This window comes from Grus americana, chromosome 17 (assembly GCF_028858705.1).
Source record: "Grus americana isolate bGruAme1 chromosome 17, bGruAme1.mat, whole genome shotgun sequence".
NCBI classification, from domain to species: Eukaryota; Metazoa; Chordata; class Aves; order Gruiformes; family Gruidae; genus Grus; species Grus americana.
The window spans coordinates 12216326-12359565 of record NC_072868.1 but is presented as its reverse complement, the minus strand read 5'-3'; the positions used below and the strand labels follow the sequence as shown (position 1 = coordinate 12359565).

The window sequence follows — 143240 nt, the reverse complement described above, 5'->3', positions numbered from 1 at the left end:
TCACAAGGCAAGGATAAAGCTCAAACTTCCTGTAGGCAAAGAGTAAAAGGATAAAAACAGTCCCATTACACTGAGCCACTTAAAGCCATTTGAAAGATAACAGCAGTTCCTACTGTCAGATGGCTGCTGCACGGGTGGGAATTCCCCCTCGCGTTGACTGAACCTTGTTCCAGGACCACGTACTGCAGGATTTCAGCTCATGGGGCTTTTACCCCTGACCGTACATATGTTTTTCCCTCTGCCCAGGAGCGCTGCTCGCCTTCACGGGCAGTTCATATGGAAGGGGAAGAGCTGGACCTCTGCAAAACTCCTCCCATACCGCACGCAGCCTCGGAGAGCCCCTCATGTTGGCCCAATTATAAGGGCAAACCTTTGGTCTTGAGCATCAAGCCTTGCATCATCATGGGGGAGACATGGGCTGAATTTGTCTCTTCTCACCCCAAATCCTAGGGAAGACCCCAGCCCCCCTATAGCTGGGGAGCTGCTGAGCCCCCGGGCATCACTGGGACAGGGGGTGTTTGCACCCCTGGGGGCACTGGGAGAGTGGACTGGGCCACCCAACAGCCTCCAATAGCCCTTTTGCAGAGCGCTCTGCTCCCCGCCCCCCCCGCCAGCCCCCAGCTGAGCCCTTCCCCGCCATCGACACAGCAAAGTCCTGAGAGCCCAGAAGTCCACCCTTCCTTCTCACCTTTCCTCAAATCCAACCAGGACATGTCCCACCTGCACCCCCCACCCTGCTCCCCCCACAGAGCTCCTCTCAGAGGCTTTCCAAAAGGGTGGAAAATAAATCCATCAACCTATACATGAGCTTTAATTCCCCCCTTGCCAGGCTGCCAGGGAACATAAAACCACCGTGCTCACCACGTGGGCTGCTGTGCTGGCCAGGGAGTCTGCTGTGAGTTGCAGATACCTGGCAAATTCAGCTCATGCATCATCCTTTCTGCTCCCCCCATGGCCCAAACCCATCGGGAGGCATTGGGAAACCCCAAGCCTCCACTCTCCCAGCCGGAAGGAAGGGGAGCAGCAGCTGCGTAGTTTGGGGGCCGTGGGGACACCATGGGGACACATTTCTCATGCTGCTGCTGCCGAAGCTGCGCTCGGGAGGAGTGATGGCTCTGTCAGCTTCCCTCTGCCCACAACCAGCTGCGCTTTCTCTTATTTATTCCCCACTTTGAGCTGCGGTGTGTGGCTGCAGAAGCATTTGGAAGTTTGTGTAAAGGTTTTATTGCTTCATTTTTAACCTCTGCACAAATGTCTACATCATTAGCTTGAGGTTTTTTCCCCTCTGTATCACCCTCCCCTCCACACTTTTCTCCTCCTGGCCATCTTTGTGCTCCTGCCACCTGTCAGGCGGAGCGGGATGGGGAGCTGGGGAGGGAGATTTATTAGCGCTGAGGTTGTTTTGCTGAAGGAGAGAGTTGTTCCAAAGTTTTTCAGTGCCACATGCAAAGATGTAGATGCACAAGGTCTGGTTCTCCGCCACTCACTTCATTCCCGTGTCTTGACCCCTCAACTGCAAACAAAACCATCGTGGTCCGTCTCCCACAGCCCATGTGTCGGTGCAGGGGTGGCAATGCAAACTCATCGCTTGCACACCAGCCTCCAAAACCTGCCCACTGAGTGATACCTGGCACCACAGCCCCATTTCACTGTGAAAGCACCAAAGCCTGGCCTGGAAAGCCAAAGCTGTTACCAAGATCACAGCCACCACTTCCCTGCTCGGTGCCTGTCCTACGGGGCAAGGGGGGCTGGAGGCCAAGGGCATGCGGTTGTCCTCGTCCCACAAGGGCATTTGCTGGAGAGCAGACAGGTGGCAGGCCATAACTGAGTCCCAAAGCTGACAAACTGACTCGTACAGTGCATTACCACTTAATTACGATACCCTACTTTGAATTCCCACCAGCATGAGGTTGTCCACCCGATGCCACTTGGCTAATGACCATGATAACCCCTATGGAGCAATGAGCCTACCCTGGAGCTGGGCTGTCCCACCACCGAGGTGTCATCACCAGCCCTGGGGAGAGCCAGGGCCCCCACCCCGAGGAGGAGCTGTGGGAGAGGCAGCCCCATCTCAGCAGCGAGGACCCTGCATCGCCTTCACGTGTTTCTCATGTAATCCAGAGCAAAGTATACATTCGCGTCTAGTGCAACCCAGGGGTTAAGAAAACGCAGGTGCTGCAAAATTTATCATGCCCTGGCATTCCCGTCTGATCTCTGTGCTTGTCCACAGGCGAGAAAGAAGCAGCAGAGATTTTCTTTTTCTTTTTGAAGATGCGCTTCTGCAGCCCTGGGTACACACATTTGCCATTTCGCCCTCACCCTGGCTCGGCTTGGTCCCACCTTTCTCTAAGGAAAATGTCCTGTGTCCTTGTCAGCAGGTCCAGCCCCGCAGCCGGGCACACAGCACGTCAGGACACGACAACTCGAACCTCAGCGCAGAACGGGCTCTTCCCCTCGCACGCCGGCAGTGACTTGGCACGCCAATAAGCTCTTGACACCTTGGACTTCAGAGGCCAGTTTGCTGCCACCGACAGCAAAACTCACCCCCCAGGAACAGCGTGTTCAGTGTTTCAGATAATTTCAAACCGTATTTTCAAGGTGGGGGGTAAGATATGCAGAGCAAAATTCTTCCAAAATAGGAATCCTGCATCTGCAAATATTAGTGATTCAGGCATCGTATCAGAGATTATCCACCGTCATGGCGTGTAGAGGGAAGATGGATTTCAAGATGATAATAGGAATGACACACGTTGCTTTTTCTCCCTTTCTGCTGACATACAATTTAGCAGTCACTGCAGAATTTTCTTCCCGTTTAAAATTTCCATTTAATAACCAAGAAGCTCATGTTAATTCCGATGATCTTTTCCACAGCGTGGTAAGGAAGGGTGCCTCTTCTAGAAGCTTTTTTTGAGTCTCAGTGGTTGTGTCTAATAAAATAAAAAAAAAAAACCAACCTCCTGTGGCTTTGCAAAGACCAAGGAGTACATGTCCTTTACCACACTGTCAAACGCCACTTGACCCAAGGTTGGGCAGAGTCAACAGTGTTTAAAAATGAGACTCTCCTAGAAGCATCTCCTCCTAAGTGGTGTCCATGAAAGATTTCTCAATCCATTTGCAGGACTGATGGGGATTGAGGTGAGCATCTGCCACCCCGTACCTGAGGCAGGACTCCCATGGGACACAGGGCTGTGGGGCTGGAGCACCCATGGGTGCCCCCAGCTCAGGGCAGACATGCTGCCCCAGCCTCTGCTGCAAACCTCACCTAGGAGGATTGGGCGATGTGGTGTATATTTTAGCTGCGCTGCTTTTTTATTCCAACTTTCACATTTCCCCTTACCCCAAACCAAAGCTGTGCAGACCGTTGGAGCTGGGCTAACCCCAGCCAGACAGCGCTGGCCTTACCAAGAGGAGACAAGAGCAGTGCGACGGCCCCCCGATACCCCACCTCTCCCCCACGCACTGGTGAAGCTGCCGTCTTGGCAGCTTGTGCCAGCTGGGAAATTGCAGCTTGCTTTATTTATATATTTTCCCAATGAAGTGTAGCTTGCAGTAAGGCTAACCCACCGAGTTAACTTCCTCCTCAGTTAAACAAACAGCAAAATCATTACAAAATTATCTCCTGTGCATTAGAGTTGCATATATTCACTTATCCTATAGAGCAGAAACACAGGGCATTGCTTAATTAAAGATGTGGGTGTAGAGGCATAGATTTAGCATGCAAATCTCGGGGCTGTAAGCATACAGCCAGGATACATACAGAGCATATTAATGTTTTGTGCGTCGAGCCCCGCTGTTTAAAAAGCAGTGGCTAGACCTAGTCTGAAGGAAGGAGCGCCGGCGCTGATTTATCCTGGGCTCTCTGCTCTTGCTGAACTTTATTTATTTACCTAAAAGCATCCCATGGACAGAGCTGGAGAAGCGAGGGCATCTTCACACCAACCTTGGTGAATAACATCCCCCATCAGAAAGTCACTCCCTCATTCCTCTCCCTGCCCTGAAATAACTATATAAACCCAGTGTTTCCCATTTCTTTTTTGTACAACGTAATTCAGGTTATTGCCAAGAACTGCAAATTGTTTACCAGCCTCGTGCAAACAAAGACTCTTGATCAGCCACAGAAGCACAGCCCTGGGGCTTTCCAGCAAGTCTGAATTCTTTAATTACTTAACAAAAGCTCAGTCTTACCTTTTTTTTTCCTTTCCTTCGGTTGTTACCTTGGAAAACCACAATCCTGGATACCTTCCATACCGCATGCTGCTAAAAACCTCGTTTAGTGATGATTTTGCCAAAGTAGTTCCCAAGCTGAGGTTGAAACGGGACCAAAGCCGTGCTGCGGCGGGGAGGGCTGCGTGGCACGAGGACGCTGGCATCGGCTTAAACTTGCCTGCTGGTAAAAGCTTCTCCTGAACACGCGCGTGTGCTCGTGCACACATGTGCCTGAGAATGAGCATCTCCCACAGCTGCAGACCCAGCCTGCCAGCTGCCCCGCGAGCACCCCGGCGCATTTCGCTCTAATTTTATACCTTGATCTTTGCTCTTATCTGGTTTTGATCACCAGGACCCCAAAAAGCGTTTCGGAGCGAAGCAGACAAAGGACTTTTCACGGGTGTAAGTGGAAAGGAGAGCACGGGCAGTGGGAATGCACGGGGCGGCTCTCGCAGGCAGGGTGAGCAGTTCTGCAAAATCCAGCTCTCCTCCAACAGCGGAAGGGGTGAGAACGGCGCCTGCCGTCCTTCAGCTCTCTCCTAACATCTGCACTTCACTGCCACCGGAGTGAGGGAAAAGCAAGGCAGGTGGAAGGTAGAGTTTACTAAAATTTTTAAACATGGCTTGTTTTTTCCATCTCGGAAAAGCCTCTAGCCTCTTTCATTGAAAAAATAATTTGCACATATTTAAAAAAATCATTTTTTAATAAAGAGGCAAAATTTGCATTGCATTAACTGAGTAGCAGTTCAAGGTGCAGAATAATTCACTGTCAATCTCAGGAAGGCGTCTGTGGAGGGTAAATAAGCCTCGTGCACGGCCGGTTCTGTGTAAGCTGTCATTGCAGCCAGTGCATCAGTCAGGAGAAAAACATAACGTTGGCGGATCTCTGAATACATAAATAAAACATGCTTACCACTTGCCATCAGCAAAAAAATTTAAAAAAAAATAAAAAGACTGCCTTTTTAGCTCCCCCCTTACCCCTCCCTTATCTATACCACTTTGCTTTATAGCATAAATTCAGTTTTCAACATCTCTGATTTCAGACATCCAAATGGGCTCTCAGGAAAGGGGGAGGGATGGAAAACAAAGCCAAAAGTTTGGCAAAGCTGAGAAAATGCCAACTCAGCACAAAGGGACCGCTCCAGCCTCGTCCCACCCCAGCCCCTGCTAGCGATACCCCGGTTTAGGAAGAGCAGGAGAGGCACGGCGGGGGCCGGCTGGGCTGGGCTGAGCCCCCAGCACACCGTGAGAGTCGTGGTTTTCCAGCCTGGACCCCCGGATGGCCGTAATGCCAATGGCAGCGGCATCTCCCAGCCCTCCGGCAAATAACCCCGTCAATCCTCAATCAAATCCCTGGCAGCGCAGATGTCGCAGTCAAATGCAGTAAATTGATTTGCCATAAGTCATATTTTCTGTCTCAGCCATAAATGTGTCAAACCCAATCTTTTTAACTGTAAATAATGCCAGAAATTCCCCCTTTTTTTTTTTTTAGAAGCCTCCACTACAAAACCTCCAGCAGAGGATGGAAGTGCTGTACTAAAGTGTGGGGGTGTTGAGGTTGCATTTACAAAAGCGATCTGATCCAGACAAGTTTTGCTTCATCCTCTGGGATGCACCGCAGCCGGGGAAGCCGAGCAGGAGGCAGGACGATGGCGGCTGAGGGATAACCCCAGGCTTCGCGCTGGAGGAAGGTACAGGTGAGACCCCCATGCACAGCACTCCCCAGCTCTCCTCCGCAAAGAGAGGAAGGTCAGAAGGGAGAGCTGATATGAATTATTTTGCCTTGGGTTTATTTATTCTTCGGGTCTTGGGGGAATTGCACACTCAGCACTGCTATCAACAACCACGAGCTCGCAGATGCCTGATGTTTTTGGGAGGATTCAATAAAAAGCACGAGGCAACTGGCTCTGAGATGGGCTGCCAGCACCTGCCTGCCCTGTGCCCACGTCCTGAGTGTGGCCAGTCCTTATTTCCAGAGCTCCCTGCGGCTGCTGGATCATTGCCCCACGAACAGGGATTTGGGCAGCTCGTCCCTCACTGAGGCCATTGCTTCCAGTTCATTCAGTGTCTTAGTTCCCACTAAAGCACCCGGAGCACCACCAAACCCAACACACTGCCTAATATTCTGCTCTACATCACATCTGCGAATGAAACACATCTGTCTCCGAAACACACTCCATGGGCTGCTCTGAAACCAGAGAGAGACAGGACTACAGTAATTGATGTCAAACTGTCCTTTCTGCCAGCGTTTGGGGGGCTGATCTGACGATACCAACGGAAATCACAGCTTATGTTTAAGAGAAAGCTCTTCCCGAGGAGACTGACCTCCCATCCGCACCCAGCCTATTTGAGCAGCAGTGGGAAACATCTGCCCCCGCACCATCACCTCCTCCCAGTCTGCCAGGAGCATCTCGGCAGTGCTTCTCACCTCCCCACTCTCTTCCTCACATTCTTCTTTTTCCATCACTCTTTGCTGACAGGACCAAAGCTCTCCACCAAAACCCATCCAGTTAATCACAGACAATCATCCCCATTTCCATGGAATTACACAAGACAATCAGGGTGTGCGGCCGTGGGAGCAATGCTTCCCTCTGGCACGTGGGTAAGGCCGCTCGTCCCTTCCTCCAGCCCTTCCCAGCCTCTCACTGTCCCACCATGGGCATCACCTGCTGAAGCAGCACATCCAAATCCATCCCACCGAATGAGACACACGGCTGGAGGTAGCGGGTTGATAATGAACGTGGGTTACACCATCTTCTCTTCCAGCTTTCTGCAGTGGCAAGTTCAGCCCACAGCCAAGAAGACCTCTACCTTCATCACAGGGCTTTGCCTCCAAGGTCACTGGTTGATCCCACCCCATTGGCTCTGTCTTGCACGTGGAGCTCACCAAGGCATCCATCTGGAGTTCTGTCCCAACCACCGCCCATGGCCATCGCTGCTGGCTGTATCACTGGGCTGTCCCACCAAGGCTTTTGTTCTCACTGGCAAAGGCCACCTCAGGACAGAGTGACCTGAAATTTCCTTTCACCTGGCACAAACTCAATTTCCTTGGGCATAAGGCACATTCTCACAGGATCCGGGTTTCTCCTGCCGTTACACAACTGCTGAAGCAAAGCCAAGCTTCTGCTGTAAGTGCAGGAGATGCTGATGCCACCATGCTGTCCCACTGCACGGGCAGTGTTTGTGCTGGAGCGAATGGTTGCTGTAGACATCAGTATTCTGGTGCCTGCCTGACCCTCCCGCCTCCCCCGGAATTTGCTCATGTACCACTGGGGAAGAGCTGGTGGATCAGGTGATACGGTGGTGGGATTGTTGAGCACAGCAAGAAGGTGAACTCACCAGATGAACCATAGCTTTTTGCATGCAGATTTCTAAGCACCATCCCAACGCACTTTACCACCGGCAGCAACCCCAGTACAACACCTGCTTGCCCCCAAGAGTCTGCTTTAACACCCCCACCACAGCTCTGCAGCTGAACCATCATCCATCCTGCAACCTCCCTGCTTGGCTCTGGGTTCCCCCACATTATTAAATTGCAGGAGCCACAGATTGAAGAAATTCACACTGGAAATCAGAAATAAGGGCACTGTTTTGTGAACTCGCAGCTCGCTGGTGCTTTCTCTGATCATTAAAAGCCTGCATCCTTTCAAGCCAAGCACAAACCTCCCACTAGCCATGCTAGAAACCAGAAGGTGCACAATGGAGACAGCAATTAGGAGCAATTGCTGCATAGACAGAAAAATAATTGATCGGTACTTCTTCAGATGAGCCCCGCACTGGGAAAGCAACCAAGCTGGGGTGGAATGGGCTCCCTGGCCATCCCTGTGATTTGGACATTTTTCAGTTTCATACTGGGATAGAATTAAATAAAAAAGTGTCTCTGCTGGGTTTTGTTTGCTAAGTATTGGAAGGTGATAAGCAACAGAAGCCTTGGGAAAGGGCACTCACTCCAGGTGGGAAGGAGGGGGTTTCTCTGTGCTAAGCAGAGGGTAATGACTGTTTCAGTGGGTACCTCCCTCTGTAAATGCCACCTCCAAGTACCTGAGATGCTGCTCCAGTGGGGCAAGCCAGGGCCTGATGCATCCTTTATTTATTTTTGTAGCAGGTTTTCCAATTTGTGTTGCACTCAGCATCTGCTGGGGCTTTGGCTGGGAGCTGTTAGCGGCACAGCAGACCTGGGGGTCTGCCTCCTCGGGGGCACCCGTCAGCGTGGGATGTCCCTCACCCGGAGCAAGCTGGCTGCCCAAATTACATGTTGCATATGCAACAGCAACACTTTGTCTCCTGATCTTTAATTTACTCATGGTCTCTGCAGGATCCTAAATGGACTTGGAGATTTTTAATAAATGGGACATTGGTATTCCCTTGGTTTTCCACATTCAGCAGTGTCAACATGTTTCTAGTGCAAACCCTTTGACAGAGCTTCCCGATGTGCCTGGTCCAGGACACCTCTCCCTGAGTCAACGCAATGCCAGATCTTGAATTAAGCTTCCTGCTCTCCTCTGCTGCATCAGACTAAAGCCAGTCTGCCGTAGCCAGCCCGGCATGGGAGGGGTATGAAACCCCCAAAAAGCTTATGCATTAGATCCTCGCAAGAGCAAAGCGTTTCTTTAAATCAAATGAAGACAACAGCCCCTTCCTTCCATCCGCTAGCAAAGTTTAAACTACAAGGATAATGTCTGTCAGCAATTAAAAAGAAAAATGTCCTGGGCTAAACGATGCAGAGGGGAGGTGGATGTAACATAGCAGTGAGGGAAGAGCGTGCTTGGATGCTTGATTCAATTTAGACTGAGAATTACACCCATATCTACATTTTTTCCCAGCTAAATGAAAATTTCATAGCTTTTCACAAGTGGCTCACGGATGGTTACTGAGGTACCCGCTTCCAGCTGACCCTGACAGCACCGTGGGCAGAGCAGCAGCTGGGCAAAGCTTGGGCTTGCTCAATTCCCAGCTCAACGTGGGCTCATGGATGCGTCATGGTTCGAGCTGCCATGGAGCCAGAGGGCAAGGACAAGGTCGAGCGGTTGTCCTGTCTTGATGGCATCTCCAGGAGGAAGAAGAGGAGAGCTGCAGTCCCTCCTGCCTCCCCTGCCACTCCCACACCTGGAAATGGCCGTACGGCTGAGAAACAGCCTAATGCGAACACTAATTACTCTAATTCTGATACAGTCTAAACTTCCTGCGCTTGGCTTTGTAACGGTAGCGTTTCTTTTCCATCATCCAGTTGGGTGTGACTATATTTAGGAGAGAGCGAGCACAAGAAAGCGTAGCCAAGCCGTGTTAGAGGCACTGCGTGTGTGAAGGAGTTAACGCATTAGAGGCTCCTTTTGTATTATCTTGCACCTTAGTCACTATATAATCAGACATAAATCCAATATGTAAAAGAGGCACTACATAAAAAAAAAAAGCACCTGAATGTTGCTTATAGTTTTGTTCCATACAGACAGCATTGATCTCTGAAAACATGGGCATTTCAAGGTGCAAATGAGCCTTTCCTGCCTCTTACAGGCTTTTCTAGCACTTTGACTTCATGTAAGCGAGGTTAAAGAAGGTGTGATAGGCATTTAATTACAAACACACCGAATTCCTTTGACAAGTTCAAATGAGAGTTTGCCTAAGCAAGAATCATTTCAATCCCAGCGCAGAGCCACCGCATGCTCTGAACCATGCACGAGGAGGTGAAGGCAGAATAATTTAAATAAGAGTCAGGGAAAACAAATCCTTTGACTTGCAAAGTTCAGCATGGAGAGTTGCTGTTTTTATACAAAGCTACTGATATTGAGGGGGGAAGAGTTTGCAGATTCAGTGAGGGAGAAATGCAGAAAATTTGCTCAGAAGTCCGAAACACAGACTCAAATTAATAGAGTGCGGGAGCTAACGCTTGGGTGAGTGCTGCAAGAAATAGCCGCTGAATTTTGAGCCTGAATTTTTAAACGAACTCACCTCATTTAGGCTTGTGCCTCTCTTCGCATTCACTTCCCATGAATATTCAAACAGAGCAGAGAATTCGCTGGCAGGAGTATTAGCGAAAGCGGTGCCAATATCAGAGCATATATTAGCCGGTACTGGAACGTATTCACAGGAAAGTACATTTCAGAGCCGTAATTGCACTCGACGGCGCCCGTTCAGCAGGGCCTGGCAGCGCGCAGAGCCAGGCAGCCCCCGCGGCCGAGCGCCGGCACCTCCAGGCACACCGAGCATCCCCAAAGATGGGGGCTGCGTCACCCGCGGGGCTGGCAGCCCCTCTCGGGGGTAGCTACAGCCGAAGGGTGCAAAAACCAAGGAGGGGGAAAAGGAAGCTGCGAAACAGAACTGGGGAGGGACTCGTGCCGGGGTGGGGACGCTGGGAGAAGAGCAGGAGACACGGTCCCCACTGTGGGGACAGGAGCTTGATGGCCCCATCGAGACATTGCTAAAATTGATGAAGAAGAAACCTGGCAGGTCTTTAGCAGATCCCATTCTCCTCAGATGGGAAGGGAGCACGTTTGTCCCCCCATGGCAGCAGTAACTTACTAATGCCCTTAATGCCTTTCACTCAACACACTCCAATTTCTTTACCCAGCCGAGTGTTACCTCGAAATGCAAACTGAAAACCATGAAAAATATTGAGTGGGACAGGGCTACACCGAGGGCACTGGGTATTAGATTAGCTGGGATGGGCAGAGCAGGACTCAAAAACCCAGCAATCCTGGGGGTACCAGCGAACGCGGCAGGAGTGGGGGCCAGGCAGAGGCGCCCGCTCACCACGATGGGGTGGCAAAACCACCTCTGCCAGGCGGCCATAAATCTCAAAATGGTGAGAGATGTGGAAAGCCACGGAGGACCACCCATGCCAGCCACAGTCTTATCCTCATAGCGTTCACAGAAAGGGGTCCGCAGAGAAAAATTTAGGGGACTTGCTCATGAGTGGCATTTAGTGGTTGCCCATCAAGCCCACTCCCACCCCACCTCCTCCTCCTCAGCCATCTGAAAATGTGTTTCTCGCTGCAGCGGGAGGAGGGTTCGTCCACCGCTCCCTTTCTTGGCAATGTCCGTATATCTCAGGAAGCCTATAGCTGATGAAATACGTGACACACCGAGGGAAGTGGCACTGAACATATGGCTCTGCGGTGTAATATATTCAGAGAAGTTTGATTTAAACGTAGCAGAGAGGTAGGTGGAGGTCCTACAATCTGTTTAGGGGCAGTCGTGCCCTTCAAAGGATTTTGAGGTTATTTGTGATGAAATCGAATGCGACACCAAGTCAAACTCAATGACACTGGTGCTGAGAGCATGGGGATGACCTCAAAGAAACTGTGGGAGATGTGCTGCTGTTCGGGTGTTTCTGGACCACTGGGCTCAGACTGGACTTTTCCACCGCTCAGAGGTCACTTCACAGCGAGGTGCCCTGCTCCTGCTCATGCTAAAAGGTTGGGTTGATGCCAAGCAGCTTCCAGGGCCTTTCCTGAGCTCCCAAATCTTAACACAAGCATCACAAGAGACCATGTGGAATGGCCCCATGCATGCTGGCTCCTGCTCTGGAGCAGGAGGGAGCTGATGCTGAGACCCCAGCCTACAGCAGGGATGTGCTGGTCTGACACCGGCTACTCCATGCAAGGTTTAAAAAAACCAATTAGGTAAACTAGTTTAAAACAGACACAGCAGCATCCTGCTGGTCAGATGACCTTAATTAGCCTGTAAAGTGGGGAAAACATTAATGGGAAATGATGCCTGCTTGATGAATAAAATGCATTGATCTCTAAGTACCAAGCTGGCCACTCTTTGTTTGGAAGAAAATATAGGATTAAAAGTAGCCCAGAGGTAAACATAGCACAGCCCCTCATTCATCTGCTGTAATACAGATTGGTCCAGCTGCACAGAATGACGGGTTGGTTTTATACAGAAGCTTGGGATATAATTGCCCTTCCCAACCCCAAAGCTTGGGTCTGTGCAGCCATCGATGTCCTGCTGTTGAGGCAGAATGAGATTTCCTTGGGAAATCCCATTTGAACTCACAGACGTCAAAACAGGGACGTCTTTGCTCACCTGCCTGTATCACGTATATATCGCAGCTTGTGTTAGGAGCAATCTCAAAAACTTCACGCAGTTCCTCGCTGGTAGAAATGCAGCCACTGTTTTCTCAGTGCTTTTATTCAAGTGGCCTCAAAGCCTGGAGGGTCAATGCAACGTGCCAACGCGCTTCGAGGGCACCTGGGGCTCGACGGAGCCAGGTATCTAATACTTGCGCATTGCTAGCCTGGCTATAAACTGATTCTCTGCAGAGCCAGGAGTTCGGTGCTGGAGTTGTTCACCACAATCACGTTTTCTAGGGCACGTCCGTGAGAACGAAGGTGAATCTCTGCAAGAGCAGGAGAAAAGAGGGTTTCAGCGCTGGTGCATCCCTGGGGCTCCGCAGGTGGCTTCCCCAGCGCGGGATGCTGGCAGCGAGGCATGCGCATCATCTCCTTCATCCCACACAGCGTGGCAATGGATCTCCCCCTCAAAGCCCTTAATGGTGCTGCAATGGCTGGCAGCATCCGCACGCCGCTGCCCCTCGCTCGCTGGCGGAGGATGCGTGTCCCAGGGGAGCATGCACTGGAGGGGAGGGGGGGTAAGCAAGCAATTTATTTTGTTGTTTTTGCCATTTAAGTAAAGCCATTTTCTCCTCCACACAGCTGAGGAAGTCAGAAACTCTTGGCAAAATGAGCCAACAGCGAGCAGGGTCTCTTTCGCTGTTCAATAAGTATGCCGTTGCCTGTATTCACAGGGGGTTTTGCTGGCCCCTTCCCTTCTCATTTCTCAGTTTCCAGTATCCCTTTACCTGTCCCTTCCACTCCTGTGTCTCTTGCAAAGCCAGAGAAAACCTGAAATCACCCTGCACCCCGTACCCCAGCGTACAGGCTGAGTGCCGAGAGATTGGCAAATACGGCATCGACATCCGACTTGCGGGCTACAGGCAAGGAACCCGGACCAGTATTTCCGTGCACGTGTGCTTTCAATCGCTCACATCTCTCCTTTCCACCCAGAAGTGCTTTCTTTGAACTGCAGAATTGTTTTTACACAACACGTGCTTGGTTTAGGATGTCTTTTAAGGAAATTCTCTGCAGAACTATATATTACATTTCTTTCCAATTCATGCTCGTTTTGGTATCAGAAGCGTGTTATCATACACCAGATGGAGCTAAATAAAAATACCACGAGTGCTGCAGTATACTGATGTGATAGATATATAACAATTAGGATGTGCTGTAAAGCTATTAAGGCTGCAAATCTGAAGTATCTATTATATTTTCTCTATTTCTATTTCTACAACATTTCTCATAGCACGGTGACAACTAGAAATGTTAGCAACCAAATACATCTCTTTAAGACATACACAGACTGTAATATCTGCAGTATTTATCCTGGTGTGACTCAGTCTATCTGATAACAACAGAATTAAAGCGAAGCCCTCTCCCTGCACAGGAGACAGCAGTGGCGCTCGGGTCTGGTACAACGGACCTGGACTGATTCCTCCTGGTCGGTGGGTGTGGGAGCAGCAGAGTATCCGCGCTGTAAGGATGGGCAGCGACAGCGCTGGGGTGTCCGGGGACGACGATTCTGGCTGTGGAAGCGTCCCTGCACACCGGCCAAAGGTTTGCAGAGAAACCAGCGTGGGGACACTGCTCCCTGCTTGCAGGCAGCAGGAAGACAAGCTCCGTGCTGCCGCCTTGCACGGGATGCCAGCGGCTGCTCGTGGCTTCCTCGGGGTTGTAGGGCCCCGTTGCGCCAGCACGGGGAGGCTCGGCGGGAAGTGAGTGGAGATGAGGAGGAGCCAGCGTGGGACAATGAGCTCCCTGTCTCCAGCAGGTCCTCTGGAAAGACATCCCTGAAACGTCGCACCTCTTCTGCACTTTCCCCTCCAGTATCCCTTAAATGAAGGGAGCAGCACCCCCCAACTTGCTCCCGATGGCTGGAACAGCAACAGCAGCGGGGTGCTCAGGGGGACAAGCTGCCAAAATATTTACCCAACTTCTCCGGAGAGACGGCAGCTGGCAGGGAATGCCTTGGCCGAGGCGGCAACTCCAGAGCACCCACACAACGTGCTTCAGTGCAAACCCACCCACCGCTCGTGGTTCTCCTCTGCTCCCGTTCCGCTCAGGGCAGCTCACCCCGCGGGCGCTGGTGATGTTGAGCAGGGGAGAGGCATGGCCACAGCCGTGTCCTGCACACCCGTCCTGCACGCCAGAAGTGCCCAGACTTGCACTTTCCTGTGCCAGAAACGTCATCACCCACTTCACTTCTCTGTCCCTCTTTCCTGGCAGGAGGAAGCGCCTTCGCAGCCCAGGTTGGTGCTGGGCACCGGCCCCAGCGCAGCCGCCCACCCTTTACCCACCGGCTTTTCCAAGTGCCTGGGGGCTGTTGCGTTGGTGTTTCTCTCCTGAAACCTGGATTTTGTAACTACCCTGTCATCTACAATGAGTGGGGTCTATTTTTAATTTCTATGTTATTCAAATAAAAACATGCCACCCAAAAAAACCCAGTATGAAAAAACCCACAGAAAGCCGCCTCAGGAGCACCGTACCAGCACCACACAGCACAGGAGCCAGTCTGTTCACCCTGAGCAATACACACCGAACCCTGCTGCCTGGGTGCCTGCGCCCCCACCACCCACACAGCCTCCCTGGGCCTGTGGCAAATACCGTTTTGCAAATGTTTTGACCGGTTCACCCAGTCCTTCCCACCTTCCTGAATTGTTTTTCTCCATCTGCACAGGTGGAAAAGCCACAGCCAAGCCCCTGCAGCCACGGCGGCTGTGCAGGGAGGGTGTGCTGATGCTCAAGAGCCGCTGGGCTTTGGGCTGCGATTGCCAGCCCGGTTCAACCCCCTCCGCAATTGCTGCAGTCCCACCGAGGCCACCGCCGGCCCCCCTGGGCTCCTGCCCCTGCAGCAGCGCGGCCCCGTCCCACCTTTCCCAGGTGGACAGGATCCATATCCAAGCCCCGGGGTGGCCAGCGTGCAGGGAGGGCTGACGGAAGCGCCCGCGAGCTGCAGTCACACCTTTCCAGCTGCGATGGGAAACAACCGACCACCAACCACTGCTGACACAGCAGCTCCAGCCGCTTCGCTGACCCAGTGCTTGGCGGGGCCGGATTCAGCCCAAGGGACAGACACCGATCCCCCCCCGGGTCGATGGAAAGCCGGACAAGCAGGTGGCTGCCGCAGGGGATAGGCATGCAGAGAGACAGCGCAGATGGAGCTGGGGTTGCAGGGCTGCAGCCATCGTTTCTCTGCAGCTTTCGTGCCATGCAAACAGCTTATGTGCACGCAGGCTTTCCTGGACGCGGAGCAGAATATCTGTATTACACAACCCAGTGATTCCCCTTTCCTCCTGCACTGCCCTCCTGGACTTGAGATGAAACTAAAGCATAAGGAAGGGTTTCCTTTGATTTTTAATTTTCTAATAACTTGAAGCACGGCAATGAACAGTGGCTCCCCCAAGACAGGGCTTTGCCATGCGAGGAACGCACAGGGCGAGACAGCCCTTCCCAAACAAGACCACAGCACGATTCAGGTAGGAAGACAAAGATAAGAACAAACAAGCAAAAAATCGTAATTTTCTAGTATGTCTCATCAGCTGCTTTTCGCTAGTCCTGCCATCGGGGCTGCAGCAGGAACAGGGTTACCATCTCCAAAGCCCACCTAAACCCACCTGCCCACCTCCCTGCTCAGATAAATAACTGGCCATAATTAGCTTGCAAACGGCCTCAGCTCTAACTCACACTCTTGACCTCCCCACGCACAGCAATCTCCAACTATTTCATTATTCCCCAAGACAGTTCAGTTTGACCCCCCAGTTCACCCTGCCGTTACCACATTAACGTCAGCAAGACGAGACCTCCCCATTTCCGCTGGCCCCCTGCTCTGAGCAGCTAATTAACAATTTTTAGCAAAGTAAAGCAATATGACACAATTCAATTAAAATGACAAAAGGAGGGTAGAAATGACATGTGTTTCCCTTGGTGATTTTTTCCCTTGGTCTAGGCAAGGGATGAGCCCGTTCCTCCGCAGCGTCAGCGCCAGGGATGCAGGAAAGCCTTCGCGTGAGCGGGGCTGGCGGTCCCCCTCTGTCTCCCTGGGAAAAAAGCTCTTGGAGCTCTCTGCTCTGCACCCCCAAACCTCTCCTGGGTTGTAGCGGGGATCCCCCAGTCCCACTGGAAATCCCCCAGGTCTTTTCCCCCAGGTGGGGGATAGTGTGCCAGGGAAGAAGTGCTGACACCACCTGTTCTGGAAGCGGCGGATGGAAGGGTTTTTCCTACCTGTTTAATTAAACATGTTAAGAAACTGCAAGGGGGAGTTTATTGGATTATTTTTCCCCCCTTTCAATGCACTGAAGCTCATTAAAAAATAAAGGGGAGGAGGGTGTTTGCTGCAAACACAGCTTTCAAATAAGTCTTAATTTAAATAATTAAACAGCCAGCATTTATTTTTCGTGTTGTTTTTATTTTCCTACCAGCTTCCTTGTCAGTTTAGCTCAGATTTAAGGTCCTTTGCAGCGGCAGGGCGGGTGCATGCCTGTGCGATGCTGTGGGCTCTGAACGCTGAAAGATGCTCCAGGAGCTCGGCACAGCTGGCCAAGCCCCATCAGGATGGTCCCACCCCGCCTCTCTCAGATGATGTTTCTGCTCTGGTAGGACACATCCTACATCCCCCCTCGCTGCCAGTCTGCAGGGGCTGTGCTGAACTAAGCAGCCATCCCTTTCCCCTGCAACTGCAGCCAAACCTCCAGAGTTTGTATTTTCAGTTTTTAAAGAGCTTTGGGATACATTAGACAGGATAAAAATTTTATAAGGGAAACATTATACACTTTTATATGTATAACCCTCATGTTTCAGGATAAAAGGCACCTTCTAACTGCCTGGGGTGAGTGGGAAACTCCTCCGCTGGGTGCATTAGAGTCTAATTGTTTGTTATGGATGTTATGTGTTGCCTTGTAAGTTTTTACCAAAACCTCCAAACTTTCCTGAACACACACACACACACAAAAAAAAAGACATTTTTCATACTCCTGACTCCTGCCTCAGCTGGGGCTTCCCAGGGGACACGGCTCTGAAAACACACCTTCCAACATCTTCATCTCCGTCTCCTTGCTCGTCCCCACAGCCACGTGTGCTCAAGATGCCAGGGCTGGCGCAGTTCCCGCTCGCCTTTGCCATTTTTCCCTCCTCGGCTTCCATCACCGGTGCTGGCAGGTTGTACCCATGCAGCTCTGATGGCCCAAGCACGTCATAACCCAATCCAAGAGCGCTAGAATCAGCAAACAAGCAATTCTCATAAAAGCCTAGTTATTTTAGCAACAGCTCCTTACTAACAGCAGCCAGCGCATGAGAAATGTGTGGTACGGAGGTGGCTGGTGGCCATCCCAGGGTGCCAATGAGCCGCTGCCCCAGCAAATAGCACAGCCCTGGGACTTTGGGACCGTTCCCCCAGCGGGTCTCTGGAGGCGAGATCTCAGCTCCCATGGAGACCTCCAGGGAGGCACCTGGAGCTGGCAGGCTGCCCCTGGACCCTCACCTGCAGGCACAAGCCCTGCTGTCCTCTGCCTGCCCGCAGCCGGGGGGAGAGCCACCACCACTTCCCTCTCCAGTAACAGACAGAGCCAGGGGGTCTTTCCTTTGGACCATTTCCACTTTCAAGAGCATTTCCTCCTTGCTGACACACAAGCAACCTCTTCCTTCAAAGAGGCGATTCCTCCACACCTCGTCCTCTGACGCAGGTGACCCTGCTGCAGCAGCTGCCCTCGGTGCCACGGCAGGTCCTGCCCACGGCGCTGCCGGCTCCTGCCCGCACTCCTCCTCCCCCTGCCTTTGCTCTCCCCAGCTGCAGCCTGGTCTGGTTCTGCTCGGCATGGGCTGACCCTGATGGGATGACAATCCTGGTTCATGATCTTTGGCGTTGACCCAAGACAAGGGGTTCACCCAGTGTCGGTGTGAATCAAAGTGAGTAGGAAAAGCAGAAGGTAGGCTGAAGGCAAGACACCATCGCTTGTCTTTCCCTGATGGAAAGCACTGGTTGGTGTTTTATAACAATGTGTTGAGCTCCTATGGAAAAAACCCCTCTTTGGACATCACCTTCATGAAATTAATCTCTTCACTCTCATGGGACAGGAGACATGGGCTTGGCTCATGGTAGGCATCAGCGTCAGCCACAGTGGCCTGGAAGTGACTGCCCATGAGCCTAGGAAAGGGCTGTGGCACTCGCTTGGACATGGTGGAACCAGGAGCCAGAGGGGCTCAGATGGGCTAGCCCACCCCCGAAATCCCAAGCAGGATGCATCCCCACCGCGGTGAGACGCATCCCCTCCCACTCCCCAGGTAAACCCCCCTGCTTTGCCAAACAATAGTGTGTTCTTCCTATTAGCAAATGCAGACAACTAACACGTTTACGTTCGAGTTGTGAATGGTGTCACATCCCCTAAGTGTCTTAAAGTAATACTTGATGATATTCTCTCCTTCAGTAAACATATTGATTAGATTACAAATAAGATTACCACTAAACATGGCCCTTCGCAGAGAGCGAGGCAGCACCTCTGCTTCCTCCTGTCAAGTAGGTTTGAGTTCATTTGTTACAGCAGCTCCTGATTATTGCGATTTAATGCAACTCTGCTCTTCCTCCCTCCCAGGGGCAATGAACAATTAGTGGCTGCATTTTGGGGTGATTATAACACACCTTGGGGGTGTTCGGGAGGTAAAGAACTAAAGAGCAGAGAGCTTAATGACCTAGAAACCACAGCAATTCCCCGACACGCTGCTGCCCGTGGGGCGGTTTGACCTGGAATCCCTGTGGCAGTCAGGGCCCGGACACGACAGTTCTGGCAGCCAGGGCTGAGCCAGCCCTTGAGCCATGGGGTGACATTGGAGTGTGGTTTTGGGAGCGTCTCGGAGGTCTGCACTGACCCAGGCACCCAGGGAGGTGGGAGAAGGGGCAGGCTCGACCCTTCGCATGCCACTGGCAGCGTGGATGGATGGGACGGAAGCGGGGTCACCTTGCTGCTGGCCCTGCACCCACCTCTCCCTGTCACATCCCCAATGATGGATGAGAGGGAAATAATCCCACCACTGCTCAGCTCAGCACAGAGTAGCAGGGATTTCGGGCCAGGAGCCACAGGGAGCCCAGCTGAAACCCGGGCGGCAGGGAAACCCACACCAGCCCTCTCCTCCACGCACAGAAGTTGTCCTGCAAAGGCAAGAATCAGTGGTGAAGCTAATTGCAACAAGACCCAGGACAGACCCTGTTCCACAGCAGTGCCCTCACCACCCGCAGACCTCCCAAAGCACATTCCTGAGATATTTGGGATTTTCTAACTCCAGCAGCCACAGCTCCTGGTGTCAGCTTACCTCACCCCTCTTCAAACGCATCTCCTATCGAGCCATATAGATTTGTAACTTGTAGAAATCGCAGCACTTGAAAGAAGGGGGGAAATTAAGAGGCAGTGGTTAAAATGTTGATTCTGTGTGTACCATGCTTTTTGACACTGATTTTCTTACATCTTGCCATCACCACAAGTTCCCTTTGAACATCTGTGTTCTGTTTTGTAAACGTTTCTAATCAGCAGCTCCCTTTCTTCCGCACCTCGACTGATTCCCCTGGCTTGTACCTGCCTTTGCACTTGTAAGCTCACAGACATCTGCTACACTGGGTGACTGTGCCCTCCAAAAGGACTTAAATACATAAATAAATAGTCTGGGGCACCCATTCTGATCAAAGTCTGCTGAAGTACACAGGGCTGTCCTCTTTTTTTTCTTTATTTTTTCTTAATTGGAGATTCGGTTTTCCCTACCACATCAACTAAGCTACATCCCCCTTTCTCCCCTTCCCACTTTCTATTATTTAGCACTCAGTAAATGAATAATTTATCCTTTGCATTAAGCAGAGAAGCATTCCCCCACCATGGCCTGTGATTTCAGCAGGACTGTATTTCACCGAGGAGGGATGAAGGAGGGATGGAGGACTCGGTCGCGGCGTAGCCGGGCTCAGAGCACCATCTGCCGCCCACCGAGACGAGCTGGCTGCCGGTGCACGGCTCCCTGCACGGGGAGAGACAGATACGGCACCGTATGGATGAAATAACAGCAATTACAGAGTGTTTTCCAGCCGAGGGTTTCCAGGAACTCAGCTGAGGCAGGAAGGGGATGTGGTGTTAATCCCCTCTGACAGGTGAAGGCACAGGACAGTGAGGACCAGCTGCCTCCATGACCCTCCCAATCTTATTTTTTTTTTTCCTCTCCCCAGAAATAATTATTTTCTTCTCCCTCAACCACAGGGCAACAAAACCCTGGGACTGATCTCTTTGCTTCCTCCCACCCGACTCCACACTGACCACAATTTTCTGCCATTAAACTCATGCTGAGTGTTGAACTACTTTGCCCACACTTCCCCCCCCCCCTCAGCTTCTCAGACTTCCCCTTTCCTCCCCTTCCAAATTCAGCCACAAGATACTCTACAACAGAAATGTCCACTGGTTACAGAAAAAACTCAGTAGATTTTCTTGAAGTAGCTATTAGCACCCCTGTCCTCAGAGCAAGCATCCCATCGCACACCTTTCCTGCACAGGGTGGAACATCCGAGAGGCTCCTTGCTGCACAGTTACAAAATGATTCTCTCTCACAGCTCTAAGCAGCTTTGGGTGACAACTTACACTCCCCGATTCTGCACAATCGGCTCTAGGCAGGACCAGAGACCCAGGAGACCTGCTGGGTCACAGAGCCAGCCCCGCTCTGGGGAGAAGGGAGTTCCCTGCAGAAGAGACTTTTATGCTTATGAGCAGACCTTTTAATTTTTGTGTATGTATATATATGTATGTAGGTGTATGTATGCATGTATTTATAGACAAATATATATTCAAAATATATATACACACATATACTATCTGTATGTATCTATATGTAAATAACTAGAGCAGGCTGGGAGCAGGGGGAGCCACAAGCCGGGCTGCGGGCAGCAGCTCGCTGCAGCCCATGCCATGAGGAGCCCAGGGTCATGCAGCATCTCCCGACCTTCCTCCATGCTGGCAGAGCAACTTCATAAACTCACAGAAGAATCTGTCTGAGCCTCCCCAAACCAGCAGATTCACATCTCAGGGATGTGATGCTGTCACTGGGCAGGGGAGCAAGCAAGCCCTCTCCTCATCTTCCCCAGGGCTTCCCCACGCTCCCTGCCTGCTTCCGTTGCCAAGGAGACAGAGGATGCTCACACAGACCTGCTTTGTGTTGTGTAGGCACTAGGTAACTGGTTTAGTTATTTTTTAAATGTACAGGCAGCCTCAGGCATGGTCCCATGGGATGAAGCTGCTCCGAGCTTCCAGCTCACCCATCCCCACTGCCTCACATCTCGGCTGTCCAGTCTGCTGACGAGGGTACAGCGCTGGGGAGAGGGGAAGGTGTCTCGTTCCCTCCTCCCAGCCATCAGCTCCTGCTCTCACCCCTACCCACACGAGCTCTCGGGCATTTTGTATCAGGGAGCTGAGGAGTTTTGGGGAGTTGTGCTGGGTTCAAGCTGCAGCACAACTGGCCTTGCAGGGGCAGGGGGCACAGACCCCCGCTGGGATTTAGGTAGGAGAGCAGCTGGATGGGAATGGTGCTCACCTCCGCTGGCACGCTCAGCTCTGCCAACACAACTATTTCAGGGCTGTGCTCTAAACAGGGACCCCAAAATTCCTGCATCAAGAATAAGCATACACACACAAAACACATTCTTACCATTCAAGAATAAGGAGGATGAAGAAAAGCCACTATATGAAGGAAAGAAAACCCACAACATCAAATCACACACCACTGCTGTGCATCAGTATGAAGAGTGGGAACATCTAACTTTTTTTAGACACTTAACTCTGATTTCTCAAATGAGAATGACCAATCCCACCAACCCCACCGCTGGGTGAAGGGCCTTACCCACAATTTACCCAGATTTTTTCCGGTGTCCCTCTCAAAGTGGAGTAAAGGAGTCTGGGTGCTAAATGGTGGCATGCCTGGGGTGACATTAGGATTTTCGTTTTCTGTTAAAGAGGCTGTTTCTAAACATCACCACGTTGGTCTCCTGGGAAATTAGATATATTGTTCTTCAAAGCCCAATCTACAATAATCGGGCAATGCTCCAATGTGTTTGCTTGAAATTAGAGCACCAAATACATCACAGTAAACTAGAAAGCACTTGCAACTTTTTTTTTGGCAACTTAATTTTGTTATTGGATTGAAAAGTACATAAGCGCTCAAGTAAAGCCATATAGTACTTTTACAGTGCAGTAAAAGCGAGATTTGTTATGCATTTATTCAGTACTTTTACAGAAACACGGTACATATCACAGACCAAATGCTGCTCGTGTTGTTTGTACAAGTCATCTATTGACTTCAGAACAGGGAAACTCCCAGGAGGAAACCAAACAGGGTGCAACCCAGCTCCTTACAGAAAACAACAGTAAATAAGCCGAGCAGGAAAACAAAGGGAAAATATACTGTGTTTCACAAGGAAAGCTATTTCTGAAGTAGCAGAACAAAAGTAAAATCAGGTAGCGGCTGTGAAGTGCGAAGCCTCCCCCAGCGCATCCAGAGCTCCTCCTCCCACCCCCACGTCCGCGGTAGCACGGAGCAAGTTTCTCTCAGGAGCCACAGGAATACAAGGACCGTGACTGAATTCCTAAAAGCAAGTTTTAAAGAACTGACTTGCTTTCTCACAGGTTGGTATGTCATTGGGTAATAACACCACCACAGAAAGTAAAGGAGTCCTGGCTTGGCCCACTTGGTCTCTGGTACAAGGATGGTGATGGGAGAGTTGAGAAAGCAGGTTTTGGCCACAACAGCTTTGCAGGGGGAGGACAGATCTGTGCCATTAAAATGCATTAAAAATACAGTCCCAATCTGCAGCCTGTGGGATATTCGAACTGGGAGGACTTGGACACTCGCCTACAGAGGCGGCACGTGTAGGGGAAATCAAAGGCAGGTCAGCAAGGCAGAGCAGGTGTTGGCGTGCTGCCCTCCCTACTTCTCCCTTCGACAAACAAGTATCTCCCACATTGATCAGGCTGGCAACTTTCACAAACAGGGAAGCGTCACTTGCTAAATATGCCAAAATCTTGAGAAGCCAGTCTTATACACAGCACTGCTTGCGTGACATTTCCAAAAATCTAACAATTAGGATCAACCTGTAGTACCTTAAATCTTTTCCTCTCCGCGCTTTATACCCTATTTTAATACAGTAGGTTGACTTGCACTTGCCTAAAGCCCTGATGTGTAAAATTCCTTGCACACAAACACTGGAAGTATTTAAAGGGACTCCTCCCAACTTCAACTCACAAGCATAAGGCTTTGCACGCTTACCTGGACACACAGGTCTACGTACACACTCCAGGGAAACAACTACTGCTGAAATCATCACTACAGTTGGGTACCCAACCCAGCCGCCGTCCTACCTGACTTATCCCCAAAATTAAGACTCTTCTCTGCAGATAGACAAATAACTGTAAATATAAGAAAACGGTTATCACTGCATTAGACATCTCATACCATTATTTGTAATTTAGACAATCTCAGAAATACGGGGAAACTTCTTGGATCACATTAAATTCTCCAATAAAATCTTAATTACTGTGAGTTTGATGGCATTTATCAGAGCATTCATGCATGGATCTCTATGTATTTCAGTAGGTTCCCTGAAAATATATCTATTTAATTATACACCTGTGAAATATGAAAACCAGACTGAATTCAGACTGCCTTATTATACACTATTTGTTCTGCTGAATTTTTGTGCTAGAAAAAGAATGCTATCAATAGTTCAGGAACATTACAGCTACGCGCTGTCTAATCAAAAGTGTTAAAATATATGGAGACATCAAGACTCCTGTAAAACAGGGTAGGGAGCCCACCTCTAAGTCACACATACAAATGCTGGTAAGAGAGGCAAGAGAGAAGCAACTGTCCCTGACATGGGGCTGAAAGTGTGATAGAAAAGGTATGATAAAAGATCAGACTCCCACACGAAGGAGCCTCCCAGCCATGGCAGTCTCCAACGCCTGCACCTCTGGTTTTGAGGGTGCTGCAAAGAAGGTGCATCACTCTTTGGAAGAGGACGAAGGGAAGGGACAGTCGTTAACCCTTGCACATTGACCTTCGCTCTTTGGTGGAGCTGTGCAAGCTTGGGGCCAGGAAAGAATGAGTTTCTCTCCTTACAGGTCACTAACACACGAGAGAAGCACTGCTGTGCCCTGTAACTGCCACCCCTCCTCAGTTATGACTTTGCTCTGAAACGTACAGCTTCTGAGCAGCTTCAAAAATACCTACCATTTTTATCATTAAAAAACCCCAAACCCACAAAGTCCACAAGTGATCTGCCATGAGAACATCCCCTCAGGAGTATGCCCACTGCCACATGGGGCTGTGTTCACTCCAGCACCAAGAAAGTCAAGTGCCAATGTCCCACTCAAAAATTACACGAATTTGAACTACTGGTGGGAGATGGACACGACTTAAAAGCTGAGAAAAATTATATGGACCAAAGGGCTGACTGTGCACTTAAAAATCATGTTATTTAAAACAAAACCAAGAGCTACGGTCTTACAGATCTCTCCCTCCTCCCAGCTCCCTTGGCCTCTCCCGTGTATTTCTAAGCTACTACCTCCGCTGAAGAGGGAGTGCAAAGTACAGCACACCATGTCATACCTTTGATTTTTCAAACATGTCTTACCCCCAACTCGCTATTGAAAATGACACCTGAAGGTCAAGTTCTTCCCAACTTACCTGCCATGGCTCTGAAGATCCTGTGCTCCATCGCTGGTCAGCCAGTGGCGATTGACGTTTACAGCCAACACTTGTTAAAGGAAGGCTACGACAATGTTTTGGCTAAAAGTCAGAGTCATTTCTTTCCACTTAACATTACACAATTTGAAAGACAGTTTGGAGTTTACAAACAATTAAAATCTTCAAGTAAGTGTCACACATGGTGTCAGGTGAGTACATCACTTCAGGAGCTAATCCGTTTGTTCAGAGACAGCCAGTCTCCGCACATGGACCAAGTCAGCGCTGGGCTGGGTGCCAGTTCAATAGTAGTGTGCCTGGGGCAGTAGCCTGTAGATAGATTTGCCTGTATGCAAGAAATAATTATCAAATTGATGTGATTTTTCTATTAATCTAATAGCAGGATTAGGCCCTCACAATTGTGAATTATTATATTTTTAAGTTGCCCATGAGAGGGTAAATTAAAAAACAACAACAAAACAAAAGCTAAACATTCAGTACAGAGCATCAGAAATACACCTTCTCAGATTTTCATGTTAATAATCAAAAGCGCGCCCCTGATTATACTCTTCTATAGTTGTGCTCCAAATTCTGTGATTTATGTCACACCTTCTTCTGAAAACCATGGCAGTTAATTGCATTTGAGGGAGCAGGTTGCCCTCAGGGAGAGGGTGTTTTAGTAAACCTTCACTAGACAAAACCAAAACATTTCTAAGATCTCTTCAGAAACTTCCCCTGCTTAAACAAAACAAAACAAAACCCACTATCCATTGATCTTTGTCCAAGGCCCCTAAGACAACAAGGAAATTTCTAGATTCCTAAAGTTACATACCTCCAAAACACTGACAAACCAAAACAATATAAAAACCCCAAAGTGCATCTTTAGGAAACAGCATCCCCTCAGGTAGACTACACTTTTACCATACCAAGAAAAATAAGTTCAGGAGAAGAAAAGATTTAGAGAGAAAAATACATTAGCAAATACAGATAAATTTGTTTTTAATAAAGGAGTTAATTTTCTTTCAATCCTATATAAAACAATAGCAATTAAAAACTTCATTTTTGAAAGTAAAATATTTACATATGAACAAGTAACTGTGCAAAATTTACATGAAAAAAAATGGAAAGACAGGATTTCCTAAAAGACAAAATAAAAGGGGTGTAACAGTTGTCAGGTGTTGATAAAAATACTGATCAGCATTCAGTTTACACGCAAGAGTTAAATTCTACCATGAGAGTTCACACAAAGAAAGCCAAAGTATTTACAGTCATAAAAGTACTATCAATAGACAATTTAATACAATAACCTCTGAAAATATAAAGAACCAATTAGTATATTTGTAATAAAAAAATAGGTACAAAGAAGGGACTTTGCTCTGGACATCTTTAAAGTAGGCCCACAGCTTGCATACAGTCTTTTAGCAAAATAATTATAGTTTACATAGCCATTTTTATGTTATGTGCCAAAAATTATGTACAATTACTGACAAAATACACCAACCATTTTTCAACACTTGATTCACACTGAGAAACAGTCTTTTGATGATTCCTCTCAACTTTGATTTTATTTAATCTAAGCTTTCACTTTAGCTAAAAAACACAGTGCAAGTAAAATATATTTATGCTGAAAAGGTTTCTCTTTTTTTCCTTTTTTTCCTTTTTTAACTTTACAGCTTTACAAACTATAGCAAATAAAATGCATTTTTACAGATGCTGCTAAAACATTCAGAAGTAACCCTCCTTTATGGGATTTCAGGGCCTCTAATAAGCAATAATGTGATTAAAATTGAGGTTATGTTTAAAATTAACTGTATATCCCTCTAGATTTTGAACATTTTGGGGAAAGATAAATATTCTTAAAAAAAATCAGTTTGCTTTGCTAACTGACCATTTAAAAAAAAAAAAAGCTAAATGAAATGAGGTCATCTGCTGTAGACATATGCCTATATAATTGATTTAGTTGAATAAAACTGAACTAAAATGCACAATTAATGTCGAAACTGCTACAGGGCTGACAAAGGGTAGCTAGTTATTTGCTAAACGATTCCATCAGTCTTTATATATGGCTTGTTTGGCAAGAAGGCCACTCAATCAAGAGATGAGTTAAAATTTAATTGTCCTTTTATAGTATCCACAGGCCTTGTAAGTATCCTCACTGTTACAGAAATGTATTTCTCTTATACTGAAGAGTTTATTTATAAACAGGAATATAAAACTGTTCCATGTAAAGAGGTGGTTGTTTCTTAAACAATATCCCATTTGCTTGTTACAAAAAGGCGTAATTTGCAAATATATAAAAAATGTCCTCAGGCATCTCTCCGTCAAAAATACCTTGATCTTTTCCATTTTACTTAAGGAATGCTTTATATAGCAATAGTGAATGGCTTGTCTCTCGCTCATTTTCTAAACAAAATATGAGGTCCCTGAGGTTCACCCGCGTTATCCTTTGTCGCGTAAACTGTCTGGTTGTTCCAACTCCAGAGCTGCCTGGGACTGCTGCACTTGAACCAGATCCCTGAAAATGAGGAGAAAAGATAAATCAGAACATGTCAGCATCCCCAGGTATTCCACAACTTTTCAGAGAAAACATGCAAGGTAAGAACTAAGTTACTGTGTGCAGGAAGCTATCAAACTGTATGCTGTATGCTACCAGATCAGAGATTTCTTTTCAATTCTTATTTATAAACAATAGTTGAACAAACAGAAGTTTTCAGTGACATTTAATATGGACAAAAAACCCCTAAAGCACTGCTGTTATCTTTAGGAAGACACAAACGATAGGCAATCCCAACAACCAAAACAAACAGAAGGGACAGTATTCTTCACAACTTCAGCATACAGATCCCAAGGATAGCCCTGGAGCTCCTGAAGAACTGGGGAGCAGGCCTATCCCCCTGGACTGTGAGGTCTTGAATAATGTCCTAGACACCCACACCCTCCCCCAATCTTCATGGTAGGGTGTCACGAGCTCTCCTTGTGGTGACAACAGCTGTAACCAAGCGCAGGATTAGATTAAGAAGTAGCTATCCTAGACACAGTCAGATATTCTCTAATGATCTCTGAATTTCTCTGCATCATTCAGCAACACTTATTCCTCTGGTACACACTGGTAGTTTTCCCACAAGTAGTATATTATTACATTTGTAACTTCAGAAAAAGCAGACAAAAAAAATGTTCAATATCTTTAGATACACCTACATCCTTCAGCTGTTTAGATGTACACTGCCTGGTAAGTGAGTTATAAAGCAAGTCTGCTGGGGCTAACTCCAATGCATTTTCACTTGCAGAAAACACAGTTCTGATAAGATATATACCATTAACGCAACTCTTCCATGCCTGTTACACTTTCCTTTACACAAGCAAGGACATTCTGGAGCGCTTTAAAGTCATCAGCCATCAGAATTGGTTACTATCCAGTAACAAGGTGCCTGTTCCAGTGAAGACTGGGATTTCATCACGTCCTGTGAGCACGCACCAGAAACGGTTCGGTAGTAAGAGGGGTGCAGTCTGGCCTGAGGCTGGCGGAAGGGCATGGTCCAGCAAGGACAGCTGAAGAAGCCAAAGAGCAGCATGGCTCAGAACAGCAGCCAGCAGAACCACCCCGAAGCAGCCTCCCTGCTACTCCTCGCCTGTGGCAGCACTGAGGCGCAGTCACCAGCAGATGGCATGCAGAGACCAAAAAGCCAACTTTCACCTCAAATTTTAATGTGTGGAATCTTTTTGGCAGTTGCCTGTTGCTGATACCTTGCTCTCTATGTATTTATGTAAATAATGAAGGTGTTCTGAGTAATTAGGAACAGGTTATATTTCTGAGGCTCATCTATGGATTCTTTTTTCCCTCCAATTTCATTTACTAAAATAATGTTTTCTTTTAACAGAACTTCAATACTTAGTGACACCAGAAGGTACAAACACACTCCAGTAGTGAAAAAAGATTTATCTGCCTGAGAGTTTGGAGAATTTTAAGACTATTCTAAATAAGAACACCCCGGACTTGAGAAAAGCCAAAATTCAGAGTAGTACAAAAGCCATGTGAAGAAGCTGCCAAGGCTCACACTAATACAGTCCTCTCTATATATAAAAGTAGTATATTTACGATTGGTGTACATTATTAAGAAACCAATCCAAACTTGCGCTGGAAGTTACCATCTCTGGGTTAGTAGTATACCGTGTTCTTGCTTCACCACACTAACAGTGAAGTCAGACTTTTGTTTTGCAAGCAAATCACCTCACATCAAATCACTGAAATCTGTAGTTAGAATGGTTTAAAGGCTGGATTTTCAAAGGGTATTTTAACTTAGGTGCCTAATTTCCATCAACTTCAATGGAAATTAGAAGATGCAGGAGAGCATTAGATGGGACCTAAATTTTCTCAAATACATACATATGACAACTAACAAGACAATAGAAATAATGGTTGGAAGGGGTTTTAATTTTTGGTTTTTTAAATATTCTTTAGTAGAAGCTCAAGCCTGATTTTATTATGTAGACTATACTTTAAATGCAAAGATAGAATTCCAGGAGTCTTTAAAGACACAGAACTATGCCACTCCTGTGGGCATGGAATAAGTTAACAAGCTTTTGGTAACTCTCAATAAAATCACATGGATATAAAACCCTAAAACTGACAGCAACCTGTTTTGTTGAATTTTGAAACAAAACAGTACAATAACTACTTAGAAGTGACGTTACATATAATTAAGATTCAGCATTCCTAGACATCAAAAGCTTACATTTACAAATCTGTGTCTAAGTAATGACAAACCTTATTTTCCACACTTCTTGTAATACGCCTTAACTACAAACTGCATACAAATGGTGACAAGTGGAGCTCAATTTAAAAATGTCAAGTGACACAGCAGCAAAAGCACAGCTGTGAGTCTATCAGATCAAAAGCAGCTGGTTCTTAATTTAACAGACAAAAAGATTAGATTTCCAGGGAACCTGTAGTTAATTGGTTAACCAGTAAGTGATTAATCTAGGATAACTAAATTAGTCAGATTTAGATGAAATACAAACAAGTGTTCACAGTAGATGTAAAATACATTCTGTAACCTAAGTGACATTAACAGACTATTAACGTTGCACGGTTAAGCATGCATAAGTAAGTAATGCCAACATTAACACTGCATGAGATACTTCAGCGTATTCCTCAGAGACGACTTCATTTATATACACATCTATCTCTGTAAAAGTGCCACATTCTGCAATTTTTATAATTTTAAACCACATTTATAAACCCTTAATACAGTAATTTGTTAACTTATATAAGTCTTATCAGTAACAGGCATTTTAGTAAATTTCAAAACTCAAAATTACTTTAAAAGATGCTCAAGAGGCTTCATTTTTTTATAAATAAAAATAACATTTACTAGCATTCAGATCGCTCTCTAACATTTTATATCAAGAACATGTCAATTATTGCTTCCAACAATTCAGTATGAAACAAAGTGACTTCTTTTGAAACAAGAGGCTTTTCTACGGTATAAGTGCTTTAGCACTAAAAATTTTGAATGCTCAGGGAGTAATAAACAGAATTATTAAATTATACTATCGTGTAACTTGCTATCAGATACAAAACTCTGCAGGGAAAAATCCTCAAATTATGAAAAGAGCTTTTGCCCTGTAAATGACAAGTTTCAAGAAGATTTTGGGTTTTTTAAACACTAGAGATATCCCACATTAAATGCCTTCCATGAAGAAAGCAATTTTGTACCATTTCATGTTTATTAACTTGTTTAGAAATACAGCAGATAATCTACCAGTCTACCTGAATTTAAATTAATATTGAGCTAATCAGATACTGAGCATACAGATACTTAGTCTGCAGAGAAATTTTTAAAAGGCCAGATTGAACAGCAGAATATACAACACAACAACCCCCTGCAATGCTACAGTTTTGGGGAAGAGTGGCTGGAAAGCTGCCTGGCGGAAAAGGACCTGGGGGTGTTCGTCGACAGCCAGCTGAACATGAGCCAGCAGTGTGCCCAACGTGGCCAAGGCGGCCAGCAGCATCGTGGCTTGTATCAAACATAGTGTGGCCAGCAGGACTAGGGCAGTGATCATCCCACTGTCCTCAGCACAGGTGAGGCTGACAGAACTGGGTTGTTTAGCCTGGAGAAAAGGAGGCTGAGGGAAGACCTTATCTCTCTCTACAACTACCTGAAAGGAGGTTGTAGCCAGGTGGAGGTCAGTCAGTTTTCCCAAGTAACAAGCAATAGGACAAGAGGAAATGGCCTCAAGTTGCACCCAGGGCAGGTTTACATTGGATATTAGGAAAAATTTCTTCAAAAAAAGGATTGTCAAGCACTGGAACAGGCTGCCCAGGGAACTGGGGGAGTCACCATCCCTGGAGGTATTTAAAACATGCATAGATGTGGTGCTTAGGGACATGGTTTAGTGGTGGACTTGGCAGTGCTAGGTTAATGGTTGGACTCAGTGATCTTAAAGGTTTTTTCCCAACCTAAACCATTCTATGATCAGATGGAATTAGTCAAACTGGTCTGTTATAAAGATACTAAAAGTAAGGCAAATTAACAGCTGAAGAAATTAGGCAAATTCCTATAACCTGAAGCTCCTGCTGTCAAACTTAGCCATGATTCAATTCTACCACTGCACTCACCTCAGCAGCATTGCTTTGCACTCTTTAGTTAGATTGGCTACAACCGCAATCTTCTCCCAAACTCTGGAGGTCCAAAAAAGCAGAGACTTGAGAGAATGGCAATGGCTTTTTTAAGATTCCTCCAGTTCCATGAATTGGGGAACAACAACTCATTTTATTCCCTATGCCACTACACAGACACTAAAAATTGATTCTGGCCTTGGAGCAAGCAAATCTGAACACAAAATACACTTCTGCCACTCAGAAAGCTTCCACAAACTAGGGAAAAAGCTCTGAACAGAAAGGTTTTTACAAAAGCTGACACAGCAAAGCCAAAGATTACAATCACACCGTACCTCCGTCCCTGATCCAGATCCTGGTGAATCTATTTTCCTTTTCTTTCTGGGACCGATCGCAGCTAATGCAGTCAAGTTGGCATCCCTCTGTCTCATCTGTGCTAGCTCCTGTTGCTGCATCTGCATTTGCCAGAACAAGTACAGTTAAGTATTTTTCTTCCAATTTCCAAAATAAAAGTTCATGTTAAGGTGAACACTTACCTCCTTGGCCTTCTGTTTCAATCTAAGCTGTTCTGGATCTTCTTGTCGAGATCGAGACTATGTTGATAAAAGATGAATGTGGAATGGTTGAAGAAAAAGAAAAAAAAATCAGTTAAAAAACAGTTAAAGATTGTAAGTTTTACATAGCGTATGAAAGTTCTTAAACTTCAGCAGGAAGTGGAGTACCTACCACTCCTGGAGAGGGCAACAGGGGAAAATAATTTTTAGAAACCAAGAAATGGAAAACTGCTTTTAGTTTCAGGTATCTATTTTTGATAAAGCATCCCCTTTTTGAGCTTTGTTAAAAGTAGCAAAGGAATAGCTAAGCATTTATGCCTTAAATAAAACCATTACGAGACACAAATTACACAGATCTGAATTGAAATACCCACACTTTGCATATGAAAAAAGGAATTAGACCTGTACTTTTTGGAAAAACTCCTTCCCTGGCTGTATAACTATGCATTTACTAAGAACATATCTTTCTGCTACACCAAAACACACAAGTCAGACTCCCATTTGAACAAGCTGCAGCTAACTGACCAACAGACCATTTACATTAGCATTGCACATTTCACTTAGGCACCTACAATTACTTGTATCATACTTTTAGAAGTAACAACATATAATAGCAGCAAATTTTATTGTCTAATACTATTAACACACATCTGCCAATTAAATTTTTTTTGCTACATGTATCAATTCTCTTAGTTTCTTGTTTTTTCCAAGACAAACAGAAAACAGGAAGAACTTCAAGACAGTCTTTCATCCATACTCTCACATAAGGCAAGACCAACTATATTCAAACAAATCCTGACTGCTGTTAATCCCATACATTCTTTAGACAAAAAATAGTAAAAATAAATTATTTTAATTCAATGCTCAAGTACCCTTAAAATGTTAAGCTTTTCCTAATGACTAACCTATGTCTTCCCTGCCGCACTTTAGGTGCAGCAAATGCAGGGGATTATATCAATATGCAGAATAGTCATAAAGACTTATGTCTCACCCTAGTCTTTTCTCTTCTGAAGTAAATGGATTTACTGGCTAATCTTACTTCATAGGTCACATTTTCTAGACCTTTAAATTGCTTTCCTTCTGAAGTCTACTTGGTGTAGGGCCCAGAAACTGGATAGAGTATTCCAGCTCAGGTCTAACAGGAACCAACTGAAATGAAGGCGTTCACTCACAACTTACATGCGAACGTTACACTACAAAAATTGGATTTTGACATTATTGACTTATACCAGATCATGCACCCAACAGAAACCTCAAGTCGTTTTGTGAATTATTTCTAGAGTGCTCCTCCCTAGTTAGTCACGTTTGTCCTGTATGCTTACATTTGCACTTACATCAGCTGCTTCCTATTTATTTCTCCAACTTGCAAAAATCTTTCTGAATTCTATTTCTAGTCTCCAAAATACCTGTAACCTCTCTATTCCATTTAAGAGTACCACCAAGCTATAAAATTCATCTTTTTCACAATGCAAAATGCAAAACCTAACTTTTAAGACCCACTTTAATTTGGGAACATGCAATGAGACAGACAAAGAAGCTGTCTCACATGCTTTACCATGAAAAGCAGAACAGAGTTCTAGCTAAAGAACATATTCATCAAGCTCCACCTTTGAAGATTAGAGTCCTCCCCTTCATTGCAAGTGCTTTAGAATGAAATGAAACTCTGCAGTTTTGACGTCAAAAATGACACTTTGCAAACGTGTGTGAAATCCAAGCACTTGCCTTTGCTGCGCGCATTAGAATTTCCCTTTCTTGTTCATCTTTACGCTGCTTTTCTATTTGATCAAGTTGTTCAAAGAACTTGAGCTGTGCCCGAACGTCACTTGCTTGTTCGTATCTTTCATCATCCTGAAAACACGCAAATATGTTTCTCATTACATTTCTTAAAAACAAAGCTGTTAGCTTGTACTGCAACATAGAAGAACATATTATTTAAAGCTCAAATGTTCACTTTGTCCTTTTCAAACAAATAGCAAGTGTATATTTACACCAGTCAAACCAGCTAGAGTTCTTACAAGCATTTTGTTCTATTCCATGAATCATCAGATTTTGACTTCTAAACTAATATCATCACAGCTTTAACCTCACAAACATATTTCACAGAGCTGTGTGGTTTTTTTAAACGCTGTTTAGGCATTTGCATCTATGAAGAACACACATCTGTCAGATAGCAGTCTCTTCAGAATTCAAAGCAGTGCTTTTATCTGCCTATCTGATTGTACAATCACTCACTCTAAACATTTTTCATAATAAATAAAGGGGAGGGTACAGTTTCTCTTCATTTGTTTTAAAAACATTTTGTATGTGTTATAGCCAACACGATAGCCTGCTGAAATCGTGTAATTTTGCCATTTTATTTGTGCCATTAAATAGTTACCTTGTAAGAAATATTCTTTTGTTGAGCAGTCTCTGACAATTTTTCCACGAGGTTTTGTAGTCTTTGTTGTGTAGCATGTGATACGTAGCTAACTACATCAGGATGGATTTCTGTTATTCCATGTTTTTTACCTATGATCAGGACAGAAGTCAGTTGTAAAAAATGATTTTACAATACAGCTAAACATGTGGCTAATCTCAGTCATGGAAATTTAAATGCTCTTAGCAAAATAAGGCTTTCAGGTATTTCTCAGACAAGCATTAAACAGGAGATGGCAAACAAAAATTCACATCAGCTTAACAAAATTTACGATCTATTAATAAATGCTGTATACTACAGTATAACAAATAATTGAAGAATGCTTTTTGTTCTACCATCAATTCTAAACTAGTAAGTAAATATGCTAAAAGCATTTCTGAATTTATTTTTTCAAAAACAGATATCATTATTTTTGTTAAGCCATATCAGTTTATACAGTCAGAATTTTAACCAGGTCCAGTAATTTTGATGTTAAATTGCCATCATTTTAGAAGGCAACTCTATAGGTTTGCTATCCCTTAACATTTTTCTGCTTTCATAAGCTGAGTGATTGCCCACAAGCATCAGAATATACAACAGGTAACGACTCTAGCAATTTTAAACTATTCAGATCGATTTCTATGGAAAATGCCTTCAATTAAACCTAAGACTAGTGAAATTTGCTTATTAAAGTTCAAGAAAAATCAACGTACCTATTTCTAATATCCTTCTTTGTAAAGGTGCTGGGAAAAGGAAGGTTTCGTCTTTACAGGACCTTGTTAACGTGCCCACTAACTCAGAGTTTGTTGCCAATATCCGAGCACTTTCTTCTGACAGGTTGACTCCAGCCATTGATGCAACATCATTAATGTCATCATCATCCCTTAAGAAGGGAAAACTCAATACAGTCATAACATTTAGTGCTTATCTGCACACACTGCTACAATGCCACAGCTGCACACAATGAATTCCACAGTAAAGCTAAATACTTTATTTCATTTTTGCATTTCATTTGCTTTTATTATATGATAAAATAAAACAAACATAATTTGATTCCAAAGAGCAGTAGAAGTATTTTGGCATTTTTGTATTTCCTGTTTTCTCAAGATCCTTTCTTATGTAATGTTTCAACACCTTGAGAAACAAGAGAGCAGACACATCACTACCACAAAACCAGTAATAAACTGCCCTCATCTCTGTAAGACAGGCTGTACGTCTGAATAACCTGAGCAGTGTTGGGAGGAGTGAAGGAATTAATTCTATTTGCCTGTCCATGCAAGAATTGTTTGTGAGATTTGATATTTATCCTTAGTGCCAGCTAAATGCTAAAACCAGTCTGGCACAAGTATGTCCACCGACCTTTGTTAAAAGTCTTTATTAAAGTAGCAAACCTGTCCACAGAAAATCCACCTCCATTTCTTGTGAGTTTACCCTGCCTGGTTCAGCACCACTGGAGTACACTGAAAGGTTCCCACCGAGTTCAGCAGGCTGCCCAGGCAGCACAAGCACAAATAAACACATGGTTCCTCACCTAAAAGAGCCTCCCCCAGGTTCTTTCAGTTTATTCTTCTGAGCAGCAGCTACTTGTGTCGAAACAGTGGCAATAGCTTTATTTCCAGGTAATACTGCTGGTTTTACCACAGGTACTGCAAGAAGAAAGACAAGATTTGTACTCCATCAAATTCCTATCTGAGTTGAGATTTACAAGCCAGTCATGGGTAGCAATGGGTATAGGTCTGGTGCAAAGACTTTACCTCCATAGTTTGCATCAGCATTTCACCCTTCTCAAGCAGGACCCTCCCACACAATTCCAGCACCCAAACAATTCCTCCATTACACATGTGTATCCCCAGCCACTATGGCACTATGTGCTGACCATTTTAGCAGTAGTACAACAGCCATTGTTGTACTACTAGCATTGTCAGCACTTAAAAACTGACATCAATAAACCAGACTTCAGTTAATACTATCACATATAGCAGATACCAAGTATCTTGACCTCTTACCTGTCTGAAGTTGATTCAGCTGAATTTGAGGAGTAGTGAGCATAATACGACTATGTGGTTGCCGCAGTGCTACCATTGGTGTCTGTGTCAACGTTACCTGTGGAGGCCTTATCAATGCCCCTGCTTTTTGAGACTGTTGGATAACCTGGAAATAATATGAAAAAAAAGAACTGTAAACAATCTGAGAAATAACTAAGACTAAGAATCAGGTGGGAAGAACAAACCCTAACAATCAACTTGAAAGTCATTATTGTCTTAGCACATCTGTTCATTGATCTAGAATCAGCACATTTTAAGGTATTTAACAGTTTCTTCAGATAAATTATACCTTACAGGAAAATTAATATTCCACTTTCTGTGATACAAAAAAGAAATTAGTAACCTATTTCTATTTAAAAACCCAAAACAGCAATGACAAAAATCTATATCCACAAAGGTCCAGTTAAAACTTTCTGCATGTGGTTTCTACGTTAGAGATACAAACTAGATCTACCTGAACAAACTCTAGAACTAAAAATAATAAGGATAAAGATAATCCAGCTGGTTCTACGTACGCTGTTTTCATCCAGAACCAGCATAAGCTACAGTTGCGTAGCTTTGTACTACTGGATTGTTAGGTTAGACCGAGTCTCAGGCAACTGCACCTGTACTGCTTCTGAACGCCAACTCATAAATGTAGGGTTCCACTGCAACGCTACAATCAGAGCCATTGATGCAAACTCATCTTCTGGCCTCAACTACTCAGAAACTTGCTTTCAAACTACTGTACTCTACCAACTCTGCCTATTTTGCAAGCTCCATTTCTATAACTGCAAGTCTTTCTTTTGCTACTATTGCATATATTTAAGTTAAAGGCCAAACTTTACTTTCTTGTAAATCCAACACTAATTAGTCAATGTTCAGGTTTTACTCCTTCTCTAGTTTTCTAACCTCTTTCTATAATACCTAGGTTATAAAGGCAGTAAGATCAATATAATCACTAGTTTTCCTCTCCAGGTAAGTGAAAAATGTTTGTGGATTGACTAAAGAGATCTCGCCTTTTCATTTTAGATGAAAATTTCTGGACAGAGCAGCTCAGATGAATGCCAAACATTCTACAGGGAATGTTGAAGTACTAAGTAGCAAAAAACCCCTAGTAATTTAATAATGTATTTTAATTAATACACATCCTAGAAAAAGCTTACACTCAAACACTGCTTTGCTATGAGAAGAGGGGAAAAAAAAGGTGCTGCTGTTCTTATTTGGTTTATGTGCAGGCCTGAAAATGTTATTCTTTCTCTTTTTTTTGGAGAAACCTGTTAGACTTATGAAATAGGAAAGGAAAATTCCACCAGAACACTGCTCTCTCATGGATATGGAATATAGTACTTTAATCAAGAATGGATTTTAAATTATACTACTTTTTTTTTTTCTTAGTAGCTAGTTTTTCTAAAGAGGTCAAAGATCTCTGAGCTAAAATACCCATTTCGGAAGAAAAGTCACTGTATTATCAAAAATCCCTGTGCAATAACAGATGATGCACTTCAGCTTACGTACCAGTGGTGTAGACTGCCCTTGTTTACTAACACCAACTTGTGTAGGCTGAGTTAGGCTGATTACAGGTTGTTGGAGAGTACTCGTTACAGTTGCAGTCGCCTTCCCTGCTGTGCGCTGAACTGAGGAGCTTAGAAGCACCGTCGCGGATGGAATCGTTGCTATCGTTGCTTGCGTTGTTGGCTGCTGCTGTTGACTTTGTTGAATGAAAGCTGCGGAGTCCGGTGTTAACTGTCTCAAGGCAGGTAAACTCCTCTGAAAAGATGAAAGGAAAGCGTTTGCTTAAGTACTTTAATCCTAGATCACACGAGAAAACATTAATTGTAAAAAGCAATGCATTTAATTTCATTCCATTGTATCAGTCTGCGTGCGCCTGAGAAAACATGACAGCAGCACACACAGAAATACCATGTTACTTCACTTTTTTAAAGCTAGGCAGAGTGACAGGAAGTCTGGATATCAGAAGCATCTATCTAGGTTATGCAAGCCTATCTGGAACCTCCAGTAAGTATTTAACAATCCAAGCCCATGCTGCCTTCCTCAATTGTGTTCCTACATAAATACCAAGCTATAACATGCGATGGCTTAAAAGACATACTGGAGGACTGGTGAAGATTTCAAAATAGCTCAGAGACCACAGTGTTTTACCGGATTCTTACATTAGTTGTTTTCTTATGGCAACAATTTTTGTACTCACGAACAGCTCGAGGTTGAACAAGCATTTAAGAACCCAGAAATGTCACCACACACCTACAACTATATTCCTTAACCATACATTAGTCAAGTAGAGTTATACTCTTACCATACAGTGCTGTTGTACTTTCTCTGATTTTCAGATGGTAAATGTTTTGGAATAAACATTATTTTGAGATTTGTCATAGATTTTATAGTAATTGGACACATGAGATTTATTATTGCAAGGTAACAAATTTCCTGTTTATCCATACGAACAGGTATACGCCACAGGCAAAAGAATATGAGTTTTTCCAAAAGGTACAGTTCTCTGTATCATTCAATCCCTTGTTTACTTTCCAAGACTAAAAAGAGGACAACAAATCAATTCATAGGTTTGGTGCCACGGGAAGAAACTGCTTATAAGTCATAGAAAGAAAACTTTTCAGATTTCTCAAAAGAGCTACAATGTGACACTATGCTAGAAATTACGTTATTGGATGTGCCAATGAATCATACTAATAAACTCTTGGAACTAAGAGGTAGAAATATTTTTTAAGGGAGCAAAATTCTGACCAGGCACCATTTAAAACTTCCATTTACCCCGTTTTGGAATTCCATCTATACTGGTAAAAGATGTGCCTCTGTTCGTTGCTGCTGATACATAAACACAGAAATATATAAGGACTAGTTAACACAAGTTACCTTCAGGAAAGGCACAAGGTAAGGTTGAGGTGAAGAATTAAGTTCTCTGTACAGCCTACTGGTAAAGTCTTCTGCTTCAATTTTTCCATCCTTCAAAACAGAAAGTCAAATGAACGAACTTGTAGAAATTAACTTTTACAGATATTTGACACGAAAAAAAAATTAAGACTTAACAATTCATTGAAAATGAGTTGGTTTATCATCCCTCACTATTTTTAGTTACCAATAGCTCTATGGTAGTAACTAATTTTACTTCAAATTTCAAGTAGTAAAACCTACAGTCCCATCTTTCCTTTTCTTCTTCCTGTTTTTCAGTTATTTATAAGAAACATCTTCAGTTGTTATCCCTGTTACAGGAATGTCCCATCTATACGTCAAAGAGCCAGGTGGAACCTACAGGAATACTTCATGTGATCTGCAATCAGCCAACTATCAGATGCTCAGAACAGCCAGGCAGCCCCATCTCTGGTGTTCTCTTTTCCAAAGGTACTATAGTTCCTCCATTTCAAATAACTAAAGTTGTGCCCACAATATGCTCAAAAGGCAGATGTGTCTCACAAAACTAAATGTATAGCTCTCATGGGAAGATACACTTTGAATTTTAGTCTTGTGATAACCTCTGGTTATCACGTGGTAACATCTGGAATACACAGCTCTACCTTAACCGAAAGGTTGCTAACTAGGCTAAGTAATACTAGTACTCATTCTATAAATATTAAGTATGTTAAGCTTTTACATTAGCTTCAGACAGTATTACTTACTTTTTTGTAAAAATTTGTGGTTTCCTAGACTCAGCTATTGCACTAGCTGTAATGTCCTCCCTCAAGTACATAATTCGACTTTTTATTCACTGTTTTATTTTTTAATAAAATTGTAGAATTTAAAGAGTCACCATTTACATTACTCACACTTCAATTTAACTCACGTTCTCATGCATGAATATGAGCAGAAAAGTCTCATTTACAATCTTAAAGGAAAATTTATGCACATATTTTAATTCAGAAGAAGCAAAGTTTCAATTTGATTTATCTCAGATGCCATCATCTCCTTCCTCTCCAGAAAAAACCCCTCAGTCTAAATTTGCTCAGATACTGTTTCTTACAACTTGTAATGAACTTTTCTTACCAGCAGGTTCTGTACCAATTCTTTCACGTTAGCCGCAGTCTCTGAAGACTGTTTTCCAGATGATGCCAGTTTTATTAACGTGGACAGAAAGTTTTTGCATTTCTTCACATTTTCCATAGTTTCCTGTTACAAGAGGAGGAGGGGTAGAAGGGAAACAGTCAGAGAAGGGAAGATAAGCTCTTTTTAATACATGATGTGACCAGAAATAAAGTCCTTCTCCAGTACTAGTTCATCACTGCAGAATAGTATTTTTAGATTCATGTCCCTCACCACTTAAGGCATAATCAGACTGAAATTATTATTTTGTTTCATATATACATCTGTATTGTACATTTTTGTTATCAAAATTTAATAAATTACGATTCTTAATGAAGTTAGGAAACATCAAGCATTTTAAGAATGGCATGTTGGGTATGGGAAAATGTGTGTTTTAGCAGGACAACAAATAGCAAAGCTCAGTGCACAGATTCTCCCTGTTGTGCAGTCCTGGAAAGATGCATCTTGAATGAGTCATTGCCAACTTCTTATCCCTTCACATACTGATTCTACTCTGCAGTGCTGAACAATTCACTATTCTATAAGATACAGCTAATACATTTTAAAATAAAGGAGTTCTTTACAAACCGTTACAGAAATCAAAGTAAATACCTTGACAGCTGTCAAAATTCAAGTGACCTGCGTTCACTTTGTAAATTATATGGTTCTACTAAAAGCTTACCTTTTCAAGACCAATAGTTCACAGAACTCCTGCATCTTTATTATTCACCAATCTGATCTGTGTTTATGTGTATGTATATGTACATGCATACATGCACACATGTATACGTGAATGAACAAAAAAAAAGATTCTAAATGCACTCAGTATCTTACTGTGGCAGCAGTGGAGGTTGCTGTTGATCCTTGCACTGTTCTCTGAGGAGTTCCAGTTTGTACAGCTGTTGCTGTCCCCAACGTAGTTGTTTGTGCAGTACCACCCAGGACAATCTGAGGCTGCAGAGAATACAAACATAAGATTATTTTAACTGGAACATACCAAAACCTGTTTTTCTGAACCATCAGGCAGAAACTGAGCAACAGGACAGTAGAACACCTTTCACAGCTACTATAAAAAGAAGTTACTTATCTGCTGTCTGTTGCAGTGGAAAGAGCAAGCCACCAGATGGCACAAAACACTACACGTTCAAGACTGAAATCGTAAAAGTTGATTAAGAATTGCATGATTTTTGGTTACTGAATAAAATGGCAAAATAATACCATAAACATACCCTCATACACTGTGGTTTCAAAGCACAATTAAAATGAGTACTAAATTTCTGTGAATGCAATAGCTTTTTCTGCCTGTTCCCTTAAATGCTACTTTCAAATGGAGGAATTTCTAAAAAGGCACAACAGACCCAAAAGCTCAGATCCTATCTAGGTCTTTTGGATGAACAATGGGACAGAACATTTTTCTAGTTTTGTAGACAAGTTGGCAATTCAAGGTAAGAATACCACCTTTAAAGAATCAACATTGTAAACAAGAACTTTTCACATACACAGTTCATTCATGGACTTCCAACACAGTCTAATTACTAATGACAATCAGAGAGACAGTAATTCTTACCAAGCTAAAGCTAGCTTTCAGAATTTAAAAGAAATCATTTGTAAACTTGCTCTTTATATAAAAAGATGCACAAAAAAGAGGCTCCAGTGCTGCCAAAGCTAACTTTATTGGTTTTTTGGGAGACAGAAAAGAAGGATTTAATTTGTCTCACTTTTTGAAATTGGGATAAATTAAGTCCATGGTACAGCAAAAAATATGCAGATGGAATGATTTTTTTTTTTGTCCAGTATAACAGCAGTATAAATTAACGAGACTCAGTTAGGTAAATTAACTCTTAGATCTGAAAAGATCACTGACATAGGCAAAGGCTCTCTGAGGGGAAAAAGGTTAACTGGATGCATAGCAAAACCTGCATGTTTTAAATTAAAACTCTCTAATCCTGTCTACTCAAAGGATGAAGATAGCACAATGAAACAGATTAGACGACAGCAATCATATTGTATCACTGTTGCCTGGAAGTCATGTGGAGAATTTCACACTTTTGCACTGTGTTTTAAACTCACACCAACACGCCCTCAGAAAAGAATCTACAAGAAAGTCTATCATGAATACAGGCCAGGCTATTAGAAGAGAGCCCACATACTAAGACACCACTATTTATCCTCATCAGAATTCTCCTTAAGTACTTACGCCAGAGCAGAGACTCCTGTAAGAGAGAGAAGGCTTGTGGAAGGAAAGGCTACCAGCCTGGTTTGGGGTTTTTTTTTGTGTAGGGGGTTTTTTTTTGTGTTTTGTTTTGGGGTTTTCTTGTAATTGTAAATTTTGCTGCAAAATTCAGAGGACTACAGATTCATCACAGGAATAACATCACAGCTCCAAAGGGAACTGGTGTCACTTTGAGGCAGAAAGCATAAAGGTATTTTATTTTAGTCAGGTCTGTGATTATACAGACTAATAACAGGATACCTTTAAATATATATGCATACAGGTGTATGAAATAATAGCATACAGGTATATGAAATAATAATATACAGATAAAAAGTTATACATATACATCCAAAATAGAAAGTAATTTGAGATCTGCAAATGTTTTAGACAGGATAATCCAAAATCTATTTCTTCCATGCACTTAGCAATTATATTTTCTATACTTCTGCGAGTCTCAAGCAGGTTTTCAGCTAACCTTAACAACTGATTATCTCACATTACTTTTCTACAAACTCACTTGCACAACAGGAGGACGCTGTAGCGTTGTTGTGGGTTGCACTGTTGTTTGAGCCTGAGACACTTGCTTGATAATAGTAGTTGGTGTCACTTGTCGTGCAATAATAGGTGTTCCTGGAGCCTGGGGAAGAGGAAAAAAACAAATACTTTAGATGCTATATTTAAATATAATCTAACTTACCTAGTGTTTCTGTCTCTGGATAGTTGCCATTATTACAGATACAAAAACGCATCTCAACCTCTATAAAACTGTGAGAAGGATTTTTAGTCTTAACTTATTGCAACTATGATGATGTCAGTACACATATACTCATAACCACTTTTTTCTTTTAGTCTTACAGAGAATAATGATTCTTTGGGGAAAAGAGTTCTACAAGTTAACCATATATGGTCTTGAACGGTCGTCTTTATGTCAGAGTTTTAAACTTAATGCCATTCAGATAGATAAAAGATTTTTGATGAGTAACAGCCAAACTAACAGAATTGGGAACAAAACACAATGCCTATACCATGTGGAAAGGCCTGTACAGCACCAGGTTGGATCAATGGCTTCTTCAAATCACTAACTTTATACCTTACTTTCTGGTATATGCTTCACAGGAGTTAAAAAAAAAAACCACCTTACAGTTTTTAACACTACAAATTACTGAACTAACCTGCACTGTCGATATCTGCACTGGAGGAGCACTGGTAGGTGTAGCAGGACGAGGAGTCATAGTATTTTGAGGCTGAGACTGGGCATGTGCCTGTGCTTGCATCTGCGCCAAGGCTTGTTGAGGGATCATCAGTAACTGCCCATTCTCACTACGCACAAGGACCATGCCTGTTAAAAAAGAAATTGGTCAAGAAAACATACATCCTTTTCAAATATGAAATAACATATTTTTTCAGGTTTTTTTATCCAAGTTGAGTACATACAGAATTAATGCACTGTTGAAGGACTACACAGCTAACAAAAGTGGTTTAGAATAAAAGCAAAATACCCAGGTACATTATCACATTTTGTATAGAACAGTTTAATTACAGGAATGCTCTGTCTCTATCAAAATGCTCAGTATGGTGCTCATCAGAACACACGAGTAATATTTGCCCCAACCAAAAAATTCTATGTGACTAGAGGTTAAAATTAGCAATCATGTAAAAATCTTACCTGCTCTTTACTAAGCAATTTGTTTTACGAAACACTGCAAATAAAAAAAACTTGCCACTAGGCAAGATTCCTGTTAGTTTTTCTTTAAGAGGGAAAAAAATAAATATATAATCAAACATAGACTTCACCATCAACAGGAACACATTTGTCTAAGTTCTAAATTAATATCCAATAACAAATCCAGTAATGAAAGTGGCTATAAAATCATAATCTTTCTCATGTGCATCTGCAACCAACTGCATTGTGCCATGTTACACCCCAAAAGAAAAATAAAAGAGAGAGGGAAATGCAGCAGTCATTCCCTGCTCAGTCACTCAGATCAATAGACTTAACCCCAGTGGGTAGCTATAGGAAACCAGATTTTAACAGGCAGATTTTCAGATGATAGTCTCTCTTTCTTGAAGGCACAGACAGGATCTGGACAACATGAACTGTTTTCCAAGAGCTCATTCATTCAGCACGCCTCAGTCAGTCCATGAGAGCCTCAGGACCTCATCAGCTCTGAAAAAGCCACCTAAGGAAACTAACTGGGCACTCAAAATTAGTTAGCTTTTCTGAGCAACAAACTACAAAAGGAAACTTCACCATGAAGAAAATCAAGAGGCACTACTGAAATCAGAAAGTTTTTCTTAAGTGTTGTTCAGTGAATAAAAAGCCTATACACGGTCCCCAACAATATCTGGAGATCTGGTCTATGCCATCTCAGAGCATGACTACTTCAAAAGAATCAAGCTTTTATTTGCTTTTCTATTCAGATGAAGTGCTGAAATGTTTATAGACAACGCCTTAAACAGTTTTCTTGGACTGTTTGAAAATTAGTGCTAAACTGCAGAAATCCATATACTGATTTCTACAAAAATGTGTTCAAAAGAAAAATAGATTATACTGGTTGATTTGTCCCTAATTTTTTCCTTACATTCTCTACATTAACTCTCTTTTAATGAAGCACAGTCACACAGAGACATTAAACTAGTTTACATCGAAAAGGTGACTTTCCATTGTGACTTATTTAGAAGTGTTAAGGTAGGACCGCAATGTGCTGTGGACAAGAGTTGTATCTAGAAACAAATATTCTCAAACTGTTTTTCTGTAGGAAAGGAGGAGGGGGGAAGCTTATTGATAATCTTGCATCCTTTAGATATAAATACTCTTAGTTTAGCTGTCAAGTCCAAAAAAACATTTTTCAAGCCATCCCAAAAAGAAAGGTCTTTTTTTCCTGTAACTTATGTAAGGAGAAACATTTTCATTAAAATAACAAAGCTATACACCACCACCACAGCTTACAAGAAATTTAAAAACCTCAGTAGTGAGCTTGACCCTGTCAGCTCCTCATTAGAACCATCACTACTTTCTCACCATCAGCCTCATGCTACGGTGAAGGGGCTACCGACAAAAAACCAGAGAAATTCAGTATTTTAAAGACTAGAGAATGACCTGCTACTACATCAAGCTCATTCCCGCACAAACAGAACTTGGCATCCTCTTCCAATGTGCAAACATAAAATCTTGGGAAATGAACTCATGTTGCCCATTTTTGTCATCCCTCATAATAACCAGCTGAAAAAGTTAAACACTGAATCAGTGGAGATCTTCCGTATTATTATAACGGAAAACATCAGTACAGTGGAAGTCTGATTAGAGGAGCTATTTTCAAGTCAACATCAAATATTAAAGCTCGTCAATTACCATTTAGTTTTTGGCAATTGAAAAGGTCCAATGCAACTACATAAGCCTGTGCTTTCAGAAGCCCTTAAATGTCACAGAATTATACTGACATCCCATAGGAAACTTTTTTCTTAAAATTCACCATTTTGGGGGTTCCCCAGGGTATTCTAGGGCTACCATACCATCCAAATTCTTTAGAGTTATATATTTTTTCCTTCCAGAGGCAACATAACAGATACTAACTTTAGCTTTGGGTTTGGGGAGAGGGGTGTTGTTTGTTTTTTAAACTAAAGTGACAAAAGTTATTTGAAAGTGCCAACCCAAAGCTGCTCATGAGAACCTTCACAGCATCAAGCACCGGCACACAGCTCTACACTACCTGTCCCAGTCTCCAAGCTCAAGAAATGGGTCTGCACTACACATTAGTGTCCTGCAACAGCACAACCACCCTTCAGGACACTGATACTGTCACCTCATTGTTTTGTTCCCCAAAATATGAATGTGAAAAGAAAGAAAAGTGAGATAACCACAAAATGAAGGTTGACTACCCCTGAAGAGTAAGCATAATGTCTGAACAATGAAATATTCTCCCTGAGCTACATGCAAAATTAGAACATGCCTACACATTAACACAGCACAACTGCTGAAACAGACAGTTGAAAAGCATATTAATGTGAGCCTTAGAAAACATATCAAGAAAGTTCAATTTTTGGCAGCAGACAGACAAAACAATCATTTGTAATTCAAACCCTGACTCTAGGCACTATCCTGCTAGATTTCTAACTATGGGAAGTCTGAACCTTCCCCCAAGTACTGAAGTCATATTAAAGAAGTCATTCATACAAAGCTACGTTCCTGTCTACCCCTTTTTAAATAGTTCTTTTATACTGCACTCATATTTGATATACAGTTATTTTCAATTTACACTGTTTCTAACATGTCTTTAAGTTAGGGTCTACCACTGATCGATAAATTGCTGTGCACTTAATGGGCTATATACAAACATAAAGACAATTACAAACATCAGACTAGTCTTGCATGAACTTTAATCATGGTATGATGATACAAGACATTTTACCTGCTTGAAATTATATCTTGTTAGTATATGGGTGATTTCAGACAAGGTGTAAAAATTCAGATTGTGGTGAACTTTGTTACTGAAATTTCTGTGCAGAAATTCACCAGTAATACAGTGTGCAGGCAAGTAACACTTAACACCTCTCCAGTCTTGTTGAACAGTCTTTAAGGAGGGAGTCGGAGCTGCTCTCTCAGCTTCTCTCCCCCCAGCCCAACTACAGATTCTTTTCAAACCCAATTAGCTAAAAAAGAGACTCACTAACCCAAAACTGTACCCAAGCTGGCATTAAGTAGATTTTCAGTGAAGTTCAGAAAGCTCACTGGAGCTAACTTGATTAAGAATTAAAAATAAAGTCCCATTTGTTTCCCACTTCTAAACAGAGTCCATGTAGGACTATAACAGCCCCCTCTCTCCATACGTACATTAACCATCTCTCAGTTGATTCATTCATTGCAAGGAAAAAAAGAGGGGCTGACAGGCACATGTGTAGGAAAAAAAAAAATCTTCTTTCTCTAATGTTCCAAAACTTGTATTTTAAATATTTAAATACAGATAAGAATCATAACATCAAATTCCAATGCATAAGGGTGCAAATGCTGCATGAACCAGATCAGAAATGATTACCAGGTCCTAGAAGACAGCTAGAATTGTACCAAGGTACCTCACTTCTCTAATTAAATTCAGCAACATATTTGAAGTAAGGATGAAAAATATCTGTTTCAAGTTTACGTTCCACAAATGGATGAATTGCTATTTGAGACCAAACAGCTAATAAAGATCATTGGAAATGTTCAATTAGAAAAAGGTAACAATAAAACTTGGCCATTTTAAACACCTCTCTGCCTTCTTTTTCCTAGAAAGTTTGATCATGTGTACTCTAAAATCATATTCACTATTAAAAATGCAAATATTCAAGCATTCTTTCCAAGTCTCTCATTAAAAAACTAATTAAAATTAATTATCATTTTTGTTAGAAGTTAGAGGCTTAAGACAATCCTGAGAGAGACTCATATTTTAGTTTGAATTAAACAATTCATCATGACTCCAAATGAAGGATTAACAAAATTGAGCTGGATTGCTCCTTATGCCAAAAAGACTTGTGCTCCTGACTGGTACAATGGTCATCTCACGTGTTCTTGTCGTGAAGACCTTCCCAGATCTCTCTTGTTTTGAGAGTGTTTGGATGGAAAAGTTCATTGTTATACGATGTAGCTGCATGATTCTACACTGTGTCGTCTTTGCCTCTCGCTATTTGTATTTCCATTTCCTAATGGCATTTCCATTTACAAAGTGTTGTGCTTTGGGTGGTTGGTTTTTTGGGGTTTGGGTTTTTTTTTTAATTAATAAAACTTGTAAAATCATGCACTGGAATAAAAAGTTAAGAGCTCTGGCCATATGACATGTCAGAAAAACACAAACCAGGCTTTTTACTAATGCTTTGCTCTTCCTTCTTTCTTTGAAACATGGCTTGGCTTAGCAAAGACTAAAGAAAAAAATCAGAATAATAAAGGAATAAAAAAATATTTTGTAGCCTTTCAAGACCACTGATTATTTGCGTAGCTACTGAGACATACAGCTTTCTTGCTAGAGAACCTCTACATCCAAAAAACACAAACCAAAAGTTTTTCTTGTTTTGTTACCAGTTTTTGCTGGTAAATCTAGATTAATAATATTTATAGGAGCTGGACTTCCCAATGACAGAGTTAATTTTCTGCAGATATAACAGGCATCTTCAGATTACTGGTCTGAGGAAATACACAGTCCAGCAAATTATCACCTCTGACAACCACACCTAGCAGGTAGCCACTCAAACACCAACATACCTAGGTGTCATCCTCTCTCAGAATAAATCTCCATTTCTCAGGGACTTGATTCATACAGTAGGTGCCATACTGAAAAGACTTCATCTACAGTTAGCAAGCATTTATCACGAGCACCATAAAAAGGTATGCCCATGCTTGTCACTGGGCATACCAGCGTGCAAGAATGAAACTCTTGCATATCTGTGAAATATAAAACCTACAAAGTATCGTATCAGATCACAAGCGACAACATCTCTCTCTCTCTGATGCAGATACTGAACAGAAGAACAGAAGGTTCAAGCTTACAGATTTTGCTCATTACCCACAATGTAGCTCATGGTCTAATCCAGATCAATTCAGAACCATTATTAAGGAACCTAGACTTTTAAAAAGTTGTGGGGTTTTTTTGTTGTGGGCGGGTTTTTTGTTTGTTTTTGTTGGGGTTTTTTTTGTAGCTGAGACATGACAGAAGAATTAATGGATGTATGATCTTGAAATTGCATGGAGAATACCCTTTTCCAGTCTCCTGAGAAAATTCTCCTCAAAGTAAAAAAGTAACTGAACTTTATTTCCAGAGGAAAAAACGTTAGGGTCAGGGAGAACTGTTAGGCAGCAAAGAATCACCTTCAATACACACACATGCTGATGTTCAGAAAGAACATCCAAGCCTGAAAGAATAACTAGAGGATTGATGCTTCTGCTGTAGGAAATCAAAGTCCTTACAAACATCTCTAGAAAAAAAGAGTTATTGATCATAAAGTCCACCAACATCTGACAAATCTTCAAATCCTAACTAGATTTGCCAGAAAAGTTCACTAAGAGGTTATCTTAACGTCAAAGCAGTTTGTGCCTTAAGCTCTCAAGCACATACTCATTTGTGGCAAGAAGCTGCAAACATTTGACATGGCAAAAAAATCTGACAGTAATCATAAGCAGGCTGTGCCATATTAGCAGAAGAAAGCTTTATAATAGTATCCCTTCTGTATTGTCAGAAGAGATTCTGTTGCAACAAAAAGGAAAGGCAGTGCATGTAAGGTTATGCAAGTTGATATTATACACACCACAAAAACCATATAAAGCAAAGGGGATGAGTCAATGCTCTCTAGATGATTGGATCAGGCTATACAGAGACCCTCGAATGAAAAAACCTTTATAAAAGGACAAAGTTTCTAAGATTTTCCCAATACAAAAAAGCTAGAAGAATACTGGAAAGACAGCTGGAGAAACGATAGCTGCCTATACAAACTACAGAAAGAACTTTCAGCTGAAGTGATATATATGACAGGACCTCTTACTGCAGAAAAGGAAATGATAACCAATGCTGTCCAACAATCCACCATTCCTCCTCGTATAACTGACCTGCCTGGAAAACTTCTCACTCTATAGGAATGAAAGACCAAGAAAAGAGGGAAGAACCTATCAAAACCTACTAGTCCACTGCAGCTCCATGAAAGTCTGGGTAATTAAGGGAATCTTTCCTAACACAAAACAACTTTTAGCAAATTTAGAATTATTTACATATGTCTAAGAACATCTGTAATAAACCGGCAGACATGTAGCAGCTCAGGAAGGAAAATCTATACACCAACTCATGAGAAACAGTGAATACAAATCAAGATGAATAGCACAGAATTTTAAATGGCAACACAGCTGTGGATTAGATGTTATTGAAGACACATTATTGTGTACCTGATGAGAGATGTGCACCACCGCATCAGATGCACTGTCTTAATTTAGGTGCTCAAAATATCAGGTGATCTGTGCTGCACAACAAATCCAGAAAAAAACTTTTACTTGAACTTTCTTGCCAAAGACTTTGACACCATCACTGATCCAGGCTCTTTACTTTCATGAACAACTGTGGTTGGTTTGTGACTTCTATGAAGGCATCTTAGCTCCGCCAGGATAACCACAGTGCAGGTATCAGCTCCTGCAAACCCACTAGCTGAAAATGAACCCACCACTATCTGTGACTTCACCTGCTCCAGAAGTGCTTGCACTGTACTCGCACAGATGAGGTCAGCCTGTACAAACATGAGTTAGTAGTAGATACGATCCCTGCTGAGTTGCAGGTCTACAGGCCATAAAACTGCCAGGCAGCAATAGAGCTGTCCAGCACGCTGGAGCAACCTGAGATACTGTACCAGATTCCCCTCACGTCTTGTTTCAGAGTAATGGGCACCCTAAGGCAATGAACGCTGAGGTTTTGCACACAATTGTATGGAGAGCACACAGCACACACTATGCCGAACACATCTTAAAGGTGCCTGTTAAACATTCAGCACCTGTTGTGCTTACAGTGAGCTACAACTTGGCATAAAAAGACATGACTGTCAGGTGTTACTTCAGAGCATCTCTAATACAAAACACTTGGAGTCCGTCCTGACAGGCACTAAACACTGCACCATCATGAAGACTGGCATGGCACAGGATTTTTGGATAAGAACTTACTACAGAGCTAGAAAAGCACATCACTCCTTTTACTTTTCAACTCACATCACTCTGGAATAAAGCCAAATTTTACCCAGATACAATGCCTAAAAGTTTTGGTACAAGATTAGTTTACTACAGCACTCCACTTGCCTGTCATCACTCTCCCCACATGCCCAATCTGCACACACAGATCACAACTAACGGTTATGGTCTGTGAAATACTAATTCTTGAATGGCTGGTTTACGATTATTGCCAACAGAGATGAAAGATACATTCTCAAAAATCACCAAGAATCCTGACTGCAGTGCACAGAAAATGTATTTTGTGGAGACCAAGTACACAAGTTCACATTATGAAAAACTGCTTTTGTTTTTCTTACTAAAGAGTCAAAAGACAATAGAAACTCAACTTCATAGTAAAAGCTTTTGCTTACTCTTACTATGCAAGAATTCAGTTTCAAACTACAGAACTCTACTGTGTAAAAGGGGAAAAAGTAAATCATTTGTAAAATATTGATTCACAAGTCCTTTAAGAATATAGTTAAAGGAATAATGTCATGCTGGAGTGCCAAAAAGCCACTGCATTTAACAGTGATCCCATATGGAAAAAATCTTACCTGCTCAGTTGAAAAGGTGTGTAAGAAGTGTTCTGGGAAATATGTCATTTTATATAGCAACAATTGACAAGCGCTTCAACAACAATGTGACTTGAAACTATTTTGACTTTTCTGGAAAGCTATATTCCTTGAAAGTGTGTTAACATTCCTTTCTAGTCAAGCATACAAAGCCAAAACACCAGAGTGCTCTGTCAAACTGCAACCCAACCATCATACAAAGTCTGTCTTTAGCCTAATGCAGAAAGAACTAAGAAAAACACTACCAAGAGCTAAACAAATTCCTTTAATTATTGATCTCAAAGTGATTCAGATTTAGCTCTGCCATTAATTTCAGTATACTTACATCATACAACAATGCAGTTATACCAATACTGATTTGTTTTTAAGAAAGAAAGGCACAAAATAAAATGTCAGTAATTCTTTTGATCTGTTATTCTAAATAGGAGATTTTAAAACTCAACTAGTCTTCGCTTCTGGCAAACAGTTTGTCTATACCAAAGCACATCAACATTAGTGCTGTTGAAGCACCTGATGAAATGGCAATGGGCAACCTACTTTGCATTTACCACAGTCTGCACACAAATACTTAATGAGTAATGCATTAAATCCATGTTATCTTCCTTTGAAAAGCAACACCCTAAAACAATTAAGTACATGAAAATCCATTAAAAAAACCCACATTTCTTAAATTTGTCCCCACTGTGAATGCCCTACTCTAGATATATATCCTTTGTAATTTTAGCAGTGACAAAGCCCTTTGCTGACGTCAACTTTTCACCCGGAGCTGTGGAGACCCGACGTTAGACAGTTCCAGACTGACAGCTACCCAGGGCAGCCTCAGTGGAAACGTTCCCTTCAAACCCTCCTCTGCAGAAACAGCCTGCGATTTTATGGCTCTCTCACTGCCGATACAGAAGTTATTCTGCTTTGAGAATATGCCAAACACTATGCCTGTGAGTTCAAATACAAACTATCAATGTGGACATGATACTACATGTCATTTGGCTGACAGCAACATTTATTAAATAGCACTGCTTTTTCAGTTAGTCTGAACACAGAAACAAAAGTATTTTCACACCTGTAAGCTTGAATTCAGAACACTTTTAAACAAAATCAAGTCTAGTTTTGATTTTTACTAACCATCAAATGCACAGTCCTGAGTAATGACTAAGCTTAATGACTGGGTATGACTAACGCTTATAAATAATTAGTGCCTTCTCTCCCCCTCCCCCAAGGAGGAGAAGGAAGGAAAGAAAACTAAATGATACACTGGAAAAAAAGGAAGAATGAAAGGAAATAAGAGGCTGAAGCTCATAGCACGAACACTTGTCTCTTCTTCCAATCCACCCTTAATACTACTGCAAACGTGACTGCACATATGTTTATTAAAAACTAACGGCTCCCCATGCTTTTCTATAAACTTCTTCACAGTTTAGCCACTCTCAGCCTTCCTACTCCAGATTTTCTTCCAACCTCCTCCACTGACCCCGCAGCAAACACTCTCCTGGTCACCTCCATTGACTCTTTTGCCACAGATGCTGCAATTCCTCAGTGTTACTCCTTGGAGTTGGTACTTCTGACTCATGTGAATACAACTGGTCCCACTCGCCACACCACCACTTATGCTGAATGCACCTGATGTTATTACATTCTGAGAGGCACTAAATCTAACCCTCCCTTACAGAAATATTTGACTAATAAGCTGAAGGAAGGTGTGAAGACAGCTTACTACAGCCTTGCTGCCCCCTCAAACCATTTAAGAAAGACTAGAGCATGGCACCACACCTCACTGCTTAGTTTTTGTTTATACTCTGATATCTAGAGCACACATTTTTCAACTGGCTGGCTGGACAGAGTCTATCCAGCATGTGCTTTATTCTGTACAAAAGTACTGTGATGGCTTTTAACAGTTCAACTACTCTCAGAAGCATACATTAATCAAGTTATAATGGTAAGTTAGACCATTTTTACTAGAGAGACTTACTTGATTCAAGACAAATCTTAGAACAATCAGGCTATCCATGCAGAGTAATATTACATACAAGTTTTGTTACTAATTGTCTAGGTACTGGTTACAATGTGTTACTGGGAAAAAAAAAATTAGTAATGCATTCTAAGGAAAAAAGCACCAAAATCAAAAGATGCATGGTGTTAACAATTTACCGTTCTAATTTATAAAGAGAGTTCTATGCTGAGAAGAAGTTACTCATTTTTTATCAATGTACTTTTCCAAATCCCACAAAAAGAGCTTGGTAACTGATTTGAACCTTGCACTAAACCCTGTACAAATACACAGTAAAAGGACTGTCCTTGGGTAAAAGGACTTATAACCTATTTATGCACTTTGCTGAGAATCAGCCTCTGATGTTCAAAGTGTAACTTTCTGATCACTGGTAATACAAGTACAAAAACTCATCTTTTAAAAATGTTATTAAATGCCTGACAACAGTTACAGAGCCAAAGATTACGTACGTTTGTACAATGCCTTAAGACAGCTCTACTGAGGTGCTGAACTCTGCCTATACAGATCTCACTGCAGAAACAGGATCCAGCTGTATCAACTCATTATGATTATCACATCTTTCTTGAGTATTGATGATCTATTCCATTATATAGTGATGACAAGGTTTTGTTCTTACAAAAAATATTCTATATTTTTAAAACCCTTCAAGGCATAAATCAGGCCTCAAGGACAATTATTTCAGTTTACATTAAATATTATGCTAAAAACACCTGAAGAAAACTACTCCAAGACAGGAGGCTTTGTGGTAAAAAATTGGCTCTCAGTTCCTTGAGACATCCGTACCTCCAGAAAACAACCAGCATTTCTGGAAGGAAATTACCACAGATTAGAACCAAGGTAAAAATTTCCAGATTAAACTGAGGTAAAACTGTCCTAAAAGGCTTTAAAAACAAACAAACAAAAAATTAAAAAATTACTTTATTTATGTGTCCATGGTCTCAATGAAAAAAAGTCTCATCTAATTTGAAATGAGTGATCGCAGAGTCTCAACACCTGTTTAATTACAGCCTGGTTTGTGTACAGCTTTTATGCTTCTCTCAACATTTGAGCTGGAAATGGGACCATTTTGCCACAATAATTTAGTAGTACATTCTCCAGTGTGGACACAACCATTTCGTTGTAAAAGATGCTTATTGTATAAGCTATTTTCCTTAGTACTTTCAAGAAACCTGTATCAGTATAAATACACTACACCTTCTTGCATTTAGGTGAGACCTTAATTAGTTTAAAACCAAATTCAAGTTAATGCATTAACAACTTACAACAAACCAAAAACAAAGCCTGAACATCCCCACAGCCACTCTCTCTGTAAAACAATTCTGTGCAACCTGTCAAATGGATAGAGATGTACCGAGGCTTCGGTCCCAGAAAAGCACAAGGGAAACTTCGGCAACGTTCACAGATCACACGACTATTTGTACACAGGAACATCCCTGCAGCCGTGCACAGAAAAAGCCCTTTGTGAGTGCCATATACTGTCTCTAGAGTTTGGCCTTCCTTCACATACAGCTTTACAGTTCATAATACAACTGAAATAGCTGTCCACTAAGTACCACTAAAAATTCCTATCATTGTCTTCAGCTGAGAGAAACCCAATTTTCAAAATTTTTTTTTCATGCCACTACCTCTTCAAATCTTCTTTCACAAAAGATAATACGCCTAACAAAGTTAAACTTGCTAACACTTTTGCCTCCAGCTGGCAAAAGTTGTCTTTTTAACATCAAGCAATGGCATGAAATTCAAGGAGCAGATTCAGACAGATAAATGGAGTTATAAACATTCATATAGTTTCAACACAGAGAACAATCCTGACAAGAGTAGTTATTTTCAGGTAAAAACGCTGATTTCAAGTATTTCTGGCGAAAACTGCGTATACTAACAAATAAAACATTTAACATGCTGTGTTCTTAAGTGAGTCCTATGTCTAGCTCCTACCAAGCAGACTCCTAGTATTCGAACAGATTTTTTATGAGAACAGAAAACAAGCTTTCCACAAGCCAATCTCTTCTCTTTGCTAAAAGCCACTCAGGCTAATATCAATATTTTCAACTGTGTTCCTGAACTGCTTCATATATTTTTTTAGGATTCTATTTACATATCATTTCCCAAAACAGAGAAGACAAACAGTAGTAAGAGTTTTCATACATCAAAACACTTCAATTGAAGAGAATTTGTGGTACCTACTAATTTGTATCTAATCAGTGCCCAAAACTGTTGCATTTTCATCTCAGATTGCTAACTTTGCTGCAGCATCCTTTGTTAGTACGTGATTCAAGTCCTGGGCAACATCCAAATTTGTGGTCCTCAAACCAAGACACTGCATTTTAGAAGTAACCCACATAGAACTTCCAGAGATGGAAAACTCGTTTAGCTCACTGAACACAGAAACATCATGTAATTTCTGGAGCAGCAGAGTGCAAAATGGCTCAAAAGAAATAAATCATTCACTTCTGGTCATTGACCAACCACCTTGATTATAAGCCTAGTAATTAAAAAAAAAATCCCAGAAAGACCACAATTTAAAGTGTAGATAGGTATACGAACCAAATCCATACATGCTCTTCCAAAGGCTTTTGGGAACAACCATATTTTCCATAACAGAACCAAACAATATGTAGTCAAAGTTAATAGCTTTCATAGCATAACGGAATCACAATTATGTTCCCGTTAGATCCCATCACTTAAAGAGACACCCTTATCAGATGTGCAAAACGCAGCATTGGTTTGCCTCATGGCACTCATTTTAACAAAACAAAAAAATCCTACTGCCCAGCTCTCTGAGTCTTAAGTTCTTTGGGGTACAAAGCTAAGCATGCAGGATTCCTTGATTATGAAAGTTGCAATAAGAACAAACACAACTTTCAGTCTGGTGACATATGGTAGGTCTGATGTAGCAGATTTCAAATAAAGCAGAACGTTCCTTTTGCTGATGCATGATTTGAACAAAATCCACCTCTCACCCAGAAGAGTTCTGCAGAAGAGATCCACAGTTATCTTTCTGAAAGAGAGATACCACGTTATGCGCCAAGTATAGGACTCCCAAGCTCTAATCTTGGCAAAATATCGATTCCCTCATGGCCTTGGGCAAGTCAGAACTTCTCTAACTTGCTCCTTCCTCCAGCTCTAAAGCAGAGTTCATACTACTTTATTTACCAACCATGCAGGCATGTTGCAAGGATTAAGTTTTGTAAAATGCTTTGAAAGTAAAACATACTATAAGTAGCTCCTATTATCATTGTGCATTACAGACATTATTTGTAACAAAATACAGCGATGCCAACACAGTTAACAGGCATAATATTGGCAGCACATGCAACATACAGGGAAACTATAATCAGGATATGTTTGAACTCGCTTGCTAGTCAGTGAGAAATAGAAACAACGACATTCCACTACTTCATAGTATTTCTTCTCTCCCTTTCTGTGTTTCTTGCATTATGGAAGTCTGTAGATTCCCTCATCTACTTATATTCCTAGTTACTTTAGGCACTTCTAGGGTACCTGTTTCAAGAATGCTGCATTCAGTATGAGAAAATAACACAAATTGTTTTATGATGAAAAGATTGTGTGATTCTTCTCAGCCTGCCACCTTTCTCCCTTTTCCATCTACTCTCTTTTGCCCGACAGCCTAGTACCCCAACTCCTTACTGAAGGAAACTCAACTACTCCTGTGGCAGTTATTTATCAGTGACTCCAGCTCCAAAAAGTGTGACTGCTCAAGTCAAAAGGACCTGAACCCATGCTTTAAATTAAGTATGTGTTCAGGTAGGTTTCCCATCCTAAAGCCAGTCAAGACCTAAGTTAGAATCATTCTTGGATAGCTAACACAAGCTAAAAATCATTGGTTTCCACAAAAGTTAAGCTTCCATTTAACACGACCTGAAGTTTCCAGTCTCTAAGGCCGTGAAGAAAACCTTGAATGTGCAAATAGAGGTAGTCCACCTTCCAGGGTCTGCAGATGTGTAGCACCAATGTTCTTCCAGGTACCCTTTGCTTCTAGAAAGCACCAACAGTAAATTTAAACCAACTGTTAGTACTGTTTAGAACTCTGGAACATTGCATTTTAAAAGATCTCCATCAGTTCAACAGTTGGGAAACGGCCCATCCTGTAGTCACCACAGAAATGGCAAGAGATGCCCTCCAGAAAGAAAGCAATGAAGTCTAGTCTCAACCCCTATCATCAGCTACTGACAGATCTAACTGAGTTTCGTGAAAGTAATAGAAGTTTTATTATTAGATACAAAGCAAAACAAATCTGCGACAGTAGTTCTACTATGGCTGTACAACTGCATTACTGCTAATGAGAATATTGGTCACGACCACAGAAGTAAAAAAATTACATAAACTATCCTATCTGCTACCTTCAAACAGGACAGAGTAACAGAATCTTATTTATTCAGGAAAAAGAAAAAACTAGTCTTTAGGATCAAGCTAGCAAATTTTCATAAGTACTAACATTCATTCAGAAGGTAAAAGAAAAGAGGGAGTTGGGGGAAGCAAAGGTTTCTAGATTTCAGTTTCACCTAAGCTAGTACAGAAAACCGCCCAGACCTACCAGCTCTATATTGTTCTTGCTATATACCTACAGCACTCTCTCCAATCTGTTCCTTTCTTTAAGCAGGCACCTTAAAAGCTTATTATGAGATGCCTGTACAGAAAAATAAAGCAGAACAACAACATAAAGCATCTGCAAGAACAGAAACTAAATCTTTGAACCCTCAAGTTGGCAATACTGCTAAAGTAAGCATAAGCTCATAGATGTTGGGTTTGAAATTATATTGCAGCATTGCTAAAGAAGATAGCATTTTGAAAAGTGATTTTGAAGTACAAAAGTTTTGTCATTTTACAAGATGAATCTACCATGTGTCAGCAATGACCTCTAAACACTTTATGAACTCTTACATTGCAAGAGACTAATCTTAGGGCGTAATCTCAGTTACACTTTTCTGCAGACTTTTCTGAGCATCTGTAACAGCAGAACACTGACTTAATGCTTTAACAAACTCACCAATTTTCCTACCACTTACCATATTATTGTACACAACACATTTCAATTATTGCTTGAAGTACTCTGAAACAAATAACTTCATACCACTTATTTTCAGTCAGTTTCAAAAGATGTTGTATCTTTAAAGTAGCATTGTATAAAGAGAAACTTGTGTTCCCACCCCTAGAAAATTTTCTGACAATATTTTCATGTCTTCTTTAAGAAGCTATAAATAAGGTTATTTTTGGACCTTCATTACCCAGATGCGTCCAATTGGACCAAAGTTCCAAACACAGGCTCCTGAAGAAAAGACTAAGCGCAATAGTCCTCTTCCTCAAAGATGTTAGAAGTAGAAAACCATTATTAATGCACAGATGCTCTCAACAGTCCAGTTTCTTTGAGAAGCAATATATCAGAATCCAGTAAGGTCACAACAACTACGGCCCATTAGCTCTTCAAACATCTCTAATTTGGTCAGTCAACTTTTGTTGCACAATCGCCTTGATGCAATACAAAGCATTATTCTAAAAGTAATATATTTTAAAGAGCATTGATCAAGCTTTTTTTCCACAGGGTCTTTTTAAGGGAACATTCGAAACCTGTCAAGGTTTCCAATTTTCAAGTCCCAGGTTAATAACACTTCCTGACATTTTATATTCTGCTTTCCATACATGTGAAACTATAACTGTATTTTGGAGAGTTAGAAACAGTAATTCAAGGTAAGAAAATAACTATAAAACATGTGCTGCTTATTGGTCAAATCTTCCATAAAAATTTTCTTTCTAAGTGTTTGTAAATCCTGGTGTGAAAAGCAACATGTGCAGTGTATGAACTCAAGCTATTTCATGCACTAAGTCTTACAAACTCTTAGCAGCACACACTACTAACTTTTAAAAACAAACTTGTGCATGCAGATTTGATGCATACAATAGATGCACAGTATACAAGCACTGCAGGTGCAGCTTCATACTACCAAACTGCCTTTAAAAATCTCATCTATGACACTGTAATTTGAAATACAATTTCAAAAGCACAGTCATTTATTCTCCTTTCACTATGAATGTATATGCACTCTACTAAAGATTAAAGCAGTTACATGTGGCTAGACTTTCAGAGGTGCTTAGCCCTTGCACCTGTGAGATGTTTGTAAGAGCTCAACATCCATCAGTTCTTAACAGTTCTGTAAGAAATGCTTTATACAAAACATTTTCAAAGCTGGCTGCTTTTGCAAGGTATAAAAATGTAAACCAAAGCAATTTTTAAAAAAATAAATCTGTTCCACTAAAAAAATCCTTCCCAATATTAAGTTTGTCTCATCATGCAAGAACTCAATTTCCAATTTCTACGCATTCAGTCATGTATACTTGCTTATTTTAAGAGTCATGCTATTCTTTTGAAGTTATAAACATTTTTTAAAGTGTAGGACAGACAAGAAAAGTGCTTAATAAAAAACCTCAAGTGTTTAGAACCTATATTGTTTTACTTTGATCTATCAAGACCTCCAAAGATGCAATTTATGGTCCAATTATGCTTAAGGACTGGCAACACTGCTTCTAAGAGTAACACATTTCAGTATGCTATGGCAGTATGAAAACATCAGCTACCTGCAAAAAAGGTCCCACTGGACTCAACAGTAGTCTTTTTCCCATCATCAGGTTTATAATGTAGTATTAGTGAATATGTAGGTATACATGGCAATAGACTGTAAACCTGAAAAATCCTTTGATACCCTGTGGCAATAAATAAATAAATAAGGCTTTTCCAGCCTATCAATTTACCAGCTTCAACTTAAGCACTGGGATTTCAAGGTCCAAGTTTTACTGCTAGTTTTTAAATTACCAGCATGTAATTCAAATTACTCATAGAGGGAATAATCTTCTATTAAAAAAAAGAGTATTTATGCCAGTTAGAATTTAAGATACACAGAAAGTTTGACAGACTTCATGAAACTACATGGCATCACATACCATAAATAGATCACACAAAAAGATGGTGTGCAGTAACATGGTATGGTTTCTGATCTACCTTATACGACAGGTGCGTTGCTTTAAGGTTGGTTAGGAGTTTCAATAGATGTATTTTTACTAAGACCAATTGAAATAGATAATACACAACCACCACTGATTTCATTCAGTACTAGTAGTAAAATTTAATTAGTTGTTCTTTGTGTACTGCCCTGAAAAACAGTGAATAGTAAAAATACAGCTATTACTATATATTATTAAAAAGACAGGAAACTCTGTAGGTTCACACAAGTATTTTCAGTCAAAAATGAAACTGGATACAAGTACAAGCCTGGTTCAAAATAACAGAAAATATATAAACTTACATCTCCAGATCTAGGATATTTAAGGAGGGACAGAACAGTTCTCAGAAAAGAAATGCTTCTCATCCGGCTTTTTACTCACCCACTGAGTTCAGGACTAGATTCCTTGTCCAGAGATGCTCAGCACTAAGCATGAGACTAGCTACTACAAAAGCTGCAACCCTAGACACAACAGGGTGAGGTAAGGACATAGGAAGACTGCCTTTTGTATCACAACTCCAGTGACTAAAAAGATCATTATAAGCTTCATATCTGTGAGATTTTAAGCTGGACTTTGAAGGTATTTAAAGCAAAAGAAAGTAATTTTCTTGTGTTGTATCTGCTGCTTCTCTATTCATGAGTGCTCTGTGGTATTGGGGGCATGCAGGGACAGAGAGGGAACTGAACAGCATGCAAAGGTTATATGAACTACTGGCAAAACCGCCTTAAGAGTCAAAATGCCTTACGTGAAAATGAAATAGCAACATTTCATTTGATAATACTCCATTGTCATGCTTTGGAAGTTTGCAGCTTCATCTACACTCACATTGTAACAAAGATACCCGGCAGAATTATTTTCTAATTATTACTGCTGAAAAGACTTTCTGGTTACCCGAAATCATACGCCAAGTAGTGGAATGCTACTATTCTACTACTCAAAATCAGATGATTCTCATTGCCTTTTCCACAATTCACAATTAAACAACAAGAAGTCTTATTTGGATACTTTCCTTCCTGAAAAAAAGACATTTCCAAAATAAAACCCCTCAATCCTCTTACTTACCTGGCGGTAACTGAAAATTCTGAATGTTTGTTGGATTCTGAGGTGGCTGAGGCAAACGAGGTGCTAAAACTGTAGGAGTCAAAGTTGCTCTGATTCCACTTGTAGTTGCTGTTGGAGTCCTTGGCAGACTTTGTGCCACCGTATTGGCAGTGCCTTTAGCCATTCCCGTGGGGGTGCCAGGAGCTGCAGGAGGTATCCCACCAGGATTGGGAGCAACATTGGAGAGCCCAGCTTGCATAGTTTGCCCAATAATCATGTTACCCCCTGTAGTACTGGGCTGGCCACCAGTAGCCAGCGTCTGCTGTTGGGATACTGCCTGGACTATAGTTTTAGGAGACTCGGATTTGATGACCTGTGTGGCGGGAGCCGCTGGCACAGTGGAACCAGACTGGCTGTTCACAAGCGATGTCTGGAGGGAAACTCCAGATCCCACAGTGGCTGTAGCAACAGCAGGAAAACTCCCCACACTGATGGTTGAATTGATCACAGTATTGCTCCCGTTTTGAGTGGCTGCACCAGCTGCAGCTACTGTGGGTCCTGCTGTGTGAATCGGTGGCCTCACAAGCGTTACCGTAGGCGACCCAGTTCCGATGCTTGGTGGTGGTTGCGAGGAGATAACTGTGGGTGAGGAGGAAGATGCAGAGGACACAGCAGTATTAAGGAAAGAAGTCTGGATGACAGTGTTGGAAGCTGATGGCAAAACAGCATTAACAGTATTTCCTTTCCCCACAGATCCAGGTCCATTGTTAACAAGAGGGGCAACAGCAGGTGCAGAAGCGGGGTTTGCAGTCACAGGAGTCCCAGAGAAAGCAGCACTTCCTGTGTGGTGAGAGTTCATCACCACGTTACTCCCATTCAAAGTTTGCACTGTTGTGGTCCCAATCTTGCCATTCCTGGTGGACAAGGCAGTTGCCATGGTGCTGATAACCACCGATTTGCCCTGACTGAGGGTCCCTGGAGCAGCAGTGACTTCCGATCCTCCTGCTGCTGCAGTGGTGGTGCTGGTGCTTGTTGCGGTAGCTCCATCCAGAGCTGAAGTCTGGGACCTGGTGTTATGATTAATAACGCCCCCTTGCACTCCTCCTGCTCCTGCAAAATAACAACAAGGTTAAACAGAGAGAATGAGCAAGATGAGAAGTCCAGCGAAGACAGAACGTTCTCCCTCATCACGAAGTCTTCTCCATCTCCCAGGCTGCCTGCCTGGAGCCAAAAAAATGTGACAGAACACAAACCGAGGATAGCTTGGAAGATGTTATCCTGAAGCCTCCAATTTCCAACCCAAAACTGACAGATTCAATATTAATTTTAACATCCCTGCTTTCAACACTACAGTAAGACTAAAAAGGGAAAACAGATTTGATATGAAACAAGGGAAGGGAGGAGGAAGATCACCTTAGACCTCTTCCCCATTCTAGAGCCTGAAATCACATTTAGCAACAGGACTGCAACTGCAAGGAGGGAAAAATGGCAATGGAAGACACGCTAATAAGACATATTCCGTATGCCCAGCACACGTTACTCTGTAGGAGATGAAAGGATTAGAGGGTAAGTCAGTTATATCAGGAGGCTCAACAACAGCAAAATATGAAAAAGTGAAAGAAAAACTTCGGCCTGGCAAGATAAGAAGTACTGCAAGGCCTGGAGTAGGTTACCAGAAGATCCTTCCACTTTATTATAGAATCTGAAGTTCCCTCAACCAGAGATAGTTAAAAATAAATAAATAAAAAGCAAAGCTGGTTTTGAGAAGAGACAAGATGATGTAGCTTCTTGTCCTGAATAATCCTCCATGCCACTTGACAAGGCCTGGTGTTATCACAAGTACAATCACACACAGTCCAGGTCCAGGCCCTAAAGAGATAGAAATGGTAAAAGAATAGTGACAGATACCGAGATGCATGTTATAAGGGTTAAGGAGATCCTCCTAGAAGACCACCATTAATCATGACAGAAGGTCTGTGATATCTTCTTATACTTCAGCAACAGAAGAGAAAGAAAAAAAAGGGGGGGAGGGGAGGAATTGCAGAGAGATTCTGGGGAGACATTTTTTTTAGTTCCCCTGAAAACCAGCTTCCCTCCATTCCCATGTTGTGAGCCCTTCGTCCCAGCCTTTACGCTGTCCCTCTACAATCTTCACAACACGAAGAGGGAGAATATTCCCAGGTAGCTACGGAGGGCGGGTGGGTGGAAGACATTGTACAAGGTGGGGTGTTGTGGCCTGAATTCCCCCCCTTCCTGGGACCTGGTGTTGTGACAACACCCCCTTGAGGGCAGAGAAGGAATGAGAGGTGGTGAATGCCCCCTCCAAGCCCCTGGAACAAGGGAGGGGGTGGGGGAGGAATATCCAGGCAGGCAGATATGGGGGGGAAGCATTTTGAGGGACTTCCTCCCCTTGAAATCCCCCCTCGCTTCCTCCTCTACAGGAAATAGGTGTCATGATTAATAACACCCCCTTGCACTTCAGCAACAGAGAAGGGGGAGGGGAAGGAGCATTTACACAGACAGCTAAGGCGGCATTATCAAGAGGGAATCCCCCCATAACCTCCACCCCTGGAAAGGGAAGGGGAGCAGTCACAAACGGCATGGGAGGCACAGCCATTACCGAGGGGGTGGGCTCTGCCTCCCTCAGCCCCCGAGATTAAGAGAGCCCTTTTACACTCCAGCAACAAGGGCAGGAAAAGAAGAGGGGACCGGCAGAGTCACGGACGGCTTATTCTGCGGGGAGGCTGCCCCCACACATGATAAAACACCCTCTAGTAAGCAGAAGCGAGGAGGGAAAATAAAGGGGAGGGAGCAGAGGCGCGGATACACACCGAGGGAGCATGATGAGGGGAGGCTCTCCCCTATATGATCGATACCACCCTTTGCACTCCCGCTCCTGCCACAACGAGAAGGAGGAGAGAGGGAAAAGGGGGGAAAGCAGTGAGGGAAGGAGGCAGCCGGAGCTGGGGAGTGGGGGGAGGGGAGGGCCCCTCTCCCTCAGAGCCCCCCACCCCTGCCCATGTTACCTGCTTTTGTGATCTCTGGGGCACTCAGTCCCATCTTGCTGCTGCTGCTGCTCTCTGTTTGGGCATTAGCATTGCCTCCTACTACTACTCCTCCAGGGCTAGGGCTAGGGCTGCTGCTGCTACTGCTGCTGCTCACAACATGGTTCCCCAGCAGCCCCCCAGCGGCCCTCAGGGGCTCCTGCGCCTTGTGGTGCTGGTGGTGGTGGCCGGAGGCCGCCAGCTGGGACTCCAGGGAGCCCACCAGGTCGCTCACCACCTTCTCATCCACCTCCGTGTTCAGGAAAACCTCATCCAGCAGATCCGAGCCCGCCGCCATCTTTTTTTTGGAGGGTTCCTGTGAGCTGCTCCCTCCTCCCCCCCCTCCCCTTTCACTCCTCCCTCCCTCCCCCCACCCCACACACACACACACTCGACCTCCCCAGTGCGCAGGCGCGCGCGCCCAGCCTCACATCACCGGCCGGAGAGGGATTCCGCCCGGCGCTGATTGGCCGCCGGCCGCCCATAAAAAGCGGGGCAAATGGCTGCGGTGGCTTAGTTGGGAGTCGGGCGGCAGCGGCCCGGCGGTACCGCGGCGGCCGGGGGCGGGCGAGGGGGTGAGGAAGGCGGGCGGGCGGGCGGGCGGCGTGGGGCGGCGGGCTGCGGCCGTAGGCCGTAGGCGCGGGTGAGGTTGTGGCCGTGCGGGCCGCCGGCGGAGCGGTGGGGGCGGCCGCGGCTCTTTGTCTGCCTCGGCCCAAAATGGCTGCATGTTTCCCTGCTGCTCCCTGTGTCCGGGTCTCCCCCGCCGGCCCGAGTCTGAAGGGCGCCCCACACCTGTGCCAGCTGCGTGTAACTGATCCACCGGCAGCGGAGGGGGGGGGCAGAGGGCGGGCGGCCGGGCCCCACGCCCAGCCCCGGGCGGGGGCAGCGGGCAAGGAGGAGCGCGCCGGCCCCCGCACCTCCCTCCGCCGCTGGCAGAGGCGGGCTGCCCCGGAGCGCTGCCCGCCCAGGTGGCCGGGAGTGGGGGGGTTGCAGCCCCTCGGTGCGGCTGCAGCGGGCAGCTGCTCCGCCGGTCCGGGCCGCGGGGGCGGGCGCCGCCGCCGTGTGCCAGGCGCGGTCTCCGCAGGCTTCCCTCCGCGGCCTGAGCAGCCTGACTCAGCACGTCGGACCGTGCGGGGCCCGCGGCGGAGGAGCTGGGGCGAGCCCCGGGAAAACGCGGCCGAGGAGGGAGGGTGGCTGCGATTTCAGCGCTGGGAAAGGAAAAGGAAGAGGAAAGGGAGGAAAAAGAGAGGGAGATGACAATTTTAAACGGTCCACTCGCAGCTCCGAGCTTGGCACCGCGAGGCGGGGGCCCTGCCGCGCTGGGGACGATCCCCGCCTGTGTGTCGGCCTGCGTTACACCCCCGCTGCCGCTTAACCCTTGGGGGGGGAGAGCCGTGCATCTGCAAAGCGGCGCGTAGCGGGGAGCCGGTGCGCCCTGCGCCTGCTAGGGAGCTGCTCCCGGCCGCAGCAGGGTCCCCACCGCGCCCGGCTTCGGCCCGGGGCCCCGGAGGTGTCCCGAGGGGAGCGGTGGTGCTGAGCTAGGCGCTGGCTGCAGGTGGACGCGTCTTGCTGGGCGCCGGCCTTACAGTAGGGAGCTGCACTTTGACCTTATTGTGCAACCATAATAAAGGAAGTAAATATAGTTAAAGTAAAAATACAACCTGCCTTTTAATAAATGCTCTCTTTTGCTATGTACTGTTTCCCCAGAAAACTGAATTATTGGAACAATATTAACTGAAAGATAAATTGTAGCACGTGGTAAGTGTTAAGAGGTATCAAGCTTAAAATAGCACCTCTTATTTCACTATTATAAAATAAGCTTTGCTCTTACGCATTGGGAATGGGTGGAATTAGAGGCTGGAGCTGCATGGCAGTGGGATCGACTCAGCACCTGCTAATGCCCTGTTGATGATGCCCAGAATTGACTGGCCTAATGGCTGACTGAAGGCTGCCAAGGTGGAGACGTGGAAGAATAAGAGCTATGAGTTACCTGTGAGAAGGGATTGCTTTAAATAGGTCAGAGACAAAGTATTCTCTACTTAGGGTTGCCCAAACATGGGTGTCAACGCTTCCTGCATTACATATTTGTGGTGATAGCTTAGTTGTGCTACTGTAAGATGGACTAAATTGCTCGCTAGTTGGCCCAACGAGTGATGGGCACAGTGCTGAAGCACTGTCCCATGCCTTACCCTGCCCCAAATGTGCAAATGTCTCTACAAGGCAGAAGCTGTTTGCCAAAAGCTCGCAGGGGAAACATAAAACCTGATAGCTATTTGTTCTTAATGTATAGGCGTCGAATAATAGGGTGAGTGTCTTTAAATCGAAAGTCTTAGAAATTCACAGTTCAAGGGGTATTACGGTTTGAGTTTCTCATCCTCATACCTGCAGTAGACTTCAGCTGCTGAGCAAAAATCACAATATTGAGCTTTTCCTAAGGGTTCAATCACCTCGCCAGGTGGCATCACTAGAAGGGACTGCCTAGCTCCTCTGAGTTTTATATTAATCTTTTGTTCTCAAATGTTTTGTACTCTGCAACTTTTCTCAGTTGTCATTCAAAACTAAAGAGAGAGAAAGAAAACACCCTTTCTTTCTTTCTTTCTTTAGGACTTTTAACTTCCATTTTACAATTTTTGCCAAATTACAATGCTGCAAAGTAACTGTGATTTTACAGGCATCGTTGTAGGTCATGTTGCCCGTTTCTTAAAAGGCAGGAATGCTGCTTCAAGCAGAGTAGTCCCGACCAGTTTGCTGCTGCCACAGTTGAGCACGTTGCTAGTTTTAGCTATGCTGAAATTCTATAAGCAACATACCAAAGAACTATCTAAAATAGAAGTCTGTTCACATTCCCTAACCAGTGGAAGAGTTAATCTACATCAGCTGCTCAAATGATTTATTAAGGGTAAAAAGCTAGACTTAAGCTAAAACAGCCCAAAGGTGCAGAGTGGCTGCAAATCTTTCCTCCATGGCATCTAAAGAGGAGTACAGCCCAATGCCAGGCCGCAGTGCCTAAGGAGGGATAGGGGAAGAGTGACATGAGAGATGGATGAAATTATTGAATGGCAGTAGCATGGAGGGTCAGAGCAGCCTATGTTCTGGTGCTGCTCACATTCTAGGACAGCTTGAATGTAATTTTCAGTTGCATAAAAAACTAGAAATAAAAACCTAGAAATCTTCATGTCCTTGTTCTAACACTCTTTAGTGTACCATATGGCACATCTACCATATTAGGTAAACAACTTCACAAAATTACAAGAGCAACTGAGATTCGTTACAACTTGTGCATTATAAGTGTGTAGGATTCTTTACTGAATAATTTATCTTTTCATACTCTCTGCCTCTTGTTTGACATCGGAAGTAACTCTCTAGACTGGATTCTTCAGGACTGGGATTCCAGCTCCTCTGTACGGTACTGCTCACCTTCTGTTTTAAATGGTATAAAAGAGCAACTTCCATAAGAACTCTAGTAATGATTTACTGGTAATTACTGGTGTTGGTGTAGAAATAGTCAGACTCGATATACAGTGAATGTTACGCGTTTCACCCATCAGCAATTACATCAAAAGATCTTGAATGTTACAGGCATATATGGATTCTCTCTAGTGTCAAAGAGTAGAAGCTAGTAGGAGCTGTACAGGAAAAATGGAGGTCTGTCAGTTCCTTTAACCTGCTCCTTTTAGTATATTATTATCTAAAATACTTGTTTTTTTCCCCGGAACTAGCCTATATAGGTCATGGCACAGAGACTGTGTCTCAAGTGTTAATGCAATTCTCTTTCTGTTTTCTAAAGATGTAGTTAGCCTAGAATCCATTACAGGAACATCTGACAGTGGTATGGATTATGGTGGTAAGGGACATATTAGAGAAACCCACAGATGGTTTGCGAGAAGGAGAGTTGTTCTTGGTTGTCTGTACGCAACTCCTATGAGTTTTAACTGACCAGTTAGAATCCTAAAGTTTCATCAGTAAATACATGAAAAAATAATAGTTTTGACTGGTGATTTTTTGCTCTCCTTTCCTGTCCCTTTCTCTGCTCCTTACCCAGCCGCTGATCATTTAAAATGCTGAAAGTTGGGTTTTAACCAGTAATACCTTGATTCCACAAGTTCAGTCAAACAAGATGACAGAATCCACATGAATTTTGGTTTTATTCAGAAAGCTTCACTGTCCTTGTAGCCAGTATCCCACCCCGCTTTTCTGCCTTGTCTCCCTTTCAATTTTTTTGAGGAGCACAAGAGCTCAATGGAAAATTTGGTAAGTAGAGTTGTCAGGAGGAGACAAAGGAATGAAGCCCTGGCTGAAGATGATGCAGTCCTATGCAGAATCTCCCAGTTTGTAAACTTGAAAGTCTATGTGCTGATTCTTCTGCAAATGGGTGTCAGTCCGCACTAACAAGTGTTCAGCAAAACCAGCAAGACTACATAGGCATCTGGAATACAAATGTTTGACAATCTGTAGGAAAAATATTCCTGTTTTACGTATGTTACTTTAAATTTAGAGGAAAATGAGGTCTTACTACAGACATGCACATGGAGATAAATAAAACAACTTTAGTGCCTCTTCGCAGTCTATGCACTTTACTGTCTTCTCTTTGGAATCTCAAGATACTGTTGAAGTCTTGGTCTTAAAATCATCCCATGTACTTCAGTTGTCCGTAGGTGAATCTCTGAAGAAGTCTAATGCTCCTAAGAGTCAGGGATTAATATTCAAAATTAAGTACGGTATGCTCCAGGAAAATGTATTAATCCTTGCATTGTACAATAGAGATGAACAGTAGATTTTGAAAGCAACTGTACAGTCCCTTTTTATTTTAAGGCAATCATACCTACCTACACTCCTATTTCTACCTAGGGACAGTGCCCATCCTGATACGTACTAGACTCTTTCTCTAGCTACAGAAGCACCAATCCTTCAACTGCAATTCAGTGTTCCAGACAGAACACCTAGCACAGTGCTGCTATGGAAGAGGTATGGCAAAACCACCCTCTTATTTAAGTGTTTATATGTGCGTAACAGCTACTGGAACTCCAGAAGTGGAGCAGAAAAACAAACGACTCTTTTTTTCATAAAATATAGTGAGATATGATTGAATAAATATATTATGTGACAGCTTAAGGGATATCCTCTTTTTAAAAAAAAGGTATTTAACAATACCTAGTTATTAATTGGGAAATACATAGAAAATATCTGTTAGAGAGAGACTACTTACAAGCTTGATTTTCAAAAAGAAAAGTTAGCTGAGCACACAACTGCCTTGACAACCTTCTCTAGTTTTTATGAGACAGAACCCTGTGTCACCAATACATGCTACATGGAATTCACATAGGAGTAAGTATGGCTGTACTGCGGCATACCAAAGTCCATGCAACTTAACAACCTGTGCCCAAAAGAAGATGCCCAGATAATATACTGGGTATATTCTCTAGGATAAAGGATTATCGTTTAAAGGCCTTCAAGGCTTTACAGTATAAAAGAGCTGTGGAATACTGTTCTTCCTTCCCAACTGCTCTTAATCTAAGTTGTCACACTAGTTACTGCCTGCCAAGATAGGAAGTATCAATATCCAGATTCATCTGTAAGGGAAGAGCTGGGGAACTTTGCTAAGAAAAAGGAGCACTCATATAAGAAGATGGAAGTTTCCAACCACACCCCCCGGTAGCTAGCAGATTTTTTTTTAAGCAAATCTTATGAATGGAGATTACTAGCAAATATCCAGAATTATGTCTGGGGACAAGAAGCAGGCATGTTAACAAAGATTTGTGGTTTATCTTTTATCAAAAATTTCTTGTGCAAGTCAACATGATTAATGGGGAAAATATATTATTGAAAGATTAGCAATCCTTCTGGTCACTATAGCTTCAATAATTTCTCATATTTTGAATTTAGGAAATTATTAGAACTGACTGGGCAAAATGAAAACGCTTTCCTCTCTAAGCAAATTAAAGTAACTTTTGGAAACTTAAATCACTATTTCCGAGTGATAGTCTGACAGAAAATGTGCCTACTGATGGGTCTCATTACTGGAAATCCAATCTGCACATTTTACAGTCACAATTTGTTAGAATGTGCTTGAAATATTTCTTTTTAGTGAGAGGTGACTTTGGCAGTTTTTGCTTCAATTCTTCTGGGATTCTTTGTGAGCAAAGTATTACCCTGCCAGGGATGTTTTATCAACAATATACCCTCAGACATCCTAAACATGGTATACTAATACAAAGGATGTTCCAGTTCTGGACTCTCTCTCAGCTCCTGATTCAGAGCTGCTCTAGTTCTTCCTTGAGCTTTCCAGCATCATTCAATATCTAAAATTCTTTTTACACGAGTCCTCGCTGTTTATTTTTTTAGCAGTGCAGATCACTGGTCGTCTTTGTCCTTTATTCCTCTTCTAGATTCCAATTCTCCACCTCCCAGCAATTAAAAAAACAATAGACAAATCAGTCCATTGCCTCCAGACACAAGCTTGGTAGTTTGCTATGGTCAGAAGGTAGCTTCTGTTCTGCTTACAACTCTGCCCAGCTTTATGCATGACGTACAATGATGGTCACTCGGGTCACTCTGAAGAGGTATAGTCAGGCTGACTTAACTTGAGATGTAAAGGCCACAGAAAATCTCTTTTGTCTATGTCAATATACTAACTGTTGTGTTGTCACTGATTATGCTGTATGTGCTGCTGTGCACTGCTTCCTCATCTCGCTAATACTCTTCTGTGTTCAGATGAAGCCAAGAGTCAGAGGAGATGGGAATGTAGATGGTGTGATGCTATTACACTCCCCATTCTGTGCATCAAGAGCAGAGCAGCATGCACTCTTAAAACTGAAACTCCATAAAGAAGTGAAGACTGCTTGATTTCTTCCAGTCAATACCATGATACAGCATTTTTAGATCATTGCCATTTTGCCCCATCAAAAAGAGTTTTTTACTGGACACTTGTTTAAGAATTGACTGGTTGTGGCAATCAGTGAATCCTCTTTCTTTATATGCTTCCCTCCAGTCACTCACCTTCAAAAATACACAAATAAAAATAAATGAAAGAACTTAAGATAAATCTTCATCTTGTTTGTTCTTGGTCAGTGCCAAGAACAGGTACAGTTAAAGCCACGTCAGTCATGAAACAGCAGTTGCTGTAGATGAAAACATTTGTCCTAAGGAATTTGATAGGCATGTGTTTTATCACAATGCCTAGAGACCGTAAGTTACAGGAACAAAGCCGGGCACATTCTTTGTCCTTATGTCTCTATCTAAATCATTCAGTAGCCCCATGGCATCCCTCTTTTAAAATAGAGGAGTTCTTTAAAAAGAGGATTGTGTGTGTGCCTGAACATATACTTTTTATCTCAACAATAAGAAATGTCACATGAAATTAACAGGCCAAAAAGTTGGTAAAACTTTAAGCGTATGTCGAAATCCAGATTCTTGTAGATTTGAACTGGAAGAATAATCACATGTGCAAGCATTTCTGAAAGTCATCTTCAGATGACAAAAAGGCTAAATCATTTTCCCTACTCCGTCTCTAGTTCATAGTCTGCCAAATGCTCTTACCAAGCCTTATGAAACGATAGGATTCCTCAGAACAACCTGAGTAATCTTAGTGACATTATAAAGAAAACAGACACAAAAGACACTGAAGACAGAAGAGGTATGGAAAAAACATCATTTAAAGAAAAAAAATGAAAGAAATCTAGTAAAGGAGGTTTGTTTTGGTTATAATGAAATGAGGTTGTATCTAAACATTTTGTGGATTTGGAATGCAAGAAGTATGTAAGCAAGATTTTGCCAAGGTTGTTTTTTTTTTTTTAATGACTTCTCTGTAATAACTGATTAAAATAAATCATGTTGTAGCTTCTTTATTGAGCTGCCTCAGACTTAATGAAAACACAGCACGAAAGGCTATTATACAAGGTTTTTTTCTGAATTCTCCATCAGTCTAAAATAGTTAGGGATGATTCCAGACTATAGGTTACTTTCTTACACTACCGAAAAAATATTCTCACTATCAGAGACAGAGTTCAAGATCTTGCCCCTATTCCTTTAATGAGCTTTTGCTTGTTTTTGAAACTCCAAACAAATCCAATAACTCAATTAAATATGGGATGTGTCCCCACAGTTGACAGAAGAAACTAGTACATGCTTTGAAGCAAGTCAGACAAATATTTTATCTCTCAAAATATAAAATGGGGAAAACTTCCAACCCAAAGGAAATGACACACCCAGATGAATGGCCAAGTTTTTTATGTTAAATTGTTCCTTATTGTCAATTTTGTCTGTGTGGGGTTACTTGCAATACTCTTCCATTACCACAGAAGTATAACAACATTGCCATCAATATTACTCAATTTTCTAGCTAGGACAGTAAACCCATCCATCTGTGTAAACCATTTATTAACACCCAGACAAAATGGCAGGCAACAAATATAACATCTTGTTTAGGAAAGATGATTAGTTAGGGAAGCAATAGACAATTTGTATGTTCTTGTGTAAGAAAGATTGTTTTTATGAAACTATAAAACTTGTTTCTCTTAATTATTTTCAGCAGAGCAAAAGAGAGAGCTAGTTTTGCTACTCTGTACAGTTTAGTGGGCCAGTACGTTTACTCATTCATTACTATTCCTTGACATGAAGCCATCTAAGTAGAACTGTATGACTTGGCAGCCTGAAGCCATCCCTGCTACACCCTCATCCTCAGCAAGAACCCCTCAAATGTAACATCCTTGTGACTTTAAAAGCTATGTGAAGTTGCATACTGGTACATGCGTTGGTATGATCATACAACACGCTAGCTCTCACCCCTGTACTATTACCAGCATTTCCATGAGTCAAAGAGGGGGAAAAAAAAAAAGTCTATGCAGGGCCCAGTTGCCCCTTTCCTAAAGCTTTCCTGTCATTAAAAGAGGTTCACAGAAAACAGAACCCTTAAGCCTTCTCTTGCAGTTTGACTGCTTTTAGGTGTTCTAAATTCAAACTTTTTTAATTCAGAAGGATTATCTCTCCTAGAGCAGCCACACCATCCTCTTCTATATCTGGGTGGAGTATTGAGCCACCTGCGTCACACAGAGACTGAATCACTAACTCTTGCCCTGTAAAGACCAGAATGCATTATTATCCTATTACAGCTCAGACCGTTATTTGAAAAGTTATTCAGTACTATGTCACTTTGGGCTTCCACTTCATTCTCTTGCAGATGCAAATATCAGATTTCTTTCAGTTTAGAATAAAAGAAGATACGTTTTTTTTCTAACTCACAACCTCACTCTCAACTCTACTTGGGGTTCTTTCTGCTTCATCAACAACAATTAAGATTCTTCAGACTGGTTTATGCTCTGAGTTATACTTGCACAAACCTTTTGCCTTCAAAACACCTTACTAACAACTGTATGTCCCACATAGCCTTTAGAAGTTTGTCACAGGTGATGTCATGGGCAGAGTAAATGCTGAGGATGCTGCTGAATAAAATGCAGAGTCGAAGATGAAGCTGTGAGGCTCTCTGGAAAAAACTAAGCATGTTATTTTCTCGCTTAATATGAATTGAGAAAATTGAAATGCCAAATCTCAAATGTTATTATTAGGGTTACTTTACAGAACAAAAATGTGGTTTAGAAGTACCCTAACTAATAAAACCGTTGTCATACATCAAGTATAGAGAAATGAGGTACAAAGCACGAATAATGCAAAGGCTTTGGAACAGTAAATGTCAGAATTTTCAGGTGTATGTGGAAATTGTGTACACAAATACTGCAACTGTAAGGAGAAGCACAAGTTAGAACTGACCAGCCAGAGAGACGCTGCTGTCTTATGTGAAGACTGATTTACAGTTTAGCTTCTAAAGAATAAATGCCAGTTTATTGTCATACAAAAATAAATTACTTTCTGAAACTGCACTAAAATTCTATCGCTATGAATTACCTTACCATTCTTGGTATCTTTAACCTAAATCTGAAGTAAAACCTATAAACTCCAAAGCCTGTTTAGTCTTATTCTAAAAAGTAAAATAACAAATGTAAATTAAGAACACCCTAGCAGATAAAACAATAACTAATAATTCACATCCTCAGAGACATTTCTGAAACATGCCTTTTAAAACAAGTCCAAGAACAAGTCAAGCTATGAAAACTGCAGCAGATGTTATGCAGGAGAAGAACAGCACACTGCCGAGTCTAGGTAAAATGATACATTACCTAGATGAACAGAAAGAAGCAGAATCTACTAGTCGTTTGTAAAACAGGTAAGGAGAGGGATATTCATTTCTTTGGCTCAAGAACAGAGTCCACTGTAGAGAATTAATGCAAATGTCTCTGAACTAAAACATCTAATAAAGGAGCTCTTTATGTTCTCAGCCCAATGATGTATGTTGGCCTATGATTTGATTTGCACGAGCAAGAACTGGGCAGCATGGTCTTGGTTCAACCCCATTCAGGCCTCAGTGCCAATGAAACAGTGCTCAATACTGATAGCTTGAACGTGTTCAATAATTTGTAGAGAGAGAAAGAAGTACAGAGAGAGGAGGAGCTCTTAAAGAAACACTGTTACTGAGCCTTCTAGAATTTTAGCCAAACCCAATTAGTAAAGATAGATTTCTGTACAGGGAATGGTGAAATTTGCTAGTCTGCAACATCCAGGAGTCTGAAGAATGCAGTGAATACAACTTGTACTCTCTAAAACATAGGATTTTCTTCTGAAAAGACTATCCACAGAGCGATATATCAGGCTGTACTCCCATCTGCTCCTTAGTCTCTCTGCTGAGACTACTGTCAAGTGTACCAAGTAGGTCAGTTGGGATAGTCTGGTTGTAACTTGGACTCTTTTCAGCCTAGAAGTGGATTTAGATCATTGGTTATCACTGCAGCTCTTGAGCCTCTTGGAAAGTTGGGCATGAAGCTAAATACAGAGATTCTTATTCTCCCAGTTAATGCATAAGCCTGAAACCCCACAAAATCTTTATTTTCAGGCTAATCCTCTGCAGCACTTTATCTCTCAAAGACAATTTTTGCCTCCTTTCTCCATTTATTATCACCTATTCACCTTTCAGCATGCTCTTCACTCCACCTTTTGCTCACATCATGCCTGAAAAAACTTTATGAAATCCAACTTTCATCCCATCCCCTCACGTCAGTGCATGTGTGAGGATACACAGAGGCTTGCAGTTCACTTCACCGCTACACTACCCAAGAAAAAGCAGCCTACGTAGAAAAAAAAACCCCAAAACCAACAACCTAGTCAGAGATTTTTCCTAATGGAACTTTGTATTTTAGTCTATGTTCAGTGCTCCCCACTGTCCTAGATAGACAACTATCTCTCTTTATGCCCTAATTATTTCTAAACTTAGGTCTGAATCCTCTTACTCATTTGAATGGGAGACAGATGCCTAAACACCTTTTTTAGAATCTAGGTCTGGCTTGTAAGACTTCATGTTTCAATTTTTGTGACCAAACTGCAAACTTCAGCTTTGTCAACCTTTTTTGCATCACATACATCATCCATTTATGTCTTCATGAAAGGATCTCTTAAAATTATCTCCAGCTTCCACATCTGTGAGTAAATCACCACCTAGTTAGCCAGGATAACTTCACCTTGCCATTTGTGATTCAGAAAGCCTCAGTGTAAAAGGTATTTACACTTCTCTAACTGCTTCATCCCCCCATGCTTCAATGGTGAAATATATCGCAACAGCAGACAGGATTTTGGGTTGTGTTCTTGGTCTTATGTCTCGTACTGAGTGTGTTTTTTAAGTCTGATTTTCACAGCTTGTAAAATAGACACTGTAGTGTAGTGATGTGAGTGTGAAAAAAGTCTGGAATAGCAGTTTGTATTCATTCTAATAAAAAATGTTATGCATGTCCAAGGTATTTCCATTTTATAAAAATAAGTAAATATATGTTCCCTCCTTACTCTGTTGTATCAAAAGTGTCCTGATGACTTCTAACCTCAATAGGTTCAGGTAATCAAACACAACTTTTGTAAGTAGGCCCTTTAGATTCATGAGGTACAAACAGCAAAGACTGGGCAAGTCAGAATGGCACTCTTGGCTTATCCCATAAATTTAAGTGGCGATATTGAACCTATCTTAAAAAAACTGAAGAGTTTAGAAGTCAGACTGGTAATTTGAATCCCCACATGGTAATCTGAATCTTCCACATGGAAGTGTTACATAAACAGAAAAATTCTCCAGCATTTTTTTGTAATTTTACCATTGGATTTTCATTAACACAAAAATAAATTATCATTTTGCGTTATAGCAAAGAACTGTCTTTTTCTGTAGAAAATGATTGATTTAGCAGGTAAAAGTAAACTGACTACAGTATGAAAAGTGGTATTGAATGCATACATGAAACAAGAAAATAAAGATATACTGTTTTAATGTGAGTGTATTTATAATAAAGCTCTTTAAAAAGTATAGATTAAGAGCCTGTTAAATCTAGTAGGTAATTCAAAATGCTACTTTTTTAATCTCTAGGTAAAGCTTAATCTCAGATGCTGACACCATACCTTATAAAGACTGTGTAGCTGTACAAAATAATGTTTGTTTTCAGCCAAACTCACGTGGACATTTGTATTTTGTACAGTTAGAGCACTGAAATAAACAGCAGTGCCCAAATTGTGGTCTTGCTTTCACGCTCACAAAGTTCGTGGGTCTGGATAAGAAGTTTAAACTCTCTGCCATTGCATCCTTATTGGAAAAATAAATTTTGTCTTGATTGTGCAACACACTTGGACTGCTGAGAAATGCAATGGAATAATGCAGATTTACGCCAGTTCCACTAAGTACGCAGTTGAGGTACTAATTAAGAGAGCCAATCCCCCACAAAACTAAAACTATGGCATTTTATAAAATATTTAATTTAAATCCAGGAGTTAAACTGACTTTAAATTGGATATATGGGGGTGGAACAAAAGATGTCAAAATTGAAATGTCTGAGGCACAGACTCAAAACTGAGAAAAAGAGAAGGAGAGAAAGGGGAGAGAGGACAGAACAATATTACATGTATTACAATCTCTGTATTTCTGGAATAAAAAAGAAAACACCTATTGTTTTGATGGAATTTTTTTCAGAAGAAAAAAAAATTTCATTTTTCCTGAAATGCAAGACAAACTAATGTAATGAAGCACTATTTTCTACATACATCATTACATCTCTTTTTCTTAGACTGTGGGAAGTGGTGAAACTAATTGTATGAAGCACACATTATCTAAATAAAAGTTACTGAGTTTTCATTTTTTTCTACTTATGTTTCTATTTTTTCTTTTCATTTCCTTATTCCATTCTCCTTCCCTTTCTCTTCCCTTTACCCTACTTGACTTTGCATGTCTTTGTCTTTATGCTACTTTCTCTGTTTTTCTTTATTTAGAATAAAAACACTTACATAGATGGATCTATTTTTTTCCTTCTCATCTTTCCTGCATCTTTTCAGTTACTCCATCTTTTTCTAGTCCCTACTTCATTCCTGGGCTCTTTTCTACTACCCATTTTCTGCCCCACTATAGAATCATGCTCTGTACTTGGTGACCTTACCCTCCTTCCCTGCAGCTACTACATTTTTCTTTGAAACTACTGGTGTGTTTCTAACTTTTCTTCCTCTAGGGCTCACATGTTTCTGCCTTCCTTTGTATAATTTGTTTTGCTTGCCACACCCAAATTCAAATCTCCATTCCACTTTCACCTCCTCCATTTTCCATGCTAGTCTTTCTTGTCTCCTCTTCCCTCTTCCTTTTGAGACCCTCACCTTCCCTGTGACACCTCCTTTTTTTTTTCCCCCATCAACTCCTAGAATTTTAATTCAACCACTGCTACCAATAGCTGCCATTTTCCTCAGCAGCTGCATGTGTCCTAGTAATTCCTACTGCCACCAAATACAAACATGTCCCACTGTCCCCAGGTGGAAGAGGTGATGCTGCAGCAGCCAATGCCTGGCTCACTTCTTCCAGCATCTGGAGTTTCTTACAGCCGTCTTTCCAACAGCTGCCCTCTGTCAGTAACTCTGCCAGATGTCAGTTCAGCTCACGTTGCCATGGACATGGCTATCATCCACCACGTAAGTGTTCTCTCACCATCATACAGCCCACAAATTTTCATTGTTGCTAGAAGTCACAGATTTCTCTTTTAAATGCTATGAAATGTCATTAGATATATCGGTGGTGACCGTCCCAAATGCCACTAGTTGCATTCCAACCGCCATGGGACTCTCCTTAGTTCTGGCAACATAGGTTTTCCTGTAAAGGAACGATTTATGTAGTTACATACTCTGACTGTACCCTACCTCCAGTCTCCAAAGACCACAGTTACTGGTGGTCCTAAATGCTGTTCTGTGAAAGCTGTGTCTGCTGCTATCATGAGGTGCCACTCTGCTAGGTTCCTTCCTAGTACCATGATGGACTGCAATCGGCTTCTTCATATGAAGCCGAATATTCCCTCTTCACATGAGGGATGCCCAGGATCGCACACTTGTCATGAATTTACACAGTGAAAGATACTCTTTCATTCCCCCTTTCAACACTTAATGGATGAAGAATTGTATTTTTAGCAGAACAAGAAACACTAACAGGACATTTAAAATGTCAGGTGCCATATTTCTTCTTGCTGATCACTTGTTATCTCTGTTGTCAAACAAATGATACTGAGGAAATTCATTACAATAAGAGTATCTTCCAGAAGCAGATCATGGCCATGATGATTATAACTTATATTCTATCTGTTTGCATCTCTCTCCTTACCAGTGAAAAGTTTATGCCACTTTGGTGTATACTTCTTTTTCCATATTGCTTTAATTAGTCTTCCTGTGGCATCCATATTGCTGTATTGGTACATGATCATCCCTTTCTCTTTCCTGATACTAAAAAAAAAAAAAAAAGTGAAAGGATAAAACAATCACAATACCGTTTGCTGAATACAGAACAAAATACTGGAACTAGAGGTGCTCATGAATCAGTGACATTTTGGTGTGCATAAAGAAAGAAAATGGAGCTGAACTGAAAAACCTGGGTGCCCACTAACCATTTCTAAAAAAATATTTTAAGAGTGGAAATAAGGAACATCAAGTTAAATATATTGTGGAGTTTGAGAATATAAACAAAAAGAGGGAGTACCGCTTCTCTACATTTGGTTGCATTGCCTATACTGACATTGTTTTTCCCATTCAAAATAATTATTTGTGACTGCCACCAAACTGAGCATTTTATTATTATTATTTCTTGTCCTATTTTTTCTCCATTTGAACTTTTCCATATTCTTAAACTAGACACTCCTCATTCAGTGGAGCTAGATGAGTTTTTTCATCTGGGAAGTTTCTCACCAGCCATTTGCCCACTAAAGGGCACTGTTTACTACAGTCTTTTCTTGCTCTGTGTAGGTGATATGTAAGGCTGAGCTAAAAATGTAAAAAGATTTTACTTTAAGGGCTTTCTTATTCAAAAATACTGTTTGCCCAATTAATATATATGAAATCATTTACTTTTTTTTTTAAGCAACTCTCTCCATGCTAGGATGATGAAAATTTGACAAGAGAAGGACTGCACGTGTGTCCATAAGAGTGAGAAGGAAGGAGTCTTCCCTATTCAGAGAGCTATCTGCTCTCCAGGCTGTATGAACAGCATGAAGAGTAGCATCATAAAATACATCAGGTCACAGGGTGGACAGCTTGGGCCATTTGGAGAACAGCTCTCTGAGCCATGGCGTGTGAGGAAGCAGGTCGTGACATGAGGATAAACCTGTGGACTGCACACTACTGTGTCACTGTTGTGTCACTGATGGAAGACATGTAAGCAAGGCATGGGCACATGCAGCTCCAGCAAACCTCTTTACGCTTAGACAATGGCTCCCACTGTATTGTCTCCAGCTGCTGGTTTTGAATCTTATTCATTTGCGTCACACAAATTAGTGAGATTTGCGCACTCTGACCTGCTGCCCCGAATGTAACTGCCCTGCCTGATCCCCACCCGCCCTCACATTGGTGAGTGACTTCACCTCCTGTGACTGTCTGCCAGATGCTACCAGTTGTCTCTCATTGACCCGCAGATGGCTGGGGAGCCAGAGAAATCCCAGGAGACGCTGCACTGAAAGATTCATTCTCCAGCTGCGGCCTGGCATTGTGGTCCCTCTGCCATGACGCGAGTTGCCGCCATCACTGCACCGGGTACATCCCGTCGCCTGCTGAACAAAGGCACTGGGTGCGCCTGACGGGGCAGGCCCCCAGCACGCACCAAGGGCTCTTGCAGCACGAAACGAGGCTCTTCAACTGCCACGGCACTGGAGGGGGGAAGAGGGGCTCGGGTGGGAGGCTGCCATCACTGTTCTCGTTGTCAGAGCACTGCCTCGCCACTGCTGCGGCCTGAGGCAGCTGGCGTCCGCAGGAAGCCTTGGATCAGGCTCTCTGCTGCAGAACCCCAAGGGGGCCTGCTGGGAGCAGGGTGAGGTGAGGCGGCAGGCGGCTCTCCGGGCGGGAAAAGCTCCGCTCAGACACCGGCTCGGCGGGGGGTGGTGCGGGGGAGGTGACCAGCCCCTCCCGCCGCGTTACGTGACAAAATCCCTGCGACACGGGTGAGTGGGCAGTGACGCGCGGCTCGTCTGTGTCGGTAACGCTACACGGCCCAGGCCCGGCCCCGCCGCCACCACACGCCCCCGACTCCCCTCAACAGCGACTGCGGTGCAGCGCGGGAAGGGCGCGAGCTCTCGCTCCGCCCCGCCTCGCTCCGCCCCGCCCGCAGCGCACGTGGCACTCTCGCCTGGGCCGATCACGTGACGCGGGCTCCGGGCTTTCCCCCCCCTCCTCACCCCCCTCGCTTCCCTCCGCGTCTGACCCCGTCTCCCGTCTGGTCAATAGCAGGCGGCGGCAGCGCATGCGCGGCGAGCCGCAGAACGCCCCCGCCCTGCCCCCCCCAGCCTGTCTCCCTCCGCCCTATATAAGGCGGGCGCGGCGGGGCTCCCCACTCCGCAGTGTGCGTGGGCGGGCGCGGCAGTTCGGCGCGGTGGTGCGGAGACCCGCGCGGCCTCCTCCCTCCGCTCGGCCCGCCTCAGCCCAGCGGCGGCAGTGCCGCTGCCCCTGCCGCCATGAGTTCGGGGACCCCCTACATAGGCAGCAAGATCAGCCTGATCTCCAAGGCGCAGATCCGCTATGAGGGCATCCTCTACACCATCGACACCGAGAACTCCACCGTGGCGCTGGCCAAGGGTGAGGCGGCGCGGTGGGGCCCTCCCGGGGCGTGTGGGGGGGATGTCGGGCCTAGGCTGGCTCTGGCGCCGCAGCCCGGCGCTCGCTGAGGGAACGCGGGGTGCCCGCCCGCCTCGCCGCCTCCGTCCCCTAAACAATGAGCCCGGCCTGGGCGAGCGGCGGCCGGAGCCCGCCCGTCCTGGGGGGGCTGCGGCGGGGCCCGCGGCTCGTCCGCGCTTGCGGTCGGGGTGGGGTGCGGGGAGCTGCGGGGGGGGGGGGGGGTTGGCGGCGGGGTTGGAGCCCCGTGCCTTCGGCGCTGCTGGCTTTCCGTGAGTCAGCATTTGGGAGGCCGCTCCGCGACGCGGGGACGGGCACGGGCCGTGGCGGGGGCTTGCCGTGACTCCCCGGAGGGGTGGGCAGGGCCCGGGATGCTGAGGAGCCCTTGATTTTCACGGGAAGTTACCGGTCCCCTGAAGAGGAAGAAGAGCTGCCAGCAATGCTGGCTCCTCTCACTATTGTCAGAGCCAGAAAGGCGATGGTCTGCATCGCAGTTCATGGTTTGGTTCCCCTCTCCTGTTTGTACGTGGATGTCCAGCAGTATCTCAGTGCTTGGCTTGAGCAGGGCCCCAGGCCAGTGCTGGGGAAAACAGAGTTGCAGTTGATGTGTCTTTGTTCCTTTAGTGATCGATAACTGGACTCTGCTCAGGTGAAGTGGGTGAGAGCTCTGTGCAGAGCGCTGTGGGGTATCTGCACGTGGGTCTGGGCCTTCTACATTGCAGGCTGCTCATCAGGGCTTTGCATCTTGTTTCCTTGTAGAATTACTGATCTTTATCTTCTTAAATGGTGTCACTTGGATTCAGTTGTCACCTCTGCTGGGAACTCCTGTATTTACTCTCAGAAAAACCTGTCCTGTCTTGTTTAGTGTCTCAAACAAGATCTTATTTCTGTACTGCTTTTAACGTCCAGCTTGGCTACTCCAGCTAATGTGCATCAGCACTCTCCCTGAGTTTCCCCCTTCCCTGTTCTGGGAAGTTCACACCTTCTTCATTGCCTTCAGCAACCCATCAGGATTGTCCACCAACCAAATCGTCTTTCATTTTGAAAGACTATCTGCTGGCACATGATGCTGATTTGCCTGATTCTCAACTATCCTCAAGGCAAGCCTATGCCACAGTCTTTATTCAGTATAATGATGTTTATGTGATGCTGTACATGAGTAATTGACACCTATTAGTGTGTATTCTGAAGTTATGAATGTGAGTTTTCACAAACTTGCTTTTTTCCTAGGAACTTGGCTGTTTATTGAAGTGTACAAATTGAGCTATTTATGTTGATGTTGCACTCCAAGTAATTGAGAGGTTGCAGAAAGGATGCAATTCCTGTACTGTATGTGCAGGAAGGTCTTCACCTTTACCCAGCAGCAAGTAGAAATGGTTTCTCACAGCTATGGTTTCCACACAGACTTGCTACTTCAGAGCTTAAGTGGTGTGTTTCAAAGGCGTATGTGATTAAAGTGCTTTATGGTATGAGAAAGTACACGCTCTGTATAAGATTTCTGGCAGTTCTTTTATTCATTGGTCTCTTAGCATTCAGTTTGGATGAACTGGAATGCCTAAGAAGTAGTTGTTACAATAGATGGAGAATACATTTTTTTTCCCCACTTAAAGTGCTGCTCTATAAACTTTACAGTATAAACCCTACTTTTCATTTTAGCTCAGAGGGTTTTTTAAATTTAGAGACTTTATATCAAAATTAGTGTCAGAATTATGAACATAGCAACAACGTTGAAGTTGGTGACAGTAATATCAACCCTGTGCTTAGCATGGACAGAATTTAAACCACTTAATCTCTGAAGGGTTAGAAGAACCGTAAATTACTGATATGCGATTGAAGTTGTATGGAGAGCTAGTACATTATTATTAAGCCCTAGATGCCACTGTTTAAGGATCATACAACTTCAGTATGTAATTTAAATGCTATTCTCTTTACTTTTTGTCATCCAAGTGATATAAAGAAAAAAAACTAGATTGAAAGAGACCTCAGGAAGGAATCTGGTTCAACCTCTTACTCAAAGCAGGGCTAACTTCAACTGATTTGTATTTGGTTCCTGTTAAATCTCAACACATGCAGTATCTTAAATACTGGATAAGGAGATTCCATATGTTTTAAGCACTGCAAGAAAGCAGTCTGTCTTGTTAGATGCTAAACTTAAATTGCAAGCAAAGGAAGTTCAAGCCTGTTACTGTCCTGTCGGCACTGAACACCAGAAACTTACTCCACCTTCTGTAAAAGTCTGAAGAAACTAGAGCGTTTGATATCCATGTAAGCTCTGCTTTCCAGATGTCCAGTCATCTTCTTGTGCTTCCTGAACCTTCAGAGGTCTTACCTCCACAGAGCCCTACACATGAACACAAACTGTATTGTAAAACACTAGCTGCAGCGTGGTGTGGCATTGATTTCCTGTTCATCTGTAAACAATAGTCACTGTAACTCTTCATGGGAGACAGCCCTTCAGATTGCTGCAGAAACTTAAAGCTGTACTTTGGGATGCGCCAGAAATGTTAAACACTTCAAATGCAGGGGCAGACGTGCTCAACTCCTAGAGCCCTCTCAAACGCCCTCACTGCCGTTCTATCTACAACAAGGATGTAGTTTTCCACCTTTTTAGTTAGAAGCCTTGAGACCAGCCAACTGAGAGGCTGCCTGGACAGCTTTGGGCTTTGCAGGTTGTGTGTTTCTCTGTGTGGAAGCCAAAAGGTTGATCCCGGTGCTCAGAGAAGACATGGTGCTTTCCAAGCTAGCCATGGGATTCTGCAGTAGTCCTTGGGTAGCTTTAGTATGTCTTGCCATGAGCTGTGTGCTGTGATAATGTAATCTTGAGCAGGGATGTCAGTGGTACAGTTCATGTCTAAAAGGCCACAAGCATTGTTTTCAGTTTATAATCTGCTTCTAGATGACTAGGTTACAGCTGTAGTACATGATCAAACAGCAGCTGGAGATCTAAAATAAATTGGAGAGGTTATATACCCTAGGAACTAATGGAAGACGGTCATTTGAAGGAAGTGACTGACAGCTTGTCCTTGCACCAGTTAAGATTCCCTTCCAGTTAGGTGTAAGCTGAGGTGTTAAACAGCATCAGTGTGACAGGGGCAAAGTTTGGCATTGAGCTGGTGTACCCAGAGCTTATTGCTCCTTGTGAGCTCACACACGTGTTGAACACAGAAGACTGCTTGCAGCACTAGCTGCTGCTTGCTGGGGGAAACCTGGATACAGCTTTTCATCTCTAAGAACAGGACTCCTGACAAGTAGCCCTGTCTACAACTGTCAATGCTCCTAATAAGTCAGTCTAGTATACCTGGGATGCTCAGCACTGGGGTTGAGTATATGCACTTTTTGCTGCCCTTTTTCTGGGGAAGCTGCGGTGCCCCCCATCCTGTATCATCCATGTGACAGGGCTGTCTGTCTGTATCTCTCCAGCTATGCAGTGGGAGTGGCAGCTGGCTGGCACATCACCACAGACTGTGACATGGCAGGTGCTTGTGAAAAGTCTGCTTAGGATGTAATTTGTAAAGGTACTGCAGGAATCGTGGCATGTCCTGGCAGAGAGGTTGAGTACTTCTGTGGTAACCTGTTAGAAGCAATTGATGCAATTCCAATACAGAATTCTTCTATTGGGAGAAAGCATACATCAAACCAGTATGTGCTGGTGCTTATCTGAACTGGCAAAGCCTCGCGATGATGGAAAGCAACTAGACTAGTAAACTTGCTGAGCTTCTGTAACTTGTGGCTGAAAAGCTTTCATATGACAGTGTCTGATGTAACCATGTTACTTATTTTCCTGCACTAACAATCCAGTAAGTCTGAGTCTGACCTCTTCCTCTTTAATGGCTCAAATTAATTTATGCTTCTACCTGGTAGCTGCACACAGTCAATTGCAAGGTTTTTTCCACTATAATGTGTAATATCACTGATTAGTACCTGCTCAAGTGTTCCGATAGCTGGGACTCAGTAAACCCTTAGCAGGCACTGAAGTTTTGGATTTATCACTAAAAACTTGCTTTGTGGTCAGTGGATATGAATTGTAAAACCAGCATGGAGTAGAGAGAATTTTAATAGGAAGCTCTTATCACTGATAAAACTTTACCTCTACCTGTATAATAAATATATGAAACGAAGGGTGCAAATTTCAGCTCTAAAGCCCTCTAAGTTTTTTTGGTGGGTTTGTTTTTTTTCTTCCCTGCTGCTTCAGGGGCCTCTCCTGTGGTCTTTTGCAGAGGCAGTTGTCTCAAGCTGAATACTTACGTGGGGCAGGGAAGAAGGGGAATATGGCAGTATAGCACTGTGGAGAAGTACTCGGTTTTGGAGTAGGATTCTTCACTCCAGTTGGTCTATGGTCTTTACCTTCACAGCTTGATGTAAACAAAACTGTTTATACAGGCTGCTGAAAAAGTTGGCATTTGAGGGAACAGATGTGTGCAATAAGGAGATTCAAGGTTCTGGAGGTAACCTGGTTTGGTGGTGGTTTTTGGTTACTTTTGGCAAGTATTACAAGAGTAAGTTTTAATTGCATAAATGCTAACTTAAGCAATGCTGTAATGGTAGTACTGGACTAATAGTAATCTTTCTAATGCTAAAGTGCGATCCTTTGGCACTGAAGACCGGCCCACAGACAGACCTGCTCCTCCAAGAGAAGAAATCTATGAATACATTATTTTTCGAGGGAGTGACATCAAAGACATCACAGTCTGTGAACCTCCGAAAGCTCAACATACTCTGCCACAAGATCCTGCCATCGTTCAAGTAAGTTAGCCTGAAGTGTTGACAGAAAGCTATGGTAAAACATTGGTGATGAAGGACTTGATTTTGGTATAAACTTATAAAAATGAAGGCCAGTAAGTGTCTCCAGTAATCTTCAGATTGAAGCATCCTGAATTTTGTTGTAATGTCTAAAATAGCAGCAGCATTAAAGACTTCAGTCAACAAAAGCCAGAGCTAGCTTACCTAGCTGAGAATGCAGGAAAATCGTAAAGAGGTAAACTAACCCTTCTCAGTATTTACTTAAGCTGTAGTAATGCTGTACGTGAAGTAGAGAATCACTGCCAAAGCAAGTTGACTTCTGGACACTGTAAATGGAAATGTACTTTGTCTTGTTACAGTCTTCACTGGGCTCTGCCTCTACATCATCCTTTCAGCCACATGTGCCTTACAGCCCGTTTAGAGGTATGCCACCTTACAGCCAGCTTGCTGCCAGCTCTTTACTTAGCCAGCAGTATGCAGCTTCGTTAGGTTTAGGTAAGTAAAAACTTTACTTGCTGGAATAAAGATACAGTCCTTGTATGCAGCTACTGGGAAACCAAATAACAGTAACTAATACCAATTCCTTGCCAACTGTCAGGCTGCAACAAGCACTGAATAAGTAGTTAACAACTTTGTGCAATGATCTTATTGCAAGGAGACCTGCATTTCACTTACACACGCAGATGCACACAAAAGAAAGAAACAAATTAAATAGCTAACGTTTCTTTCTGGAAAGTAATGCGAATACCTAACAGTTGAGGTCAGTTCATTTCTAATCTAACATACCTTTACATATACATCACATGTAAAAAGAACTTGTATTCCCAGAGAGGACTGTAAATAAGCTGCTCTAATGCTGTTCTAGAGATTCTTGTATCTCTTTCCAAGTCCTTCAGGTGTTTCACTACCTTGTATCTTATCCATATATCTTTGCTTTCTCTTCTTCCCTCTATCTCTTTAGAGAAATTGGTAAGCCCTCCAGCATCAGCAGCTGCTTCCAGCCCTAGTTCTTCTCCGTCTCCACAACCTGTTTCAGAGCCTGACATGTCTTCAGAGCCCCATCAGCTCTCTTCCAAGGGTAACAGCAGTTTGAGGACTCCAAATATTTGGAAGAACTGCATGGCACTTGCAAACACTCTGTTCTTGTTAACCCCTCCCAGAATGATAGTACTTATATGGGTAATGCTAGTAGAACTAGTTTGTTCTCAGCTATTTTTGCCTTTCATTACATGAAGTATTCCTCCTGTCCTAGAAGTATCAATTAGAGACAGGAGAAAGAAAAAGTACAGGACAGCGGATCCTCTTGTGTAAGTATCAGGAGAGGGCTGAGGTTTAGGGATGTTGATGTGCTGCATCCTATCCAGAAACATGTGTCACCTTGGAGACTGGGCAAGGAATTAATTAGTCTTTCCTGGAAAGACAAGTACACTGCTTAAATTGTGGGTGGCCTTGCTGTTAGAGACACAGGTTAATAGAAAATTCAGGAGTATTGCTGTAATTGAGGAAATATCAGGGCAGATTTCATGCATGATGGGGCATAGTACCTTGTCAAGACTCCCAATTAGTAAAGCATGACTAACAGTAAGCAATTTCTGAGTTGTGGTAAGCTGAGATAACGTAGTTCTGGGTGCTTGCTTCTATGTGGAAAAACATTTTAAAGGAGGTTGAGTAGAGATACTAGACTGACCATCCTCAGAGAGACCAGGTGCAGCCTGCATTTAAACATGGTAATTAGTTTCATCTGTTTTTAACTTAAGCATGTATGCTTGTGTTGGCATGAAACTGTTTTTACTTACTCTCTGTTTTTGGCCATCTATCAGTACATACTTTCTCAATATTCTGGCTAAGCTTTGAAACTTTCTCATGTTAAACTTGCACAGCAGCTTTGTCCTACTGAATAATCCTTAGGATATGTCTGTGTTCCTTGCAAGCTTTCCAGGTGTACATTAACTGGGAACCTGCATGATATTACCTACTGGGTATATCTCATATGGACTTGGGTGACCCAGAAGTGTCAGTGGCTTGGTTTGTGTGTACTCTTCAGCTTTTCACTTTTCTTGCTCTTAAAGTATATTCAGTTAAAGTTCGCTTCCAAGCAGTTCTTGCGCATAACTACATAAACCTGTAGTACTCCAAAACTTCTAATTAAATCTAGAATGCAGTGTTTCTTCTGAGTACTGAAGACTGTCACTTTTTAATATAATTGGTGTAAGGTATACCAAACCATGAAAAGTATTTACGTGTTTTGTAGTGTGAATAAATAAGCCTGGATGGAAGAGCAACAGAAGTCTTGGTAACACTTTGGCCTTGACCAAGAAGGAATTTAAAAGGGTAACTTTGAGATCCTGGTCTGGTTTCAGGTTTTCTTTGTTTGAAAGCTAACAATAAGCAGTGAAGTTGAAGGACTTCTAAAAGCAGCTTACAAAATGGGATGTAGTTGAGGTGGTTAAGCTTTTGCTGCAAAAGTTTTTTGACAAAGTGGGGAAGCTTTCTTGAACAGTTTCAAAATGGTGGATTTTTGCTTCAGATTTAAAATATTGCATAAAGTAAAATCTTACATAACCAAGGATACACCTAGAAATTAGATTTTGGTATAAACTAAGAGACTGACCTAGCTTGCTTATCTAATGTGTGTCTGACTTGGTTTAAGAAATAAATGGGTAGATTTCCTGATTTTAAAGCTCTGGATTTGAGAGCCAAGACTTGTATGGCAGTAGTGCCTTACCTATTGTATATGCCACTTAAATGTAGCGTGTAACAATAAACAATCAAGGCTTTGAGTAATTCTTGACAAAATGGTTTCTCTGTAGAAGCGGGTAGGGTTTGAATAGTGTTGGTGCATTTTTCTGAGAGACACTTAGTCATTGGGATTTTTTCCAGGTGCTGGCTTTCCTTCTGTTCACCCTGTCCGCAAAAGCCCCATGGTGGAGCAGGCTGTCCAGACTGGCCCGGTTGACAACATGAATTCACAAAAGCCACCCCCAGTGAAAGTAACTCCAGGGGTTCAGCGCAATGGACGGCAGGTGCCACAGGGCAGTGGTAAGACAAATGGTACGTCTGCACCGCTTCATCTGTAAAGTGCTGGTTTGAAGCATCCTTCAAAGGTGCATAGCAAGACTAAACTGTTCTGGTCTTGTTCTTGTGCTCCTTTATTAAGTTTATCCTTCTTGTTCAGTAGATACAGTTCAGGCAGCACCTGTGCAAACCCAAGGACAGGTGAATGATGAAAACAGAAGACCTCAAAGGAGAAGATCAGGTAGGTTAATATGATGCTAAATGGTCACATTAGCCTATAAGGGCAAATACTGCTAATTCTAGCAAAGGATTATCAGACAGAAGGTTGAGAGCAAAATAAAGCTTCATAAGGCTTTGGGCATCCAGAGATGTTTCCCTAACAAAATAAGTTCTGGAGCTACAGAAGTCTAGAACATTCCAGGGACAGAATACTAGTGTTTTTTTAGAAACTTGAAGGTATGTTATACAAATGGATGCTATGAGTTGGCAGCAACAACTAGATTTCTCTCAAACCTGAAGTATTTTTACTGGGAAGGGCAGCCTGTTGAAGAATTTCCAGAGCTCTTATAACTGAGAAGAATGACGGAGCCCTCTCTTCCATAGAGCAGAGGTCTCAGCTCAAGACTGCAGTTTAAGCAGAGGTCAAAAGTTAATTTAAGTACAGACAAATACTTCTGCCTAAACAAAATGAGAAAAGGCAGGAAACAAAGCTTCAGACTCTCAGGTCTTCATATTAATTTGCCTGAGGACAGCACTGTAGAAGGGGTTATAGCTTTTCCAGAAAGGAGTTGATAGCTTCTCAGTTGGAAACCAGAAACTCTACAAAGCACAAGCTCGCTTTGTGGGTAGATGAGTCTTGGGTGGATTTTCTGAAACCAGTGCCCTGCTCCTTTTCACCATCATGACAGGTTTGTAGGCTAATTACAGTACCATGCTTGCAGATGAATAGCAGACAGAAAAGATAGTTTTCCCCTGCTTCCCTCAGCTTTTCTTGGTATAGTACTTGTTCTGATCTCTTCCCCTTACACTGCAAAGGGAGTTGGGTATACTCTGACATAAGACTGGCCCCCAGGAATGCTTTTCAGAAAGTTAAGTGTTGCTGTAATATGTCTTCTGCAGCTGAGTTCAGAAGTTACTCTCAAAGAGGTATGGCCTAACCACAGGACTCCAAGTCAGAAACTCCTGAGTTCTAAGCCTGGTTTCTTCTGGTCTTGAGCAAGTCATTTAACCTCCCTGTGCGTCACCAAGTGTTTAAACTCTCCTGCTTTCAGGAAACAGGAGAACCAGAAACCGTTCTAGAGGACAAAACAGACCAACTACTGTGAAGGAAAATACGATAAAGTTTGAAGGTGACTTTGACTTTGAAAGTGCAAATGCACAATTCAACAGAGAGGAACTTGATAAAGAATTCAAGAAGAAACTAAACTTTAAAGGTTTGTGGCTTCATTAAATATGAATTGCTGAGCTAGTAGTAAACACTACATAGACAAACTGATTCTGAGAAACTGCATGATTGCATGTGACAGCATCTCAAATCTTGTGTGAGGGAGCAAGAGAACAGATGGCTCTTCAGAATGCATCAAGGAAGTGTAATATGTTTTATTATCTTCAGATGACAAAGCAGAGACGGGGGAAGAAAAAGGGGACCCTGGAGTAGCAACTCAAAACAATGACGGTAATGCAGAGGAGGACCTTCTGGGGCCCAACTGCTATTATGATAAATCCAAGTCTTTCTTCGACAACATTTCTTCAGAACTGAAATCTAGGTGAGTATTTTCTAAAAGCTTGGTTTTTTAATGCAATTTTAGGCATAGAATTTTAGACATAATCTATTTCACATGGTGTAATTCTTTAAAAATCTTAGAATGCAAGAAAGTCTTTAGAAGAGTGTATTGCCATGTGTTACATGGCTTACAAGTAATACTAACCAAACTTCATGTAGTGGGATCAAACAAAAAGCAAGGATTTCGGTTGATACTGAGGCACTTGCCTGAACTATGATACAGGAATTTCCAGTTCTGTTTCCCAGTACTGAGTTTGAACCCGTTGCTTTTAAACAAATTTCTTATCTCGTTTGTGGGAGGAGGAGGCATCAGGGTCATGCTGTACTGAAGATGGTGCAACTTGCAGACAGGAGCAAGCTAAACCTGGAGTCTGGGCAGGGAGGAGGTCTGGTCTGTCTGTGGAAACGCATTAAATTGTTGGGAATATTACAAGAAAGCTTCATCTCTTGCTGCTGACACTGATGTTATCAACTGCCTGGTGAAGTAAGACATCCCTTCAGTGTCAGCATGTGAAATTTCCTTGGTAATGTTCCTGCTTCCCTTTAGCAATGCTTTCTTCCGAGTGCTCGCAGTAAGGCATTCAGGACTAGGCAGGCTCTGCTAAGAAAGGGACACACTGGTGCTGTGGTGCTAGCGCTCTGCTGAACCTCAGTTGTGACTGTCCTTCCCAGGCTTCTTGAGAGGCTTCAATGGAGTCGGGGGATTTGTACTTGTCAAGAAAACAAGACAGGGTTTGAAATGCTAGTGAGGCCACGTACACCCCTCTTCTAGGCCCGTTTTTACTTTTCCAGTGTGAAAGTAGCTTACCAAAGCCAACAGCTGTCACTTTCAAATCCATGCTTAGCAGAGGAATTGAGGTAGTGAGCATGTGTACGCTGCATTTCGGTCGTCTTGTGGTTTAGGTCAACAAAACAGGGTGCTTGAAGCTCCCTGGCTGAATGAGTTGGTGGTTATTTAATGTTAAATCTGAATGCAGTCTTGTTCAGTTCCAGGCGTACCACGTGGGCTGAAGAAAGGAAGCTCAATACAGAGACGTTTGGAGTATCAGGCCGGTTCCTTCGTGGCCGCAGCTTTCGTGGTGGATTTCGGGGTGGAAGGGGTAGTGGAGCAGCAAGGCGAAACCAAACCACTCACAGAGCTGGTACTGGCAGAGTGTAACTTCAGAGGCAAGTTTTCTAGCAGGAGTAAATACTGTCTCTGAGTCAGGCTTGTCTCTTCTTCCTTGCCTGAACTGTCTGCAACCTCTATTGCTCCGCAGTCTCATGAATGTATCAAGAATTGTTCCTTATTGTGTCTGATTTATCCTTCAAAGTGGTAGAAGGAAATACGAATGGTTTTAACATGTTGATTGTTTCTTGGGCTAGTCCTCTGTCTGTGAAAGCAAAAGCTGCTTGTTTGACCTGAGTCTTTCTAGCAAAATATTTCAGTTCATGGTGTTCAGTTCATATTTCATGGGCGTGAACTTTGCTTTTCTCTTTCTTGGGGGGAAGATCCCCATGACATCAAATCTAATTCTGCCTTTTCTCTGAATAGGTTCTGACATTTCTCCTGAGAGGATGAAACTGTATATAGAAAAAAAACAACCAACTGCTGCACTAATGTGGGAAAATGGTTCATATTGTTTACTGTCTCAGCTCAAGTGACAGAACTTCATGTACTACTGCTTATATTCTGGACTTATTTTGGACCAGCAACTGTCAGCTGGAATATTCTTTGGAAGAGGGAATGTGTTCAGGGGTACCTTCTTCAGGGTGTCTTTTTTTGTTCGTGTTTGGTTTGGTTTTGGTTTTTTTAAGTGCAGACTAACTTACATGGTTCTTCTTTCTGGGTCTCTCAAAGGCTGCTATAGTCTAAGCTTAAAGTCAGACTCCTTTTCTGAACCCTGAAGAAGATAAATCATGCTATTTTAACATGGAACCAAAGCTCACTTGAAACAAACCAGCTCTAATTTGTTTGTTCTGAGCAACCAAATGGATTCTTTGGTGCTGCTGGTCTCGCTGTTCTTGGCAGCAGGTGTGAAGGATTCCTGGTGCTGAGGAGTTGTGTATATTGTCACTTGGGAATACTGGATTGTGGATCATGTAGTAGTGTAAATGACTGTACAACTGTTTGTTGGCTGGTACTAATGTGGAGGTACTGTGGGTTTACACAAACCGTGACTCTCCCTCGAGCTGAAGGGTGCTGGGCGCTCCTCCGAGGCTGGGAGCTCCTTACTGGGGTGGGAGGGGACAGTGTGCTGTGTCCTTGGCAGGACAGGAGCGGCAAGTGTCTCAGCTTATGCGCTCAGAATAAAGAGGTTTTGGCAGTAGTCAACTGTCTGGGAAGGAGAACCGAAGCTCTGACTTCTTGCCTCAGTTTGTACCTCGCTCATAGGTAGTACCAAATGCAAACAGTTCTCTGTACACTAGTAGACTGTGGTGGAACACTATGGAATGTTTTCATTAAACTAGGGATGGGAGTCCATATAATGAAGCTTAACAGATGGGCATGTTTAATTTGTTTCCTCTATACCCCCATACTGTAAATAGTTTAGTTGTTTTTCTTTTGTTTTTAAAAATCTGTATGTGGGGAGAGGGGCTGGGAGGGAGGGGTTACATTTGTTTGCATGAATAAGTGGGTTAAATTGCTATAGGCATGTGTCCCTTTTTTGGTTGGTAGGGAATTTTGTTGAAAAAGCACCTTGATGACTGAACCCCTTACATAGCTAGAATTTTTTAGTTATGCATTGACCTAGGTTACTGTAAAAGCTTGGATTTATTTTTGTAGGACTTTATTGCTAAGAATTAGAACATAGCAGTGGGGCTGCTCCTTGGAGTAATGTAAATTGTAATTATAATAAACATGTAAATGTTTAATGTTTCCCTCCTACTTTCTTCTGCATGTAGCTCAGTAATACCAGTCTGTACAACTTGTCAGGTGTCTGTCCTAGCAGGGCTCAAGTCTAAGGCAGAGAAAATGGGGCTGCAGAGTCCCAGCAGGGCTGTGCAGTGTTTGAAACCAGTTTAAAAACCCTGATCTGGGCTCTGACCCCCTTGTTCCTGTGTTCTAGTGCCCTTGTTGATGAACGGACCTATGGAGCGTTACTGTGGGCCACGCTGCCCTGAGCGTGCACCTCTCCCTGTGCCTGCTGGAGCCCCTAGGCTGGGGGGGGCCGAACTAGAGCTTGGTTTGGGCAGCAGCGCCACTGGTGCGGTAGCCGTGATGCCGTCAGTACCTGCGCTCGTACCAGCACCCAGGGTGTGTGCTTGAACTGCTGCGAGCCTCATTGCTGGCAAAACAGCTGGTGTGACACTAACTGTAAAGGTGGAATTGCATGGCCAGAGTCAACTGACTTGTCTGAGGTGGCTGTGGCAGAATGAGAAATCTTCATTGGCTTCTGTGTAATACCTTTTTATTTCTTTTTAAGGCAGTAATTCCCTTTTGTGTACAGTAAAGCCACAGCTCTAACACATGGAATCATAGAATGGTTTGGGTTGGAAGGGATCTCAAAGATCATCTACTTCCAACCCCCCTGCCATGGGCAGGGCCACCCTCCACTAGCCATAAGACAATCACTGTTACTGACACTGCTGAGGTTACTGTACTGCAGATGTCTCCCTGGCTCATGCAGGTGTGAGGGAGCTGTGGGAGTCAACTGCCAGCCTCTTGCCCTCCCCTTGCTCTGGGGCAGATAGGTGCCCCCGGGGCTCTGCTGCAGCCCCCTTGGCTGCTGGGTTGGAGGGTTCCCAACGTGGGAAAAGACGGTGGTGATGTGCAGGGAACTAACCACAGCTTTTGTAACCTCAACATTCCAGCCCCAGGACTGATAAAGGAAACACCACAGTATTCCAGCACCCCCCTTCTCTAGCTGATGTGGTCTAACACTTTCCTGTCCTTGATTCCTGTGATACTCTGCCCACACTTTGCTTTGCAGCATTTAGCTGTAAACAGCTTAGTTGTGGTGCAAGAGGCCAGAAAGCGTGTGAGCTTTACTGCAGGCTTGTCGCTGCAGCTGGGACCAATCCAGGGGCCTCTGAGCAGCTCCTGGGCCCTGCAGGAGCTGGAGCTGCCTGGGGGCAGGGGTGCAGGTAGCTGAGCTGCCTTGGGCAGGGTACTGGGACCCTTGCAGTGCTGGCTGTGCCTGTGCCCTAGTCCTGTGTTACACCTGAAAAAACCATGTACTGGTTGGCCGTGGCAGACCAAAGAGCTGCTTTCAGAGGCTGTTCCAGTTTATATCCACCAAGGGATGAAGAGGGGAAGTTTTATAATAAAATACTATTGCAAGCAGGCGGTGGGGGAGAGAAATGGGAAAAGATACCACAGCACAACTGGGCAGTAACCAACCTTCCCCTGCCCTGAGGGCTGGGAGGGGAGATGCCCTGGGAGCACAGACACGCTGGGCAAAGCCTTTTATTGTGCTTAAGGGTTGTAGTGAAAGATAAACAAGGTGCCAGGAACAAAAGAAAAATAATACAATTTTTAACATGGAAGGGGAGGATGAAGGGGCTGCTGTCAATCCTGTTCTCCCCTGTGCAGCATGAGACCAGAGGCCTGCTCTGTTCTCTTCCAGAGCAGCACAGGGCCATGTCACCTCACACAGAGCAGGAAGTCCAGCTTCCACCCCTGCCCCTTCCTGCCTTTGCAGCATCACAAGGGGCTGCAGAGCATCAGCTTAGGCACCACAGACCTGCCCTCAGCTGCCTTCTTACAGCACAGAGCTGGTGATGGCAGATGGATCAAGAGCCACAATGGGACACTGGAGATGCTGCATGGCAAATACCTACCTGACATAAAATTCCCTGTTCCCAGTCACATCTCCTTTGAGCTAAAGAGTTGTCACCTGATACCTTCAACTGTATGTATTTCTAAGTTTATTACACTATACATGTTAGTATCTGCACAGAGCAGATCCTGCCTCAAGAGCAACGTGACTCTGGTGCACAGCAGCATGGAGGCAGGCATCTGCATCCCTGACAGCACTGAGCCATCTCCCATAGCTGAAGGGAAGAGAGAACCAGCTCACACCACTGCTGGTGCCAGGAACAGTCAAGAGGCACTATCAGAAAACAAGTTAAACCCAACTCCTGTGGGCAAGACATACAGAGGAAGCAGCATGAGAATAAATACAAAAGGAGAAAGTGGAGCAGAGCTTCATAGTTGAACTGTGTTGTAGGTAACATTCTTTGGAGTTATTTTTAGCGTGAGGAAGCAAGTGGTCTACAACTCCCCTAGCGGGCAATGACAACAGCAATGCTTTATTCCAAGCCAGATGAATCATGCACCAAGCCATGCACCTCTGTTGCGATGCCGTGCCCACCAGGGTCAGCTCTCACTGCTTTCCCACCATGACCCTCCCACCCTGTGCTGTCCCTCAGAGATAAACCAACTCCTGCACTTGCAGGCTGCCCCAAGGCTTACAGCCAGAGCCCAGCATTTACAGTTGAAGATGTTAGTTAGGGAAGAAAAAGCCTCACTGCACATTAGTTATGGTCTGCTGAGGTCATAACACTCAAGACAGCTACTAAAAAAAGAAAAAAAAAACAGGGAAAAGCTAACAACTGAGAATCATTTAACAACTGAGGTGTTTTGGAAAAAAAATACAGTCTTTGTCCTTTAATGGGTCACTGCTGCATTTTGTAGCCAACCAAATGATCCTAGCTAAGTAAAATCCAAGGAACAGATTTGTTTTAAAATAACAGTTTAAAAAAAAACAGTAGGTTTATTGTAGGTCTCAAGAGGGGCACAGTATGAGTAAGTGGAATGCCTACATGTTGTTTATACAGAATAACCCATCACTTGAATTAAAAAGAAGCAGCTAAGCAGTTGGATTTCTTTCATCATGACGTTTTCTTCTGTTTTTTCTTTTCATTTTCTTCCTTTTCTTTTTCAATTTCAGCAACATACTTCTCAATTTCTTCAGGGTTTAGGATCTAAAACAGAAACACAGGTGACCCTCAGGATACAAATACAACTTACAGGCTTTTATTTAAGCAATTTTAGTTCTGACATGGACAGAGTTAACTGGTATTTCCCCACATGAAGGTACCTTTGTGCAGACACAACAAAATTCCTGGGCCACTAATAACAAACAGAAGTATTTGCCAGTGCAAAATGTGAGATTAAGGGCTGGAAGTTACAGCAGATCAACAAGGACAGTATCAGAGAAACAGGCTGACAAGGGAGAAGAGCAAAACAAAGCCCTTACCTTCAGTGGCTGTTCTCGCCTCATAACCGCCAGCTCAATGTTCTTCCCGCCAGACTGTACAACCTTAACAGGAATTAGATGTAGGTAGTAAGAGTGTGTCCATTAATTAATTCTAACAACCCCCTTTCAGGTCATCTTAGAAGGAGAAGAGATAGGGACAGGGAGTATTTCGCTCATTAGCTCTAAGCTCTCCACTCCAGTAGCAGTGTAACTCAAAACATAAGGGTCTTCAGTGCTGGCATCGACGCACAGCAGCTGGTTGAGAACAACTCATTTCCACCATCTGACTTTTGATATTTTCTGTATCTTAAGCTTCAGTTCAGAAGTAAAACATTCTGCATGTGGTTTAGCACACCTTTGGTGCGTTTGTTTTAACGCCCAGAACTGAAGTCTGCTTTCCTCCCCAGAGAACTGCTGTACATTGTTCTGTGTAAGCTATGGAAGTCATTACCTGAAATCTCTGAGCCTGAGTTTAACCCCACACCCAGGGCCTACAACAGTTTTCACAGATCCTTTTATAGTACTTTCCCCATGACACACACAAAGATTTTCATGTACTCACATTTAAGAAGTTAATCACCCACATGTACAGTGAGAAGTCACACAAGGGATCTGAAACAGACTCACCTCAAGAAGAGCCTTGATGACAAGTTTAATAGTTAGATCATCTGTTTCAATGGCTTCATCAGTATAGTTTTTCTCCAGAAATTCACGCACAGATTTGGCTCCTCTGCCAATGGCATTAGCCTGGAAACATTGAGAGGGAAAAAAGATAATGAATGGAAATTTAGAGAAGATTTCATTTGCAGAATAAGCAAGGAATTAGAGTTGTGCAATTATATAATCTGAAAGCATTTTGTGATCACCATGTATTTTTCAGGAGACTGAACATGTTACTGGCCAAATGTAACAGGAAAAGACAGTTGTCAGGCACAGGTGGTTGTTTTGGTTTGGTTTTGTTGTTTGTCCTGTTTTTTTTTTTAAAAAAAAACAAAAAAACCCAGCAAGATTTCCCAAGTAAAGCTAACTGCAGACTGCCATTCTCAGTAAATTTGATCATCAAGAATTTCTGCAGCTGTGAGCCAGCACCATCTGGCCAGTTAGATCTCCCTTCTACACCAATCTCTCTTTAAAGGAGACATTAACTCACAAATAATTAATTACTTCTCCACAAGAGACAGAATCAACTCACCTTCCAAGCATGGTATGTACCAGAAGGATCGGTCTGGTACAGCCGCGGGGTTCCATCAAAGTCAAATCCCACGATAAGAGCAGAGATACCAAAAGGTCTGCGACCGTTACTTTGTGTGTACCTCTGACCAAAAAGAAGAGACACTTATTTCAGAAGCAGTTCGAAAAACATTTTTTAGAGTGGAATGCAGAAGTTCTAACCAGAAGAGGCACCAGATATCATTTTAGCAGGCTCCCTTACCACTCTAAAGTTAGGATGCCATGTCTCTCAAAAGACCATAAGCAAGGCAAAAAAAGAGGTGGTTACTGTTCAACTCCTGCTCCTAACACCCACTGAGTTTTGCTGTGGGATTACAGCTTTCATGAGGAATCTCCCTCAGCTGGGTGGTGCTGAAAGCACCAAGCCTGCTATCCCAGGTGTAACACTCTGCTTTGACAAGCATGCTTAGGAAGCCAAAAAAGAGGATGATGACACCTGAACACAAAGTCAGTTTTCACCAATGGCTTGCAACAATTGCATCAGAAAGCGCAGCACTCTGTGGCGATAAACGGGCTACAGCAAAGCCCATCGCAGCCCGCCTGCTGACACTGGTTTGGCAAAGTCATTGCCACATCACACACCAGAAGCACCCAGGATGAAGGAGGTCTGACACCAGCAGCGTTATCACAGGAATGCTGCACAAGATTCATGGTTTGTAACAGTTTTAAAGAAATCAGGACTGTGCCAGAATGAAAGACACAAGTGGGAGATTACTGTGAAGGAACCACGTGAAACTTTGGAAACTAGTCTTCTGCTCTGGCAGGCTAGTGATTACACTGTTATCATCATCACTCTACTAAAACGTGTCTGTGGGTAAGTAAATTACACTTTTTCTAATCCCCACTAGTTGCTGAAAATTGGTTTAATACACTGGCAAATGAATCATTTTATCACAGAATGCAGCTGGCCATATTTTGACACTGTAATTAATTTTTAATTAATGAATATCAAATGTAAAATATATTAAGTACTCCACTGATTTGCTCACCTCTTACCCCTCCCTGAATGGCTTAGTAGGAGGGAAAATGAACAGGAGCCATGAAGACGTTTCGACAACAACACAGCGCCATTGTTATGAGAGTGAATTAGAGCTGTAGATTAGCAGAGTGTTCCTGATGATACCACAAATGTAGTTATGCAGTCCTTACAAGTACTAATTAATTTCTTCATCTTTGGAAAAAACCCAAACAGCAATCAATCCTCCTTTTCTATTACTACATCCCTATTTCCAATAAACACCCACAATGCGTTCTGTTACACTGATTTTTACCAGCTCAGTAGAACGAGGCCAGGACAGACATTTTACATACTTAGTCTGACATGCTGTTCATCAGGACGTATTTTAAGCATCTCCGTGCAGTCCAACATACCTGTTTCAGACTAGCAATGTAACGCGTGATGTACTCCACGGTGACAGGATCCTCCACTGTAAGTCTGTGGCTTTGACACTCCACACGAGCTCTATTTATAACTATCCTGGCATCAGCTGTCAGCCCTGAAATGACAGTGTATTCTCAGACTCATGCTTCATACCATATGCACCAATAAAACAACCTGTCTTGCCCCAAAAGGCTCACAAGGTCAGCGTCAACAGCAATGAAAAAAGCAAATTTTTTATCACACTTTCCCAGGTTTGATGAGCAGGAATAGCATTTTTAAGGCATCAGGAAGAAACTAACGTACCAAAATAACTAGAGGATTCATTTTACAGCTTTCATATTTGTGAGTTAAATAACACATGCAATTCTGAACCAGGTAATCACAATATTACTGACAGCATTCCATCTAACAGCAAATTAGCAAAGTGATCTCCATTCTCACACACATTAGTTTTATTTCACATGCAGTGCCCCCAGCTGTAAGGCAGCTTTTTTCTGCACAGCAAATCTCATCTAGTTGGTGAGGCTACAGCAGCATGATGTTAGCTGACAGAAATGAGTATGGCCCTTTGGGAAAAAAACCAAAAACAAACCACCTTCTCATTTTACCTTTTAGCTTATGATGCTTTTTCAACTGACAGCCTTATTTCTATTAGAGAACTTTTCTTCAAGCTCATGAACCCACCTGCATGTATCCCAACCCTTAGCTAAGGAAGCAAGGCAGAAGTAGCTGAGCCTATCACTCCTGCACACTAAATCTAAAACCCATTATTTCTGCCAGTTAAATCAGATTTTCCCTTAAAGCATTACTAACACTAACATTCTAAACTACCTGAAGAGAGGAGAAACCTCCTGAAATACATTTTCTCTCCATTTACTTTGCGATTTAACTTTCATGCCTCCTGTTTAAGCTTTGAACAATGGAAATTAAGGTATTTGGAACAGGAAGAATGTGGAACTAGAATATTTATGCTTCAAATCCAGAGCTATTTATTCAAGAGGAGTCCTATGAACTAGAAGAGAGGAGATTTTTCTTTGTTTTATGCAAGACTGCAAAATTTACCTTTTTTTTTTTTTTTTTTGGCTTGATGCATGAGGGAAAAGGTCCCTGTAACTGACAAATGTCTCTTATAGCTCCTGTGATATGTATTAGTAATATGCATTTTATATTTAATATATAAATTTGTAAATATTTAATTTTAAATATATAAATATTAAATATATGCATATAAATTTATATAAACAGTATATATCTGTGCCAATGACACATCAGTTCTCAGTCTTCATCCTCACATTAAACCTAGAGGACCTTAGTAACTTTAACATGTATTTCCTCTCATTAGATCTCTGTCTGTCTCTATATATTTATCCACACAATAGGCTACTCATTTAAAAAAGAATAACAATCGTGGAAATGTACTCTTTCCCCACAGTCCTTACTCAGTTATGCCAAGAATTTTGTGTTCTCAGAATCCGTGAACATACTCAAAGGTGCTCCAGTAACTGCAAACCCCCTGAAAAGATTATATATACCTGCAAAAGCCATGCAGACATTGTCATCAAGAGCACAGATCTTCCGTACAGTTCTTTCATCCTGAAGTTTTGCCACAGACTTCTTTTCCACACCAAGAACAACAATATCCTTCCCTCTTACTCCAACCTTCAATGCATTAAAAGAAGAAGAAAAAAAGTTAAGCTAGGCCCAAAAAACCTATAGTTCAGACTTCACTGAAATTAGCAGGAAAACACACACACAAACTCCCTCACATTGTAAACATTATTTCATCTTGAAGCCAGTATTTTATTTCTTATTGCCACAACCTGGAAAAAGGACTGATGTAACAAAAATTGCCTTAGACTCCAGGGTGCAGTTTTGTAATCAGCTTACACCAATTGAAATCTGTGTGGCTCCCAAGACATACATTCCCACTCCTTTTACCAACTGTGTTTTTCCCAACTCTCCCCAATGCCAGCATTAGTGTTTCCACAGCCGCAGAAGTGGGATCAACTGCAAAACGACCACTACAATCAGTCCACTCGTATTGCTCAAGTCAGAACCCAAACCACTGAAGATCAGACCAAGTAAAACTTGACAAGCAGCCTGTCAGTAGCTTGCTGCCTTAATGTCCTAATTCATATTTTGAATGTACCTTGTCCAACATCAGGGAGCAATTGACCTTTCACAATCATTCCCACTGCTTCTCGTAGGGTGATGGGAATGTTTTTCTTATGGGGTGGCCCTGCTGTTAGCGTGTTACAGATGCTTCCAAAAGCATTACACTCAACTTACTACTCAACAAGAGTCAAGACAGAGGTAGGTTATATTAGGTGCTTGCTCCGCTTTTACAGTGTTTCTAATTTCTGGGAAGAAAGAAAAAAAAAAGCGGTACCTATTTAGCACTAAGTCTTCTTACATTTATTCCCATCCCAAAGGCAGTACATTTTCTTCTGGGTATTTTGTTATTTGGAAATTAATACTTTTTGCTTTCTCCCCCAAATGAAAAAACCCTTCACTGAGCAAAAGCTTGAGATAACTGGAAGCTAGAAGCTACGAAGTTACTTCCACATGCCTTTACTGACACATTTCCCAATCCACTGGGAACCTGCATCGTGCACAAGCGTAAAATACTACCATTTTCACCACGTACAGAATAACGAAACGGAAGAGCACTGCTCTCCCGCAGGCCTGCCGAGGCTTTGTTCCCCCACCCGGGATACCGGCGGCTCCGCTAACGCGGCCTGCGGGGCCTGCATGCTGCCGGGACACCCGCCCGTACCGGGCCTCAGGTCCGGGGAATAAAATAAAGTTCAATGCACAAAGCCTCCAACATCCCCCCCGCCAAAACCCACAGCAACAGCCTGAAACAGAGCCGGAGCCTTACAGACAGCGCGACACCCGCTCTGAAGAAAACGATGATTTTTAAGGCAGCTCCAAAGCCGGTATTTAGCCCGAACGCCGCCGCCTGGAAACAGGCCACGCTTCCAGCAGCCCGCACCGGACGGACCACCCTTCCCCACACGCCCGGCCCCACTCGTGCCATGGGCCCGGCGGGGAGGCACAGGCCCCGCTCCGGGCCTTCCCTCAGCGAGCCGAGCCGGCCGCGCGGCGCTCTCACTCACCGCAGTGGAGCCCTTCTTCACCGCCTCCTGGGCGTACTCCACCTGGAAGAGGTGTCCGTCCGGGGAGAAGACGGTGATTGCCCGGTCGTAGCTCATGGCTGCCGCCCGTGCGTCCCCGTGGGGCCGGAACGAGCCGCCTCCCTCAAAACAGCACACTCATCCCCCCGCCCCCCGCCCGCCGCTTCCGGAGCCGCGCGCCATTCCGGCGGCACGCCGACTGCGCCCCCTGCGCCAACTCCGTGCGCTGCACCCAAAGCCCGGTGCGGAGGGGCGGGAGGCGGGGCTCCAGCTGCGCTCCTGGCGTACGGAGCTAGCGTTACGCATCCAGCGTAGGCGGCCGCCTGCTCCCCCTTTACCCCTTTCCCCGCGCTGGCGCACTTGGCGTACACGGTGGCCGTCCTACGCAGTTGGCGCAGCTGGCGGCGGCTGGCGAAGGCAGGGAGATGCCGCTCGCCTGCGACAGGAAGCCCAGCAGCAGGGACGCACCATGTGCGGGCAGGCGGGGAGGAGGCGGCGGGGGCCGCGGCGGCCGCTTCCCGCCCCCTCCCCAAATCCCCGCCGCCGCCTCCCCGCCCCGAGCCGGCGGCGCTGGCGGCGAGGCGAGGGCGGTGCGTGCCGGCTGGTGGTGCGGTGCCCGTGGCTCATTGCGGGTCGCAGAGCGTACCATCTGCGCCGGCTCCCCTCCCCATGCACTGCGGAGAATCTTTGCACGGCAATAGCAGCCAGATAATAACAATATTAGTAGAGCCTGGAACCAATATATTGTAGACACATAAAAAAAACCCACCATGTCGGTTGCCTTTGCTTCTGCTCGCCCAAGAGGCAAAGGGGAGGTCACCCAGCAAACTATCCAGAAGGTAAAAAAGCATGCTTTTATACCGACAATTTTAGACATTTATTCCGTCCATGCTCCTGTAGCTGAGGAAGGAAGCTTATTTCTAGGGCGATCAGGAAAACTAGTGAATTTGCGAGGGCTGCAGAGATGGACAGCTGGAGAGAGAGGTGGGGGAAGGAGGAGGAGGAGGAGGAGGTGGAACAAAGCAAAGGTGTTCAGATCACTGCAAAGAGAGCGAGAGAAGGAGTCGGGGAATAAAATTGGGATGGCACGTTATCTCTGCTGCTCGCAAAGGGGGAAAAAGCTGCCAACGATACATTGGAGAAATTTGCAAATAAAATTTGCAAATATATGATTAATTTCTGATGGTACGTCAGCCTCTGGCCCCAAAAAATCCAACCTAAAAAATGAATTAAAATAAAAACCCCTGAATTTGCAAGGGATTTCTTTTGTATTTGGATGCACAATTTTAATCTCTCAGAAGATAGAGGGAGCACTGATCACTGGTATTTTTCATACAGTGTTGTTATAATTTGTGATGTGTTTATTGATGTTTAATGACAAACAAAGGTTTTGAAAGATTTTCTCTGGAGAAGGCATCTCCAGATGGGTCTCATGCAGAGGCCGGAGCAGAGGGTTCCTAGTTGGGAAGTTATTGTTTCCTATTTCACAGGATTGACAGCAGGGACTGTGCACACATGCCCGACACCCCTTCCTCCTGCAGAAGGTAACGGTCCGGAAGGAAAAGGCTGGAAATGTCAATAAAGAACATGCATGGTTTTACTTTGACCGCTATTTGTCATTTGTACTTCTACCGTATTTTTTGCGTGTTCCCCACCGCGTAGGTATTTTGTTTTTGCGGAGCTGTGTAGTGCGGTGGAAGTGAAGTGTGTGTGTTCTACGTGGTCCATTCATAAGTAGTGACCCATGAAGAGGTGCTATTGCTAGTACAGCAATTAACCGCTTGTCAGTGGGGTTTGCAGCCAAACTGTTATCTGGTGCCAGGTTATGACTTCTAGGGAGAAAAATCTCAGTGGATGACTGTGGCAGGACAGAGATTAAGGCAGAACAAACTGCCACAAGAGAGACCGAAGAGATGACTTGAATCTCAGGAGACTATTTGGAAACTAAGCCCATTTTGTGTGGCTCTTGCAGCACATGTGGTATTGTGAATCGATTAATTTTAAATACTAAAATATTTCAGACTCAGTGAAGAAGTTTTTCTCTAACCTCCAGCTTGGTTGGGGTTAGGACAGAATTTCATAATTCAGATAGTTTGTACTTAAAACCATGACCATATCCACAAAGGGCAGCCAGAGTATCTTCAGTTTGATTTTCAAGCCCTTTCCTTTTTGCATATTCATAAACTTTACGGAAGCTTCAAAATGTTATTTCTTTACCAGTAATGTGTAAAAACATTTCCCATCTCAGGTACATTTGCTGGCATGTTACTTCGGGGCTGCTCATTGGTGTTGGGCTCTTGGCAGTGATTTTCTTTTTGACAAGCGGTGATGCTAAGGAAGAGACCTGCAGGCACAGTAACCAGGCGGGCTGTATAGTCAAGTGTAGAGATGGGGCAGTGAGAGAAGGAGCAGGTGCTGGGCTCGGAACTCAGAAAATCCTCATTCAAGTGAGCTTTTTAGAACAGATACCAATTTCACTGAAAAACAAGATTCTCTTTTCGTATTCATAATATATAAGCAGCTTAGTTTTATTTATTAATTCAATTTTGGTAGTCTTTCAAAGCTGTTGTTATTCCAGTACCAACTATTCCTAAACTAGATTTCACGTGGAGGAAGTTAGAGCTTTTGACAAGACAGCAGTGATGGCGGTGCTTTAAAATAATTCATCAAATAGCATTTGCAGGGCAGTAAACTTCAATTTCTTCTGTGTAATGGAGATCAGAACTCGGTTCTTTTTTTTCCTAGTAAGTTAGGAAAAGAGCTATTCCCAATTCCTTTTTCAGTGAGCAAAATGTTCTTTAGCTAAGTGTAGAAGCATAGCCCTTTTCTGATGGAGATCTCTGTAATATCGCTTGGACTCTTGCTGTTGAATATGTATCTTAACTGAATGTGAAAAAAATTGTCAGTGATATCTGCTGTGGAAACTGAAAAGGACGGCTGCTATGATATACAGAATTTTCACTGACAGAGGTGAAAAATCTGTATAATGAGTACAGGGCATGAAACAAAGAGCTGCACCATGCATCAGGCAGGAGTATTTTCTCTTAAAATTATATGCTGCACCCAGGTTGCCATGTGAGCATAGGCATGCATGCAGGAGGAACATGGATTCTTGACTGACACAGTTCTGGCATCCCCTGTCAGCATTTGAGCAAGCAGCCTGCTGACCTGCCGTGGCAGGCCACAGCGACGCCTCTGTTCCTCAGAGCCTCGCTGACTTGAGCTACAGGGGATCACCACAAGTTCCAGCAGCCAGAGCCTGTGATAGGCAAGGGTGTCCGGCAAAGTTAAGACCAACTTGCAAATTACAAGAAAGAAGCAGGACAAGCTGAGTTCTCTAAGGGAGTGACTAGATTGCAGGTGCTTCAGAAAGACTCTTCCGCTCATTCTCCTGTAATCAGGCCCTTTGCATCTGAATGGGTCAAGAATTTTTTTCCAATCACAACACATACCTACACAGATTAATTCACATTTAAGTCATATGAAAAAATGTTACTCTTTCCTCAAGAGTTCTTCTGTCTTGATGACACAGTGGTTCAAAAGCCCAACCTTGCAAGCACTTAATAGCAGTGGTACCTACAAATTGTGTTATGTAGTGAGTTTTTGCCAGAGGCAAATCTAAATTTGTAAATACTGTTGTTATTTTTACATTCGTTCACCTGCAGAAAGCTTGCCGCATTCACAAGAAAGCTGGGGAAAAGAGACAAACTATTGTATTTGAAATTTTTAAAACAAAGCAAAGGATATTTTAAACTTTTAATTGTATTATCAATTCATTAAATGAAGGTCAGTGGTCATTTTGTCCAGCAGCCCTGATTTTCTTGGAACAAGTCAGTCACTAGAATTTATTGAATGAAGCTAAGCTAGCACCACTGATACACATAAATTAACTGATATATAATTATTCTGTGTTCGTTTTAAGTCCTCCCTGTATTAGAACATCTTGGGATGTAATTCTCTTAAATGTGGTTTCAGTAGATCCAGTAATGCAAATTTTATACTTCATCAAGCTCAGTAGTCTGCACACGCTAGTCCCATGCAGGAAAACTAGTAGGTTTAAATTGCTTGAAAGTATATTTCATATTTGAAAGTAGGCATTTTAGTAAAATTTGAAGTTTTGGAAAGGGTTGGGTGATGTTTCAGAGTGAGGCAGAGGTGTTTTCCTTCTTCAGCATAAAAATCTATCTGCCATTAAGGAGCAAAAAAGGTAAGTCCATTAATTCTTCTGCGTTGAGTATTTCAACTAACTACTTTTAAAATAGCTGTTCATAAATGCATGATGTGAAAAGCACAATCTTGTGGCTCAATAAAGTCACGTGTAGGTACTTTGTAATAACCCAAGGCAACAAAACAGCACAAAACACCATCAGCTGCCAAGAAGGGTGAATGTGGCGTATCACAAAAACACAGGACTTTAATATGTTTCTTGTAGTAATGTGTTTTGATCACATTTCTTTTACGCAGATGCTAGATGAAAATCACCATCTAATACAATGTATTATGGATTATCAGAGCAAGGGGAAAACTGCAGAATGTACTCAGTGAGTATTACGAGTTTTGGAGTACGTTAGAAATTTTTGGTGTACTTTTTCTCAAGAACACTACTATGAACAGTTCTGTTCACTGATCACTGAGAAAATACTTGGACTATCTTTTTTTAGATTCACTTGTATTAAGATACGTACTTTTCCAAAGTATTTGAGTATTTACAATATTTCTAACAGATCATTTATTACAATAATTCTAAATAATTATGGTTAATGGATTACTGAGTCTATGCAAATTCATTAAACAGTAGAATCAGGTACAAAGTTAATAACACATTTTCATCAGAAGGTAATTAGATGTTAAGGATCGGCAATGTGGTTATCTATGGCTAAAATGACATACCAGTTTATGTGACTGCTTACTATTCCTCATCTTGAAAGCAAAATGCTTTTATAAACTTTTAAATCTCAGTCAGGAAGAATAGCCCATCTGCCCCATGAAAGGTCAAGTTATGGGGCCAAATGCAGGAAAAAAAAGTCTAAAAAAGTTACCTTTGCTAAAGAAGTCATGCCACTATTCTGGCTTCATTTTTTTGCCACTTTTCCCATTTCCCACCCATTTTCCCCTATCAGAAGAAAACTCATGCTAGAAAAGCATTTTCTCTTCCCTTCTTGGAACCCTCCCTGTTTCCAAAAGTTTGACTCTTCACTTTGTTCAGTGGCACAGCTGTTAGTTTGCTTTTGGATGCCCTCCTGTTCTTTATTATGAGCTTTTCCAGTTCATCGAGAACTGTGAAGAAGCGTAAATGGTCCTAGTGGTGCTTACTTGAGTAAACACTCCAGTCAGAGCACTCTTGAAAAAAAATCTTGTTCTTCTCAACTTGCTGGCAGGGCAAACAGGCTTTGGTTTTTGGAGTTCTGGAATTTCATTAATACCAGGACCCTTGTTATACAGAGGAAGAAAAAGTGGTTAATTGTTAGAGCAGCTGACTGGGTGTCAGTGCTCAAAGACTGAGGTCCCAGCTTCACGGTTCACTCAAAGTGCTTTCAAAGGAGAATGTATTTTACTTCTCTCTTCCCCCAAGTTTACCCATTTGTAACAGAGGTGTTGAACATACTGATCCTTGGTGAAAGGCATGACAGCACAGATGTAGGTCATTACTATTTATTATGACAGATGAAAAGTGGGCTAATGTAATTTAACTAATCATTTGTAAATAGAAAAAAAAAAAAAGAAAGGTTTGGAATTTTCTGTATTGTTAGCCGTTTCCAAATAAGCTTTACTCCTTATTCTGTAGATACCAACAAATCTTGCACAGAAACCTGGTTTACCTGGCAACAATAGCAGATTCTAACCAGAATATGCAGTCCTTGCTTCCAGCTGTAAGTACCAGTGCTACCATCAGATACATTTACTATGCCAGAGCGAAATGTTCTTTTTGATTCTGTTACTGATCACTGTCAATAAACCATTTTTTAGTATTTCTCTAGTTAAAGTTTTGAAGTGGTCAAGTATACCACTAAACAGTTCAAAAGCTACTTTTACTGTGTTTAAAACATTCTTTCGGACATTTGTGTTAATCTCTGTCTCTGTAGCTCAAGGTCTATATACTATAAATGGTGCAGTGGTACAGATCCGAACAGGCTCCATTTGTTCCAGATTCATTGTTGTTTACCTATTCTTCCTGTATTCTTTACTCAGGAAAAAAATGCCACTATTTGGATCAGAAATCTAATTCAGCATTTGGGCATTGGTTTGTCTTTAAGCATTGTGTTATTCTTCTTAAATGGACTGATTTTGGAGGTATCGCACATAACACAAAATACAGCATAGCTTTATGCTTGACAAAGGTCAGTTTGTTAACACACTTCTGTATCGTTTTTGCTAATGCATATCCCCTCAGCAGTTATGTTCTGACCTGCACAAAATGAAATTTATGTAAGTACAGAGGAGTGGGCACAGAAGCCAGACTCTATAAGAACAATTTTAAGATCTTCACTGTGCTGCCTGCCAGCTTCTCTGTATCACACTAATGTCATTCACACATAGTAGTCAAATGAAGAAAGGTTTACGCAAGCAAGCCCAAAAAGTGAAGGAAGCACATATTTAGCTGAGGCAGTTTTTAGTCATAGTCAGGCTAATTTGGGGGTTATTATTTTTCTAATTAAAACCTAACTGAAAATTTGCTTCTCCTCCTTGTTATTTGCAGCCACCAACGCAAAACATAAACTTGGGCCCAGGAGGAATGACTCAGAGTGCATCCAACCAATCTCTCCATTCACAGAGCAATCTCAGCGATGCAATTGGGACAGGCCTTCCTCCTTCCTCCCTCATGCAGAGTCAGATTAGCAATGGTGAGCTTCGGTCCCCTTTGTGCTGCTTTGCTGTTGCTTGGCAACAAAATCATTAATGCAGAATATACTTACAGAGCTGTAAAAGACCTCTCCTAACTCACCTTTCAGGCATATGGGGATTTCCGGCACATGCTGAAATCATCACAAAATGGCTACACTCAGTAATGATGTTGGGTTCTACAAGGACTCCAAGCTGCTTAGTATTTCTGTAGGGGAAATGAAAAATAGTTTTTAAAAAATGTGCCATGAAAATCACAAAGTAAAGATGCATCCAAGTTTTCAGTAAGAAAAAATATATATTATGGTATTTTTTTCTTGATAGTGGTGGGGTTGGCCAGGGTAAAATGGAATTCCTTGCATGACTAACCGCACAACCAAGCCTTTAGATTGCAAAGACCTTCCAGGATACATGCCTTCTTAAAAATAATTTGGTGTTACATTAGTCTTTGTCCTCTACAGAAGCTTGCAGAGATTGTACTACATAGACAAAGAGTTTGCACAGACATTTCATATGAATAAGATAATATACTTTGTCTATTTGTTTCTGTTGTTCATGCAACTAAAAAGAAACTAATTGAAAGACAAACATTTTTTTTTACATTATGAATAATCTGTTTATTTATTTTGTAGTTCATAGTTATTTAGTCAGTTTCTTGTTTCTGTGGGTCTTTCCCAGAGTGTCAGGAGGCAAAACAGCTTCTATAAATAGAAATATCAGATTGTAAAATCACAGACCTCGGCAGAGGGATTCAAGAGCAGATACAAGCCATGAAATTACTTCTGACTTTTTAAAAATCCATTTGTGGTCAAGCTGATAGTACCTTTTAAACTAATGGATGAGGTACCTACTTTAAACAGTTACAGCTTGTAAAGTGAACTTATTAAATTTATCTAGGCCTTCTTTTTGAAAGATTTATTACCTAGTATAAGTATTATAATAAGTCAGTCAAAACATTGGGGTTTGTTACTAAGAATCTACATTTTTAGTGTTATTGTTGCTGGTTTTTCTTATTTGCCCCCCACCCTCCAATTCTTTATAGTAATTTAGTGCTGACTGAAAGAACTAGACTGCCAGTCCTGAAGACTCGTCGTCCGCAGAACAGAAGCAGCCAGGGCAGTTAAGCTCACGTTGCAGGTTTACTTCACGCTGCCCCAACCCAGTACTAAAACCCAGCCTGAGTTGTGGGGGTCTCAGGGTAGTTCACGCTCTGCCCAGTCACCTGGGTAGTGCCCAGTATTTTATCATGCAAATACTATTCCACTGGAAAACAGACTGAGGTGATAGCTACCCTTCAAAATGAAGGTGTGACTGAGAAGGCAGTAGCTTGCCTCTCCTGAGTAGCCTAGGTAAGAGCAGCAGTGATGACACGTGCTCTGCTGCTCATGCCTGCTGTGAGAATAGGACCCTCACACCCTTGGGCTTGGGAACACCCCCCTTGGTTGTCAGCCTCTACTGCTACTGTCTCTGTGCCAGCTAGAATCAAATTAGCACAATGATGCTATATGACACAGCAGTCCTGATGTGTAGATAGACTTTGAGATGGAGAAATTATTTTACATCAGTCAGCAATTCTTGGACAGTATTTTTTGGAAATTAGGAGTAAATATACACAAACAATTCAAATATATGGGCCCCAGTACTTGTGAAAATTTCTCATCTAATGGCAATAGAGATGAAAGTCTGTAATGAACAGGTACAGCATTGTAAGAGAGGGAAGAACAGGGAAGAAGACATAGAAGCTACTACATTTTATTCATTGTTGTCCTCAGTCAGGACTTTACAGGAATCACCTCTGCAGGACAGTAACTAGGTAATTCCCTATGTACATAGAGCTAGGTCAATTGTAACAATTCTGTTGATGGGGACAAGATAAAAAACAACCCACTGAGATTTCAAGTAATCCACCATCCACAAGTCAGTGATTCTTCATGCCGTAGCCCTGCAGACAAACCCATTAGATTCAATAAACCAACCGGTGAAACTCAGCTGCCTCTGGACAGAATTGGGCCCAACTGAGAATTTTAACTGTTCAGAAATCATGAAGGATGCCTTTCAAAGAAAAACCCAACTGACTTAGATTCATGAAAGTATAAAAGAGGTTCAATGTTTTGTTGTATTTATCTTATTGGTTTAGTGTTTTTATTTAAACACTTTTGGTCATGTTTTCATATTTTCCCTTTCACAAATTAGCCAAACCTTTTTTCTTTTAAGGCGGCAAGGATTCTGTAAGTTTTCCCATGCAAATAGGGCAAGGTTTACCAACACTGGCTTCACTCCATCTCTCACTGATGGAGCCTGCTAGTTCCATTCAAACACCATGTGGTCTTGTGTTGCACAAGTACAAGTACCAGCTTTACAAGACATATAAAACTGTAGCAAAACACAGGGCTAGGTCTCTGTAGTGGTATATTGACCTGGCTCTGCTGATTTCAGTAGAGCTGGCTGTCTTTTGAAAATGCTGCTTGCATCTCTCCATTAGATGAAAATATAATAATCTACACCGATTTTTCTCACTTTGATGTCTATAAATACCATTAAGAGTAATTAATGAAGTTTGTACTAAGAGAATTAGAGTCATTTTTCAGAGGCTGTAGATACACTTAATAACTGTGAATTAAAATATTGTTATCTAAACATTACAACATCATTCTGTCTCTTCTAGGGATTCTGCATGTCTTCCATTCTACCTAAATTAATTTAGACTGACAATAATACAGCTGAATTTAGATAGACAACAATATACACTATCACAGTTTAGACAGTAACAATACACAATGAAAACAACTTTCCAAAATTCATTCATAAAAGTATTTACAGCAACAAACAACAAAAAATAAGGACCAGATTCTCCCCAATTTTAAAAAATAAGCATATTGCCAGGTAAGCAGGATGATACAAACCCAGGCTATAATTGGAGCAGTCTGATAATTACATACAGTGATGTTGGAAAGGGAGTACTGTAATGACTGGGATTATTCTGGTGACTTGGAAAATTTATCTTCTGAAAGTCTGAGGTACTTCCAGTCAAACTTCAGGAAAGGGAGAGAGAGGCCTGTCCTCTGAGGAGAGGGAGGGTCCCTTGGTACGTCCTAAGCCCCAGCTAAGAAGGTTAGTTGGTTATAAAGGAACCGAATGGATGCAGCAATGTGCAGTGTTTCTGAGCCACTCCTGTGCCTTCCCATCGTCACCATCTGTGTGAAGGGGGAAGAGGAGTCAACAGCAGGACAGGAGGAAGGAAAGGACAAATTTCAGATGGGATGTTTATGTTCCAGAGTCCATGTATTTTCTGAAGCATCTGAAATTACTGGCATTTGTTAATTCTGCTGCCTGCAAGGAACTGGTTGTAGGTCATTGCTGAAGGTTTTGTTCTTCCTGTCTGCAATTCTGTACAACCTGGATTTGGCTGCCAGGAAGAGGAGGATCACTCTTAACTGTGCAGTAGGCAGTTTTAATTTGTCTGTAGATAACAGGGAATTTTAATAACAAGGATTTTTTTTGTTTTGTTTTGCCTTATCATAAGGTATTTTAGAAAGGCCGCGAGGGCTTTAATGCTCACTGTACGTTGCCAATAATAGCACAGATTTTCTTGTTGCTCTCTTTAATTTTTCTAGGTCCTAATCACGTGTCTATGCAGCAGTCAGGCCAGAACACTATGCCCACGACCTCTCTGAGTATGACTGTCAGCAGTCATGGAACTGGGCCTGGTTATAGCCATACAGTGCCTGCATCTCAGAATGTGCCAATGCAAGGCCAGGGGTCAATAGGCAATTATGTCTCTCGAACAAACATCAACATGCAGTCTAATCCAGGTAAACTCCCTCTTCCTCCTTCTGGGCCAACGTGACTTTTCAGTGACCTCAGAGGTTTACCACACATGAATTTGTTCTGTAAATATTTTCTGTAGACAGCAACAAACATAGGAGAGGAAAAGACAGCTTTAAGACATCTCTGAATTTCAACGTATCAAGCACCAGTGTAAGTCAGGACAGTTTCAGACTTGCTTTAGCTTGCTATGGTTAGCAGTGAGTTGGGAAAAAGAGGGCTAGCTAAAAGTGTAGCAGCACTGTCTGATAGCCCCTGGCACCAAATCCCACAACTGTGGGAGGGATCTGAGAAGCACCTTTATCCTAGCTGAAAGAGCCTGCCAAAGAGCATTACACATTTACTGCTTGTACATTACTGCCCAATTTTTGTTATTTTATTGATACTGCACACTGCTTGCAGGGCATAGAGAGACTAGCAGACAACTCAGAATTAATCTCTTAATTTGTAAAAAATGTTTGCTACTGAGTATTGAATGGGATGTCCAATGCTTGAGAATTCTTTCTGACAATACAAAATTTAGGGATCAAATAAATCCTAGAATGCTGTTTTATTTAAACTGTACAATCATCAGGAATATAAGAAGATGGAAGTAGAAGAAAGAATGTATTAGAAAAGAAATGCAGCAATGAATTAGTCAGGAGGTAGAGAGGAACAAGCATCAGTTCTTATTTCTTTCTTTAATCCTACTGTAATAATGATTACATACTTTTAAATAATAATAATCAAGGCTAGATGCATTTTTAAATGTCTGACTGAAGCAAGTGGCAAGAACTGACCATGTAATAACATCCTTTCTGGATTTCAGTGCAGAAGAGTTAAATACATGCAGTAGGAAAACATCTCCCCCTGTGGAAAATTCACAGAATTATCGGGATGCATGTTAGTTGAAGGTTTTAACTTGCTTCCAAAGAGACTAGGGAGAGAACTGTCACATCCTTTTAGAAAACAGTATTTTCCATGTACATTGTAGTCTCCATGATGCACCAGCAAGCAGCAACGTCACATTACAACTCGGCGCAAGGAGGGAGCCAGCATTACCAGGGGCAATCCTCCATTGCCATGATGAGTCAGAGCAATCAAGGCAACAGCATGATGGGTCAGCGACCAATGGGCCCTTACAGAGCTTCACAGCAAGGTAAAATCTATTATTAGACTATTGATATAATTATTATTAGATTGATGACATGCAGTCCATCCTGTGGGGTAGGAAAGCCAACAAAATTTCCAAGTCACATTTATAAACAGGGAATCCCATCTGGGAACACAGGAAGTCTTGAATGGTGGAAGTATCATGACAATCAGATGAACTTTAATCTATTTTCAAGATTTATCTATTTAATTATTTCAGGTGTTTATAAAAATAATTCTGTCTAAAAGGGATCATATATCTCTAAAGAAAAGATGAACAATTTGATATACAGCTCACTCAAGCCACTGGGAATCTTTTCAGTTCTTTCAAATGGTATTGGATCAGCCGTAACATGGCACAGTTAACAAGGAACACATTTCTGCAAAGAAGATATAGTTTGCCAGCAATTAGTACGAAAAATTAGGCCAAGGAAAGGAAAACACCAGAGGATAACTACCATGCTCTAAGACCTCTCTGGGAAAAGTTCTAAGAGGTAACAAAGCTGCTAGACTGATTCTAACATAAATGGAATTTTGCTAAGAAACAAATTAATACATTAATTAAAATATATTTAATTCTGTCTGTGTTCTTGAGCATGGAATACATTCCTGTGCTTCCTAATAACTCAGTTTAGTAGATGAAATGTAGCCATTACTTTCGGTATTGCCACAGAAGTGAGTGGGTTTAGGGCATGTTGCTGACCATTGTGTAATTAAGTTTCAACCAGCTTTTTCTGAGAATACAAATTTATTTCCTTTTTCTTGTGAGCAAAACATCTTTGAAACTGCTCTCAACATACATACATAGCTTGTTTACTTACCCAGATGTAAACACTGTTTTCTTAAAAAAAGAAAAAAAAAGAGAAAAAAGTAAGAAAAAAGAGAAAAACAAGAAAAAAAAAGAAATTAACATCCCTTAGGAGTCCATGGGCTCAGTTTGCTCTCTCTTGTCTTTGCCTTGCAGGTTCCTCGCAGCAGTACATGGGTCAGGAAGAATATTACAGTGAACAGTACAGTCATGGACAAGGCTCCTCAGAACCTATGAATCAACAATATTATCCAGATGGTAATTCCTCTGAGCTGTAGTCACTGTAATACTGATAAAGTGTAGACCAGCATGACTGCCACATTCAAGGACAGGGCAAACCCATTACGATTCATTTCTAATTTAAATGCTAGAAAATTCTAATCCCAGGGCATGGGAGTCTGGTACACAAACTTACGCATCAGTGCACCCTGCTATCCAAACTGCTTCAAAAAGAGCCCAAAGCTAAGTTTGGATTAGTAAATGCAAGAGATTTATCCATAGATGTGGCTTTCCTCGCCATGTGTTCAACCTCCTATCTAAGGGGTCTGTATTTCCTCTTGGCCTCATCTTTGGGCATAAGCAGCTTCATAATATATGTATTCAACAATATATCTCAAGTTATATTAACAATGTATCTGATAAATCTTTGCAATTCCTTGTAGGACATGGTGATTATGCCTATCAGCAGTCATCCTATACTGAGCAGAGCTATGACAGGTCATTTGATGATTCTACACAACACTATTATGAAGGAGGTAGGAAAATATATTGGCAATCTTTGTAAAGCAAAGCTCTAAACTCCTAAAATACTAATGAAATGCTTATGAAAATGTAAAATATGCCTTGCAATTTCTGCATCACTAACTGCTACTTAGCTATTACTCAAGGAGTGTTCAGGAAATAGAATTTAGCTATATACAGCATTTTTTTACCAAGACTATATCAGACTGTATACACAGTATCGTGTCAGTAACTGTATTGCACGGCAGTCATGCTGTGCAGCCTTGTGGGATCACTAACAACTTGTGTGTAGCGTCATATTCATTAGAAAAATGATCCTCGGTTGTAGCTGAGCCAGGTGGAATTATTGCTATGGATATTGAACTTTTTTTGCACTAAGATAAAAGACTTCCAGGATATCAGTATCCTCCACTCTTACAAAATGGTTTAACAAACATTTTATATAATGCAAATAAAAATGGCTGTATTAAACGAAAAGGTTATGCTGACAAAGGTAAACTAACGTGCTGCAGTTAGAAATAGGGGTCAGAGCTGGAAAAAAATGGCAGCCATAAACAGAAATTTCTCTAAAGTAATAAACCCTACTGATTAATTCCAGGACCAGCTTTTTTTAAATCTTACTTAATTCACCTTACAAATTGTGAAAAACAATAGGTTAAATGAAACTAATCTTTGAAAATCACCAATACTACGAGTTTGCAATTCTACCACTAAAAAACTCTCAACAGTAGTATGACAGCAAATTCAGTGATACTATTAAGATATCTGAACTCTAACTTAATTGCAAAATATTAACTTAATTATGATACAGCGAGGTGGCATTTTGGAAAAGCAACGTCATCTGTATAGTCTCCGTTCATTTTGTTGTTTCAAGATACTGCAAATAGAATTTCCATCATAGGTATTTCAAAAATATACCAGTAACAACTAGATAAGTGGTCTTTCTGGGTTATATGAATTAACATCATTATCGGGAAGAAGATACAGTGGGAGGACTTCTTGAGAAACTGGCTATTTACCCTGGCACCCTTATCTTTGTGACTCTGTGTTTTTCTTCTGAAACACTTCTGGGGTAAAAAAATCCTTTGGGGAATCCCTTGTTTGTTTGTTTGTTTGTTTAACAATAATAAACAACTCTCTCCTGTTCAAAAGAACTAAAAATCACTGAAGAAATAAACATCCTGATCGGCAAAATGCAATCATCTGTTTCTGAAAAGAGCATTTGTCTATGAGTTCCAGACCAAGACTCCTTATGCCTTTGTTTTCCTTATGATTCGCATGTACAGTGAAATACCTGCCTCATCTACAACCAAACTATTTCAATTTTTCCCTCCTTAGGAAATTCTCAGTACAGCCAGCAGCAGGCAGGATACCAACAGGGAGCTGCACAACAGCAAACATATTCCCAGCAGCAATACCCAAATCAACAAAGTTACCCAGGACAACAGCAAGGATACGGTAAGAAAACTGTCACTGACTGGTCAAGTGTTTGCACTACTTCATCCTGTTGCCTCCATTCCTAAACTAAAATATGCTGTAAACTATTTCCTTGATTAACCTTGGACATCCACATACCAAAACTAGCCAAAGAGCATAGCATGTAAAGGGATTCTGCGCAGTAACGTACATTAGTATAGCACTTCATTCCATACTGTTATGTTAGCATCCTGAATCTCTCTCTCTTTTGAAAGAAAGTTAGAAAATACACTTTTGCCTCATGTTGACTTCCCAGTAAGTGTTGGTAAGAGGTCACTGCCTGGATTCCCAGGCCTCCTACACATCTAAAAGTTCTACAGCTGACATGAAAAAATAACATCAACAGTCCAGAGAATCACTACTCCCTCACTTAGATTTCTTGCAGCATCACAGTGGTTTTATTCCTTAGTGAGGGACTGAGCTGAAAGGAAAAAAAGTGGAAGTGCTTTGAACAGGCAGCTAACACTGGCGCAGGGCTTTCCAATCCTTCAGGTCACCAGTGGCAGATCTTCCCCCTGCCATCAAAAGAATCCAAGTTTGATGGCTGTCATTGAGTTTTCTGACCAACTGGAGGCAGCTTGTACATATCCTCAGCCTTTGGGAGAAAGAAACCATTTCAGGTTATTTAGGACAAAAAGAGGGGCTGGAGAGATTGGGATAATCTCTAAATCCTAGCTTCAAGGCAAGGGATTTCTGGTGCATCTCCCAATGTGATGGTACTTGACCTTGAACTGGCAATGTTAACCAAACTTGATAAATTGATGTTGATATAATCTGCAAATCCATTTTAGAAATGTAAGATGTCATTAAATAGAACCTATATGCTTAAAAAGTTAATTAAATTATTAATACCTGACTCTACAGTACTAGTAGATAGTCTGGACTACTCAAGCCAGGCATATTCTGTGAAATCAAACCCAAAATTCAGTTTATGATGTTAAAATCTGGCCTTCTCTTTTTAAAGGCTCTTCTTCATAAAAATCCACCAATAATGCTAAAAAGTAAGTGAACATATCAGTCTATACACAGAATATACAGTCCCAAATAAAAGGAAATCAGTATCACCGTGCGGTTGTGTCTGATTTACATGTTTTTAAAGGTATCTCTATATGCAAGAGATTTCTTATGTTCTGCATGGTCAGCAGTGCTTATGGCGGCACAGCCAGATTAAATAGGAAGTTAAATGTGCAATTGTTACTAAAATAACAGCCAAGTAGCTTTCATAGAGCTAATAATTGAGCTATGCCAGTACAGATTTCAGAGAGACAAATCACTTAAAAGTAGATCACAATTTCTGAAACTTGAAGTTTACACTGTTGCAACTACATCATTATTAGTATTAACACTTTCTAGCTTAAAGCTGGAGGGGATGTCTAGGCAAAATTTGCTCACAGTTCATACTCGCAGAGCTTACTTTGTTACTGTCATGTTTTACATTGTGTTAACCCTAAGAACTCCCCTTAGTAAATCTAACCTTACTAATATATGTCACTGTCTTCTCAGGTCCTGCACAAGGAGCTTCTACACAGTATTCCAGCTACCAACAGGGACAGGGGCAGCAATATGGAAGTTACAGAGCTTCTCAGACAGGCCCATCCGCTCAGCAACAGAGGCCTTACGGCTACGAGCAGGTAAATTGTCTAAATCTCTGCTATGAAAAAGCAGATTTAGCTGTTCACTCAGCATATAAATCTAGCCAATAATTTGGTGCAGGCATATTGGTGATGCTTCAATGGGTCTTTCATAATTCATAGACCAAAAGAAATTGTCTAACTCACTGTTTGTAAACCTCTGATATATTATTCTCCAACATTTTTACTTCTCTTTTTTATAGGGACAATATGGAAATTACCAGCAATAAAAGAATACGATCCTGTGTCAGATTGATTTCAATAGTATCTCCATCTTTTGAACTGGATGTACAGGCAGTTTTGATTAATTGTAATATGTTGGTTACCCCTTAGCACAAAGCAGCGTCTGTATGTGAACAGTGTTCATTTCATGCTGGATATGAAGCAGTGCACTACTGGTAACAAGACAATGCTTTAATGGTTTGATATTTGGTGCTGTGTATAGTACTGTATGTTGATACAATGCAGAAGTTTTTCATTTACCCCCTTTGCCCCATTCTTGATGTTTCTAAATAGCTTTAGGATCATTTGATCACAGTTGTGCCCCATTCTGGAAAACAGCCAGGTTACTCTGCAGTCTGGCTCAATACAAAGCCATTCAGTCATATTTCAGTCCGGGGAGGTATCCTGTGTTAGGTTATTGATCTTTTTTTAACTGAATGCATTGAAGATTACCTGCCAGCCTCTGAAATCCATGGCTCTTAACTTTACTTCTTAAGAATAAGGGGATTGATACATTCCTTATGTGAAGACAGTTCTATGCTATATGATAAAAATAAAATTAACTGCAACTTCTGTAATACCTACCTACCCACGTCTTAGAATTCAGTAATCTGCATAAGTCCACATTTCTGTTATAAAAGGTATAGAAAGAGGATCAAAACCTATATGCAAGGAAATGTTAATCACTAGAGGCACCTTTTATAGATCCATGTAAACTAAGGTATTTCTATCGTGGAAAGAAAAATAGAAGGGAGCTCTCAGATCTGCAGTGTCAGCCTACTAGACATCAGTATTGCTTCATATTGTGCTTAGCTGAGAAAAACATCTGGCAAAACTCCAGTCTTAAATGTGCTACTCCAAACTTTATAACTTGCATATTAATTTTAAAGCTAAATTTCACAAGCAGGTGGCTGGCATCCTTCTTTATTTCTGATTCTTCCATTGCCCTTGCTCCAATTTTCCAGCAAGCATTATAACCGTAAATGTTGTCAGATCTTTTCGTCAACTGTTCTTACAGCTCATCATCACTTTTATTTTTCTCTTGTAGCTTGACAGAAATAGTTCAGAAGTAAAAGAAAAAAAATCCATCTTTATTGCAGATAAGTAAGAAAATTCAGCTTTAACTGTGCAACAATATTACACATATAGAGAGGAGAACTATTAATGGGGTCAACCAGTGAGAGAATACCTATAGAAGGAGAATTTAGAAATAAAAACTAGTGGTATGTAAAAGCCGGTATGAACAATGTAAGTCACTTCTATTCATTTTTATATGTTCTTAGAAAGTGTTGAAAAAAGCACTTATAAAGTGTTGAACGAAATACCATATCCAAACTTCTCTGAGGCAAAAGGCTAGGATGACTATACCCCAGGAGCATTTTTAATACGAGATTAATTGCAAATCTACAATATAGAATAAATACACCCTCTGTACGATTTTCTCCTTTTCTTTGTCAGAAATGGTGTATTTATGGGATTTCCAGTTCTAGTAGTTTATATTTTATAAAATCAAGACCACAAGGAAAATAAAAGATCTCTCAATTCATTACTTTTTTTTCCTGTAGAGGAAAGTCTTTAACTGGACAGCTAAAGAGTTTACTATTAAATGTTGTCCAAGCACTGCCCTTGCTACATGAATAATTTCAGTTACTGAAAAAATAGAAGAGATTTTTTTAGTCAGTCCTCATTTCTCTCATCTTTCCTGCTGGTGTTTTCATACAAATAAGTACTCTCAAATAGCAAGGAACAGAAAGGAAGGAAGATTGTTTTCTTTACAATATATTAATAGTACAGGTAGCCAGAAGAATGCAATATTGCTCGTTGCCAGCTTGGAAATATGCCTTTTATGTGGTTTTTGAAAGTGCTGAAATACTTTTGAGAGAATATGAACAACACTTAAAATGAAACAGCAACATTACATCAATCTGAAATGTCTTACATTAAGAACTTCTTGAATGTTGTGTATATAATGTATTTGAAAGAGCACTTTGGAAATAGTTTGTACATTTATTTCCTAATTTATACATGATTTTTGGTGTTAATATTTCTAATTGTTAATAACAAAATGTTTATTTAATGTGTTGTCCATTTTTATGTATTAATGTGGAAACAAAGTGATGCCAGCATTTTGACTTCTTCCATTAATTGTATCATTTTCTGTTTTGTAATACAGAATGCTTGAAAACTGTTTGGGTTAAAAATTACCTGAAAATGAAGTTGGTGGTACTTTTCTTACGGCACAGACTTTTGAACGGAAACAACCGATAAGGGGACATGCCTTTGCGTCGTACCTTCTCCCCTACTTTTCTGATACGCTTCATAGATAATTCTGTTTGACAGAAGCTTGTCCCGGCTTTCAAACTGTTTGAGATGCAAAGATCAAACGCTCTGTGTGCGCAGGGTGGATGCACGTAATGAACAGCTCACCTCAGAGGTAGCGCGGAGCGGGGGAAACGTGCCACGCTGACTGATGGCGCAGGACTCCTCCTCCAGGGCCGAGACACGGCGGGGCAGCGGCACCTCCACACGCGTTACGGTAGATGCCGCTGCCCGCCCCAGGCTCGCTGCGGGGACAGCGACTTCTAGCGCCGCTAAGACCGAAGCGGGCAGGACACCCAGCTCGCCCCAAAACCAGGCCGCCTTTCCCGCACCGCTCAGCCCCGGGGCGCGCAGGACCGCTCTTTCACAGACTAACGTAACCCTCACGGGAGCGAGCTCTGTCCCGGAGATTCTAGGCTGGGACACAAGAAGTACCGGGACCTCTGTGCACACCCCGGAGCTCGGGGGAAGAGCCGGGCTGAGGGAAGGCTGGAAGGAAACTGCCGCGGGGCGTAGAACGCACTTTCCCGCGCTTTCTCCACAGCGGCGCAGCTGCGCGTGCGCGCGGCGGGGAGCGGCCGGGGGCGGGGCTGGCGCGCGGGCGGCCGTTGGGCGGGGCGGGCTCCCAGCGACGGGGCGGGCTGCGCCTGCGCCGCGGCCGGGCTGTCCCGTCCCGGCGGCTGCCCCGGAGGCTGTCAGCGCCATGCTGCTGCCGGGCTGGGCCGCGCTGGGCGGACGCGCTGTCCCGGTGGCTGTCAGCGCCATGCTACCGCCGTGCTGGGCCGTGCTGAGCGGCCGGCCCCTGTGGAGTCCGGCCCTCCTCCTCAGGCCGGTGCCGGTGGGGGGCCGGCAGCTGCCTTTCTCCACAACCTGCGTGAGGTGCTCTAAGAACAGGCGGCTGAGGCAAAAAAGAATCATTTCGGAAAGGCAACTGGTAAGCTCTAGAGTAAGTCAGCTGTTAGTGTGTAAGGCGGTTCCCTCGCTGGGTGCTGACCTCCCAGGCACGCGTTAGAAATGCTCCTTGCCCGTCTCTCCTCACGGTGGTCAAATATCTGCCCTCGATGTGAGGGACTGTCTTCCTAAAATCTGATTAACTTTATGAATAGTGAGGAAACGAGTCTGCTATGTGGCATTATCGATGTTCAGAGGGGTTGTAGTAGTGGTAAGTGTTCCTCGTGGGCTGAAAGCATGCATAGGTCGAGAAAGCAAAAAGTCCTGCATAGCTTTAAAGCTAAAATATTGGTTTGTTTCTCACTGGTTTTATAGTCTTACGTAGTAGGCAGCTGCCTAACAGACAGGGTTTATGTCAGAGAGACTGCAGAGTCCTCGAACTTCTTCTTAATGTTCCTTTTTTAATTATGCATCTATGGAAAATGTAATTTTCCAATCACCAATAAATCACTTCCCATTTAAAGCAATAATTTCCTGTCTCGCCGTGTGGTGGTGCCAAATACTTTTCTAAAAGATGCTTTTTAAGAAATCACTGGTCATAGTATATCTTTAATTATCAAGAGTTAGGGTGCGTTTTTTTTCAGTTGCTTATCTTGGTATCGTAACACTAATAAGACTCTTTGGGCTATTTAATTAAAATGACCCTTATTGCTCATTCTCATTATGAAGACCCTTAGTAATTCGCAGAATTTGAATGTTACCACAGTCAGGGTTGTGCTTTCTCTTTTCATCCCGATATGTAAACAATTTCACCTACTTGTATGAATGTATTTGTCTAATATTTTCCCTTGGGGATTTCAGCCCACTTTCTAGAGATAGGTAAATATCATAAAACCTATTTTGCTGATAAAAAAAGCTGAAACATAGTACAGTATAATTAGTTTGCCAGAAATCAAATATTAAGTTAATGTCAGAAATAGAGCCAAGATCTGGAATTCTCTTTATGCTATGTTTTTCTTAGCCTTTGAGCAACTGGTTTTGGCATATATTAAGATTTCCTCTGCTTATTATGTTTGCAGGTACTTTCTATTCTTCGTCTTTAATGCTTTTCTTAATTGCTAGAAGATTGAAGTTTCCCTTAACTTCATCAAAGCATGAATCAGTATGAGAATATCCTGCCCACACATGCACTATATCTTTTCTGCAAATTTCAGTTTGGTTTAAAGAAGTAAAAAGTTCATGAGTATGAACACAGTTACTGAGTGATTTTGGCTTATAGTGTGGTAGCTCTCTTGAGCTACCTGTCAGCATTATATAACTATTAAAAGGATACTTTTCCTGTTACTAGTTCCCTAAACGTGAATTTTGCACTATTGGTATCTGAACTGCTCCATTAGGTTATATCAACATACCCTCAGGCTTATACTTTTAAGGGGGTTCTTAAAAAATACTTGAAAAATGAGATCTATTTTTCTCTAGTATTATATTTAGTATGCTGTATTTAGTTGTTCTGTGAATGACATCAGAGTTCTGATTTCTTTATTATTTTTTTGCCGTTGAATGGGACTCATCATGACATAGCAGGTCTGTATATTTCTAAGTTTTGCGGAACAATCAACTTGTTGGAAGATGACCAATAAACTGTACTTAAAGGGTACAAAATCCATCCTTGTTACAGACACGCTATTTTGTGGATCACCGGAAAGTGCGTGTGGTTGGAGGGCAAGGAGGAGGAGGGGGTCATTCTTTTTATAGTGAACCCAGAAAAATATTTGGAGGTCCTGATGGAGGAAATGGAGGTGATGGGGGTCATGTCATTTTGAAAGGTAAAACTCACTAAATCTGTTTTGTTTCATGTTGTCTTATTGCTTAACACCCTACTCCCCCAGTAAAAACAACCCTACATGTACAGTGGGAGATGGTAAATGTAAATGTCAAAAATGTTAAAATGGCTATTTCTGTATAAGATGTTATTGCTTTTTAAGCTTTGTCCTGAGCTGTGGTAACAGGGACATAAATGACACTGACAACCTTAGAAAGCATTTTGAAGATATTTTGCACACATTTTAGTGGCTGGTGCCTGACTATGTTACAACAAGGCTGGGATGTGATCAGATTTTACTCTTAAGATGGATAAGCTGCTTCTGCCACCACCCGGCTGCAAAATCTGCTAATCTAGCAAATTAATTTTCCAGAGTATTTTGTAATGGTTGGGTTTGGAATGACCACTTAATGAAGTGCATGGTTAATAAACCTAAGCAGATAAGTAAAGGCAGCTAAGCTTCATCATAACTTACATTATTATTAGTCTTCCCTGATATGTTATTGTTGAGACAGTAAATAGGATATGCATTCATACAATATCAAAAAGAGAAAGAACAGTCAAGAGGTTGCTCTTCTGTGCCAGTTCTACTAAAACAATGTGTTTAAAATATACATATTTTGCTTTACAGCTGACCAGCAAATGAAATCACTTTCTTCAGTCCTCCCGTTCTATCAGGGTTTTCATGGAGAGAGAGGAGGAAGCAAAAACTGTTATGGAGCTAATGGTGCATACACGTATGTTAAAGTAGGTAAATTAAAGTTGCATGTTAGTGTGTTAGCTTTGTATTAACATTGCTGATTTTCAAGCTGGATGACCTTATTGTGAGAAAATCTCATGTGTGTTTTTTCAGGTAGCCTTCTGTGCTGTCTCTGCTGAGACAGGGCTGGTTGGCACGCAGACAGATCAAGCTGCTTTTAATTGTTTATAAAACGTAGGCTTCTTTGGAAGGTTCATCTGGCCAAAACAAATACGCTTCTGATTTGCTTTACTTTTAGGGGTCATACGCCCAGAGCAATCACAACACAGAAGTTCTTAAGTAGGAGCAGACTTTTTTCTTTCATACCTTTTTTTTCTCTTCAACATGTCTGTTTTGGTGCACAACTACAGTATGTTTCTTACTGTGCTTAGGCTTCTTTGCATAAAAGGTGAGAAAGAGGGTTATGGTACTGTTAACATTTTAATGAAGTGTAAATATCTGACAGTGCCATTTGGGTCCAGAAAGTGAGTGTCGCGAAGTGCACTTCTCTTTCTGCGTTCCTTAGCTTGAGAATATGGAGGAGTGATTTTCAACAAATCTCAAATGAGCGGGTAAAGGATCTGCTGAAGACAGCTCTTCTGCAGGGTTTGAGCTTCAGTGTAATGCTTGCATGTCTCTCCACTTTAAGGTCCCTGTAGGTACATTGGTTAAGGAGGATGGGAAAGTTGTGGCTGACCTCACTCAGCATGGTGAAGAGTATGTTGCAGCTTATGGAGGAGCTGGAGGGAAAGGTAATCGCTTTTTTCTTTCCAATGAAAACCGAGCTCCAACATTATTTACTCCAGGAGAGCCAGGTCAGGAAAGGGTCCTTCATCTGGAACTCAAGACAACAGCTCATGCAGGATTGGTGAGTGTTGCTGTCATTCTTCAACTTCCTTATAGTTGTAGGATGACACTTGACTGACTGAAGAAATAATGTTTGATAACATTTTTGTTAGCCTTTTGGCTTGCTTGTTTAGAGATGCAACTTGATGCTTTCTTGCTGTTACTTGGTAAGGGTGTCCGAAGTAATTTGCAGAGCTGTCGCTCTCTTGGTACTTGACGTCATCCTACTTTTGCTAAAATCAAAACTATATATAGAAAAGCAATGTGCAAGATTCATCAGCAGTAAGACTCACTGATGATGTACAGCAGGTTTTGTCTGCTCGTTCTGCAGATGAACAGTAGAGTATGGAGAGTTCTTCTGAATTAATTTCTGTTTTCTTGGTTTAAAAAAAAAGAAAATTGATAAAGTTCAAATCATCTTCTATTTCATCCTTATATTTCTCTTTTTACAGATATTAAGCATTTGACTTTGTTAGTTTCAGGTTTAGCATCCTCTGAAATGAAAATGCTATTTAGACACGAATGTTAAGTCAATTTAGGGCTTAAGCTGTCTTCACTTTTAAGTAGGGAAATGTTTTAATACCAGCTGGTAAAGCAGTTAAAATTATGCTTTGCTGCAAAGAGTTCTTGCTGTAGTTCAACAACTGCAGAATAACTGTCTGGTCTAGCAGAATTTTGTGAATTTATTTAGAGATTAAGAAAAGCATTGGCACTGGTGGATCAATACACTTAATTCTCTGACCAGCTGGGTGCTCTGGTCCACTTCTCACATTTTGGCACTAATTTGGAAATCTGAGATTAATCTGTTCTGTACGTCACTTCCTCAAGAATTCAGAGTGTCTGACATCAGCAAAAAGTAAAAATTAGGATTTGACCTGCTGTCATCTGGGGATCATTGACCATCTATGCCATCTATGTAGCTATCATATGTCAACTATAGGATATCTCCGAGTAACTTCATTTCTGGGATAGGTTTGTTTAAATTCTTGCCTTCTCCCCAGAAGGCCAAGTTTCAATTTAATTCTTTGGTGTTGTGACTACAAAGAGCTGTAAAATCCCAAACTTGTGGGCGTTCTGGTTACTTACAGGCCAAACTATGTTACTGAATCAGGAACAAAACCAATTCTGAATTCTTTTGGAAAATAATAAATCAGAGTTAGAAAACACAGATAAAATGGGAAGTGTAGGACAAAGTATCGTAACATTGTTTCAGCGTAAAAGAGATCTTTTGGCTCTGAACAAAGTAAATACTTAGATGGCACAAAAAAGTTAAGGGGATCCTTCTGTTTATCTATCTATTTAACGTTTATGAGAAAATACACATATAAATAAAGCAGGAAGCATGCTAGAAGTTGTTTACCACATCTGCAAAAGCTTACAGGTTTTTTTTTTTTAAATTGGGATTAACCTAAAACTGTGGCTTTAATGGGTCTTTGTATTCCAGGTGGGCTTTCCCAATGCTGGCAAATCATCGCTTTTGAGAGCAATCTCCAGGGCCAAGCCAGCAGTGGCTGCCTACCCTTTCACAACTCTGAATCCCCACGTTGGCATTGTCCACTATCAAGACTATGAACAAGTAGCAGGTACAATTTGTAGTGTGTAGTGTGTACCTTGATGGGAATTTGTGTTACCTGGGTTATTCTTTGAAATGCTGCAGAAGCAAGTTTAGCAGTTCTGTAGAATTCTTGCTAATTCTAAAGAACTTCAAACAATACGATACTGAAAGCCCATTTCACGTTCACTTATATGTGCCCCTAATATCAAACTAGCAATCAGTATTTTGTCTTCACTGGAATGATCTAAATTTAGGGGTTTTAAAAGATAATAGCAGCCAAACTTAACAGGAGGTATGCTTTAATATTGATGCATTGAGATGTAATTCTAAAAGTACTTGCACTGTCCAGTAAAAGACTTAGGGTTGATTTTTGTTTTATTTTGTCGGATATGTTGGATTCACTGTGAAATTTCTTTCCTTTCAGTTGCTGACATTCCTGGCCTAATAAAAGGTGCTCATCAAAACAGGGGCCTCGGGGTGGCCTTCCTGAGGCATATTGAACGCTGCCGCTTTCTCTTGTATGTGGTAGATCTCTCTGTGTCTCAGCCATGGATTCAGCTGCAAGACTTAAAATATGAACTGGAGCAATATAAAAAAGGATCGTCTGAGAGGCCCTGTGTTGTCATCGGGAATAAGATTGACCTTGCTCAGTCCAGGATCAATCTGCCACGCCTTAAAGAACAGACAGATCACCGGGTCATTGCATTGTCTGCGTTGACAGGAGACAACCTAGAGGAACTGTTGCTGCACTTGAGAGAACTGTACGACACTTATGTGAAGACAGAACAATCACGAGGGCAAAGCCCGGTCAAGTGGTAGGAACCAGAACTACTGTGAACTGTACTGGAAAGAGGAAAAAAAAAATATTAGATTTCATCTGTGTGATTTTGGTTTTTTTTTATGGTTTTGTTTTTAAATGCAAGGGGCATAGCATGTGGACTTGTTCTGGACTGCTGCATTGGAAAGGTTTTGTTTGTTTGGTCGCCTTTGAGGTGCCTGAAGTGTTTCACAACAAAATTTGAAAATTGTAATCATGATGGGTGTTGAATGGGAAACCTGGATCTTGTTTGGCATTAGATAGTTCATTATGGAATGAAGAGAATGCTATCTAGTAGAAATGACTGAAATTCAGCATCTGCAGGAGATGCTGGCTTGCTTTCTGAATCAGAGTGAAGTGACTTCTCAATTTTCACTAATCAAAAATTCTAAAATAGAAATAAGGTAGTCCCCGTTTATCAGTGTTTATACCATAACCACTTTCAGTCATCTTCTCTTAAACTTTTCTCCTGTTATGGTTTTTTTTTTTTTCCAGAGGGCACACAGCTGCTCAGTGTTTTTAGTGAGGAGAAGCATGAAACAGCTGCAAATAATGATTGAAATTATTTTCTCATTAGTATAAATAATTAACTATCTTTAAATACTGGCAGCAGCTAAGTAGCTGTATAAACTAGCTAGGAACAGTCATTTGAGATTCACTTCTGAGTTCTTCTCCAGTTTCCTTGTGGAATTTCAAGCAATGTTCTGAGAAATCCTATGCTTATCCTAAATAAAAGAAAAATCTAACTCTTTGCCCCACCCCCTTTTTTTTTACTATGTAATTTTGTGGACAGTGTTCTTAAATTTTATCCTCTAGGAATGCAGAAATCTTAGTGGGTGTTTGCCCTCTCATGCTGAAGAAAGAGCTGCTTCTGTGTACTCTGGTTATTTTCTGTGTAAAAGATTCTTATCTTGGTAGTATGTTTTGATAAACTTTGATTTTTCGCTATTAAGCTTTTTCATAAGGGACCCTAACGGGCTTGTGGAGTGCTGAGACACAAATACTTCAGTAGTCAAGAGAAACAATTGTTCTTGAGCCTTTACTTATGTTTGTTTATTTTTAAAGCAGATTAACTTTGTGTTCCAAACCAGTAGTCTGGAATTACAGACCTTGCACATGCTTTTTCACATCAATGAAGTACAAAGTAAACTCATCGGCACCATCATAAAAGAGAAGATGTGATGTTTGTAAACTTGGCTTTGTTTTTTCAGGAAATATATTGGTTAAGGTTTAAGAACAGTTCAGTGCATTATAGAACATGCACCTATCGCTTGTCTTTGGTTAAGCTTTGTTAGCTTACAAATAAGGATTTTGTTATGTTTAAACTAAAATTGGCTATTTTCTGCTGTATCAGCAGTAGTAGGAATTACTCGGTGGGTTTAAAAAAAAAAAATCATCTGTAGCCTCTAACTGCTTCTTCCTATACACTACAGAGAAGGTGTTAATTCTCTCTGCTTTAGTCACTTTCCACATTTTGTTTGATTTCATCTCTGATACTCTAAGGCTTCTGAATGGTGCTGGCTTTCTCAGCTTCCATGGATGATGGACTTTTTTTCCCTGACTGCCTGTGACTGGAAAGGGGTGGTCTTGTTCAATCTCTAAATTAAAGCTCAACTCACACCCTCCTGCTGTGTCAGTGTTAGGATCAGCTCTGTGATTGTGATTATGAATCAGAACTAACTTTACCTGTATAAGAAAGAAAATGCATACCCCTTCTTAAAAGCAGCAGGTTTTTATTCCGAAAAAGTGCAAGGTTGACTCAAATGCCTGAATTAATAAATAAAAATACGGGCAAAATAGGTAATTACCTCTTCTAAATTCACATTCTGAGTATTTCTATCTGTGATCAGGTGTGGAAAGTCATCTATGCATTATAAGCAGTGATACTGGTGTAAATACGGTCAGAAAAAAATGAAAACAAATATTAAATCCCAAAGTCACTCTCATGTTTTGTTTCATATTTGCTTCATCCCTGGGATTTGCCAGACTGAATTAGGTAGAAATTAATAGTTCCGTCCTGTTTCGTTTTGTGCAGCATTTTAAGGCTTCACTGTTGTATTTCCTTCTATTGCTACATGTTTTTCAGCCATATTTAATAAAACCAGAAGATTGCCTGAACACAAAAGCTGGTGCAGATTCTTTGCAGAACATTTGATACCTGCAAATACTTTGTGCTCTCTCTGACTGTATTTTAGTCTTTGGCAGTCTTTGTGAGTGACACAAGCTATTTTAAAAGCCTCTGTACTCAAAGGCGCTTTCACCCTTACTTCCTGGAGCTCATGCAATCTCAGTTCTTGGAGTGGAAAGTGTTTTGTGTACTGATGTGCAAAAAGCACAGCGGGTTGCTAGATAGCTTAACAGAATGTCCTATTGATCATGTAATTGGTTTCTTTGTTCTTAACATTTTGGCCACTAGTATGAAGTTCCTAACCACATGCTTACAGGGTTCAAAGGGGCTTTACAGGAGCACGTACTTCTTCATCTGTGGATGAAAAGTGCCAAATAGCTCCAGCTTTAGTGCTGGAACAACTGTTTGTAGGAGCTTGAACTTACTGTAGTCAATATATATCTATACCAAACCAAGTAACCTCATGGTAGAGGTCCCTATGTTCATGCTAGACAAAAAGAGTGGCTGTGTGTGGCTCACCACAATACAGAGTTCATAGCCTGGGTCACAGTTCTCCATAGTGCTCCTTCAGTATTCGCACGATCCCATTCTAATTATGAGATACAGAACTGAGGGGTAACCTCTGGTTCTGCTGAAAATAAGTTATTTACAAAGGAAACTCATTTTACATCTAGGAACAGAGAAGAAAAAATAATCAGGTTAAGAGAGAGTGATACATTGTTTCAGAGAGGAATGATGTGCTATAAGATTTCTTCCCACTTTTTTTGACTGGGGTTGGGCTGGGTGGGCTTTGTTTTGGTTTAGGTTTTGGTGGCTTTCTTCTGCCTGACTTTCCCTAACTAGCTGTTGCTTTTCTCTGCTGAAACCTTTGATGTTGTCCTTGATTTTCAAGTTGACAAGAGGAGGGAGATGGGGGATTCTATTTTTCATTCTGACAATAAGCCTTATTTTAATGTGAATTGAAGTCCAGTCTATTTTGTATTTCCTAGAGAAGCTTGAGCCATAATTTTGTTTAGCACTTTGCAGTTCTAGTACTCATCTTTTAATACATCTTTTAGTACATGATTACAAGAGTATTTTAGTGCTAATTGTAGTGGGGTTTTTTAATATTTATTTGCAATCCTTTCCCCCTTTGTAGGTTCCTGGAAAGTGTAGGTGGTATCAACTGAACAAAAAAAGAAAATGACATGTTAATGTAAAAACAAGCATTAAAAAGGACCACACTTTTTAAACATACAGATATTGAGAACTCATTGCAGTACATCAACTAAAACATTGAATCAGTGTGTTTAAGCATGGTATATTTTGCAATCTGCTTTACTTACATGGTTTTGCAAAGCACTCTTTTTTGGTATCACATAATATTTTTTTGAGGTGAATCAGAACATGTTTGCAATGAATTGAACTGATAGCAATAAAAATGAGACCCTCGCTGAACTGGGTGGTTCTGCTCTGCTGCAGCGCCATGCTGGGAAGAGAGCAAGACCTGCCACCACCGTGCTTCCAGTAATGGGGGTACTGTGCAGACAGTGCTGCTCGGGGTCTCAGCACTGGGCAGGAGGTGAGGGCAAAGCACCAGATGCTTTGTAATGTCTCTCTGTATTCATTCCGATGAGATTTATGCTTAGAGTCGTGATATTAAAGTAGCGGTAGGTCAGCAGTTGCTCAAATGCAATGAAAAGCGAAGGCTGCTGGACATGTCGGATCTCACTTGGTTTCTGTTTCCATTGCAAGGGAAATTTCTTTCACTATTGTATGTATATTTATTAAGCCTCTTCATAGTGATTTTTATTTTTAAGTAAATTTGTGGTAAGTGAATAGGTACTCTTACTTGAACAAGTTTAAAAACTCATAACCTGTTGTTTTTAAATATTGATCCAAATTACAGAATTATGGGAATGCTGTGAACCAGAGATGCTATGGCTAGTAGAATGGGACCTTGCCGTAGCTTACACGTTTGTACAAGTTACTGGGTACAGAACACCAATCTAACTTCTTTGCTGTCTTGTTTTCCACAGAATGTTGCTAACTGGGCTCATTGGCCAATACCTGTAGTGTAAGGTGAATGTTGGGACCAGAGATTAGGTGTGTTGCAGGTGTGCAGCTTAATGAGTTACTAATTGAATGGCAGGTGGAACATAAATAGGGAGCAGACAGGCTGCTGGAATGCTAATGTGTTGTTTGAACTGTTAACTCTGCAATGGAAATTAAAAGGCAATGAATATATGCTTCATCTTTCTACGAATATCATTGTGTAAAAATGGATTTTTACTAGTAGCAAGATTACCTTCACTTTGGGAGCTGTTATTTTTGGGGACACCATAGCCCATAATCTGGAGATCGTTGTATTCCCTGTTAGTTATGAGAGATGAGGCGTTTTGGGAGAGGTAGTACATTGTACAGTGTGTGGGGGGAGAATAGGTAAGTTTGGAGCTCAGCATTTCTTCCATTGATCTACAGTCCTGTTGTTCCTGTGAAAGTTATGTTTTGGTTTTGGACCATTTCCATTAATAACGAAGTTCATCACCATTGTGAAAATGGGTTTGATATAAATTAAAACTTTGTCCTGATATTGCTAAACTTCATCCCAACATTGATGTGTGCCTCGCCTTTAAAGAACAGTTTTGTTTTCTTCTGTTTGTCTTCCATACCGCAGTTTCCAGTGCTGGTCCCCATTAAGAAGTTTCCCCATCTTGTTAAATAGGGATTAATTGTGCCTGCACTACAGAGGTCTGGAAAGACTGGCGTTATTAATATTTGAGGGGAGGTTATAGATGTGTGCCAATAATGATAAGGGATGATTTTGCAACTCTTGATAATAGAACAAAGCTACTTTCAGGCTGCACTCTCGATTTTTATCTATGCGGTTCTGAAATTTATTATGTGGTATGTGCCCATTTTTCTGAGACATAAAACATAGCTGGTAGGACAAAGGCAGGGAGATTTTTATCAACCTTGTTTTAATATTGAGATTGTGTTTGTCCTTCATTTTCTCACTGAGAGTAATTTTTCATCTCCTCTTTCCTGATTGAAATAGAATTGTCCAAGGAGGCCTTAATAGCATCCGATTTTTTTATCCAGAGGGTTGTTTTTTTTTTCTCTGCCCTTATTTATATGAAATAGCGCTTTGACTCCTTGAAGTGTGCGTTCCTTGGTTAAACTCTATTCTTTGCTTACTACTATACTGTAACATCACCAAGGTGGAAGTATTTTATATATTACACCTGTATTTCTTGAATGATGAGTGAAGACAAAAGACCAGCCCTACTACTAAACCATATAATTATGGATTAATAACTAACTCATGCCTGCACGCTCAATTTCAGTGAGAGGTAATGGGTATGGCTGGTTACTTTGTTGCAATCCTTTTTATTCTGGTAACATTCCATTAATTTTAATTGGAGTCACTCTGGCATGATGCTGTGCTGACCCAGGCCCAGGTTGGTTTGGTTTTTTGTTTTTTGTTTTTTTTTTTTTTTTTAAACTTGAATGCAGTATTGCAGTATATTCAAATGCTGTTATTTTATGTCATGGTTATTAGTAAAATAAAGACACAAAACATGAAGAGCTTTGTGCTTATTCACATATGCTGAAAAATGTTTTATACAGACTAAATCACTTTTTAAAATGCAGGCTTTAGAAATGCACTTAGATCCAGACTTATTAACACTGATTGAAAAGCAGGACTAAAAACTGACTGCAGAACAAGTCCTCTTTTGTTATTCAAATGCTCAGTAGGTGCTTCTTTGTCTTTGTAACTGGAGAAATCGATAGTCAATTAATCTGTAGGTAAGAGTCAATATTTTAGAAAACTTCTATGGTTTGAGATCAATTTTAGCATATGGAAAAGCTTAGTCATAGTTTTAAAGATTTCTTGTTTGAATCATGACATTTGGCTCCTCAGTGCTTAATTACCATTGAGATTGGAACATCACTGTTTTCCAAAGACATGTGAATCCCCACCCAGTGCGTCCTTTGTACACACGCTAATCAACCATTGATAGAAGTTAGCTATTCACTGGCTAAATCTAGATAAATTAATCTTCCACCAAAAGTGGAAAATGCTTATGAAGAAAAATATTTGCATGAGGCAATGTAATTGCTAAAACACTGGTTGTCAAGAAGACATCTGTGATATTACAGATGAAGTATCCATATTTTGATTATCTTATTCATGAAATCATACCGTTCTGTGGCCATTCATTTCCTGTTGTTTTCCTGTGTTACAAATCAGGAAGATGGGTTTGGGCAGCTAGTTTGCCTTGTCCAGACAGGACACACATTTATCACATTTAAAAAATAACCTGGTAAAAGGTCATCATATTAAATCAACATTTTTTTACTGCATTATTTTAGAAAATGTTTATTTTCTTCATTTACCCACCCCCACACCAGACATGTAATGGCAGTTTAAAACAGTAGTTCAACTAAACAATTACTGGGACAGTGAGCTCTGTCTAGAAAAACAAAAGCTGGCAACATTTAATAACTTCAGTGCCAGAAGTTGTGGGTTTGAAGCTTGCCCATCTATGCTACGGGTTAAGTCCCATTCTAGATGTGCAAGGTCCTTATGGCCCCTGAACTATAGATGTAAAAAAGGTATTTTAGTTTAAGCTAACTCATCTCTGTTGCTGTATCAACTGGAATTTTCTAGCTTCATTAACTAATTTATTGCCATTAGGAAAATGGCTTTGAGGGATGAAAATTTTCTGTGGTTTACATCATATCTTTTTTCTTTTTTTTTTTCCAATATTACAATACCTTATGTTTGAGAGTGATTTATTAACCTTCTTTCACTGGTAGAAATGGAATTGCAGGAGGCTGAGGTCTAAATCTAGCCAGGCTGGGAAAAGCCTACAACACAGTGAATTTTAGAAATTTTGAATTTAAACATCTGTCTAGATTTGGACCCCAGTGACTTGCACAGTCACATAGGAAATCTGTGGCAAGGCAAAGATCCTGGAATTTGAAAAAAATTGAGTGTAGTGCTAGTCCTGTAACACTACTATTTTTATTCGAGGTGCCTTGTACAAGCATAACTTACAGCTAACCATGTGTGTCACATTTGCATTTGTAGCTTCAAAGTACTTCACCTAAATGTGTGCAAAGAAGCGCAGAAATGCACGACTCACGGAAGAGATGCCCAGCTCAGTGTGCTGCTTCCTATCTGCCCTCCACAAAATCCTCCAGTATCCATTTTACCCCCTTCATGGCATCACAACCTGTCTCAGCGTTGAGGAGCTTTCCGTGAGCCAACTCCAGAGCCCTCCTTTTTTTTTTTTTTCCCAAGGCATTCAGGATTTTTTTCCCCCACAGTAAATAAAACTTGATTCGTGGATGAATAACAAAAATTGCCACATGAAGCATGTACAGTTTATTAACTGGTGCTGCTAATTCATGTAAATTATCACTAATTAAATGTGCTAAAGATAGTGGGTTTTTAATGCTTATTAAATGTGTCGAAGTGGCTTATGAAACCGATCCCACAGAACAGTTCTAGAATTGTATATTAAGACTAAATTAAGTTAGTGCTACAGAAGGTAATTTCCTAATGTATTTAGTCTGGAACAAAACCAATAATACATTTAACTAAGCAGCTCACTTGATGAATGAGTGCACAGTTGGAAATTTGCTTTCAGTGAATATTCAAGCTAAAAAATAGCTATATTCCCGCTTTCATGCTAGTAAAGCCTAAGTGCTTATATATTAATGGAGAAAATAATTGCAGAATGGAGAAATGGAGAAAATAATTGGTCACAAATGTAATTGAATAAAGAAGGAGCTCATTCAGATTTTCTCAGAAAATATTTTATGCTTGTTCTTGTCTTTGATAGCTAATATACCTGTTTTTCTAAGGCAGTTTGATAGATCCTGTCAGCACACAAATACCTCTTCAGAGATTATTGTACAAGTTGCATTTAGGCTAACTAAAGTTCATGTTTTGTGTCGCTTCGGTGTGGAGGAGGCAATTCTGTTGTATTACCTGCTGATCCGATCACTTGTCATGCCACAGTTGTGAGTGATTAATATTGATGAGAAATTTTCCCTATTTATAAATTGTGCTTGAAAGGCACTCTACTGAAGTGATGCATAGCAAATAGTGCTCAGTGAATTAATTGGTGAGGTGAAAACATGGTTATTAAGATGAGTTGATCATAATGGCCTTAAATAGTTGATTTCCCTGATAGTTGTCTGTTTGTGCTTTGGCCGGGGCAACCTCTCAGGAGAGGAGAGGAGTGAAGGAAGGTAGTGTTGATAGGTTTTTTTGAAGGAAAGTACTATAAAATCCACGTTCTCAGAAACCATTTTTGAGATGGTCACTTTGAAGCAGAGGTCAGGAGTATGTGGGATTTCTGAGGGGGAATTTCTGAGGGATTTCAGCTTTTTAACTTTCTGAAAGAGATGAACTGTTCTGCAGACTTCAGCCTGCATGAGTTCTTCCCGGGGAGAACCTCAGGAAAGATTATGTTGGGTGTTTCAGTCCTTTGCTGAGGTTTTAATTCACTTTGTTGCTGTATACTTGGCAATGACAATCATCCACGCCTGTTTGACTCCAGTCTTTCCCTTACCCTAGAATTAGCTATACATCAGCATTCTTCTGTCTGTAGAGTTCTGTTAAGTGCTTTGCAACCTTCATTTCAATTAAAAGTATTAATGGCAACAACAAAGGATTTTCTTACTTGTTACTTTCATGAAAGCTCTTGAATAACAGCTTAGTTCCTAGTTCTCTGAGCGCCTTACATCGGCTTTATGCAAGTATTACATGTATTATTTTATCCCTGTATGTTTTGAATACAAGCTGTATCAGATATATTAAATAGTGCTTTAGTTGTAATGGTCTATTAAATTTGTGCTTCTTACAGTGTAAATTATTTTCGTAATGGTGGGTAATTGCTCTGCTTTGTCAATCCGTCATCAATTCATGAACGCTGCAGGGTGTACATGCAACCTCATGTTCAAGGAATTATATATGCAACTCCCATTATTGTTTGTTGTTCAATAAACAGCTTCTAATGACTAAAGCTGTGTGTGAGCTGTTACTTAACGGCTAAAAAATTTGCCAGAATTGTCATTGCCCTTCTAGCAGAGAGCTTGTTGTTTGTGAACGCTCAGAGATATTTTGAATGAGATTATTAACTACTTTGCAATCAGTTTTCCTTCAGTGTTAATCGTGCTGCTAAATCCTAGGATATTGTGTTAAAAATCATTCAAAAGTCAGTGTGGCGTCACAGATGCGTTTTTGTGCTTAAAAGAACAGATGCCTAAGCTGTGGGCACAATCTGCCTGTAAAACCTCTATTTTTTTATGAATTGTGCCTTTACGTGCACAGGAGGGATACTTGTGATGTTTGTACGCACACCTTCATGCCCTCTTCTTGCCATCTCTAATATATAACCATTGCGTGTTACGGCAGGGAGCCCTAGGAGTTATTGACAGGTATTTGATGTGTAAGAAAAGCCTTTATGACACAACAAAAAGTCCTGCTTGGTGCATCTGAGTCATTTAAAAACTTGTTTGGGGTTGTAGAATTTTACAAATGGGAAAATAACAGTCCTGTTCTTCCCCCACAAATGTGCGTGCATAGCTCTACCTATAATGGTTGGTAATTGGATTAAATATTAGTTCCCTTTTGTACCCAGACTGTGCAAGCAGCCTGTAAATTATGGAGTAAAAATGTGGGGCTTGTAAATACCTAGTAATAAGTAATGCTCATGCATCCTGAACTATAGCAATAAAAATGATGCTGATTTAATGAGTCATCAGCATTCCTGAGCTCACAACAAGAGGTTTAGGGACAGACCTGGGGTTTTTTTGCCTTTGAGGTATGTACAAGTCTTTCCCAGGTAGCAGTTGGGTTTGTTGAAGTGAATGCCAATGATAGTTTTATATCTCGATAAAATGATGGTACTGGGTAATAGATAATACCTTTCACCCTGCAGAATTCCTAGTTGTTTTTCTAAGCCCTAAATTCCTTTATCTTGCAAATACAACTATATTGGCAGAAATGTATGTTGTGCAATGGTAAGGAGGAAAGGAGGAGATTTAAGTTAAGGGTACACAGAAGTGCTGTGAGTTCCCTACTATCCATGGGGACTTCTGTGAAATCTTGCATGAAAGGCTAGGTTTGTGGTGTTAGAAATCGAGAGCGTTTTTCCCTTCTGTGGCACTTATCCAGGGCGGCCAGCAAAGTGTTTTTATTCTTGTCTGCAATTCCCACATCAGAAGTAAAGATAATAATACTCCTTATTGAGTTCCATCTGTTTGCAGAATGAGTTCTGTGGAGTGGAGGAGGTCTCTTTCAAGACCATTTCTATACTGCAAAGTTGTGCTGGCATCACTGCATGGGAGCTGAGGTTATGAAAAATTAATCCTCCCTCACAGAAATCATGTTGTTAAACTTCTTTCTAGCAAGGATACTAACCTACTGTCTTTCCATCCTAGTTCTGCTATGAAAATGAACATTCATTTACAAACACGGAAGGAAAACCATTAGCATTCTTTCAAATCAAAATATAATCACATCTTCCCGATTTCAAAGCCCATCCCTCTCAGCAAATGTCATTAATTATCCCAGACAGGTGTTTTTCAACAAAAGCTCCTTCTTGCGTTCTCTCTTCTTCTCTAGCCTCCTATTTGAGCTAATGAAGCTGCAGAGATGTCTCTGGAACAATGAAGCAATTTATATAACTGCAGGTTGGAGAGAACAAATAAGGAATGGTAATTGAAGAAGGGCGCTGAAAAGAGGCGGTGGGAGCAAAGTTCCTCTCTCTGTGTAAAGAGATCTCTCATTATTGGTGATTAGGGAGGAAGCATTACAGAGCCAAAAAGAAAGTAGCTGTGCTGAAAAATGTTCTTTGATAGTTTACTGATATGCAGACGCTGCTCTATGGAAGGACCACAGACCTCGTTACGGTGGCCTTGATGTCCCCGAGTTAATGACATGTAGGTTTGTATGCAGAGAAGGGAACTGGCATTACCTCTGCACAGGTCTTATGGTAAGTCACTTAGCCTGTTTCTTTAAAAAGCTCCTGGGTATGATTTACAGCTGCATGAAGGTTGTTTACTAACACTCCGTGCATAAATTGGACACTTGTCTATGGAAATAGCTGGGTTTCTTTTCAGTGTGGAAGCCTATGTGCTTCCACAAATATTTGATGCATATTCATAATTATAGCAAGTTGTCTTTCATGGTCTTTGCAAACATGTTTTTTTATCTCTGGACAATAGGAATGGGGCATTTTTTTAGCAGGTATGGTAGCAAAAATATATATATAGGTGTTTTGCTAGGCTAGTTGACAAGAAGCCCTACCTTGTCTATTGGTAATGCGTTTTCACATTTCGTATTTGATTATGCCTGGTAGCTCCCTAGTCCCTGCCTCTTCCAAATGCATATAGACCTTTATATTGTGAACACTAAAAATCAGCAGAATTCAAATATTCTTTTAAGCATATTTGCATTAGTCATCAGCTCCTCTGGAACTTCAAACCAGCTCATAATGTTTTCAGTATGAAACCCAGGCTCAGGTGTGACCTCACATCCAGACATAAGTAGTTATTTTTCTTTTTTATTTGGCAAGGCAAGAGCTCTTATTTCAGAAAGTAATGTAAGTATCTTCCCTGCAAAATCCACCAATGAATAAAATTACTTTCAGCCAAGTTTAGGTAATTCTGCCCATATGGAGGTCAGAGACCATAAAAATACTGTGTGAAAGGCTTACGGTGAAATGTGTCCGTTGCCTCACTCTTTGGGAAAGGACTTTAAGACCAACAATGCATTCTGAAAGCTCAGAGAAAAGTACCATTAGGACTTTAAATTATACAGAAATATACTGATGGCATTAGTGGGACTCTGAGAAAACATGGTGCTTGTACGGATGGCATGTGCACTTCAGTGTAGGTACATCACGGGCTTATGGATCACTGAGAGCAAACCAATCTCCACTGACTCCCTGGGAGTATCATGAATTCTATGAGTCTCTTAAAACTGCGTATTTGGTTACAGCTTTAGCTCTTTGACTGTGTGAACATGTGAAAGAAAGGAATTCCTAGCCCATATGCTTGCAAAGTCACCTTGAAATTTAAAGCTGGGCTCATCATTTTTGAACAAAGTTACTACCGATGGATGTAGGGGAAAACCTGCTGTTTGCCTTCTGTACATAAATACTTAATCATAAGCTAAGAATTTGAGATTGGAGGGTCAGACTATCTGGAAAAAGTTGTGTTCAGAATTTAAACAGTTGCAGCTCCCTTTTTAAATGGCTGCTTGCTCAGCTCATCATGTGCAGGAAAACCAGTTCTGGAGCTAGGAGTTTTAATGTATTTATTTTTTTTTAAATTTGATTCAACAAATTCAAGCTCTAAGAAGCGGAAATTTATAGAAATGGGGAAAAAAGGCCTGCTAAAATAACTCAGTATATGCTCCCTGCTGCTTAGGTCTGGTCTTTTTGCATAACAATGTTTTAACGTTTGTGATGTCTATTGGAATGTGGAGGAAATAAGAAAAACAAACCATCCCCCTCTGTCATCTTCCTATTTTATTCTACTAGAAAGCCCAATTACCAGTCCCTGCTCAGGCAAATGTCTTGTGTAGGAAAGATTGATAAATTCTTTGTTTGTTCATTTGTTTAGTCAGAAGTAACAAAACCGCGGTATGGAAGGTATTCTCAGGTCTGGTTTGTCAGATATTCAGCTGTTACCCACAGAAAGCTGTGAGAGTCTGTTTAGATGAACTTCTATCTTTTCTGTTCAGCTTCCTCTCTCTTAAAATGGCAGAAGTGTCTGTGCTAATTAGATTCCTGGGCTTTCAGTTATGTTTGGGGGTATTTCTGTGAAAAAAAAAAAAACCACAAGCCCCCCAAAATGGGAAAAGGGAAGGAACCCAGCAAGGTGCATTATGCTGAAACTGTATTCAGTTTTGTTAAAAAACCTGGTACCTGTTTTGACTTTGCAGTAGTTATCTGTAGCATCGTACTCATTTTGGTGGCTGTAGACGGCACGCAATCAACATTGATTTGCCAGCATGCTGAGGACTGACGAACAGAAATCGGGGCATCGGAGGGATGTGTGTTCTACCGGCACAAGAGACAGACTTTTGTGCCATACAGGGGCCAAAGAAGTGGTACAGGAGCAAGCGGTGCAGGCACGGCTTCAGAAGCTGACAACATCGTCCTGGAGAAAGCCGGCTCTTTCCATGATGGAAGATCCCATGAAATGGGGCCTATTTCCCTTTTGCAACCAACTTAATATTGTTGTAACAGTTACTTGGCCTCTACTGTATTTCAAAGACCTTCCACTGATCAGTGCGGATCATGCAAGACAGTCTTTAAAAGAAGAAAACAAAATCCTTTTCCTGGAGGATGAGAACATGAGGTAGATAATCACTATTTAATACCAGGCTAAAAAAAACCCAAACAGACACACAACATTTTTTCCACCCTTTTCTTAAGGTGTAACACAGCCGGTGGCTTTTCTTTTCACCAGACTGAACGATCCGGCAGTCCCACCTCTCTCTATGAACCAATGGAGAGAACCACAGCTGGAAACTGGTACCTTGTTCACAGGTACCAGACTTTGTCTTTTTTAGGC

The 143240-nt window shown here is 42.1% G+C and overlaps 5 protein-coding genes across 14 annotated transcripts; 3 read left to right on the top strand and 2 right to left on the bottom strand.

Annotated features, from left to right (window-relative positions):
• Positions 1–25087: 25087 nt before the first annotated feature.
• Positions 25088–65547, bottom strand: TAF4 (TATA-box binding protein associated factor 4). Of its 2 annotated transcripts, XM_054845912.1 has the most exons (16): positions 65185–65547; positions 62180–63268; positions 43992–44158; positions 43337–43456; positions 41439–41558; positions 40569–40691; positions 39444–39533; positions 38070–38321; positions 36534–36678; positions 36059–36173; positions 35241–35410; positions 34510–34640; positions 33855–33980; positions 32115–32171; positions 31914–32033; positions 25088–27471 (listed from the first exon to the last, which is right to left on the bottom strand). In XM_054845912.1, exons 1-16 carry the CDS (start codon positions 65498–65500, stop codon positions 27304–27306), a joined length of 3309 nt encoding a protein of 1102 aa, XP_054701887.1. In that variant the 5' UTR covers positions 65501–65547; the 3' UTR covers positions 25088–27303. The 2 variants fall into 2 exon arrangements, 1 of the variants encoding a protein (XP_054701887.1); XR_008579683.1 differs by lacking the exons at positions 25088–27471; positions 31914–32033; positions 32115–32171 and having other exon boundaries at positions 34510–34638; positions 35238–35410; positions 65185–65515.
• A 16523-nt stretch (positions 65548–82070) lies between these two features.
• Positions 82071–94783, top strand: LSM14B (LSM family member 14B). 8 transcript variants are annotated; one of them, XM_054845913.1, is made up of 10 exons: positions 82071–82356; positions 86972–87135; positions 87492–87627; positions 88094–88210; positions 90013–90183; positions 90308–90388; positions 91419–91580; positions 91760–91913; positions 92918–93097; positions 93465–94783. In XM_054845913.1, exons 1-9 carry the CDS (start codon positions 82236–82238, stop codon positions 93087–93089), a joined length of 1278 nt encoding a protein of 425 aa, XP_054701888.1. In that variant the 5' UTR covers positions 82071–82235; the 3' UTR covers positions 93090–93097; positions 93465–94783. The 8 variants fall into 8 exon arrangements, with proteins under 8 accessions (XP_054701888.1, XP_054701892.1, XP_054701889.1 ...); XM_054845917.1 differs by having other exon boundaries at positions 82083–82356; positions 87492–87555; XM_054845914.1 differs by having other exon boundaries at positions 82083–82356; positions 90311–90388.
• A 2808-nt stretch (positions 94784–97591) lies between these two features.
• Positions 97592–104076, bottom strand: PSMA7 (proteasome 20S subunit alpha 7). Its single transcript, XM_054845925.1, has 7 exons — positions 103846–104076; positions 102259–102385; positions 100717–100841; positions 99308–99430; positions 98743–98862; positions 98116–98178; positions 97592–97840 (listed from the first exon to the last, which is right to left on the bottom strand). The coding sequence occupies exons 1-7, from the start codon at positions 103939–103941 to the stop codon at positions 97748–97750; spliced, it is 747 nt and encodes a 248-aa protein (XP_054701900.1). The 5' UTR covers positions 103942–104076; the 3' UTR covers positions 97592–97747.
• A 389-nt stretch (positions 104077–104465) lies between these two features.
• Positions 104466–122753, top strand: SS18L1 (SS18L1 subunit of BAF chromatin remodeling complex). 2 transcript variants are annotated; one of them, XM_054845923.1, is made up of 11 exons: positions 104466–104702; positions 108328–108404; positions 109649–109733; positions 110561–110705; positions 114318–114515; positions 115502–115666; positions 116624–116725; positions 117130–117222; positions 118547–118666; positions 120188–120315; positions 120519–122753. In XM_054845923.1, exons 1-11 carry the CDS (start codon positions 104634–104636, stop codon positions 120543–120545), a joined length of 1209 nt encoding a protein of 402 aa, XP_054701898.1. In that variant the 5' UTR covers positions 104466–104633; the 3' UTR covers positions 120546–122753. The 2 variants fall into 2 exon arrangements, with proteins under 2 accessions (XP_054701898.1, XP_054701899.1); XM_054845924.1 differs by lacking the exon at positions 114318–114515 and having other exon boundaries at positions 104472–104702.
• A 760-nt stretch (positions 122754–123513) lies between these two features.
• Positions 123514–131640, top strand: MTG2 (mitochondrial ribosome associated GTPase 2). The gene is made up of 6 exons (XM_054845922.1): positions 123514–123790; positions 125426–125573; positions 126201–126316; positions 126958–127176; positions 128599–128737; positions 129134–131640. Exons 1-6 carry the CDS (start codon positions 123560–123562, stop codon positions 129526–129528), a joined length of 1248 nt encoding a protein of 415 aa, XP_054701897.1. The 5' UTR covers positions 123514–123559; the 3' UTR covers positions 129529–131640.
• The last annotated feature ends 11600 nt before the right edge of the window (positions 131641–143240 follow it).

Excerpts from the sequence above, each read along its gene's own strand:
- TAF4 (XM_054845912.1), bottom strand. The coding sequence starts at position 65,500 with ATGGCGGCGGGCTCGGATCTGCTGGATGAGGTTTTCCTGAACACGGAG. Across the intron at positions 44,159-62,179 it reads GAATTTTCAGTTACCGCCAG|GCATGGTCCTTGTGCGTAGT; the intron begins GTAAGTAAGAGG and ends CTTTTTTAACAG. Across the intron at positions 27,472-31,913 it reads GATCTGGATCAGGGACGGAG|GGATCTGGTTCAAGTGCAGC; the intron begins GTACGGTGTGAT and ends CCTCATTTTCAG.
- LSM14B (XM_054845913.1), top strand. The coding sequence starts at position 82,236 with ATGAGTTCGGGGACCCCCTACATAGGCAGCAAGATCAGCCTGATCTCC. Across the intron at positions 87,136-87,491 it reads AAGATCCTGCCATCGTTCAA|TCTTCACTGGGCTCTGCCTC; the intron begins GTAAGTTAGCCT and ends GTCTTGTTACAG. Across the intron at positions 90,389-91,418 it reads ACCTCAAAGGAGAAGATCAG|GAAACAGGAGAACCAGAAAC; the intron begins GTAGGTTAATAT and ends TCCTGCTTTCAG.
- PSMA7 (XM_054845925.1), bottom strand. The coding sequence starts at position 103,941 with ATGAGCTACGACCGGGCAATCACCGTCTTCTCCCCGGACGGACACCTC. Across the intron at positions 100,842-102,258 it reads TGTCTGCATGGCTTTTGCAG|GGCTGACAGCTGATGCCAGG; the intron begins GTATATATAATC and ends CTGTCATTTCAG. Across the intron at positions 99,431-100,716 it reads ACATTGCTAGTCTGAAACAG|AGGTACACACAAAGTAACGG; the intron begins GTATGTTGGACT and ends CTTTTTGGTCAG.
- SS18L1 (XM_054845923.1), top strand. The coding sequence starts at position 104,634 with ATGTCGGTTGCCTTTGCTTCTGCTCGCCCAAGAGGCAAAGGGGAGGTC. Across the intron at positions 114,516-115,501 it reads CAACATGCAGTCTAATCCAG|TCTCCATGATGCACCAGCAA; the intron begins GTAAACTCCCTC and ends TGTACATTGTAG. Across the intron at positions 116,726-117,129 it reads TCAACAATATTATCCAGATG|GACATGGTGATTATGCCTAT; the intron begins GTAATTCCTCTG and ends AATTCCTTGTAG.
- MTG2 (XM_054845922.1), top strand. The coding sequence starts at position 123,560 with ATGCTGCTGCCGGGCTGGGCCGCGCTGGGCGGACGCGCTGTCCCGGTG. Across the intron at positions 125,574-126,200 it reads GGGTCATGTCATTTTGAAAG|CTGACCAGCAAATGAAATCA; the intron begins GTAAAACTCACT and ends TTTGCTTTACAG. Across the intron at positions 127,177-128,598 it reads CAACAGCTCATGCAGGATTG|GTGGGCTTTCCCAATGCTGG; the intron begins GTGAGTGTTGCT and ends TTTGTATTCCAG.